We start from the raw sequence: 144179 nt of genomic DNA, 5'->3' as shown, positions 1-144179 counted from the left end.
TTTCTGACACGTGTTTTTTTTTTTTTTTTTGATCAGCTGTTCCTGCGTCCCACAATAACAACAGGCTGACGCCGATCCAAAGTATAAAAACATGAAAAAGTTTATTTTCACTTTTCTTTCTGTCAAACACTAACAAGAATAGCAAAAAAATAATACAGATGACGTTAGCACAAACACGTCACTGAGGCGCTAGGACGTCTTCAGTCAAATTTACATACAAAAAAGCTGTTGCTCCATACCCTGTTCTACCTTCCAAAACAAAACATCGTCACATTTACGGCAGTTGCTGACAATTTACGACAGTTACTGGCACTTTACGACAGGGGTCCCCAACCTTTTTTGCAACAGGGACCGGTTTAATGTAGGCATTATTTTCGTGTGGCAGAAACATATAGCAAATAAGTGCATGAAAATGAATACATGGAAAAACTCACCATAACATTCAATTAGTGGGAGCCTATGGTCTTTTCCCTTTGCAAAAAAGCTATCCATAGACTTTTGGTTTTTGCTCATTTTAGGCTTTGTTTTGGCTTTAGTATCTGATGGGTTATAGGTGATACATCACAATCAAGGACAAGAGCATGGATATATAAGAAAGCTAGAAATACTTGACATTAGTTCTAATAAATTTATGTGGGTTATTATTTCCATTCTAAAAGATATGTATTCATATTTTGTGCAATATTTCATACGCAGATACACTAATGTTAGCTTTTTTGGTCCAATTTTGCATGTGTAAATACATCCGTTATTGCTAATTACTTATGTAATAGGACAATGTGCAATCATACCAGCACTTTAACTTACTAGGCCAAAGGAGATGTGTATTTTCTTCCTTCAGCACAATTAATGTATGCAACAATTTAGTACTTCTCCATCTGCCTTATGCACATTAACTCCTATGGTCACTTTGTTCCTGATCCGCCCTGATCTTATGTCATCACCCGAGCTAGATGGAACCTAGCTTTTGGCTACGTTTTGGCACCTTTACATTTGATATGTTTATTAATGTGCATTGTCCCATGTGACAAAGATGTAACAAATATAGCAAATGGTGACTTCCTATTAGGAGTTTTATAGAACATATATGAACAAGCTTATTGGTGTGTCTGGTAGGACTGGCCAAAGTTAAGTAGGAGAAAATGTGGTCGGTTATAAATGTGTGGCCCGGTAGCAAATGCGTCACAGACCGGTGCCGGTCCCCGGACCGGTGGTTGGGTTCCACTGCTTTACGACACCCAGCAAACTAATAGAGCACAATTATATTGACAGGAAGTGAAAGATAATATTTTAAACTATATACCAATAATATAGCAAAATACCAAGTATATAGTCATTCAAGCTATTGCTGTATAATTACATTCACTTTAAACAAAGCATGATATGTAAACATAAGAAATATGTGTAAATATGTCCGAAATGGTTCTAACAGTATTGGATCAATGCAGCATGTATCGCTGGTAAACAATGTCATAAAGCGTAAAGAGATGTATATTTTGTATCGGTATTTTTTAGTACCGGTTAAGACCGTTAAGATTCAGGACTGATGATACTGCTATTGCTACTGTCATCATTCTGATACAAAATCACATTTGGTTCAAGTACCGCTACTACGCACGTGTGAATGATAATTAGCTTGGAATAATCACAAATAAGGAAACAACACCACACAAATGTTTGTAACACAACACTATTTTCTCCTTGTCCCCAAAGTCAGGCACGCTAATTTGATTGATTGATTGATTGAAACTTTTATTAGTAGATTGCACAGTACAGTACATATTCCGTACAATTGACCACTAAATGGTAACACCCGAATAAGTTTTTCAACTTGTTTAAGTCGGGGTCCACGTTAATCAATTCATGGTAAAATAAGAGTTAGTGTCAATTTGAAGTGAATGCCACTTAACTCACGAGACTGCCACTATGGCGCATATCATTAACCCATCCATCCTCTAAGCCAGTGGTGTAAGGTCAAGGCCCGCGGGCCGGATCTGGCCCGAATTATCTATGACCCCCGGGATGATATTTGATTAGTATTAGAACCGGCCCACAGGCCACAGCCGCCTGCTGCTGTTTTGCCCACACCAATACTCCATCAGTGTTGGCACTAGGAATTTTCAAGTCACATGGACCCCATCAAGTCATAAAAATGGGGTCCCAAAGTAAATTTTTGGGGTCCCACTTTTTTGTAACCGTTTCAAAAACAAATGATAAATGTATGCATTATCCTGTTATATCTAATTAGTGATTGTACTGCAAAAAAAATAAAATAAAAAAATAAAAAAGGGATTACTCCCTATATGTGTATATGTATGTATGTATATATATGTATATATATATTTATGTATATGTATGTCTGTGTGTGTATATATATATATATATATATATATATATATATATATATATATATATATATATATATATATATATATATATATATATATATATATATGTATGTATGTATGTATCTGTTTATATTTTATTTTTGATTATTACTATTACTAATGTATTATTATTTATTTTATTTTTTTCTTTCTTTGTTTATTTAATCGATGTATTTGCAGATATTACTTTGTTTTTTTGTTGTTTCTTTTTTTGGGGGGGGGGTGGGTGGTATGGGTGGGATATAAACAAAAATATTTTGACATTTAGGGCAGACAATAGATATATGATTCATGTGAATATGATGTAATGGATAGGAATGTCTGATACTGGATGTCAATAAAAATAAAATGAAAAAAAAAAAAGAAAAAAAGGAAAAAATATCCTGTTATATCTAACATTCTATATTGTGTTTTGGAAAAAGGTTGTTATAAACTTTACTTAATTATTTTTTTTAAAATACAAAAGAAAAAAATGTTTTTGCATATATAAATTTATTCAGATATAAACATTCTTCTTTCCTTCGTGGATCTAAACGTTACCGCAGCCTGTAATTTTTTACATATTTTTATTGTAATATTTTCAGAATATGTTTGTTTTATATTTGGCCAAACTAAGACAAAGAAAACAATCTGAAGTTGTCTTTATTTTTTAGTTTTAATGCCATGATTTTAATAGTCCGGCCCGCGTGTGCACAGGATTTCCTCCATGCGGCCCTTGAGCCAAAATGAGTTTGACCCCCCGGCTCCAAGCGATCCAGTAATCCACAGGCCAATGACAATCCACTCAAAAAAGTGAACATTTTAAATCATCACTGGATCTTTTTATTTATATAATACACACAAGACACAGACACATTGACGTCAATTGTTGTCAACCATGGGTTCTGGCTCGTCACTCAATCAATCAATCAATCAATCAATCAATCAATGTTTATTTATGTAGCCCTAAATCACAAGTGTCTCAAAGGGCTGCACAAGCCACAACACATCCGCGGTTCAGCACCCACATAAGGGCAAGGAAAAACTCATAACCCAGTGGGACGTCGATGAGAATGACTATGAGAAACCTTGGAGAGGACCGCAAGTGTGGGTGACCCCCCCCCACCCCACCCCCTCTAGGGGAGACCGGGTGCCATCGGACCTGTGCCCCCCCCCCTCCACAAGGGAGAGGGGTCAGAGGAGAAAAGAAAAGAAACGGCAGATCAACTGGTCTAAAAAGGGGGTCTATTTAAAGGCTGGAGTATACAAATGAGTTTTAAGATGGGACTTAAATGCTTCTGCTGAGGTAGCATCTCTAACTGTTACCGGGAGGGCATTCCATAGTACTGGATCCCAAATACAAAGCGTTCTATAGCCCGCAGACTTTTTTTGGGCTCTGGGAATCACTAGTAAGCCGGAGTTCTTTGAACGCAGATTTCTTGCCGGGACATATGGTACAATACAATCGGCAAGATAGGCTGGAGCTAGATCGTGTAGCATTTTATACGTAAGTAGTAAAACCTTAAAGTCACATCTTAAGTGCACAGGAAGCCAGTGCAGGTGAGCCAGTATAGGCGTAATACAAACCCCATTTCTATATGAGTTGGGAAATTGTGTTAGATGTAAATATAAACGGAATACAATGATTTGCAAACCATTTTCAACCCATATTCAGTTGAATATGCTACAAAGACAACATATTTGATGTTCAAACTGATAAACTTTTTTTTTTCAAATAATCATTAACTTTACAATTTGATGCCAGCAACACGTGACAAAGAAGTTGAGAAAGGTGAAAATAAATACTGAAAAAGTTGAGGAATGCTCATCAAACACTTATTTGGAACATCCCACAGGTGTGCAGGCTAATTGGGAACAGGTGGGTGCCATGATTGGGTATAAAAACAGCTTCCCAAAAAATGCTCAGTCTTTCACAAGAAAGGATGGTGAGAGGTACACCCCTTTGTCCACAACTGCGTGAGCAAATAGTCACAGTTTAAGAACAACGTTTCTCAAAGTGCAGTTGCAAGAAATTTAGGTATTTCAACATCTACGGTCCATAATATCATCAAAAGGTTCAGAGAATCTGGAAAAATCACTCCACGTAAGCGGCATGGCCGGAAACCAACATTGAATGACTGTGACCTTCGATCCCTCAGACGGCACTGTATCAAAAACCGACATCAATCTCTAAAGGATATCACCACATGGGCTCAGGAACACTTCAGAAAACCACTGTCACTAAATACAGTTGGTCGCTACATCTGTAAGTGCAAGTTAAAGCTCTACTATGCAAAGCGAAAGCCATTTATCAACAACATCCAGAAACCTCACCGGCTTCCCTGGGCCCGAGATCATCTAAGATGGACTCATGCAAAGTGGAAAAGTGTTCTTTGGTCTGACGAGTCCACATTTCAAATTGTTTTTGGAAATATTTGAAATCGTGTCATCCGGACCAAAGGGGAAGCGAACCATCCAGACTGTTATCAACGCAAAGTTCAGAAGCCAGCATCTGTGATGTATGGGGATGCATTAGTGCCCAAGGCATGGGTAACTTACACATCTGAAGGCACCATTATTGCTGAAAGGTACATACAGGTTTTGGAACAACATATGCTGCCATCTAAGCGCCGTCTTTTTCATGCAAGACAATGCCAAGCCACATTCAGCATGTGTTACAACAGCGTGGCTTCGTAAAAAAAGAGTGCGGGTACTTTCCTGGCCCGCCTACAGTCCAGACCTGTCTCCCATCGAAAATGTGTGGCGCATTATGAAGCGTAAAATACGACAGCGGAGACCCCGGACTGTTGAACGACTGAAGTTCTACATAAAACAAGAATGGGAAAGAATTCCACTTTCAAAGTTTCAACAATTAGTTTCCTCAGTTCCCAATCGTTTATTGAGTGTTGTTAAAAGAAAAGGTGATGCAACACAGTGGTGAACATGCCCTTTCCTAACTACTTTGGCACGTGTTGGAGCCATGAAATTGTAAGTTAATTATTATTTGCAAAAAACAAATAAAGTTTATGAGTTTGAACATCAAATATCTTGTCTTTGTAGTGCATTCAATTGAATATGGGTTGAAAAGGATTTGCAAATCATTGTATTCCGTTTATATTTACATCTAACACAATTTCCCAACTGATATGGAAATGGGGTTTGTATGATCAAACTCTCTTGTTCTTGTCAAAAGTCTAGCAGCTGCATTTTGTACCAACTGTAAACTTTTAATGCTAGACATAGAGCGACCCGGAAATAATACGTTACAGTAATCGAGACGAGACATAACGAATGCATGAATAATAATCTCAGCGTCGCTAGTGGGCCAAATGGAACAAATTTTAGCGATATTACGGTCGAATAGGACTGTGTGCAACATAAACACAGTGATGGATCTGTGTGGTCTAGGTTTGTACGGTATACCGGTATTAGTATAGAACCGCGATACTAATGAATCATTTTCGGTACGATACCACTTCTGAAGCGTACCGGTCCTGCACTTCAAGCACCCACATCGAAATCACGTTGTGTCATTGTTGGTTTTACGAGCAGACAAACATGTTCGGCAGCGCACAATCACGGAGTACTTACAAACAGACAATGTGTGTAGACAGAAAAGGGAGAACGGACGCATTTTGGCTTAAAAACGAAGGATATGATACTCAGAAAGAGGTGCTTTAAGACATGGCTAGCTAGCTAGCGGCTAACGTCCATCCGCCATCGGCAGTGTTTTAGCGACTTCTAAATCACTAATCCTGATCTCCATGGTGACAAATAAAGTGCGTTTCTCACAAGTATCATCCCTGCAGGACGAGGAAAAACTAAACATGCTTCACTACACACCGTAACTCACCGGCATCAAAATGTAAACAACCGCCATGGGTGGATCTACACCTGACATCCACTGTAATGATATCATCAAGTACAGGCTACTACTATGATTATGTCTATATTTTTTGGTATCACATCTTCTTTTGTTTTTTTGAAATGTATATTATGTTTATAAACTTGTTAAAATAAAGCCAATAATGCAATTTTTTGTGGTCCCCTTTATTTAGAAAAGTACCGGTACCAAAATATTGGTATCGTTACAACAGTAGTGTGGTCTTTACAAGATGATGACATAACAACTGCATTGCACCGTGCATATGCACACATAGTTGACTTGTTTAAGACCTAAAAAGTAGGTGTTGATAAAACACTTCCCTGCTGAGACGTTATATCATAATGTTGCTGGTGCACAACCTCTTGTGCTAGTAAAAAATGTTTTTTTTTACATTTTTATTTACACAAATTACATATTGTACGGATAAGAGTACCAACGAAGATCGGTATGGATAAGAATAAATTGATATTGGTAAATTCTGAAAGATATCATCATCATCATCGGCATCGCAGTCTCGGAAGACCATTGATTTCCTGTGCCTCGGAGTCAGGTCTTGTTGCAGCGTCTCCTGTGGCTGTGTAGGCCAATTCGTGAGAGACATTCCCGGCCGCAGATGTCACATATCCAGACCGGTCCCATAGATGTTGCCGGTGTCGCAGAGCCCTGTTTCTTTCTCTTTGTCCTCTTAGTCTTATGGTGTTGGGCCAGGGTGGTTTCTGACTTGAGTAGCCCGCTGCAGAGTGCCTGCTGCCACTGAAGGCAGTCCGGGGCTGCATCTTCCCAGCTGTCGGGGCTGATGTCAAAAGACTTGAGGTATTGTTTGCAGACGTCCTTGTAACACAGCTGGGGACGGCCAATCTGCTTTTTGCCAGTTGTGAGTTCAGCATAGAGGACGTCCTTTGGGATTTGCCCATCATCCATCCGTCGGACATGGCCCAGCCAGCGGAGATGTCGCTGCCTCAACAGGGAGCACATGCTGGGAAGCTATGCTCTCTCCAGGACTGATTGGTTTGTGATCCTGTCCCTCCAGGTGATGCCCAGTAGACACCAAAGGCAGCAAAGATGGAAGATGTTTAGCCGCCGCTCTTGGTGGGAGTATAGGGTCCAGGTTTCACTACCGTACAGTAGAGTGCTGGTGACACAGGCTCTGCACACCTGCACCTTAGTGTGGAGAGAGAGCTTGCTGTTTTCCCATACTCTCACTTTAAGCTTCCCAAAAGTTGAGGCAGCTTTTCCGATGCGACCACTGAGTTCGGCATCAAGTGACAGGTTGTCGGTGATTGTGGAACCGAGGTAGGTGAAAGTGTTTACGACTTCCAGGGTGTAGTTGTTGATGGTGATAGAGGGGGGGGTTGGTTCCCTGTCCCATCGTCTTGGTTTTGCTCTGACTGATGGTCAGGCTGAAGTCCCGACAGGCTTTGGTGAACTGGTCCATTCGGTTTGCAGGTGCTCCTGGGAGTGTGCTACCACTGCTGCGTCGGCAGCAAACAGCATGTCCCTGATTCAGAGTGGCCTGACCTTTTGATTTGGCTTTCAGACGGGCAAGGTTGAATAGTTTACCGTCTGTCCTTGTGTGAAGGTAGACTCCTTCAGTTGCTGTACCAAATGCTTGGCGCAGAAGGAGGGAAAAGAAGATCCCAAACAGGGTGGGCGCCAGCACGCATCCCTGCTTGACTCCACAGCAGATTTTGAAGGGGCCTGTTGTTGACCCATCGAACTGGATGGCGCCTTGCATGTTGGTGTGGAAGGACTGGAGTATGCAAAGGAGTTTGGGGGGACAGCCTATTCGTTCAACCAGCTGAAAGAGGCCACTCCTGCTCACAAGGTCGAAAGCTTTTGTTAGGTCAATAAATGCCATGTAGAGTGGTTTTCTCTGCTCTCTAAACTTCTCCTGCAGCTGTCTCAGAGAGAAAATCATATCAGTGGTAGACATTCCTGCTCTGAACCCTGCCTGAGATTCTGGGTATATTTCTGGAGTCTATTCAGTGCAACTCTGGCAAAGAGTTTACCAGTAGTGCTGAGTAGAGAGATACCACGGTAGTTGTTGCAATCACTCCTGTCTCCCTTATTATTGTACAGGATTATGATGGTAGCATGCCTCATGTCCTGTGGGACAGCACCTTCACTCCAGCACAGACAGAGGAGCTTGTGAAGTTTGTCGAGGAGAGCCGGCTTTCCACACTTGAGGATTTCAGCTGCGATTCCGTCACTGCCAGGTGATTTACCGCATGCTAGGCTGTCAATCGCTTTGCTTAGCTCCTCAGTTGTTGGTTCCATGTCCAGTTCTTCCATTACAGGTTGACACTCAACATGGCAGAGGGCTGCATTGGAGACAGTGTTATCGCTGGCGTAGAGTCCGGAGTAGTGTTCTACCCAGCGGTCGAGTTGTTTCGAGCGGTCAGTGATGATTTCTCCCAGGGCCGATTTCAGCGGAGCAGTTGTGTGGTGTGATGGAGCGCCTTTTTGATGCCGTCGTACATGCCTTTGATGTTACCGGAGTCAGCGGCTGATTGGATGTTGCTGCAAAGCTGTAGCCAGTAGCTGTTAGCACAGCGACGGGAGGCATTCTGCAGTTTCTTCCTTGATGCCCTGAGAGCATGTAGGGTCTTGTCACTCAACGTGCATTTGTAGTCGGTATGGGCGATACGCTTTTCTTCCAGTATCGGTGCCAATACAGATGTGTTGGCTTCGAACCAGTCATTGGACCTTCGCAATCTTTTGCCAAAAAACGTTAGGGCCGTGGTGTGGATGGTGTCTCGTAACCCTTCCCAGTACTGCTGGGCAGAGCAGCACTGGGGTAGTTGGTGGAGGGATTCCTCTAAGGCATGGTTGAAGGAAGCAGCTTTAGTTGGATCGGCTGCTTTGCTGCTGTCAACATGGGGGGGTTCCTTTAGGTTTGGCTCTGTAGATATTTTTTGTCTGCAGTTTGACTCTACAGCAGACGAGGGAGTGATCGGTGTCACAGTCTGCACTGTGAAAGGTACAGGTTTGGAGGACACTTCTGAGGTCAGAGCACCGTGTTATGATCAGGTCTAACTGGTGCCAGTGGCCAGATTTTGGGTGTCTCCAGGAGACTTTGTGGTGGGATTTGGACTGAAAGTATGAGTCAGTGATGCAGAGATTGTGAAATGTGCAGAACTCAAGGAGACACTGCCCATTCTCGTTCATTCTACCAATGCCATGGTAACCCAAGCAAGATGGCCAGGAGTCGTGATCTGAGACAACTCTTGCGTTAAAGTCACCAAGCAAGTAGAGCTGATCTTGTTTGGGGATGTTTCTCACAGTCGCCTCAAGCCCATCATAGAATGCATCTTTTGTTTCGTGGGAGGAGCTAAGTGTTGGCGCGTACACACTCACCAGGTGGACAGGTCCCATGGTGGTGTTAAAGCAGAGGGTTAAGATTCTCTCTGAGCCGCCTGTCGGTGGTAGTATTGCTCCCAGTAGAGTGTTCTTAACTGCAAAGCCAACTCCGTATTCTCTGGTTTCACCCGGAGGCTTCCCCTGCCAGAAGGTGTAATCTCTTTCTCTCAGTGAGCCTGATGAGAGGAGTTGGGTTTCCTGAAGGTTAGAGATGTCTATTCGTTGTTTCAGGAGTTTGTTCTTAATGACTGCAGTCTTGCGGGCGTCGCTTGTATCTAGCAAGTTGTCAGTTAGTCCGGGGGTCATGGTCCTGACGTTCCAGCATCCCAGACGTAGTGCTGGAGTCTTTGTTTTATTTGTTTTGCTTGGTGCAAAATCTACAGCCCACTTGTCAGGAAGAGTCCCTTAGCTTCATGCACCCAATGAAGCAGGCAGGCTGTGGCGGAACAGCACCTAATTGGCTGGAGGCTGCCCAACTTGAGGCGGGCGGTAGATTGTCCAGTAAGATGAAACATCTCTCCCACCGACGGATGTAGCCCCTGGCGCCCATCTCTACGCCAAACGAGAAAGGGCTTATAACCGGTAACTTCTGACCTCCTGTGTTGTGCCTTCACTGCACAGTGAAGCTGGAGTTTCCTCTCCAGGGCACAAGAAGCCTGGGCAGGTGTATGGAGATCCTGTGTTGCCCAAGCAACAGGGCCCCCCTCTTTGCCTTGCTGGCGTTGTCCAAAGGAATGGAGAACCAATACTTTTGGCGTCAGTTCGGCTGCAGGAGTTGCCAGAACAGTGCTTCACATGCACTGAACTGCCTAACAGAGTCCAGGCCGGGTTTTCTGTTGGGGTTTGCTCCCTTAGCCTTTTCCATTCCAGAAGATACCCACAAGGCAGTGGAAGGGGGTAGGGGTTGGGGGGGCTATTCAACCCATAGATGGGGCAGTGGTTGGCGGACGCCAGGGCGTGTCCACACACTGGTGAGTCTGCACGCCTCGCCTCTGGGGCCCACTGCTGCTCCGAGATCCCCTACAGTTTAGCCTGTGTCCGCAAAGATGCAGTTTACCGTGTGTGGCCAGGAGGAGGCACCACAGGAGTCTTGGTGGTGGAGAGGCTTTGTACCAGCAGGAGGAGGCTTTCGCACTCGGCTCCTCTTTTCACCCACTCAGGGGCTAGCTGGCGGCAATAGCTGTAAGCAGAGAGTAGCAAGCAGGGGCAGCATGCACTAACTACCAGCACTTCTGCCACAAATATAACGCACTGACGCATCACACGCACTCTGTGCGCGAGCACTCACACACAAAAGATATACAGCCCTAATAAAGAGTAATATTAATGTTTACTCACAAAAGTTTACCGCACCAAAAACCCTTACAATTAACTTCAGCAACATACATTCCTGGCTCTTTAAACAGTTTGTAGACAGAATAAGTGGTGACAATCAAGTGAAAGACAAAAGGAATGTTAATCTCATGGGAGTAAAAACTGCAATGACCAATCAGATAATCAGATTAATAAGGAGCAGGAGACTGTTGCCCTGCATTAGTCATGTCAGTTTGAGCACGGAACAATGTTTGGAGACGTTAACATCAAAATCATATGCCTCTTCTATGTGTCTTGAGCCCAGATAAAGCATTGTTGGACATTTAGAAACATACGTAAGACTGTACAAAATCCACTTAAACTATGGTAAGCAAGCGCTGAAACTGGGCTGTGGCACAGATTAAGCACTAACTTCTTCCAAATGTGCAGTGACACAGTGGAAGATGACATCATCAATGAATAAACCATCGGAAACTAGTGGAAAGTCCCTACGTTTCTAGTATGATGTGAATAGAAATAACACTTTACAGAGGTTCACTTTTGACCTTCGCCACCTCAAGAGACATTGGACAAACATAAAGGCGTGTTCCCACCATCTATTCCTGTGTGTATGTGTGTAGGTGTGTGTTTGTGTGTGTGCATGTGCCAATGTGGTGTGTGTGTGCTTTTCTGCTCCTGTGTGTGTGTGTGTGTGCGTGTGTGTGTGTGTGTGTGTGTGTGTGTGTGTGTGTGTGTGTGTGTGTGTGTGTGTGTGTGTGCAAATGCCTACTTGAATGTGTTCCCACCAAGCAGTCTCAGAGTTTGCAACAGGTGCAGCTGATTAACTAATGCCCCTCTCCAAGAAATTCCGCGAGGGGAAAACCTTTGCTGCACTCTCCTCCCAGTGGGAACATTTGTTTTTTGGCCATTTGGCAACAGTCCAGATAGAATAGAGAGATTTAAGTTGCTCTCTGCGCAGACGAGCCTCATCAATCTGCCTCCTGAACACCACACTCAAAAATGTACGCTAATATTGATTTATCAGTGTTCCTCACCAAATGGAAACTCAAATTTTTAACAAAACTGTGTTGTTTACTGTTCCGTGAAATGGGGATTTAAATCAAGGCGATGGCAGGCCATCTGTTCGGGCCTCTTGTCCAATGTCATCCAGGATGTATACTCTTGCTGTCAGATTACGCGCTGAACGAGATGGAGCAAATTCACGAATGAATGAACACCAGTTGCCCACGGTAACCACTAAAATACACACTACAACTGTTATAACACAAATGTAATTCTAAATTCAAAAAATGGACAGAAGTGTAAAACTTGTGTAAAGTCAATCCCATTTACGTCGACAACCTGTTTAAATCAACACACTCATCACGTCACGGTCCACCAAAATGTCAAATCAAACCATGGAGGCATGGCGTACATATTTATAAAACAATCTTTTTTTTTTTTTTTTAACTTGCTCCAATTGAGCCGTTTGGAATTTGAGACTTAAGTGACGTAGTTTGCCTTAGTCACATCAGCGGATATCTCCATATAAGGTAGAAATTTACCTGAAGACCTTTGCACCAGTACGCTATTTTTTTCAGTTGTGAAGTCGCGGTTTAACTGACACCTGAAACGTGACAAATTGGGGGGGTTGCACTATCCACTATAGCAGTCAGATGGCAGTTGAGTGTTGAATATCGAAAAATTCCGATTTTGACCACACCATTCCTATGTAGAGTGGCGCTTTCCATCATTTTCAGCAGACTGAATTGCAAAATGATTACCCACTTCCACTCACCCAGGAATGGGGCCATATGAATACCTTCTCTATGGCAGTCCAAGATTGTGGTCAATACGTTCCTTATTTTTCTCTACCTTCACGTTGTGGGGCAGACTGTCTCATACATGCACATGCATGCTAAAATCATCCGCTGTCATATATAATACAAAGTAGCGTATAGTTCTAACTTATATCTGTCAGTAGACTCAATATGGAAGCGTTACAATGTACAACTTGGCTGACGGGGTGGAGACACAGTTGAAGGAGGCTTGGCGTGGAGGAGGGTTTGGCACATAAATAAGACCACCTACAAAACTGCGCATTCTGGAGAGACATTTAAAAAAGTGCCTTGAAGATGGTCCGTGCAACAACATCTATGCAAAATTGTAACCAAAGCCCCAGCATTACATGTTATGTAGACCACAATGAAGTGTTTTAAATGTAGGGAAAAACATCATAATTTGACCCCTTTACGTTGTGTTGACTGCTTTTGATCACTCAAAAACTAATGTTTATGACGGGATATGTTGTAGATTTGTAAACTGCAAATCAGATTTGTTGTTATTTCAAACTCAATAAAAAGAAAGGTTGGGAGGCGCAACAGGAAAGGAACTGACACTGATCGTTCTTTTTTTTGTTCTAGACTTCTTGGCTGTTCTTTTATCAAACTGCCGTAGGGAGCAAAAAAAAAAAAAAAACGGGTTCCCGAAAGGAGCAACCTTGTCATGATCGCTCAGGATTTTCATTATTTATTTCCCGGCGCTCTTATTTTTTTGTTCCACTTCCTCTTTTTCCTTATTCACAGCCACTTTACTTCTTGTTTGAGGGCTGATTCTCCACAACTGCTCTTGATTAGTGATTAGGTGGCTCACCGGTCCCTAATCACTAATCAGGAGGGTTTATCTACCATTGTCGCCTTCCTTGCAATTCTGGTTTGTTGCGGTATGTTCATAGTGCTATTTTTTTTGCGTTGTTTTTGCTCACCTGTGATCCACTGGCCCCGCCCCGCGGGTGCGTCCTCATTTGCGTCCCTAATAAAATTACATTTTTACTTGCACGTCGCCTGTTTCCTTTGCATCAACAGCCAGCACACACCACCATAACACATCTACTGTACATTAACGTAACACAAAATCACGTGAGTCATTATTCAATTAAATAACTTGACATTGACTAATGTTGGTTACAATTAGGGCTGTTAGATTTTTTATATTATTAGTTAATAACATTTACATTTCTCTAATGTCATATTTAGCGTGTTGTTTTTCTTAATCAAGTTAATCTTATATCTAATTTCGAACAAAAATGTCAGCATTTCCTCTGAACTGTTTAACAAAGTTTAACATGGAATAGTGACAAATATAGACATTTATTTCTTGAATCTTTTCTCTTAAACAACTACTGGTATCATATGCTAGCACCACAACTGATAGTTATGTTTTATGTTGTATTACAAACCCCATTTCCATATGAGTTGGGAAATTGTGTTAGATGTAAATATAAACGGAATACAATGATGTGCAAATCCTTTTCAACCCATATTCAATTGAATGCACTACAAAGACAAGATATTTGATGTTCAAACTCACAAACTTTTTTTTTTTGCAAATAATCATTAACTTAGAATTTCATGGCTGCAACACGTGCCAAAGTAGGCATGTTCACCGCTGTGTTACATGGCCTTTCCTTTTAATAACACTCAGTAAACGTTTGGGAATTGAGGAGACACATTTTTTAAGCTTCTCAGGTGGAATTATTTCCCATTCTTGCTTGATGTACAGCTTAAGTTGTTCAACAGTCTGGGGGTCTCCGTTGTGGTATTTTAGGCTTCATGATGCGCCACACATTTTCAATGGGAGACAGGTCTGGACTACAGGCAGGCCAGTCTAGTACCCACACTCTTTTACTATGAAGCCACGTTGATGTAACACGTGGCTTGGCATTGTCTTGCTGAAATAAGCAGGGGCGTCCATGGTAACGTTGCTTGGATAGCAACATATGTTGCTCCAAAACCTGTATGTACCTTTCAGCATTAATGGCGGCTTCACAGATGTGTAAGTTACCCATGTCTTGGGCACTAATACACCCACATACCATCACAGATGCTGGCTTTTCAACTTTGCGCCTATAACAATCCGGATGGTTCTTTTCCTCTTTGGTCCGGAGGACACGACGTCCACAGTTTCCAAAAACAATTTGAAATGTGGACTTGTCAGACCACAGATTACTTTTCCACTTTGTATCAGTCCATCTTAGACCAGGCCCAGCGAAGCCGACGGCGTTTCTGGGTGTTGTTGATAAACGGTTTTCGCCTTGCATAGTAGAGTTTTAACTTGCACTTACAGATGTAGCGACCAACTGTAGTTACTGACAGTGGGTTTCTGAAGTGTTCCTGAGCCCATGTGGTGATATCCTTTACACACTGATGTCGCTTGTTGATGCAGTTCAGCCTGAGGGATCGAAGGTCACTGGCTTAGCTGCTTACGTGCAGTGATTTCTCCAGATTCTCTGAACCCTTTGATGATATTACGGACCGTAGATGGGGAAATCACTAAATTCCTTGCAATAGCTGGTTGAGAAAGGTTTGTCTTAAACTGTTCAACAATTTGCTCATGCATTTGTTGACAAAGTGGTGACCCTCACCACATCCTTGTTTGTGAATGACTGAGCATTTCATGGAATCTACTTTTATACCCAATCATGGTACCCACCTGTTCCCAATTTTCCTTTTTACCTGTGGGATGTTCCAAATAAGTGTTGGATGAGCATTCCTCAACTTTATCAGTATTTATTGTCACCTTTCCCAACTTCTTTGTCACGTGTTGCTGGCATCAAATTCTAAAGTTAATGATTATTTGCAAAAACAAAAATGTTCATCAGTTTGAACATCAAATATGTTGTCTTTGTTGCATATTCAACTGAATATGGGTTGAAAATGATTTGCAAATCATTGTATTCCGTTTATATTTACATCTAACACAATTTCCCAACTCATATGGAAACGGGGTTTGTATATGAAGCAGAGGAAAAGCAACAAAATCAAAATGCAATACATATTGCTCAGAGAAGTGATTTTACTATTATTTGTGTTCCGTTAACTCCTACTATATATAGACCTGATGTTTTATTTTGGTAAAAAAAAGAAAAGAAAAGAAAAACAGGTCACATCTGTTCAAGTCTGTTAAAAACAATACAGTACATGACTTTATAAATCTATTTTTTGTATTATATATCTTCTTTTATAATAATGTAATGCATTTAAATGAAAGTACCGGTACCTCAAGTTGAGGGCTTTTTTGAGCAATTTTTCGTAAAGTTTTTTAAAACAATAACCAGATTAATTAATTACAGATAATAATCATTCTACAATGTTTGTTTTTTTAAACATTTGACAGTCCTAGTTAAAATATATATGTAGTAAAAGAGGCCAAAAAATAGATATACATTAAAAAATTTGAAATTCAACTTGTCATTTATAAAGTTTGTAAAATGTGTATCACATTATCTTATACAAACAATGATCTACTAACTGCAATCAACAATGATTTATTGCTCAAGCGAGTTTGTTGAAAATTAAATAAATGTAGGAGAACTATTAGTTATTGCACATCAGTTGCAGGCCTTAAATATTTATGTCAATCAGGCTGATGGCGGCACACAAGCAACATCCTTGATTGGGCAGCACTAACTTGCTACTACTGCTAAGTGTTCAAATTAACTACGAAAGGAAAACATTTCTGCTTGCTGCGAACTAGGAATAGGAACAAGGAACAATGGTTCCTCCTTACAGACCTTTAACACAATCACAAAAATCACAATTAAGCATTCACAACAGAACAAAAAAAGGCAAAGTGCAAGCAGCTAGGTTGTTTTTTACCAAACGACAAATTAGGGTTGTACGGTATACCAGTATTAGTATAGCACCGCGATACTAATGAATAATTTTCGGTACTATGCCGCCTCTGAAAAGTACCGGTCCCGCACCCCGCACGCCCACGTCGTCATCACGTCATGTCATTGCTGGTTTACGAGCAGACGAGCATGTTCGGCGGCACACAATCACAGAGTACTTACAAGCAGACACAGTGTGTAGACAGAAAAGGGAGAACGGACACATTTTGGCTTAAAAACTAACGATAAAGGTGAAGTTATAACATTGAAACGCCCACTGGAAGAGGTACTTTAAGACATGGCTAGCTCGGTAGGGGCTAAAGTCCATCCGCCGTTGGCAGTGTTTTAGCTACTTTAAAATCACTAATCCTCGCCTCCATGGCGACAAAAAGTAAGTTTCTTGCAAGTATCATCCCTGCAGGACGAGGAATAGCTAAACATGTTTCACTACACACCGTAGCTCACCGGCGTCACAATGTAAACAAACGCCATTGGTGGCTCTACACCTAACATCCACTGTACTGATATCAAGTACAGGCACGTATGTAGTCGATACTACTATGATTACGTCAATATTTTTTGGCATCACAACATCTGCTTTCGTTTTTTTTTAATTCATATAATCATTTATAAACTTAGGAAATATGTCCCTGGACACATAAGGACTTTGGATATGACCAATGTATGATCCTGTAACTACTTGGTATCAGATTGATACCCAAATTTGTGGTATCATCCAAAACTAATGTAAAGCATCCAAACAAGAGAAGAATAAGTGATTATAGCATTTTAACAAAAGTGCAGACAGAACATGTTAAAAGAGAAAGTAAGCAGATATTAACAGTAAACGAACAAGTAGATTAATAATTAATTTTCTACCACTTGTCCTTAATAATTTTGACAAAATAATAGAATGATAAATGACACAATATGTTACTGCATACGTCAGCAGACTAAATTAGGAGCCTTTGTTTGTTTACTTACTACTAAAAGACAAGTTCTCTAGTATGTTCACTATTTTATTTAATGACTTAACTGCAATAAGAAACATGTTTAATGTACCCTAAGATTTTTTTGTTAAAATAAAGCCAATAATGCAATTTTTTGTGGTCCTCTTTATTTAGAAAAGTACCGAAAAGTACCGAAAATTATCGAAATAATTTTAGTGCCGGTACCGGTACCAAAATATTGGTATCGTTACAACTCTACAACAAATACAAATGGCCTGACAAGCTCAAATCTCATCCCACTAGCATCGATCTGATGGTGCTATCCTTGGTATCGGTAGACTACTAACAATATTTGGATTAATTCGACCAATTGGATGGACGCTTTTTAGGAGACATAAAAGGTTAAGGTCTGTCAGACAGAAGAAGAGGAAAACGTATAAAATTGAATGATATTCTGCCCTCTAAAAACAGAGCAGTGTGTGCATGGCAACGGGCAGTACAGTAAATCTTCCGGAAAGATACTCCAGTTTGACATTCCTTAAAGAACACGTTATGGATATGGAGGCAAATGACGACTGATAAGCACGTGTCAGGGAAAGACTGGACAAGCAGGGTGCCTGGAAATACAAACCTTCATTCCTGTTATCCATCATGGAGGATTGGGGGAGGGTTGCGTTTGTGTCTCCTCATTCCGTCTTTTTCTTCACTCTCCTCCATAGCTGTTACAAGTTGTGATGACATACCAGAAACCAGCTGGGGCTCGTACTCCCTTCCTAAATGGTATCATACATGCTGTTCTCTGTGCTGCAGCATTCTTATCAGTCTTGCACAAAAATGATGAGATTCCAGAACATCCCAGCAACGTTTTAATGATGAGCAGCTGCTCCTTGTAATGACAGAAGATTTAAACATGTCCGATAATAAATACGGCAGACATGTACTTGTACAGTAATTATATATTAGTAGAAGATTTAGTTAACAAATTTAGTTAACAAGATTTTTGTCATGCTATATGTTTATATTGCTATGATTATTAGGCATTTTGTCGTATGTTTGGGTAATATATAGTCCAGGTAAGCTATGCTACATGCGATGCTACAAGCTAATGTATTTGTTTTAATTTAGGGAAGTGCGCAGGAAGCACAACAAAGCTTGAAAGAAACAAACAATGCAGTATAACTCATACCATGATCCAAGATCCATGATCCAAGGAAGCAAGGCTGGCATATGAAGCCCTCTGATTAGTGATCAGCGGTAGGTGACTGTCCTAATCACTAATCAGAGGCAGGTGTACTCAATCAGTGCTCCATATTGACAGACGAGGAAGGAGAAGAGCACAGGAAGTGGAAAAAACAAGGGGGAAGAAACCCTGAGACTAACTAAACTCAAAGAAACAGGAAACCGATAAACAAAGTCTGACCTGTCCAGGCAGGGACATACTTGCCCACCTTGAGACCTCCGATTTCGGGAGGGGGGGGGGGGGCGTGGTTGGGGGCGTGGTTAAGAGGGTAGGAGTATATTTACAGCTAGAATTCACCAAGTCAAGTATTTCATATATATACGGGTATATATAAGAAATACTTGACTTTCAGTGAATTCTAGCAATATATATATATATATATATATATATATATATATATATATATATATATATATAAATATATATATTTATTTATTTTATTATATATATATATATATATGTATATATATATATATATAAAAATAAGAGAAATACTTGAATTTCAGTGTTCATTTATTTCAATCAATCAATGTTTATTTACATAGCGCTAAATCACAAGTGTCTCAAAGGGCTGCACAAGCCACAACGACATCCTCGGTACAAAGCCCACATAAGGGCAAGGAAAAACTCATCCCAGTGGGACGTTGATGTGAATGACTATGAGAAACCTTGGAGAGGACCACATATGTGGGGGAGACCACATATGTGGGGAGACCGAATGCAATGGATGTCGAGTGGGTCTGACATAATATTGTGAGAGTCCAGTCCATAGTGGATCCAACATAATAGTAAGAGTCCAGTCCATAGTGGGGCCAGCAGGACACCATCCCGAGCGGAGACGGGTCAACAGCGCAGAGATGTTCCCAGCCGATGCACAGGCGAGTGGTTCACCCCGGGTCACGACTCTGGACAGCCAGCACTTCATCCATGGCTACCGAACCTGTGCCCCCTCCCCCCACAAGGAAGAGGGGAGCAGAGGAGAAAAGAAAAGAAACGGCAGATCAACTGGTCTAAAAGGGGGGTCTATTTAAAGGCTAGAGTATACAAATGGGTTTTAAGATGGGACTTAAATGCTTCTACTGAGGTAGCATCTCTAATTGTTACCGGCAGGGCATTCCATAGTACTGGAGCCCGAATAGAAAACGCTCTATAGCCCACAGACTTTTTTTGGGCTCTGGGAATCACTAATAAGCCGGAGTTCTTTGAACGCAGATTTCTTGGGGGGACATATGGTACAATACAATCGACAAGATAGGATGGAGCTAGACCGTGTAGTATTTTATACGTAAGTAGTAAAACCTTAAAGTCACATCTTAAGTGCACAGGAAGCCAGTGCAGGTGAGCCAGTATAGGCGTAATATGATCAAACTTTCTTGTTCTTGTCAAAAGTCAAGCAGCCGCATTTTGTACCAATTGTAATCTTTTAATGCTAGACATAGGGAGACCCAAAAATAATACGTTACAGTAGTCGAGACGAGACGTAACGAACGCATGAATAATGATCTCAGCGTCGCTAGTGGATAAAATAGAACGAATTTTAGCGATATTACGGAGATGAAAGAAGGCCGTTTTAGTAACACTCTTAATGTGTGATTCAAACGAGAGAGTTGGGTCAAAGATAATACCCAGATTCTTTACTGATTCGCCTTGTGTAATTGTTTGGTTGTCAAATGTTAAGGTGGTATTATTAAATAAATGTCGGTGTTTAGCAGGACCGATAATCAGCATTTCCGTTTTCTTGGCGTTGAGTTGCAAGAAGTTAGCGGACATCCATTGTTTAATTTCATTAAGACACGCCTCCAGCTGACTACAATCCGGCGTGTTGGTCAGCTTTAGGGGCACGTAGAGTTGGGTGTCATCAGCATAACAATGAAAGCTAACACCGTATTTGCGTATGATGTCACCTAGCGGCAGCATGTAAATTCTAGCGAGTGCAGGGCCAAGAACCGAACCCTGAGGAACTCCGCACGTTACCTTAACATAGTCCGAGGTCACATTATTATTTATTTACACATATACACACACATAACACTCATCTACTCATTGTTGAGTTAAGGGTTGAATTGTCCATCCTTGTTCTATTCTCTGTCACTATTTTTCTAACCATGCTGAACACCCTCTCTGATGATGCATTCTGCTTCGTCTCCTTGTTGTGTGCGCAGTTGTGCACTGCACTCTCTAAAAGCCCTAAATGTTATTGTCACATATGCATGTACAGTAGATGGCAGTATTTTCCTGTTTAAGAGTGTCACAACATTGCTGTTTACGGCAGACAAACTGCTTTACGGTAGACGAAAACGTGACTGCTGTTGTTGTGTGTTGTTGCCGCGCTGGGAGGACGTTAATGAAACTGCCTAACAATAAACCCACATAAGAAACCAAGAACTCGCCCTCGATCATTCTACAGTTATAACGTGATTGGGCAGGCACACTGTTTATATTGTGGGAAAGCGGACGTGAAAAAAGGCTGTCGACACGTCACTCAGGTCCGCATGGAGCTGGAGGGGGCGTGGCCTCCAGCTCCGCCTGAATTTCGGGAGATTTTTGGGAGAAAATTTGTCCCGGGAGGTTTTCGGGAGAGGCGCTGAATTTCGGGAGTCTCACGGAAAATCTGGGAGGGTTGGCAAGTATGGGCAGGGACCTACTCTAGATGTCACAGAGTCCCAAAAAGAAATAGTTCAAAATCAAAGAACGATGGAGGGAGGACTTGGCAAAGGTTCGCCAGGTCATGTGTCCCCGAATCCAGGGAGGACCATTAGGTGGCAGCGGCCAGTGGAACGCAGCTTCAAGAATATTTTATAATAATATATACTCTGCATTGCATCCTAACTGCAAAAGTCTTTTTATCCAATTTATGCCTCCAATGTTCTCACATTGGTGTAATATTGACTAGACTGCAAAAGCGGTGTACTACAGACTTGTGTTCAGAATACATCACAGCTGGCACAGAGGCTGTAATTGCTGCAAAGGTTCAGTTCATTTCAGTTTAGTTTCAGTTTATTTCGAACATGCATACGATACAATGTAATGCATCACACAGTTCCAGTTGTTTCATTACAGCACATCCGAAAAGGAGTAGGAAGAAGCAGAGCTTATTTAATCCTACCCATTTTCATACCATAACAATGTCCTTGTTCTCTGTAACAGAACAGTGAACAGATAAATAATAAATAAATAATGTACCATAGTAAACATACAAATATTAAATACATAAATAATATTTGTCTCAAAGGTTCAAGATGCTCATCATAATTATTGTTCTGTGTACTTTGTGAACACTTGTAGTTTGAACAGTCTCTTAAACTGAATCATATTAGTGCTTTGTTTGATTTCTTTGGTTAATCCATTCCATAATTTAATTCCGCATACTAAACGTTTTAAGTGCTGTACGCGCATACAGATGTTTTAAATTAGATTTTCCTCTAAAGTTATATTTCTCCTCTTTTGTTCAAAAGAATTGTCGTACATTCTTGGGTAGCAGGTTATAGTTTGCTTTGTACATAATTTTAGCTGTTTGCAAATGCACCAAATCGTTGAATTTCAATAATTGTGATTTAATAAATTAAGGGTTTGTATGTTCTCTATATCCAACATTATGTATTATTCTAATTTATCTTTTTTGTATCACTGTTAGTGAATGAAGGGCACATTTGTAGTTGTTTTCCCATATTTGTACACAATAACTCAGATATGGTAACACTAGCGAGCAGTGAAGAAGGTGCATCAACAAAGTATTATGCAAAAGCTGTGAAGATGTGTGAAGTTTTTTTTTCATTTAATTTGCAATTTAAAAAAAATAATTCACATTATAATTATGGGGTATTTAGAATTTTGAGGACAAAAATGTATTTATTCCATTTTGGAATAAGTCTGTAATTGAACATAACAAAATGTGGGAAAAGTGAAGCGCCGTGAATACTTTCTGGATGCACTGTGTATTAAATTGTACTTCTATAGTAAAAATAGAATATATTCTATTCTATGATAAGCAAGAAAACTAGATGCTACTAGATCCACTCGAAGGGCAGCCTACCAAAGACTACTGATGTTTGTTTCAGGAACATCGGAAACTAAGGTTGGGAGATACTGCAAATATCAGATTGTAGGTAAATACACGGCCAGTAGTGATATTAAAAATCAGTACTGATGCATTTTTATACAACAATTCAACATAAAATACAATGTAATAACATGATAACCTGCTCAGTGGCCTTGTGGTTAGAGTGTCCGCCCTGAGATCAGTAGGTCGTGAGTTCAAACCTCGGCCGAGTCATACCAAAGACTATAAAAATGGGACCCATTACCTCCCTGCTTGGCACTCAGCATCAAGGGTTGGAATTGGGGGTTAAATCACCAAAAATGATTCCTGAGCGTGGCCACCGCTGCTGCTCACTGCTCCCCTCACCTCCTAGTGTGTGAACAAGGGGATGGGTCGAATGCAGAGGTTAATTTCACCACACCTAGTGTGTGAGTGTGACAATCATTGGTACTTTAACTTTAACTTAATATTACGTTAACAAAATAGTTTCCTTTCAATTCAATTAATTCTCTTTGAGCAAAATAAATGAAAGCAAAAATACTATTGGCTCTTGTTCAAAGCATTTGGTGCAATTTCGTAGCGCTTGTACAGTACTGCATTAGGCCCAGGGGCCAAGCTCTACACGCTGTATTCTCTCCTTCCTTCCATTTTGGAAGGCCGGTTTCCAGGTTAAATTCAGGAGGCTAAATGGGTGGGATGTAATGTGGAACAATCTTTCAATGCATTATTGTGCTCTGGTGGACCCTTTCCAGATGTTCTTCCAGTTCCTGCTTTGGAGTTTTCAGGTTCCCCACATTTTTTACTGAGCAATGAGGTCTTTGACAAACCTATATAACTTTTTGTAGAAGTGTGTTCTTGTGTGTTCCGTGTTTCCTTGTTTGAAGAAATGATGCTTAAGCATTGTTCAGCTTGTAAATTAAACTAACTGATGTATTTAATGCCTTGTGTTTTATAAACTTACTCCTAGGACCCAATAATACTGAATCAGTCATGTGCAGGGAGCTCCATCACTGACTTTTTGTTTCGTGTGCTCTAATCAATGTTAATACAGGTTGCCATCACTAACAAGTCAAATAATAGGATAATTGATTTAAAGTACTAAAAAAACATGTCACCAACACTTTAAATATGCTAAAATGTTTCCTATATAGCTTTGTGATTGACTGAAACTCATTGTATCCTAAAGTAATTTTGGAGCGGTTGTCATATAACACACTGTTGGCAATAACGCACTTTGTGTGTCTTTTTACGCATTGAAATCAGAATGCAGCTGAGATAGGCTCCAGCACCCCTGCGACCCCTTTAGGGACAAGCAGTAGAAAATGGATGGATGGAAATCAGAAAGGACGCGCATTTCCGGAAGTCCGCAGATTTTTATTTATTTTTTACCGGCCCTGCTTTCTCCGGGTCAAAACTCCGGTTTACTATTGATTATCGCATTCCGCCGGTGTTTAGTTTAGTTTATATTTGCCGAGTCAAATTTGCGGCCCCATTTATTGCGTTTTTATTGGTCGACTTCAAAGTAATGAACTTTCTGGTAAAATTTCTTAAATTCTGATTTGCCGAAAAATGTATCGATCACAAACACTGCATTTCCGGTATTAGGACTTCCGCGTGTTATTGTTTTCGTCATGGCGAGCAATAAACCCAAGAAGCGAGGCTTCAATGAAAACTGGCTTCAGGAGCCACTTTTCAGCAAATGGCTCACTTATGAAGATGGAAAGATGTTTTGCACGCCATGTTAACGGGCTAGTAAAAAGAACACCTTTACGACCGGGTGCACTGATTTTCAAAGATCCAGTCTCACCAGGCACCAAGAAACATCTTGTTACACCTTTCCTGCTTGTCTGCTCCCAGACCGTGGTCGAGGAGCGCAGGGGAGATGTTCCCTCCATGGTCGATATATTGTCGGGGGTAACACCCTCCACTTTACCCGCTAGTGGGTCCCTACAGTTCCGCTCTTTGGTCGGAATGACGAGGCCGTCGATTTGTTACAACTCTTTATTTATGTTTTCCACAAAGCCAAGCGGACATCCACCATGCTATTAACACTCCTAAACATGCTAGCGTTTCCTCTCCAAACTTGTCCACTCACTTACACACGTCACTCACCCTACATACAGCCATTCTTAAAGGGGAACACAGCTTATGGCCATCATGAAGCCAGAGATAAAATGCTAGAGGCATTGAGTGCCACTGTATTAAATGACATTGAAACTAACTTGCCAAATTCTAAGTTTGTTGGCATTATTTGACATGAAAGTGTAGATGTGGCGGTTTTTTAAACAACTGATGATGTACATACAGGTGAGAAAAATCAATTCCATTTGTCATATGCATGTATGCCCTGGCACACCATTATCATAATTTCATGACCAAAGCAAAAAATCTTTTACACTTTTATACTGAAATAAATACACCTACAACTTATTAAATGAAAATATAGAAAAAAATACCGGCAGCGGTAAAGTTTAGATCCATGAAGGAAAGAAGAAAGTGAATGAATGTTTATAACTGAATACATTTACTTGTTCTTTTTTTTTTGTCCTGTCCAGCTTCTCAGGCAAATCATATCGTTGATGTAGATGCCCATATCGGCTGTTCAGATTTACTTTACAAAAGAGATGAGTGGGATACTTCTCTTGTTGCCTTATTTGTATTTGACTTTATTAAATGTATTTATATTATTATTTGGTGTAACCAGGCCGGAGCAGGAGGGGATAGAAAGAGAAAAAAAGGAAGACAGAGGGGGAAATTGTGGGGACAAGAGGGGGATAAGACTGAGACAAAAACAACAACAGCAAACACAACAATAACAACAACAACAATAGAGCAACATCAGCAAATATGATATGTACAAATATGATGGTAAAAGTGATAGCAACTAAGTTTAGTGAAATAAATAATAATACAGAAATGACAATGAACATTATTACACTACAAATGGAGCAATACAAATACCAATAGAAATAGCACTATTGATAATGAACAATACCAATAATAATACCCAGCAATATGTTTGGAGGAGAATAGGTGAGACCTTTAATCCCAGGAACACCAAGCCTACCATCAAGCATGGTGGTCGTAGTATTATGATCTGGGCCTGTTTTGCTGCCAATGGAACTGGTGCTTTAAATGGGACAATGGAAAAGGAGGATTACCTCCAAATTCTTCAGGACAACCTAAATCATCAGCCCGGAGGTTGGGTCTTGGGCGCAGTTGGGTGTTCCAACAGGACAATGACCCCAAACACATGTCAAAAGTGGTCAAGGAATGGCTAAATCAGGCTGGAATTAAGGTTTTAGAATGGCCTTCCCAAAGTGAAGTGTGAAGTGAATTACATTTATATAGCGCTTTTTCTCAAGTGACTCAAAGCGCATTACATAGTGAAACCCAATATCTAAGTTACATTTAAACCAGTGTGGGTGGCACTGGGAGCAGGTGGGTAAAGTGTCTTGCCCAACGACACAACAGCAGTGACTAGGATGGCGGAAGCGGGGATTGAACCTGCAACTCTCAAGTTGCTGGCACGGCCGCTCTACCAACCGAGCTATACCGCCCAAGTCCTGATTTAAACGTGTGGACAATGCTATGGAAACAAGGACTGTTTAGAAAACCAACACATTTAGCTGAACTGCACCGATTTTGTCAAGAAGAGTGGTCAAAAATTCAACCAGAAACCAAAAGTGCCTTATTGCAGTGAAACTTGCCAAAGGACATGTAACCAAATATTAACATTGCTGTATGTATACTTTTGACCCAGCAGATTTGGTCACATTTTCAGTAGCCCATAATAAATTCATAAAAGAACCAAACTTCATGAATGTTTTTTGTGACCAACAAGTATGTGCTCCAATCACTCTATAACAAAAAATCAAGAGTTGTAGAAAGTATTGGAAACTCAAGACAGCCATGACATTATGTTCTTTACAAGTGTATGTAAACTTTTGATCGCGACTGTATGTTTTAGACAGTACCAGTTTTTCTCCCGGTAAAAATTAACCCCAAAACTATCTCCATTAAATTTAAGCCCTACCTTTTTCTATTCAAGAACCCCCAGAAGAGAAGGCACATTCTTAGTCATCCACTCACCAGCCAAAAGTGCCTTGCTTTTCACCCAGTTAACAGTTAGCAGATGCAAATTTGTCGTAACAGATTACACATTCTTGTAGGCAGCAAACCATTTTTGAGGTACTGATGCTGTCTGTATATGCAATGACCCTGTGGACAGAGTTGATGTAATAATTAGACCTGCCAGCCCTTTTTGTCAGTGTGCACAGTTTTTCAATGTCCAGGCTGTATGATTATCCAGAAATAGGATAGCCTTGTCTAATGGCACACCTCTCAGCGATTGGCCTACTCAGGCTTTTTTCAACTGTCAACAGACATCATGTTCCCCTGTACAGCAAATTAACTCAAGTTAAAAAAAAACGTTCACCAGGTTCAAGCCTAATAGTATAAAAATGGCCATTACTTTCAAACACAGCACGTTCCTTGCAAGAAGTCAATTGAAAGTGAAAATTGTGCATTGTTCACCGTCAATGTTGTACCATTTCCACCACTACAGAAAATCACACACAGGGTTGAAGTTGTTGCTTGATCAGATGATGAACTATAAACTGGCTTGTTGCCGATGAGTTCCTCATACCTCAAAACTGCTGCTAGCATGGACCGTGCAAAATGTGTCTTCACAGCATAAGCTGTAATGGTGACATCTTCCAGGAGGTCAGGGTGATAACCTCCCATACTTTTTGAAGCAGAAGTTGTTCCTCTTTATTGCTGATAAGAAGCTTAATTTTCTGGGGACTGACGAACTCTCGCAGCAATATGTCAGGAAAGAGCTGCAACCTCTTTGGTGATATGTGACAATGGACCTTCTCAATGCTGTTAAAGCCATAACACATGAGTTGATGAGACCTTGAGTGTCGTTTGTAACGTTTGTATGCACTTTAATTTACATCCCTCTGATCCCATGGACAAGGTTTACATTTTCACTCATCAGGTTCAGCTCATCTGCAACCTCATGAGGGATGTAGTTGGTGTCTGAAGCGAGGTCTATTAAAGTCATGATCTTGCTGGTAACTTCTAGAAACATAATGATGAGAAGTAAGTCTTTGAGGCTATGCTCTGCAACAGCTAAATTGAAAGTCTTTGAAATCATTTTAATTAGCCTTCAAGGTGATAAAGTCATATGTCTCCAAACCTGCACCAGGCGCAGGAGCTAAAAGGCGCTTGAACTGAGCTTCAGCAACAATAAATCAATCATTTGCTTTGATTACCTTTTTATTTTTAGTGTCACCGATGTATACTGACTACCGGTGTTGTTTAGTACCAGTTCCTAATTGAATCGGTGCTCCTGGACCATGAAGATTCTGGAAAAATGATATTGCTATTTTTTTTATCCAGCTGACGGTCATAATTATAATATCCTGTCACATTCAGTTCAACTGGCTCTGCTACACATAACAAATCAGCTTGGAATAATGACAAATAAAGAAGCAAAGTAACACAAAAGTTTGTAAAACAACAATATTTCCACAAAATCAGAGTCAGAATCAGAATCAAAAGAGTTTTTATTGCCATTGTTTGAGAACGGGTTCACAAACTAGGAATTTTACTTAGCGCAATCGTGCAACATAAAACACATATAACACAGAATAGAATAACATGAGCTGTAACTGAGCTATCAGATCTTGTTATTGTTCATGTGTCTGTTGGCCGAGGGGAAAAAACTGTTCAGGTGACGGTAGGTGTGGGTCTGGATGGACTGTAGTCTCCTGCCTAAGGGGAGAGGGGAGAATAGTTTGTGTCCAGGGTGAGAAGAGTCAGCTGTGATCCGACCCACACGCCTCCTGGTCCTGGAGGAGAACAGGTCCTGGAGGGGTGGGAGTTTGTGCTGCTTCTCAGCAGCACGTACCATGCGCTGCAGTCGATGCTTGTCCCGGACTGTGGCGCCGGGGAACCACACGGTGATGGAGGAGGTGAGGATGGACTCGATGATTGCTGAGTAGAACTGCACCAGCATCTTGGTCGGCACCTTCAGTATTTTTCAGCTGCCGCAGGAAGTACATCCTCTGCTGGGCCTTCTTGATGAGGGAGCTCCCAATTGAGGTCCTGGGTGATGGTGATGCCCGAGAAACGGATGGAGTCCACAATGGAGACGGGGGTGGGAGAGTCAATCAGGGTGAAGGGGGATGGTGGGGCTTTGACTCTCCTGAAGTCCAAGATCATCTCCACTGTTTTTTGGGCGTTCAGCTCCAGGTTGTTGGGACTGCACCAGGACGCCAGCCTGTCCACCTCTCTCCTGCAGGCGGACTCGTCGCCATCCGAGATGAGCCCGAGGAGAGTAGTGTCATCCGCAAACTTGAGCAGCTTCATCCGCACAGTGTCTCAAGGTGGAGGGAGAGACACCATCCGGCCCGGGGGCCTTCCGCGTGTTCAGCTTCAAGAACTGCCGGCGTACATCCTCCTCTCGAATGGAGAGGGCCTTTGATGAAGTCCTATGATGTTATTGGAGTCCTTTAATGTCCTTGGAGTCCTTTAAGTCCTTTAAAGTAGTGCTGGGGTTGGTGGTGGTGGTGGTGGTTACGGGGGGGGGGGGGGGGGGGGGGGGGCGGGGGGGGGGGTGAAAGTGGGGGGACCAGAGCTTTGATGAGCCGAAGGCTGACTGGGGGATTTGGGCTTATAGTTCGTAAGGGCCCTTAATCCTATCCACACAGCTGCAGAGTCATTGTAGACGGTTAGAGTACACAGATTTAGCTTTCTCCATTTCCCTGTTGAAGTGGTACTTCGCTTCTCTGTAGGTACTCTGGTCCCTGCTCCTCCACGCAGTGTTCTTTTTCTCGCGCAGCTGTCGGAGCTTGGGTGTGAACCAGGGCTTGTAGTTGTTATAACAAGCCCTGGTGCGCGTTGGAATGATGCGCGCCTCATTGAACTGAATGTATGAGGTCACAGTGTCCGTATACCTGTCCAGATTGTCCGTGGCCGCTCCAATTGCCTCCCAGTTTGTCGTCTCCAAACATGCACGCAGCTCCTCCACAGCCTCGGCGGTGAAACACGTAATGGTCCTCATAACAGGTTTAGCCAGTTTCAGTCTCTGTCTGTATGAAGGGATTTAGTGCACCATCACGTGATCTGATAGTCCGAGAGCAGCGCGCGGGACTGCATGATATGCCTTGCTTATTGTGGTGTAACAGTGACCCAAAGTGTTCTCCTCTCTGGTCGGGCATTTAAAAAACTGCCTATACTTGGGTATTTCCTGGCTCAGATTTCCCTTGTTAAAGTCACCAAGCACGATAACAAGAGAGTCCAGAAAAGACCGTTCCACATGTAAGATCTGGTCTGCAAGCATGCGCTGCATGCACGTCCGCACTTGGCGGGATGTAGGCAGCCACCAGTATGAATGAAATGATCTCACGCAGTGAGTAAAAGGGCTTACAGTGAATGAAAAGATATTCCAGAGCAGGAGAGCAGTGTTGTGATATCACCGTCACGTCTGTACACCAGTTGTTATTGATGAAGAAGCAGACTCCACTGCCTCTTTTTTTGCCGGAGAGACCCGCATCTCGGTCCGCGCGGAGAAGATGAAAGCCCTCCAGTTGAACCGCGCTGTCCGGGACACTTGCGCTCAGCCACGTTTCCGTGAAGCACAAAACACAAGATGAGGAAAAGTCCTCGTTTCTTCTCATCAGCAACGCCAGCTCGTCCATCTTGTTGGCAAGGGAACAGACGTTGGAGAGAAAGATGCCAGGTAAGGGCGTGCGTAATCCTCGTCTGCGTAGACGGACAAGGGCGCCCGCTCGCTTTCCTCTTCGGTGCGGTGTCCCTCTTTTGATCAAATAATGGACTAAATCCGCAGCTGACGCTAAGATGACTGGTAATAAGTCCGTCGGGGTGATGGATCTGATGTTCAGTAGCTCTTCGCGGGTGTAAGAACACGCGGACACACTATTTACGCACAAAAACAAACAAAACAGAGCACCGAGGCAGCCGTCATCGGCGCCATGATGATCAAATGTCCCTCAAAGTCACGCACACTATTTGGAGTTGGTGTCAGCTTGAAGGGAACACCACTTAACTCACGACCGCCGCTACCATGCTTCAATGTCAACCTTCGTCATGGCCATCTATGAAATAAGTTTTTTTCGGTCATATAATCAACCATTTTGTGTGATCAGTTTAACAGTGCAGATTATACATATTTAACAATCATACACAATTACTTACAAAAAGAAAAGAAAAAGAATGACCGAAAAGGAATAGACTGAAGCCAAGGCTTATATTTGTCTATCCTATACCTTGACTGAAAATAAGATTACCTGGAACATCAACGTTCAAAAAATCAATGGGATGAAAGTAATTGTTACTATATTTTATAATTTTCTATTATTTCACCTTTCAAGGCTTTCTTAAACCTTAACAAAGTTAAGTAATCCACAAGCAAACATTAATCCACTCAATTAAGTAAAACAATTCAATAATATTTTAGCAGTCGTCCTCTCTTCTTTCATGCTCAACTTCTTAATCAGCTTTTGTAGGATGATGGTATTAAATGCTCAACAGAAGTGGATGAACAACATAGCCCAGCAGGCAAAAGACAAAACAACGTTGAGAACTTGTTGAATTAGGTCCTGACGTTGAGCAACTCAAACATAATGTTGGAACAACATGCTCTTTGTGTCACGTGTGGAGCGCATGGTGATGTGGGGTTTTGTTCTCCCAGGAAGCAAAAAGGACGAATCCGGACAGGACTTACAGGTGACGACATGATTTAATAGAAAAATAACACAAAACTAGTACAAAACAGAAAACAAACCGACAAGAAGAGGTGCCGAACGCACTGGAAGCTAAGGCTAACACTTAGCACAAACTATGGAACTTAGCTGAGTCTAGGAAACAAGAACGAACTTACGTGGCAGTCGCGTGATGCAAAAACAAAGAAAGCAGAACGAGTGATGAACAAAGGTGGGCTTAAATAGCGTCTCTGATGAGAAACAGGTGCGCGTGCAAGGCAGGTGAAAATCAAGTAACCATGGTGACGAAACAAACTCACAGGTGCACAAGTAATAACAAAAGGAGTCCAAAACTAACCAAACATAACTTAACAAAACATGATCCGACCACGGATCATGTCTGAGGTTCCCCCCTTAAGGACAGATTCTAGATGTCCTAAAAAAAAACGAGCAGGGTCAAAAGTCACGGGAGGGCGGAGGGAGGACTTGGCGGTGGGTCTCCAGGCCAAGTGTCCCCGAATCCTCCGAGGCAAAGTGGCGGCGGCAAGTGGAACGCCGCTGCAGCAGGCGAGGCGGGAGACCCAGGAATGGCTACGAATGTGGCCGACTGGGAGGTGGGCGCACTTGGCGAGGCGGACAACCAGGAAGCGGCCACATCCGTGGTCGACGGGGAGGTGGGCGCGACGGCGTCGTCGTGGCAGGCTTGGGCGCAGATGACGAGTCAGGCGTGGACGCAGGTGCAGGCGGCGAAGCTTGGCGTGGTGCAGGCATGGGAGCTAGTCGAGGAGCAGGAACGGGTGCAAGAACTGGAGCAGGTGCTAGCCGAGGAACAGGAAGTGGAGCAGGTGTCAGCCGAGGAACAGGAACTGGAGCAGGTGTCAGCCGAGGAGCAGGAACTGGAGCAGGTGTCAGCCGAGGAGCAGGAACTGGAGCAGGTGTCAGCCGAGGAGCAGGAACTGGAGCAGGTGTCAGCCGAGGAGCAGGAACTGGAGCAGGTGTCAGCCAAGGAGCAGGAACTGGAGCAGGTGTCAGCCGAGGGGCAGGAACTGGAGCAGGTGTCAGCCGAGGAGCAGGAACTGGAACAGGTGTCAGCCGAGGAGCAGGAACTGGAGCAGGTGTCAGCTGAGGAGCAGGAACTGGAGCAGGTGTCAGCCGAGGAGCAGGAACTGGAGCAGGTACTAGCCGAGGAACAGGAACTGGAGATGGTGGCGTCTGCAAGCCCACCGGAGATGATGGTGGCGTCTGCAAGCCCACCGGAGATGATGGTGGCGTCTGCAAGCCCACCGGAGATGATGGTGGCGTCTGCAACCCCACCGGAGATGATGGTGGCGTCTGCAAGCCCACCGGAGTTGATGGTGGTGTCTGCAAGCCCACCGGAGTTGATGGTGGCGTCTGCAAGCCCACCCGGGCTGAGGTTAGCCATGAGCATGGCGGAGGCGGTCTAGCTGGGGGTTGCGGCTTGACATGCCGACGGACTGGTGGTGGAGGACGGGCTGGAGGTTGCTGCCTGGTTGGGTGCATCTGAGTCACCCCACCAGCACAGCTCCCGGCCCCAGCCCCCCCCTCAAGGAGCGGATACCAGACGCGCTCCCTGTGGTCTGGCATCTTCTTTAGGGGTGGGTGGAGGGGGGTAGACTCCTCCCCTCTCAATTGTCCAAAAAGTCCATTTCTGGGAGCATTGGTCACTGGGGGCGAAGCCAAAGTCACTGGAGGCGGGGCTTCAAAAACAGGAGACTGACACTGAAAAAATCTAAATTTTGAAAAAAATTTCTCATAAGGATTAATTCTAGAAACAAAGTCCTTAGTGGGGGCTGACAGAGGGAGTAAACAGAATCTAAAAAAAAATCTTGGTGTCTGACGTCATCACTAGTGGGCGGGATGACGTCATCACAAGTATGCAGCGTAATGTCAACAGTGCGGGTCTCCCTCTGGCTCACAGCCCAGTTGGAAAATTGTTTGGCACATACTTCAATGGATTTTCCAAACATCAGAGGGGAAGACTGCGCTGCTCTTGGCGTGCTGTTGTCCGGAAGAGGAGTCTTCGGGAGCGAGGCGTCCTGACGGCGAGGCGAAGACTCTTTGCTGTCCGATGCGGGAGTACGAGGTGCTGCTTTCTTTCTGTCACGTGTGGAGCGCATGGTGATGCGGGGTTTTGTTCTCCCAGGAAGCAAAGGACGAATCCGGACAAGACTTACAGGTGACGACATGATTTAATAGAAAAATAACACAAAACTGGTACCAAACAGAAAACAAACCGACAGGAAGAGGTGCCGAACGCACTGGAAGCTAAGGCTAACAATTAGCACAAACTATGGAACTTAGCTGAGTCTAGGAAACAAGAACGAACTTACGTGGCAGTCGCGTGATGCAAAAACAAAGAAAGCAGAACGAGTGATGAACAAAGGTGGGCTTAAATAGCGTCTCTGATGAGAAACAGGTGCGCGTGCAAGGCAGGTGAAAATCAACTAACTATGGTGACGAAACAAACTCACAGGTGCACAAGTAATAACAAAAGGAGTCCAAAACTAACCAAACATAACTTAACAAAACACTTTGACAACGTTTAATCACTGTGGGGTTCTAAAGTTGATTCGACCATTGAATTTTGGTCATTTCCCAACCAACAATGTGGATTCAACGTTAGACATCAACATGGTCTCAATTTACAAACACAACTATTTTGCAACGTTGTTTTAATGTCAGTTTCAAAGGACATCTACGTATAATTAATGTTGTATCAATGTCTTGTGGGAGGTGCCCTTATTCTTTTCTGAGAGCTGCCAGGTGTTTATCAACGCAGAACTGACATAACCAGTGTTGGGACTAACGCGTTCCAAAGTAACGCGTTACTGTAACGGCGTAAATTTCGGCGGTAACAAATAGTCTAACGCGTAATTTTTTATATACAGTAACTCAGTTATCGTTACTACATGATGCGTTACTGCGTTATTTTTTGTTATTTTTTATATAATATCGGCTAGAAACTGAGGATATCTGAGTGTGTTTTATTGGAGAGCTGCGGTGTCATCCTTCTGATTCTTCCTGTGTCACAAGGAAGAGAAGAGGCGCGCTGTGTGTGGGTGTGTGTGTGGTGGGGGAGCGTGTCCGTGTTTACGAACAAGACATTATGGCGGATCCGAAGCCAAGTTTCTTAACATGGAGATATTCTCACTACTTTTCTTTTGTCGAGCACAAAGAAAATAACATTTTAGTTAAATGTAAGTTGTGTCTTGGATCAAAGATCCCATCTACTGCCCAAAACAGCAATTCAAATCTGCTGAAACAGCTACAAAAGCAACATGTTTCGATGAAGCAAGTAAAGAGAGACACAGACTCCGATGCCACTTCACCTCCACCTCCACCACCACCTAAGGATTTTGACGGAGGGACTGCTAGCCAGGAGAACATTGATAGAGCCATTGCAGCGTAAGTGGTAGAAGACATGCAGGCTATTTCTACAGTGGGGTCACTGGCTTTCAGGCAGCTAATTAGCATGATAGCGGGCGTCAAACGGCAAATGGCACGAAAGCATTTTCCAAGTTCCTGGACACCATGGACAGTGAGCACATAAAAATGGAAAGCAAGCAAAAGAAGACACTCCAAACTCTGCCTCTGGTCATCGTTCAGCACTGAAGGTACACACACTCTGTCAATTATCTTATATACTGTACTATTTCATTCTAGACTTCTAGAGTGTTTGATTATCACATCACTCTAAATGTATATAGGCTATAAAGTTCACAAACAAAAAGTGGGATCCTAGTGGGCCACGCCAATCTTTCCTTCTCTCTAAACTAAAACTGGGGAAATGCGTAGAGTGTTCTTGGCTTCAGTACAGTGTTGATCTCCTGAAGACATGATTTTATTTCACAATTCCTTGAGAGAAAATGATGCCTGGTTAGGCGTGTGTATAGCAGTATGTTTGCTGTATATAGTGACATGACATAATCATGTCACTATATACAGCAAACATACTGCTATACACACATGACATAATCATGTCATGTGTGCCTTCCTTGGCCAGGTTTACAGCTATGTTGTGACATGTTGTGACATGTTGTTATTATGCGGTTTGTTACTTATGTATGTTATGCATATTTGCCAACCCTCCCGATTTTCCCGGGACACTCCCAAATTTCAGTGCCCCTCCCGAAAATCTCCCGGGGCAACCATTCTCCCGAATTTCTCCCGATTTCCACCCGGACAACAATATTGGGGGCGTGCCTTCAAGGCACTGACTTTAGCGTCCTCTCTCACCTGAAATGGAGACTATTATATATGTCTCCGTTATCCATAGGTTTATCTATAACCCATAAAGTAGGCAGGCACGGAGCTATTTCTCAGCGTGTGTTTATTCTAGCCGGCACGTTAATACACTAACACACAACATTCGGATTACCATCATGCATTGCTTCAAAACTACAGCAAGTAGTAATGTCCAAAAACATAACAGAGACAAAGCAGAAGAACGAAGAAGAGACATAGCGACGACGAGTAAGAAGAAGAAGTACGCTTGCAAGTTCCAAAATGATTGGAAAAAATAATTTCAGTTCATCCAGGACAGCTCGAAGGGAAAGGGGTACGCTGCCTGCAAATTTGGTATATCAGACTTCTCCATTGAACACGGTGGCCGAACGGATATACTCATTCATGAACGGATTATATATATATATATATATATATATATATAAGAAATATATACGCTCCTCCCTCTATCTACTAACAGCGTCTTGAATCCGCATCCTGAGGGGGCGGGGGGCTAGTGCTGGCAGAGTTGCAGCTAGGGAAGCACAGTTCTTCCCACTGAGGTCACCGCCTGTCTCTCCACCAGTGGGGTCTCTATCAGCTAACGCTGCAGCTCCCCTTCCTGCTCCAGTGCTGCAATCTACGGGGCACTCACCAGAGAAGTACAGTGCTGCGTGGCTGGCCGACCTACAAGACAGTGCTGATGGAGCTGGAGATGGAGGAACTATCGTGTTCGGCAGTGGGTCAGCCGACCTTACCATCTCCGCCAGTACCAGCCAAGCTTGTCCAAGCAGCGACGCCTGCTCAAGCCAAGCTTGCTTGCTTGCCTGCCGCACAAGCGTCTTTCTGGCGCTCGCTGCACAGGCGCCCGTACTTCGCCACCTCGTTGGCTGAAAATGCAGCTGTTTAATGGACACCATCTGCGCCATCAGCAGCAATGGCCAGGACCTTTACGGTTGCTGGTACATGGCTGCCGCTCACAACCCCCTCGTCGGCGTTAATCTGATGTTCCAATTTAAGATTATTGGTAAATTTAAAACCACGATTTGTGACTGTGGGTTTTAAATAAGGCATCAGGGGGTCCAGGTCACGAAGTGAGCATTATGTTTTACTTTTGAGTCAAATAAAATCATTTCCGTCTTGTTCTCATTTAAGTTTCGAAAGTTTACCGCCAAGGATCCCTTTTAATGCCTCTTCTTTTTTAAAGGGACATAGATTTGCGTATAATTCGCATAAAGATGATATATTATATATTTTTTAATGTGTTGAATGGGCAGGATGTAAACTGAAAACAGGATTGGTCCTAGGATTGAAACCTGAGGGACACCACAGAACAAGGGTGCATAGGACAAAGCCGAATCATCAATTAGGATTTTAAAAGTTCTAATTGTCAGATATGTGTCACGGTCCGGGCGCGCATCAGTGCGAATTCATCTGTGTGCTGCACCGAGCGCAGCTCCGAGAGAGCGCAAAGCGCGCCCCAGACCAGCGGCAGCGAACAGCTGCAATCAATCGCTGGCAATCTGCACACCTGGAGCTGATGAAAAAGCCTGCACAACCTGCCATCCCTCGCCGGAATATAACCTTCTGTTGGCGTACAGTAAGCGATCATCGTGCCTTATGCAAGCTTGCTCTCTCTCTCTGTTTTTCTTCCCCCGTCATTTTGATTGTCTCTTGTCCACCTTGTCAATCCTACTGCAGACCTCCGTTCCCGTGTTGACGTTGCTGTGTGTCCGAGCGCTCGTCATTCCTCGTTTTCCCCCCTTACTTCTCGGATTGCCTCTTGGATTTCGACCTGCCACTTGGACACGGACCTCTTGACGCCTCTCTCTCAGCCCCACGGACCTCTCGCTTGTCTCACGGACCTTCCTCGGTCTTGTCCCCGCTCTCGATTCAACACTACGGTAAAACGCTCAAGTAATTCCCACACCACACACTCTTGGATCTCTGGTTCACATTCCATTTCCTTAGTTCGTATTATTATTGTTTAATTATTATATATATTGTGTATATATATAATAAAGCAGAGCTTTACTGCTACCTTGTGGAACTGTGCTGTCACTACTCCCCCTGAATACATAACAGTATATTCCAGCCAATTTATTAGGGACAAGACGGCACAATTTTTTAATATTTTTTTTATTTATTTTTTTCTTTAGCCCCGCTCACAGTGACTTTAGCCCCGCCCCCAGTGACTTTTTGCCCCTCTCAGTATGTCTTTTTCTTTTACCTCCGCCCAGGAGAATGTTTCTACCCCACCTCCTCATCAATATCATGGACTGTTAAGCAGTGCGGTAGAAATGGAAGAATTTACCCGCCGCCTGGCCACCCACCTCTCACCCTTAGTGACTGTTCCTGAGTCAGCAGGAAGCGTCTGGCATCCGCTGTCAGAAAGGGGGGGGGGTTGTACTGGTGGCCGTGCTGGTGTGGTAGCAAAGCTGCGCCCAGCCAGGCTACCCCCTGCCAGACTACTACCACATGTCTTTCGTTTTACCCAGCTGCAGCCCCCAGCCAGACCACCACCACCAGCTCCCAGGCTGGCCCCCGAGCTAGCACCATCCCCCAGGCTGGCCCCCGAGCCAGCACCAGCTTCCAGACTGGCCTCCATCCCAGCACCTGCACCCAGGCTAGTTCCCGAGTCAGCACCACGGCTAGCGCCGGCTTCAGCACCACGACCAGCACCTTGGCCATGTCCTCAGCCAGCTCCCACATCTCCGGCTCCGACGACATCCTTCTCCACGTTTCCAGCTCCGACGACGTCGTCCTCCACGTCTCTGGCTCCGACGACATCATCCTCCTCGTCTCCGGCTTCGATGCCCCCACGACCTCCGGCTGGCCGGCCACTCAGGCAGCCATCAGGCGCCCGCAAACAGGGCCCTCTGCGGCCAGTGCATGGACGCTTGTTGCACTACTCGCATCCACCTGCCTGATGGCCAAGAAGGTGGCCGTTCCTTGGTCGCCCGCCTCGCCGGCCGCAGCGGCGAGCACCAGTCTCGCCACCAGTCTCGTCCCCGGTGGATTCAGGGACACGTGGGCTGGCGACCCACCACCAGTTCACCCCATCACCCTCCCTTGACTTTTGTTCTTCTCTCTCGGGTCATAGGACATCTGGAAGCTGTCCATAGAATGAGGGTACTGTCACGGTCCTGGCATGCGTCAGTGTGCATGCGTCAGTGTGCATCCATCTGTGCGCTGCACCGAGCGTGCAGCTCCAAGCGCGCAGCTCCAAGCGCACAGCTCCGAGAGCACAGCTCCGAGAGCACAGCTCCGAGAGCGCGCAGAGCGCGCCCCAGATCAGCAGCAGCAAACAGCTGCAATCAATCGCCGGCAATCTGCACACCTTGAGCTGATTATCAGACCTGCCTTCAAAAGCCTGCACAACCTGCCATCCCTCGCCGGAATATAACCTTCTGTTGGCGTACAGTAAGCAATCATCGTGCCTTATGCAATCTTGCACTCTCTCTCTGTTTTTCTTCCCCCGTCATTTTGATTGTCTCTTGTCCACCTTGTTGATCCTACTGCAGACCTCCGTTCCCGTGTTGACGTTGCTGTGTGTCTCTGAATTCCTCGTTTCCCTCCCTTGCTCACCGGACTGCCTCTTGGATCTCGACCTCCCGCCTGGACACAGACCTCTTGGATATTAGTTCACACTCCATTTGCTTAGTTTGTATTATTATTGTTTAATTGTTATATATTTTGTGTATATATATATAATAAAGCATAGAGCTTTACTGCCCCCTTGTGGAACTGTGCCGTCACTACTCCCCCTGAATACATAACAGTATATTCCAGCCAATGACCAGAACCATTTCAAGGGTGTGCCTTTTAAACCGACACATTGTCCTAAGCGACGAATGAGAGTTGTGTGATCCACTGTGTCAAATGCAGCATTTAGCTGTAGAAGAATTAAAATGGCAGAATCGCCAGAATCAGTGGATTTATTAAAAGGTAGTTAAAAACCCTTAAAAGTGCAGATTCGGTGCTATGAAAGGCTTGAAAACCGGACTGAAAAACATCAAGAATAGCGTGCAAATCAAAAAAAGGCTGTAGTTGTAGAAGCACAGCTCCCTCTAAAATCTTTGAAATAAAAGGAAACTTTGAAATGGGTCTAAAATTTTATATAATAGAGGGATCTAAATTTGGCTTCTTTAGAAGAAGTTCCACAACAACTTGCTTAAAACAATTTGGGACAGTCCCTGAAGCAAGACTGCTGTTAATTATTTCTTGGACATGGGGGGGCGATGACATCCCAGACGTCTTTGAACAGACGAGGTGGCATTAAAGGCCTGTTGAAATGCGATTTTCTTATTTAAACGGGGATATAAGGTCCATTCTATGTGTCATACTTGATCATTTTGCGATATTGCCATATTTTTGCTGAAAGGATTTAGTAGAGAACATCAACGATAAAGTTCGCAACTTTTGGTCGCTGATAAAAAAGCCTTGCCTGTACCGGAAGTAGCAGACGAGTAGCGTGACGTCACAGGTTGTGGAGCTCCTCACATCTGCACATTGTTTACAATCATGGCCACGAGCAGCGAGAGCGATTCGAACCGAGAAAGCGACGATTTCCCCATTAATTTGAGCGAGGATGAAAGATTTGTGGATGAGGTAAATGAGAGTGAAGGACTACAGGGCAGTGGGAGCGATTCAGATAGGGAAGATGCTGTGAGAGGCGGGTGGGACCTGATATTCAGCTGGGAATGACTAAAACAGTAAATAAACACAAGACATATACTCTATTAGCCACAACACAACCAGGCTTATATTTAATATGCCACAAATTAATCCTGCATAACAAACACCTCCCCACTTCCGTCCATATAACCCGCCAATACAACTCAAACACCTGCACAACACACTCAATCCCACAGCCCAAAGTATCGTTCACCTCCCCAAAGTTTATACAGCACATATATTTCCCCAAAGTCCCCAAAGTTACGTACGTGACATGCACATAGCGGCACACACGTATGGGCAAGCGATCAAATGTTTGGAAGCCGCAGCTGCATGCGTACTCACGGTACCGTGTCTGCATATCCAACTCAAAGTCCTCCTGGTAAGAGTCTCTGTTGTCCCAGTTCTCCACAGGTCAATGGTAAAGCTTGACTGTCATCTTCCGGGAATGTAAACAATGAAACACCGGCTGTGTTTGTGTTGTTGCTGCAGTCGGCCGCAATACACCGCTTCCCACCTACAGCTTTCTTCTTTGCTGTCTCCATTGTTTATTGAACAAATTGCAAAAGATTTACCAACACAGATGTCCAGAATACTGTGGAATTTTGCGATGAAAACAGACGACTTAATAGCTGGCCACCATGCTGTCCCAAAATGTCCTCTACAATCCCTGACGTCACGCGCTGATGTCATCATACCGAGACGTTTTCAGCAGGATATTTCGCGCAAAATTTAAAATTGCACTTTAGTAAGCTAACCCGGCCGTATTGGCATGTGTTGTTGTAATGTTAAGATTTCATCATTGATATATAAACTATCAGACTGCGTGGTCGGTAGTAGTGGGTTTCAGTAGGCCTTTAAGTCCGTGGAACATGCTGCAGGTTTGAGAGCTGAGATACAATTTTGTTGAGCGAGGACGGGGACAGAGGCTCAAACTGTTGGAAGGTGAATGGACAGGTGACAAGAATAGAAGGGTCAAAAAATGGGAGAGAAATGTTTGCCTTAATATCAGTAAAATAGTCAAGATATTTTCCACAGACCTCTGGCGAAGCTTCCAAGCATGTGGATTGGGGAACAGTTAAAATAGAATCAATTGTTGTTAAAATTACATGTAATTATGTCAGAAAAGTGCTTGTTATTTTCTACCCTCAGAATGTTCAGATACTCTTTCCACGAGTCTTTCATGATGGCATAGGAAACATAAAGCTTATCCTTCCTCCATTTACGCTCTGCCTGTCTGCACTGAAGCCTAGCCTCTCTTGTGACGTCATTTAACCATGGCTCACCTTTAGCCTTAGGGCGCATGGAATTAAAAGGAGCAATGGAATCAAGAACTTGACGACAACAAGTTTGAAAGCGGGACATAAAATCTTCTGTGTTTAAAGAGAGAGAGGGCATGGTGTCCAGGGCGGATAAAAGGCAGAGGAGAACTCAGCAGCAGTAGATTCTTTGACTATGCGGCACAGGCGCGCACATTTTCCACAAGACAGGGCTAGTAAAATTCAAACAACACGGCATATGGTTAGAGAATATAGCATCACATACTTGAACGTTAAATATATCAATATTATGTGCCATTACAAGATCCAGCGTGTGGCCCTCTTCTTGTGTGGGACCAGCAACATGTTGGACAAAATTATAAGAGTCCAAAATATGTAAAAAAAAATGTTTAGAGAGTGGCTTCAGAGAACAGCATACATGAACTTTGAGGTCTCCAACAATTAAAAGTGTGTCATATTTAGGTACCACACTGGACAAAAACTCAGAAAAGTCATTTATAAAGTGTCTGTTATAATTAGGAGGATGGTAAATCACAGCACACAGTAGTGGGCTGGAGTGAGAGAGCTCAAACATGCACAGTCCAAAACTGGAGAAAGAGGGGTCTGGGAGTAATATGCAGGTAGTGGCCTTTTTAAAAAGGATCGCTAGTCCTTCTCTGCTTCCATTGGTTACTGGAGAGTTCAAATACGCACAATCAGGTGGCAAAAGTTCAGAGAAGGCGGCAGACTCACCCACACTCAGCCAGGTCTCAGTCACAAACATAAAATCCAAATCCTGTGACGTGTAGTAATCCTTCAGGATAAACGTTTTGTTTACCAGCGATCTGGCATTAATCAGAGCACACCTGATAGGAGATTGAACAACAACCGTCTTGGTTTCCTGACACAGCAAGCAAAGGTTGTTGTGATCCGCTCCATTTTGAAGATTGCGACGGCGGCAGAGGCCCCAAGACTGCGTCACCACGTCCACGCTGACGGATGGTATAATCCAGGTACCAGTGGGATCCAAAGAGTATAGCAAACAGGGATATTCAGCTGTCAGAGCCACCTTGCGTCTGGTCAAGCAGCCACTGCGTTTACCCCGGCATCTGCGTCGTCGTCTTCTGGCAGGAAGAGCCAGGTAAGCTGGTACACCGGTGAGGATCGGGGGAGATAGGTTGTTTGCCCACCCAGTTCAAATTTAGCCAGTAACTTTACTTGTAGTTCGATGTCTAAAGGTGCTTGGCGATCATAAACCAGCAGAGAGTTGATGTGAGTTGGTACACTTATCACAAGCAACACAAACAGAAGTAATACAGAGAGGGCAAGACGTTGTGCCACACATTCGGGCGCCATCTTGTTCCCCAACCAGAAGCAATCCGCACACCTGGGACGCTGTCTGTCATCGGTGACGCCAGGGCGGAAAACAGAAGTCTACAGGAACAAGAGAGACAAGCTGAGTGGTGGAAGGGCGAGAAGCAGCAGCCACGGGAATACTCACAGCTGGATCCGATGAGGGGAAGCTGAAGCTGTCATCAGCGTCGGCGCCGGAGAAGAGCTGGGGCAGAACCAGTAAAGAGTCAGCAGGATCGACATTGTCCGGTGGTGACACATTCATTGATGTCCAGCTTTGCGCTTGCTACAGGGCCCAGTTGTTTTCCAGTGGGTCGCGGCAGCAATAAGGTTTGAGCTGATCGTGGTGAACCACCTTTTCCTTAGTCCTTGGCCCTTACTGACCCAGAACGAATAATGGCCCTTGGTAAGACGGTAGAAACTTCCTCACTTTGTTCTTGGATTTCTTTGTTCCTTTGATGAGGTACCACACAGCATCACCAACATTGTAATGTGTGCGGCAACTGTTCTTGTCATATTTTCTCTTTGCACGTTTTACAGACTGTCCGATAGCATCTCTGGTGATTAGGTGCGCCAGCTCTAGTCGCTCTCAATGGTGCTGGACAAAGGCAAGGGCTGAGGGAGCTGGTTCAAAGTCCATTGGCAAGCCGGATACCAGGTCCACTGGCTCGCTCACTTCCCGGCCAAACATCATGTAGTTGGGAGTGAAGCCTAGTGGCAACGCTCGGCTGTCGTGGCCAGGATCTTTTGCAGAGTGGCATTGAACCTTTCAACCTGTCTGTCAGACTGAGGATAAAAAGGAGTTGTGTGTGTTTTGTCGATCACAAACAGCGTGCACATTTCCTGGAACACTTCAGACTCGAAGTTCCGGCCTTGATCACTGTGCAGTGTCTGTGGGGCTCCATAGTGACACACCCACTCAGAGGCAAGCATTTCAGCCACAGTTACAGTTGGTTCATTAGGAATGGGAAAAGCTTCGACCGATTTTGTGAAATAGTCATGTATTACCAACATTAATTCAGCGGACCCATAATATACAAAGCAATGCGTTTAATAGGAGCGCTGACTTGAACGGTACCCTTGGGGGCTCGAAGTGTTTTCAGTGGCCTGGCTTTTGATGTGCAGCTGGTGCAGGTGCACAGAGCAACATACTTCCGCATTCTGTACCAGAAGTATCGGTACCTTTTTGCGCTCTCACGATATTGAAGTGTTTCGCAAAAGCATGATGGAAATACTTTTTTCACATTTAGAGGTCACATAAACACCGAACCGGCGGTGCACCGATGCAGGACAACTAGGGTAGACAGGTCGTCTTGTCTCGCACCGCCGCACCGGGCCGTCTCACAGGTCCCTTCCCGGCAATAGAGGCCTTCTCTCAGACTTGGAGAGACCCACATGTCCGAACATGTGTCGAGTGATCCGTAAATCTCCGATCGGTCGGCCGGGGGGGAGCGAGGTGGCAGTGCCGCACCGGGCCGCCTCGCAGGTCCCTTCCCGGCAACCGAACCGCAGGCTTGAAGAGATCCACATGCCCAAACAGTAATGTCAAGGGGGCCATAAGGACGTTGACTTTAAGCGATCAACCTCTGCCTTTGTCTTTCTATTGACATCACGGCAACAGCTGAGGCTACAATATCTTCTTCTCGCGGATGAGATTTTACGAGAATTACGCCTCATGACGCAAAACACCCCTAATGGAAACACCTACAAGTCGCAAATGTATTTTGTCAAAATGTTTGAAATATCGCTTTTATCTTGCAAAAAACTGCAATGGAAATGCAGCTAGTGTTTGTCTCACGGCGAACACATGAACACATCAGATTTATCGATAGCCTGTAAGCATTAGCATTCCGTTTACTTGGTTTGAGACTAATGACGACACAAATGGCATGTCACTTACTACCGTTAGAACATGTACTGTAACAAAGTAAATAGTGAATATTTCACGTGATTCCACTTGTTTACTGGCTCTTTTACAAACCCCGTTTCCATATGAGTTGGAGAATTGTGTTAGATGTAAATATAAACGGAATACAATGATTTGCAAATCATTTTCAACCCATATTCAGTTGAATATGCTACAAAGACAACATATTTGATATTCAAACTGATAAACCTTTTTTTTTTTGCAAATAATCATTAACTTTAGAATTTGATGCCAGCAACACGTGACAAAGACGTTGGGAAAGGTGGCAATAAATACTGATAAAGTTGAGGAATGCTCATCAAACACTTATTTGGAACATCCCACAGGTGAACAGGCAAATTGGGAACAGGTGGGTGCCATGATTGGGTATAAAAGTAGATTCCATGAAATGCTCAGTCATTCACAAACAAGGATGGGGCGAGGGTCACCACTTTGTCAACAAATGCGTGAGCAAATTGTTGAACAGTTTAAGAAAAACCTTTTTTAACCAGCTATTGCAAGGAATTTAGGGATTTCACCATCTACGGTCCATAATATCATCAAAGGCTTCAGAGAATCTGGAGAAATCACTGCACGTAAGCAGCTCAGGCTGTGACCTTTGATCCCTCAGGCTGTACTGAATCAACAAGCGACATCAGTGTGTAAAGGATATCACCAAATGGGCTCAGGAACACTTCAGAAACCTACTGTCAGTAATTACAGTTGGTCGCTACATCTGTAAGTGCAAGTTAAAACTCTCCTATGCAAGGCAAAAAACGTTTATCAACAACACCCAGAAACGCCGTCGGCTTCGCCGGGCCTGAGCTCATCTAAGATGGACTGATACAAAGTGGAAAAGTGTTCTGTGGTCTGACGAGTCCACATTTCAAATTGTTTTTGGAAACTATGGACGTCGTGTCCTCCGGACCAAAGAGGAAAAGAACCATCCGGATTGTTTTAGGCGCAAAGTTGAAAAGCCAACATCTGTGATGGTATGGAGGTGTATTAGTGCCCAAGACATGGGTAACTTACACATCTGTGAAGGCGCCATTAATGCTGAAAGGTACATACAAGTTTTGGAGCAACATATGTTGCCATCCAAGCAACGTTACCATGGACGCCCCTGTTTATTTCAGCAAGACAATGCCAAGCCACGTGTTACATCAATGTGGCTTCATAGTAAAAGAGTGCAGGTACTAGACTGGCCTGCCTGTAGTCCAGACCTGTCTCCCATTGAAAATGTGTGGCGCATTATGAAGCCTAAAATACCACAACGGAAACCTCCGGACTGTTGAACAACTTAAGCTGTACATCAAGCAAGAATGGGAAAGAATTCCACGTGAGAAGCTTAAAAAATGTGTCTCCTCAGTTCCCAAACGTTTACTGAGTGTTGTTAAAAAGAAAGGCCATGTAGCACAGTGGTGAACATGCCCTTTCCCAACTACTTTGTCACGTGTTGCAGCCATGAAATTCTAAGTTAATTATTATTTGCAAAAAAATAAAATAAAGTTTATGAGTTTGAACATCAAATATCTTGTCTTTGTCGTGCATTCAATTGAATATGGGTTGAAAAGGATTTGCAAATCATTCCGTTTATATTTACATCTAACACAAAACTCATATGGAAACAGGGTTTGTATTTCACATTTATTTTCAAACAACAAGGTTTGAATACTTTATATTCCTCTGTAAATACATTAAAAAGAGTTTGCAACTATGTGTAGCTTTGCGTATCGAAATGAAGCTTGTAAAAATTAACAGCATTAATTTGCAAACTGTTTTAAACACTACGGTTGAGTAAAAACACTGTAAGATTGTTCCACTAATCAGCATTTTTTAGCATACAGATGCACCTCAAAAGTTTCTGCAACATTCCTGAAATACACAAGTGAAATCTCAAAGACAAAGTTTTAAAAAAGCTCCAACTGTGTTCAACCAACAGCACAGCCTGCCGCTCAAAGGTTCTTGGGGAACTTTCAAAAGTCCCACCAAGCAACATTGCACCAAAATAGGTTCTGGTGGAACTTTATTTATAATTTACCAGGGTAAATTGGAAAGTTATTGTGGTGAAAAGGGGGTCTATCATGAGTCAAATTGACAGCAAGATGGGTGAAACTTGGAAACAATTGTGTGCTCCAGCAGGACGACGTGACCAAAACCACTTCAGAACTGGTTTTGTTGAACATTGGTTGACTATGCTTGAAAGCTACAATGAAGAGTTCCATCTTTAGAATGATTTTATTTATTAATTAGATAAATACAAACAATACAGCAGGAGTCAAATATTCAGGCATAGGGAATACTATGTGCAGGATTTGGTTACAAATAAAGCGGTTTACTTTGTACTCAATGTATAATTAAAAAACTACAATGAATGAGTGAATCCGGGAACTGTTTGCCTACTCTTATTTGATGTACTAGTATACACGGTATCTAAAAATCAGAAATGAAGAATACAATCTCACTGCACAGTGTCATCTATAACATGATTATAAAGCAATGGCCAATATTAAACAGGACATAACTACATGATAATAAATATCATCACTGTCACTGCAATGGATGCAGACTTGTGCTTAGGAGACTGGTGGTTCCATATGCAACATGCTTGTGTCCAAAATTGGAACATGGACATCATCCAAGATGTTTGTTAGAGGGGCACTAACTCCACACTTGGATCGTGTTGCCATCTAGAGGTGATCGCTATCATCGACTCTCAATATCCAAATGCGACATAAAAAAAAGTGTATTTTAATTGACAATAAGGTAATGAATAAAAAATAAATAATCCACCAAAAAATACAAATTAAAATAAAACAAAATGCACTGTAAAAAAAAAAAAAAAAAACATACATGGAAATGTGCTACAAGTATTTAATAAAAAAGATGAAAACATGTTTACTTACACAAATATGTTTTCATATAATTATTTAACACTGTATAATGTACCGTACACAATTTATACATTATACAAACATTGTATTTCAATTTGCTAATTAACTTTAAAAATAAATACAAACAACATTCAAACAAAAATGTAAACTTCAAAAGTAAAGAAATACAGTACTAAAATAAATGCAATAAATTAAGTCGTACAATATATGATTCTTTTTAATTACATCATATGATATTATTATACTATAAAACACAGGTTCAGGGCAGGTCTGTTACAGAGATGGGGTTGGGAAACTTTGGCTGATTTTTGAGGTCTACAAACATCTGCCAGCACCCCCGCGACCCCAAAAGAGACAAGCAGTAGAAAATGGATGGATGGATGAAAAGCAGCTGAGAATGTGCTCTAGGGCTCCTAGCTCGGAAGACAACGGGCATGCAGGTGACTCTGCTATAACCAACGTGTGCAGGTTAGATGGTCTTGGAAGCTTATACTGCCTGGATGAGGAATATGATGCATTCAGGTTTGGCTTTCCAGATGTCAGTCCAGGTCACTTTCCTCCTAGTCACTTCCTCCCATCTTGTCCATGCTCCCTGCGGTTTCATCTCAACAGCCTTGCATGATCTTTCTACTGTTCCTCTCTCCTTCTCTTGTACCAGGCGTTGCCTCTCCTTCCCTCTGGTGTTCACTTGGGGAGATGGATACGATCCTAACCCTGCGTGGCCAAGTTTCCTGTGACGCACCTTTGCATCTACCTCCTGGACAGCATCCTCCGCCTTCTACGTTTTAACCTGTCCTCACTTGGATTCAAGCTCTGGCTACCTTCAGATCATTTAAGTCCCTGTGCTGCAAGAACTCTCTTGCCCTTGTCACTTTGAATTTCTCCTGCAGGGACTTGAACGGGAGCCGCAGCTTATTGTTGCGTCCATATAGTGCCATGCTGCACACACTTTTAGGTAATCCAATCCATCTCCGGAGATTGTTGCTGACGCTCCTCTCTAGGGTCTCAATTGTTGAGCTTGAGACTGCATACAGAAGACAAAAGGGGCCATGGGATCCTGGGAAGAATGCCATGTCGATAGACCCAAGCCTTGAATTTTCTAAGTAGGCAGGACTTGTCCACAGATTTCAGCCATCCATCCAATTCAGTACAGATTAACTGGATGGATTCTGTGTCTCTCGGAGAGCCGTCGAAAACCTTGTGCAAGCTCTTGACAGGCTTCACTGTAATCTTTGGGATGGCTGTGCCTGACCTTAAACTTGTCCTCCACCTTTCATTTTTTTTTAGCATCCGAACTTGGCAAGTTTGAAACGCATCCAGGCCCATTCAACCAGCCTTTCGAGTCCCTTCAGAATCCAGCGGTAACCCGACTGTAAGGTCATCTAAGAATGCCCTGATAGGTGGAATTTGTTTGGGTCCCTCTACACACTGGCTCAGCAGACTTAGTGAGCATGTTCATGGCTAAGGTAAACAAAGTCACAGAAGTAGTGCACCCATGTGATGATGCCTATCTCCACCTTGTGCCTGCTAGATGTAGCTGCTGCAGATGAGACCCACATCCTAAATTGTTTTGTAGTAATCAGCAATGAGGTCTCAGCACTTGCTGGGGACTGAGTTGCACTAGCTGATGTGGAATTGAGCCAAATGCATATGCCAGATCAAGCTACAACACAGAGAGGTTGCCTTTGTTCATCCTCTCCTCACGAATTAGCTGTGTCAGAACTCCAGTGTGCTCCACTCATCCTTGGTGTTCATGAAATACCGCCCTTCTGGACTAATGTGCCAATATAGGTGTTCTTTGTAAGGTAGGAGCACAGTCGTTTGGAGATAGCACTAAAGAAAACCATTCCCTCACAGCAGCAAAGAGATGATGAAGAACGGATCCAGCTGGGTAGAGGTTTTCCTCCTTCGGGATCCACACCCCTTTAGCCAGTCGCCATTTAACCAGGCATATTTCCCAGATCTTTCCTCGGGAAGATTTGCAAGATTTTCCACAGATACAGCAGAAGTTTAGGACAGTTCTTGTACACTCCTAGCCCTTGCTTTGCGGATGACCTCTCTTGGCTTCCTTCAGCTGCAGTACTAAAATATCAGACTGCACTTCTGGTTCAGGTGGATGATGAAGATGTTGCATTCTCCCAGCTCACGCTCTCTTTCGAGGTTACTGTATGTCTTAGATGTTGCTCGATGTCCTTCTGCGAGGAGGCAAGTTTCACGCTCTGCTTCTGCCCCAATAGGTCCTTGGTGAACGTGAAGGGGTGGGAAATAAACGGAGCTCGTTTTTTTTGCCCTTTAGCCCAACGCCTCCAATGCCACTCTGCCCGAAGGAGAGTTCTGATCTTCTTTCGTAGGATTTACATCAACTGGGCCAGGACAACACGTTCTCTTCTCCTGCCATCTTGTGCTAGGATTTCAGGGCTATCATCTCCTTCCTGATGTAAAAGTTAAGTTAAAGTCCCTACGATAGTCACACACAAACTAGGTGTGGTGAAATTACCCTCTGCATTTGACCCATCCCCATGTTCACCCCATGGGAGGTGAGGGGAGCAGGGAGCAGCAGCGGTGGCCGCGCTCGGGAATCATTTTGGTGATTTAACCCCCGATTCCAACCCTTGATGCTGAGTGACAAGCAGGGAGGTAATGGGTCCCATTTTTATAGTCTTTGGTATGACTCGGCCAGGGTTTGAACTCACAACCTTCCAGTCTGAGGGTGGACAGTCTAGCCACAAGGCTACTGAGCAGGTTGTAGTAGCATCATGTAGTAAACAGGGCGGTGCTGGAGCCTATCTCAGCTGCATTCGGGCGGAAGGCGGGGAACACCCTGGACAAGTCGCCACCTCATCATATATATATATATATATATATATATATATATATATATATATATATATATATATATATATATATATATATACAAAAGACAAGCGTGGGATACTTCTCTTGTTGTCTTATTTGTATTTGACTTTATTAAAGGCCTACTGAAATGCGATTTTCTTATTTAAACGGGGATAGCAGGTCCATTCTATGTGTCATACTTGATCATTTTGCGATATTGCCATATTTTTGCTGAAAGGATTTAGTAGAGAACATCGACGATAAAGTTCGCAACTTTTGGTCGCTGATAAAAAAGCCTTGCCTGTACCGGAAGTAGCAGACGAGTAGCGTGACGTCACAGGCTGTGGAGCTCCTCACATCTGCACATTGTTTACAATCATGGCCACCAGCAGCGAGAGCGATTCGGACCGAGAAAGCGACGATTTTCCCATTAATTTGAGCGAGGATGAAAGATTCGTGGATGAGGAAAGTGAGAGTGAAGGACTAGAGGGCAGTGGTAGCGATTTAGATAGGGAAGATGCTGTGAGAGGCGGGTGGGACCTGATATTCAGCTGGGAATGACTTAAACAGTAAATAAACACAAGACATATATATACTCTATTAGCCACAACACAACCAGGCTTATATTTAATATGCCACAAATTAATCCCGCATAACAAACACCTCCCCCCTCCCGTCCATATAACCCGCCAATACAACCCAAACACCTGCATAACACACTCAATCCCACAGCCCAAAGTACAGTTCACCTCCCCAAAGTTCATACAGCACATATATTTCCCCTAAGTCCCCAAAGTTACGTACGTGACATGCACATAGCGGCACGCACGTACGGGCAAGCGATCAAATGTTTGGAAGCCGCAGCTGCATGCGTACTCACGGTACCGTGTCTGCATATCCAACTCAAAGTCCTCCTGGTAAGAGTCTCTGTTGTCCCAGTTCTCCACAGGCCAATGGTAAAGCTTGACTGTCATCTTTCGGGAATGTAAACAATGAGACACCGGCTGTGTTTGTGTTGCTGAAGTTGGCCGCAATACACCGCTTCCCACCTACAGCTTTCCCACGTACAGCTTTCTTCTTTGCTGTCTCCATTGTTCATTGAACAAATTGCAAAAGATTCACCAACACAGATGTCCAGAATACTGTGGAATTTTGCGATGAAAACAGACGACTTAATAGCTGGCCACCATGCTGTCCCAAAATGTCCTCCACAATCCGTGACGTCACGCACTGACGTCATCATACCGAGATGTTTTCAGCAGGATATTTCGCACGAATTTAAAAAAATTGCACTTTAGTAAGCTACCCCGGCCGTATTGGCATGTGTTGCAATGTTAAGATTTCATCATTGATATATAAACTATCAGACTGCGTGGTCGGTAGTAGTGGGTTTCAGTAGGCCTTTAAATGCCATCCATCCATCCATTTTCTACTGCTTATTCCCTTCGGGGTCGCGGGGGGCACTGGAGCTTATCTCAGCTACAATCGGGCGGAAGGCGGGGTACACCTTGGACAAGTCGCCATCTCATCGCAGGGCCAATACAGATAGACAGACAACATTCACACTCACATTCACACACTAGGGCCAATTTAGTGTTGCCAATCAACCTATCCCCAGGTGCAGGTCTTCATATTATTATTTGGCGCAGCCGGACCAGAAATAATTTATTGCAGTTCCACGCCACAGCAAATAATAATACATAACTAATACATAAAGTAAATAAAAAGCTACAAAAGTAACATTTACTACTCTTGTTGCCACTAGAGGGCCCTGTCGTGCTGTTGTGAGGGTTGACCTGCTTTTTGGGTTTGCTCAGGCAAGGTATTGCTTATAGACAATTATAACAAATGTTCTATAATGGGTCCATGCAGGTTTTACAGAAAAAAGACACCAGATTGATGTAGTTGCTGCCCTCACCATTTGTTCACTCAGGTGTTAATATACAGGAAATGTGCAAAATGTGGGTATGAATTTGCAAACTGAAAAGCAGAATCTCACCATATGTGGAAGCGGGTTGGCAACGACCCCCTGTGCTTCACATTGTCATGGATTAATTTTTATTCACTCACGTCAGGAAACACTTATCAAAATGGTTTTCACTTCAAGGTTTTGTCCTCAAAAGGCCGGCGTGCTCAAATGTGCACGTCATCTGAGTTGCAGGCCAGTAAGTGTGTGTGTCATGTGTATGCATCTTATTATGCAAGAAAGACAGGAAAACATGAGTTTGACAGGAGAAGGTGGAGCGTGCCTTCAGAAAACAACCAGACAGTGAAAGCATGTGTGCAGAAGGGGAGCTGAAAGAGGAGATTGCGTAACGTGCTGTGGATGAAGAACATATGGTTTCCATTTAAATCATCCTGTGCAGACTGTAAGAAAAAAGAAAAAAAAAAGACTATGAAAGTATTTACTACACTAGCGCTAATGACGTAGCTGATCATCAAAGGTAGAGTACATAGTTGTTACATACTGTAATTGTTGATTGTTAGGTTTCATTAACCGTACAAAACGTTAACTTGATAATGGTTTTTGAATGGATACAGTATTTTTTCTTCTAACTTTTGTTGAATTACAGTAGCAGTTTTCCACAAGTGTGTGTTTTAGGAATTCAGAATGTTTGGCCTTTGTGCATGTTTGCATTCTACATTTGGGATTTTAACATTTACACAATCAATCACGCTAAAAAAAAATGCTGGCTTTTATAGCTAATTTCCTAGGCGTACACCTGCGAGTCATAAAACTTTGTCAGGGCTGCCAAGTTTCAGAAATGACAAGAGGGAGACTTTGGTGGCATGATGTGTTCGGAAAAATGTTGGCCTTTTGAACAGTAATCTGGCCTGTTTTAACGTCGATTTATACCTTAAGACTGATGTCCTCCTCTCAGGCGGCTCTCCCTGCACTGTGGCCTCCTAATTATAGTCTTAATTAATTAAAATGATCTCTTCTGTCTCATCCTCTGCATCTGTGTTCTCAATTTGTATCTCTTCTACATCTCCGTTCTCACTGTCCTCAATCTCTTCTGCTCTCTCGTCACCTTGCAGTGTGTACTAGTAAGGAAAGTAGCAACTGACTGTCATACACATTGGTAGAAGTTGATAGATGACATGGTAGGCTCATTTGCAAAATCAATTACAATGGACGTTGTGGGAGGGAGGAAAAACGTGGTGGTAGGCATAAAAAGTGAGTTAAAAAATGCAAATTATAATTATCCATCCATCTTCTTCCGCTTATCCGAGGTCGGGTCGCGGGGGCAGCAGCCTAAGCAGGGAAGCTCAGACTTTCCTCTCCCAAGCCACTTCGTCCAGCTCTTCCCGGGGGATAGAACTGTAAATTATTTTCTTCTGTTAATTCTTAGTTTAGTTGTAATTTTTTTGGTCCACATCGTTAAATGTACCAAATTTGATCAAAAGACAGAAGGGTTGTTATATTCACAAACAAACCAAATCTATGACTGGCTCATTAACATTATCGACATGTCTGTTTTAATTTGAAGCGTGACAGCGATTCAACATTTACCGTATTTTTCGGAGTATAAGTCGTTCCGGAGTATAAGTCGCACCGGCCGAAAATGCATAATAAAGAAGGAAAAAAACATATATAAGTCGCACTGGAGTATAAGTCGCATTTTTGGGGGAAATGTATTTGATAAAACCCAACACCAAGAATAAACATTTGAAAGGCAATTTAAAATAAATAAAGAATAGTGAACAACAGGCTGAATAAGTGTACGTTATATGAGGCATAAATAACCAACTGAGAACGTGCCTGGTATGTTAACGTAACATATTATGGTAAGAGTCATTCAAATAACTATAACATATTGTCAGGCTTGTCACTGACAGTTTTGGTTATGTTTTAGTTTTCCCTCTGTTTGTGTTTTGTTTCCTGTCAGCGCTCTTATTTTTGTTCAGTTTCCTGCTTGCCTCCCTTAGTGCTGTTCCCCTCAGCTGCGACTGATTGGCACCTGGCCACACCTGGTGTCAATCAGTCAGCTGCTATTTATACCTGCCTTACCCTCCAGTCAGTGCTGGAGTATTGTTTGCTGTATGCTGTGGACTGCCTGTTTCTTCAATGCTGTGAGCTATTCCCTGGATCCTGACTCCTGTCCCTGTTTGCTGTTCCCTGGTTTCTGGTTCGTGTTTTCCTTGCTTTTTTTTAACATTAAACCATGTTTTCTTGTACGCCGCCTGTCATCTCTGCATCTTGGGGTTCGTCACCACCGCTTCATGACAGAATACTCCAGCCAAATACGAACCCCGCGGAGATTTCTATGGCAGAGAGGCTTGAAGGGATGCTGGCAACGATGGCCGAATGGAGGAAATGTTATGACTCCTTTCAAGCTCCCTCCCACCCATCCCTGTTGTCTGTGGCCCTCTTTGGGGACGTCTTGGATCCGTCCCTTGAGGGGGGAAGGGGCTATGAGTAGCTGTGTAGCTGGGGAGGCACAGCTACTTCTAAATCCTGTGGATCTGCCGCAGTCACCGCCATCTACCCCGGTGGGACTACGGGCGCCGCCATCCACCCCATGGGGCCTGTGGACGCCATCAACCCCGGTGAGCCCTCCCACGCCGGCAGACGATCTTCCTGCTCAAAGGCTAGCACCCCTTCCTGCTTCAAGGCTAGCAACCCTTCCTGCTTCAAGGCTAGCACCACTTCCTGCTCCAAGGCTAGCACCACTTCCTGCTCCAAGGCTAGCACCCCTTCCTGCACCACGGCTAGCAACCCTTCCTGCACCACGGCTAGCAACCCTCTCTGCACCACGGCTAGCACCAGATGCTGCACCACGGCTAGCACCAGTTGCTGCACCACGGCTAGTACCAGTAGCTGCACCCCGGCTAGCACCACCTGCTGCTCTGACTCCGCCCACGCCGGCAGACGTGCCGCCTGCTGCTCTGACTCCGCCCACACCGGCAGACGTGCCGCCGACTGCTATTACTCCGCCCACGCCGGCGGACGAGCCGCCTGCTGCTCTGACTCCGCCCACGCCGGCAGACGAGCCGCCTGTTGCTCTGACTCCGCCTTCCTTGTCGCTGATTCCGCCCACGCCGATGACATCGTCTTCCTCGTAGCCGGCGGGCCGCCCCGAAGCTTTGCTAGCGTCTTCAGCATCGTGGCCTCCGCGACCTCCAGCTGGCCTGAAGCACGGTCGGCCATCAGGCGCCGGCATGCGGTCCTCTCGTCGGCCACGGATGTGGCCATTCCATGGGCGACCAACTCGCCGCCGTCACCTGACTCTTCCCCGCTGGTTGCGGGGACACTAGGCCTGATGCCCCACCGCCTCGTCCTCCCTCCGCCCTCCCGTGACTTTGGACTCTTTGGGTTTTCTAGATCGTCTGGTATCCGTTATTGGAAGGGGGGCTACTGTCAGGCTTATGTTTTAGTTTTCCCACTGTTTGTGTTTTATTTCCTGTCAGCGCTCTTATTTTTGTTCCGTTTCCTGCTTGCCTCCCTTAGCGCTGTTCCCCTCAGCTGCGACTGATTGGCACCTGGCCACACCTGGTGTCAATCAGTCAGCTGCTATTTATACCTGCCTTGCCCTCCAGTCAGAGCTGGAGTATTGTTTGCTGTATGCTGTGGACTGCCTGTTTCTTCAATGCTGTGAACTATTCCCTGGATCCTGACTCCTGTCCCTGTTTCCTGGTTTCTGGTTTGTGTTTTCCTTGCTTTTTTTGAACATTAAAACCATGTTTTCTTGTACACCGCCTGTCATCTCTGCATCTTGGGGTTCGTCACCACCACTTCATGACACATATAGAACATGCTATACGTTTACCAAACAATCTGTCACTCCTAATCGCTAAATCCGATGAAATCTTGTACATCTAGTCTCTTACGTGAATGAGCTAAATAATATTAATTGATATATTACGGTAATGTGTTAATAATTTCCCACATAAGTCGCTCCTGAGTATAAGTCGCAACCCCCGCCAAACTGTGAAAAAAACTGTGACTTATTGTCCGAAAAATACGGTACATTAATCTCACTCTGTAAAAAAAGGCAGAAACAGTGGCTTTGCACAGAGTGGGTGTGGGTTTCCTCTCTGCTCTGACTGGAACGGCACTTAATTGTCATCGCACTTAAAAGTACAACGACATTTTTCAGTACAAGCTGTCTAAGAGCAGACATTCAGTAGACAGGGAGCTGTGAGGAAAGGCCCACGGCATTACCGCTTGTACGTTGAGGATATTAAAGTGTCTCCAAAACATCCAAAAAAGTCGCTAGATTTGTCGCTAGTGGATTTTGAGAAAGAAAGTCACTAAGGGGAGTTGGAAAGATACTAGATTTAGCAAGAAAGTCACCAAGTTAACAACACTGCAGTGAGGTGAGTGTGTATATAATAGAGACGCCTAAATCCGCCTTAAAGTGCTTCCGATTGGTTTACATTGCTAGATGCCTTCCGTGGTTGGCTAGGTTTAGGTACAAGAACATATGGATTGGTCTCGGATTCGTAATATCCCTCAGTCAATCAGAGTGACTCGATCTAAGTCTATTATTATGAAAAGAACAAATACGGAGTAGTGAATGGGGAACTATAAGCATGAGAAATGTCAAGTTTGGCATGAGAATGGGTTAAACTGTGTGACTGTCATGCTCAAAGCGTAAGGCCTGGCAGCTCTGACTTTGCACTTGACACAAGCTAACAGTTAGCATTCTAATGTTTGCTGTTTTTTAAAACAAATGTTGCAGGTGTACACGTCAGAGTCCTACAACTCGGTACTTGACACATGCTAACTATGAGCATGCTGATGTTAGCTTTTTTTTTTTAGCACTTCAGAGTCATACTGTGTAACTTGGTACTCGACACATATCGCCGACTTAAACAAGGAAACTCTTCTTAACTCTTGTTTGAGGAACTGCTCAAAGCAAACACTTTAAACACTGTTTATGTTTGCACCCTACTTGGAAAAAGAGTACGTACAGTACATTTTTGTGTCCTGGGTATGACGTTAAAGTGCATCCGGTAGTAAAGGCTCCTCTATGGGGTCTTGGGGCAATAGGAGGTTAACCCCTTTACTACTGTTACCCCAGGTAGCTCTTGGCAAAGGCCTAGTACCTGACTACCCCCTAGCCAGGGATACGGTCAAGACCTCAACGGCGGAGCAGGCGGAAGACGGTAGATGTAAGAACTACCACAACGACTGCGATGGCGGAAGAAGGCACCCCCACATCCATGTGGACCCAGTTATGGGGAAATAACGACCCAAGACCTCAACGGTGGAACAGGCGGAGGATGATTGCTAACCCTATGGAGCGTCACAACGGCTGGATGGCGGATGAAGGCTGCAGCAGAAAAGGGTCTCGGATCTGTCAAGGATCGTGTGGTAACTGTCTGTGCACCAGTCTCCCCACGTTAAACAAACAGGGATCCTCCATAAAGGGATACCCCCCTACCAGGAAGATCGTCATACTCGCTTCGAGTGACCACAGATGATGATGATGATGACAGTAAATTTGCCTTTGTTTTCTCTTGATGCTTGATTTTTTTTTTTTTTTACATTTTATCGAATGGACAAGCGTGAAGTGAAGTGAAGTGAATTATATTTATATAGCGCTTTTCTGACTCAAAGCATTCTAAATTGTGAAACCCAATATCTAAGTTATATTTAAACCAGTGTGGGTGGCACTCGGAGCAGGTGGGTAAAGTGTCTTGCCCAAGGACACAACGGCAGTGACTAGGATGGCAGAAGCGGGGATCCAACCTGGAACCCTCAAGTTGCTGGCACGGCCACTCTACCAACCGAGCTATACCACCCCATACAAGTGGTAGGAAATGGATGGATGGATATTGTAAAACTTACAAACGTTGCTTGGCGTGATGAAGAAACCATTCAAGTAAAAACACTATAGATGACTAGTAGACGGAATGGCACTACTTCCGGTTCAATGCACTAACAGGGAGAGGCTGCAAAGAGTGGTCAAGACGGCTCAGAAGATCATCGGCCGCCCTCTCCCCTCTCTGACGGACATCTACACCTCCCGCTGCCTCAACAGAGCCAGTGCCATCATCAAGGACAGCACCCACCCTGGCTCTGACCTGTTCCACCTGCTGCCCTCTGGGAAGCGCTACAGGTGCATTAAAACCAAAACAAACAGGCTAAAGAACAGCTTCTTCCCCAGGGCCATAACCATCCTGAACGGACTGCCCCATTGTCCCTCATAACTGCCTTCTCTTCGGTGCAATAACCCATTCCACCAACCACCCTGTTTTTTTTTGTTTTTTTTTCATGTATATATTCATTTCACACCATATTCATTGCACTTCTACATTTTTTATATTTTTATATATTTGCACATTGTTTTTCTAGCATGCACACATCGCACTGTATGGAATGGCCTCAATCTCGTTACCTTGCGTAATGACAATAAAGCTGATTCTGATTCTGATTCTGATTCTAAAAAGAAGGAAATACTGTAAATCATGGGTGTCAAACTTTGGCCGTGTAATTTCACTTGGCCCTTGAGGCGATATCAAATTAACACTAAAACTGGCCCGCTAATTATATATTGCGGCGGTGCCGCGGTAACACCGCATTCACCGCTAATTCCAATACTTGCCAACCCTCCCGGGAGTCTTCCAAACTTCAGCGCCCCTCCCGAAAATCCTGAAAATCGTCACGTCTGCTTTTCAGCCAGTCCAACGAGTGCTGGCCCAGTCACATAACATGTGCGGCTTCTGCACGCACACACAATTGAATGCAACGCATACTTCATCAACAGCGATACAGGTTACACTGAGGGTAGCCGAATAAAAAACTTTAACACTGTTAGAAATATGCGCCACACTGTGAATCCACACCAAACAAGAATGACAAACACATTTCGGGAGAACATCCGCACCGTAGCACAACATAAACAATACCCAGAACCCTTTGAAGCACTAACTCTTCCAGGATGCTACAAGGTGTGTGTGTGTGGGGGGGGGAGGTTTGGTGGTAGCGGGGGTATATTTTGTAGCGTCCCGGAAGAGTTAGTGTTGCAAAGGATTCTGGGTATTTGTTCTGTTGTGTTTATGTTGTGTTATAAGTGCCATATAGTGAAACCACACTAAACAACATTGACAAACACATTTCGGGAGAATATTTGCACCGCAACACAACATAAACACAACAGAACAAATTCCCAGAATTCCCTGCAGCACCAACACTTCCGGGACATTTGAACAATTTTGATCACTACTTAAAATCAAAGCATAATAATTGTGTAAATGTATCAATAAGTGCTTAAGTACATTATGCTTGTGTTAGGTACTTTTTGAAACCTTTATTTTGTTAGCGCAGTCGGACCGGATGTTGTGCATAGCGCTTTATTGTGAAGGAGGGAAATGTGCTGCTTTAAAAAAAAACAAAAAACGAGGCTCTCAAGTTATGACTATTGTCCTGTTTGTGCATTGATCTTACATCGATGATGTCGTTCACAACAACACAAGCAGATGAGATGTGTTGTGGGAGCATGGATTGTTCTCGCTAGTTTCAGCTGTGTAGTTTAGTCACTGTTTTAAGGAGCCGTCTCCATATTGTTTAGTTGAGGACGGGGCAGTTGAGTGTTTCAGAGATAAATGAGCGCTGCCGGACTCATTATTTTCCCACACAAATGTTCCTTCTTCTCACAATGACAACATTTCACTTACATGTATGTCAATCTCTGTGATATTCTGTGTTTAACAGTAAATTCTGTTTTTTTTGCCAATCATGTGAATGAGTCCATGGTTACGTGAATGCAAAAGTCATATGGTCTTTCCATTACTTTTTTTTTAGTTTAGTGATTATTGATTAGGCATTGTGTCAAACACTTTACACTACAAAACAAAAATGAAAAAAAAACAATTTATGCTGATTGTTTAATCAAAATGCAGAAGTCAGAATTAATGGCTATAATGAGCACATTTTGCAGTGCACAGCTTTTCGAAGCTTGGGTTTTAAGCATAATAGTGCACGATACTGATAAAGCATGTTCCCTGGGGTGAAACACAAACAAAAAAATCTGTTTTTCATGTGGTTGTAAAAGAGACTCAAATGTTAAGTTGAACTACAAAAGACAACATTTTTTTTTGTTCTTATTCCACCCAGTTTTTGACGCTCAACTACTCTTCAAACCACGGCTGCATCAAACTATTCAGTTCATGCAGGACACAATGTTCATCCATTGACACATTCACACAAAAATATTGCATAATTGCATAATTTTAATTAAAAATTAACAAAATAAGTTTCACACATCTCAGTCCATTCAAGCTATTTGACCATGAAAACATTTAGCTCATTCCACACATTTGGACGAACATTTTTTACATTACAAAAATTCCCAATTTACCCTCAATCCACTATTTTCTATAACACTATTGCCATTTTATCTTGAATAGTCATTTCTCAACCGATTCAAACAACTCCAACATCTAAATTCCAGCTCTTTAAAGTTAAAGGTAAAGTTAAAGTACCAATTATAGTCACAAACTAGGTGTGGTGAAATTTGCCCTCTGCATTTGACCCATCCCCTTGTTCGCCCCCTGGGAGGTGAGGGGAGCAGTGAGCAGCAGCGGTGGCTGCGCTCGGGAATCATTTTGGTGATTTAGCCCCCAATTCCAACCCTTGATGCTGAGTGCCAAGCAGGGAAGTAATGGGTCCCATTTTTATAGTCTTTGGTATGACTCAGCCGGGGTTTGAACTCACGACCTACCGATCTCTAAGTGGCTCAGTTTAATACGCGATTCCAAAAATGTAAACATTTCCCGTAATCTAATCGTTCGGCCCTAATTTTGTCCTTGAAAAGAAAGGCTTTTTTCCACTCATTCTAGTCTTTCCAACATACAATTTACCAAAAACTGCAACTTTTACCGTCATGCAAATTGTTTTTTTATGGCTCGGTTGGTAGGGCGGCTGTGCCAGCAACTTGAGGATTCCAGGTTCGATTCCCACTTCCGTCATCCTTGTCACTGCCGTTGTGTCCTTGGGCAAGATACTTCACCCACTTTCTCCAATGCCACCCACTCTGGTTTAAATGCAACTTAGATAATGGGTTTCACTATATGAAGCACTTTGAGTCACTTGAGAAAAAGCGCTACATAAATTTAACATTTTGTCTAAGAAAATTTCACGATATAGGTCTAGTCAATTTTATTTATATAGTACCAATGCCAATTCACAACAGAAATGATCTCAAGGCTTGTTGCACATACACAGGAGGAGGTCTCGAAACAAGTTTTTTGAATATGTAATAACATCATCATAACCATAACTGCTTGCAACACTAAGAGAAGATAATTTGTTTTTAGAGCACCGAGCACAGTGCTCTGAGACAGACCCAGCGACCTGTCAATCTCCATAAATAGTCTTCCTGGAATCGAGGCTTGTCATATGCACTATTACTGGTGGTCTCTTACTGGCAATGCTGATCTTTTTAGCCTTGTCCAGTTTGTGACACAGCTCAAGTAATGTTTGTACAATGTTGGTGTATTATTTTGCAAAACAACAATGTTATGTATGTTGCTTTATAGAATAGAATAGAATGCCTTTTATTGTCACTATACACAGGTACAATGAGATTAAAAGCAACTCCAGTATCAGTGCGACAGTCTATAAATATGCAAAACATAGGAAGGAAAGAAAATAGGAGGTAAGGTGCACAGTCCAGTCCTGAGAACGAATGTTTTGAATGTGTTGTTTAAATATTATACTATATACATATACACAGAAGCATTCAGATTGTGGGTGGAAAGTAAAAAATTGCACACAGAGAGGTGTTAAACTATAAAATCAGTGCCTATGAGAGTTCACCGTGGTTATGGTTTTAGGGAAAAAAACTGTTCTTGAGTCCGTTTGTCTTAGACCTGATGACCCTGTAGCGCCTTCCTGAGGGCAGCAGGTCAAACAGGTCAAAGCCAGGGTGAGAGCTGTCCTTGACGATGTTGGTAGCTCTGCTGAGGCAGCGGGAGTTGTAAATGTCTGTCGGGGGGGAGAGAGGGCAGATATCGATTCTTGGGGTGACGATTCGATTCAAAATCGATTTTTTTTTCCCGATTCAATGCGATTCTCGATTCAAAAACGATATTTTTCCTATTCAAAACGATTCTCTATTCATTCAATACATAGGATTTCAGTAGGATCTACCCCAGTCTGCTGACATGCAAGCAGAGTAGTAGATTTTTGTAAAAAGCTTTCATAATTGTAAAGGACAATGTTTTATCAACTGATTGCAATAATGTAAATTTGTTTAAACTATTAAATGAGCCAAAAATATGACTTATTTTATCTTTGTGAAAATATTGGACACAGTGTGTTGTCAAGCTTATGAGATGCGATGCAAGTGTAAGCCACTGTGACACTATTGTTCATTTTTTTCTTTCTTTTTTTATAAATGTCTAATGATAATGTCAATGAGGATTTTTAATCACTGCTATGTTGAAATTGTAACTAATATTGATACTGTTGTTGATAATATTCATTTTTGTTTCACTACTTTTGGTTTGTTCTGTGTCGTGTTTGTGTCTCCTCTCAATTGCTCTGTTTATTGCAGTTCTGAGTGTTGCTGGGTCGGGTTTGGTTTTGGAATTGGATTGCATTGTTATGGTATTGTTGTGTATTGTTTTGTTGGATTGATTAATTTAAAAAAAATAAAATTAAAATAAAAAAATAAATTAAAATAATAACAAAAAAAATAAAAAATCGATTTAAAAAAAAAAAGAGAATCGATTCTGAAGCGCACAACGTGAGAATCGCGATTCAAATTTGAATCGATTTTTTTCACACACCCCTAGTAGAAGGTCAGCAGCAGGTTGGAGTCCAGGGGGCCGTATTTATCAAGCGTCTTAGAGTGCCATTTTACACTTAAGTCCTGAGAATTTGCGAAATTTAGTCCTACTCTCAAACTTAAGAATAAAAGCTATTTATCAACTTTCATAAGTCTAAGAATCACTCCTACTCTCCACGATATTTAAGAGACCTTCAGAGGTGTCCTAAGTGGTTAGGAGTTGCCAGCGGGGGATGGCACTGAGGCGAGAGAGACGTGCGCAAACGTTCAGGGAGCGGAAGGATGTCCTGGCTTTGTTTGATGACGAGCAGCTGATCAAACGGTATCGTTTAGACAGAGCGGGTATTACTTTTGTCACAGATTTAATAAGGGGCGTCATCTCATCAGCAACATCACGCAGCAAAGCTTTCACAGCAGAACTAAAGGTCATCACAATGCTTCGATATCTCGCCACTGGGAAAATTAATTGGAAAGAAAAGGAAACATTTATTTTTGATTCATTGCCAATATTGTTTGTTTGTTTTGTATTATTTTGTAGTTTACTGTCAAAATATACACTCCCATTGTCCACTTAAATATTTCTAAGATATTTATTTATTCTTAGACAAGGGATTCCCTTCTGTGATTGGTCATTTCTATGGACACAGAAATGACGTCACCTAAAATTCCGTTTACGGCCCATAGTAATGTCGTAATTCAGCTCTGAGTGTGACACTTAAGATTCAGTCCTACACTTCGCTGAAAGTGTGAGTAAGACGCTTGATAACTAACTTTTAAGTGCAGCTTTCAGAGAAGAATTTCTTTACTCATAAGTCATCTCTTACCAGACTTCTTAGAAGTAATTCTAAGACGCTTGATAAATACGGCCCCAGGAATCAACTTACTATAATATTTGACATATTGTACAAGGCTTTTCTGAACAACAAAAGTGCTTTACACTTAATCCCTTTTTTTAACTGACTCCACTCCATTATACAATACCTGAATGTACAAATATTCTGATTCGAGCTGTCGCTCAGCTTTTTTGTAATGCTTTTAAGTTGCAAGCATGTTGCATGTCACCACCATGCAGAAGAAAAAGATGATTATTACTGTCTAAAAGTTTGTTTTCATTTTTATAAGCATGTTACGTGTTAACATTGTGTTGTATTGGGCAGGCCAAGAACGGATTAAATTGATTTTAATGCATTTCAACGGGCGACGTTGTTTTAAGATACAAGTGTTTTGAGTTACGAACTCGAACTTGAACTAATTGAGCTCATGATTTTGAAGCTAGTGTACTCGCAAAAAGTTAAAGGGGAACATTATCACAATTTAAGAATTGTTAAAACCATTAAAAATCAGTTCCCAGTGGCTTATTATATTTTTCGAAGTTTTTTTCAAAATTTTACCCATCACGCAAATCCCTAAAAAAAGCTTCAAAGTGCCTGATTTTAACCACCCGTCCATTTTCCTGTGACGTCACATAGTGAAGCCAACACAAACAAACATGGCGGAAAGAACAGCAAGCTATAGCGACATTAGCTCGGATTCAGACTCGGATTTCAGCGGTTTAAGCGATTCAACAGATTACGAATGTATTGAAACGGATGGTTGTAGTGTGGAGGCAGGTAGCGAAAACGAAATTGAAGAAGAAACTGAAGCTATTGAGCCATATCGGTTTGAATCGTATGCAAGCGAAACCGACGAAAACGACACGACAGCCAGCGACACGGGAGAAAGCGAGGACGAATTCGGCGATCGCCTTCTAACCAACGATTGGTATGTGTTTGTTTGGCATTGAAGGAAACTAACAACTATGAACTAGGTTTACAGCATATGAAATACATTTGGCAACAACATGCATTTTGAGAGTGCAGACAGCCCAATTTTCATCAATTAATATATTCTGTAGACATACCCTCATGTCAGCAGGCCAGGGAAGCTAGGGTCGATATTCTTCTCTTGATCATCTTCGGGACGGTGTGAGCCAAGACATCCAGGGGGTTTAGCTTGCTCGTCTGCGGGAACAAACTGCCGCCATTGCTTGCTGTGCTACCGAGGTCCTTTGTCCCTGAATTGCTCACACACTCCGGCAGATTCAATGGGGGTCTGGCGGCAGATTTCTTTGACTTTATCGTTGGAAATGCATCTGCTTTGAGTGTCGCAGGATATCCACACATTCTTGCCATCTCTGTCATAGCATAGTTTTCGTCGTTAAAGTGTGCGGAACAAACGTCCAATTTCTTGCCACTTTCGCATCTTTGGGCCACTGGTGCAACTTGAATCCGTCCCTGTTCGTGTTGTTACACCCTCCGACAACACACCGACGAGGCATGATGTCTCCAAGGTACGGAAAACAGTCGAAAAAACGGAAAATAACAGAGCTGATTTGACTTGGTGTTTGAGAAAATGGCGGATTGCTTCCTGATGCGACGTCACATTGTGACGTCATCGCTCTGAGAGCGAATATTAGAAAGGCATTTAATTCGCCAAAATTCACCCATTTAGAGTTCGGAAATCGGTTAAAAAATATATGGTCTTTTTTCTGCAACATCAAGGTATATATTGACGCTTACATAGGTCTGGTGATAATGTTCCCCTTTAAGGCAGGGGTTGGGAACCTTTTTGGCTGAGAGAGCCATGAAAGCCAAATATTTTAAAATGTATTTCCGTGAGAGCCATATAATATTTTTTAACACCGAATATAACTAAATGCGTGCGTTTTTAAGTAAGACCAACATTTTTAGAGCATAAGTCTCTTATTCTTTTTAATAACATTGTTATTCTGACGCTAACCAATAATAAATAAAATACTTCCTACCATTAATGCGACTTCTTGAACAGGTGCGGTAGAAAACGGATGGAGGGATTAAAATGCATGAGAATGTTATTTTTCCAGCGGAATTATTCATTACTTATCCTGTTAAGCAGTGTCAGCTAAGATTTATCTGAGAGCCAGATGCAGTCATCAAAAGAGCCACATCTGGCTTGAGAGCCATAGGTTCCCTACCCCTGAGTTAAGGCCTAATTAGTGGTTAGATGGTTGTCCTTCTGGAAGGTTCTCCTCTCTCCACAGAGGAATGCTGTAGCTCTGACAGAGTGACCATCGGGTTCTTGACTGGACTAAGGCTAAGATGAATGCAGTAATGTACAGAACCATTCTGGATAAAAAAGGTTTTTCATCCAACCTGATGGAACTTGAGAAGTGATAGAAAGAGAAATGGGCAAAGAGGAATGGGCGAAAAAGAGGTGTGCCAAACTTGTGGCATCATATTCAAAAAGACTTGATAGATACACCAACAAAGTATTGAGCAAAAGCAGTGAATACTTATGTACGTGTTTCCATAAAAAAAAAAAGTAATACATTTGCAAAATTTAAAAAAACAGTGTCAGTATGGGGTATTTTATGTAGAATCTGTAATAGGAGTCCTGTATGTCAAGCACACAAATGATTGACGTTCAATTTTCTTGTGTAAACATATTTTATTACTTATTTCCAACACATGCAAAGAAAAGCTCTCAAAACGATGATCCACTCTGTAAGTGAAATCCAAATACAGTAAACGTGTACGACAACCATGCAACATGTTTGTATTTACAACAACTTTAAAAGCTCTCTTCAGACTAAAGTATTTTGCCAACAAGAAGTGTAAATGGAAGGAAATGTACAGTTAAGCATCTATGATGGAAGTAAGCCGACCTTTGCAAGGAATAAAGCGGACACTAACAACGAAGGTGGTTTTTGATTGAACAGGACACTTATTTGAGTAGGAGAACTAAGCCAAAGAGATGCTACTGTAATTCCATTTTTAAAGTGCACATAATTCCAGGAAAGTGACGGTAGAATTCATGCTCACAAAGTATGAACAGGTAATAAACAGGTATAGGTAGAAAATATATATCTTTAGCATTTGCATGAACTATTGATATTCTAAGATAAGATGTTTTATGGAATTGAACAAACACTATAATGCCAAAAGTATTTGGCCACCCATGCAAATGATGAAAATCAGGTATCCTAATCACTTGGCCCGGCCACAGGTGTATAAAATCAAGCACTTAAACATGGGGACTGTTTCTACAAACGTGTGAAAGAATGGGCCTCTCTCAGGAGCTCAGTGATTCCCAGCGTGGAACTGTCATAGGATGTCACCTGTGCAACAAATCCAGTCGTGAAATTTCCTCGCTCCTAAATATTCCAAAGTCAACTGTCGGCTTTATTATAAGAAAATGGAAGAGCTTGGGAACAACAGCAACTCAGCCACCAAGTGGTAGGCCACGTAAACTGACAGAGTGAGGTCAGCGGATGCTGAAGCACATAGTGCAAAGAACTTTCTGGACAGTCAGTTGCTACACAGTTCCAAACTTCATGTGACCTTCCAATTAGCCCACGTACAGTACGCAGAGAGCTTCATGGAATGGGTTTCCATAGCGGAGCAGCTGCATCTAAGCCATACATCACACAGTCCAATGCAAAGCGTTGGATGCAGTGGTGTAAAGCCCATCCCACTGGACTCTAGAGCAGTGGAGACGCGTTCTCTGGAGTGATGAATCACGCTTTTCCATCTGGCAAACTGATGGATGAGTCTGGGTTTGGAGGTTGCCAGGAGAACGGTACATTTGCATTGTGCCGACTGTGAAATTTGGTGGAGGAGGAATTATGGTGTGGGGTTGTTTTTCAGGAGTTGGGCTTGGCCCCTTAGTTTCAGTGAAAGAAAATTTGAATGCTCCAGGATACCAAAACATTTTGGACAATTCCATGCTCCCAACCTTGTGGGAACAATTTGGAGTGGGGCCCTTCCTCTTCCAACATGACCATAAATACATGGATGACGGAGTCTGGTGTGGATGAATTTGACTGGCCTGCACAGAGTCTTGACCTGAACCTGATAGAACACCTTTGGGATGAATTAGAACAGAGACTGAGAGCCAGGCCTTCTCGGCCAACATCAGCGTGTGACCTCACCAATGCGCTTTTGGAAGAATGGTCGAAAATTCCTATAAACACACTCCGCAACCTTGTGGACAGCCTTCCGAGAAGAGTTGAAGCTGTAATAGCTGCAAAAGGTGGACCGACATCATATTGAACCCTATGGGTTAGGAATGGGATGGCACTTCAAGTTCATATGTGAGTCAAGGCAGGTGGCCAAATACTTTTGGCAATATAGTGTATCTTAGGAGGGATTTTGGTCAGAGAAACATCCCCAAAGCAAAAAGTTTCCACCTGCATGTTTGACTGTTGTTGGGCTCATATTTAGCATGTATCTGCCTCCAAACACATTCAGTCGAGTTGTTGACAAAGAGCTCAGTTTTGGTCTTATGTGACCACATCACATTCTCACAAGCCTTGTGTGAATCATTCAGGAGTTGATTGTCAAACTTTTTAGACAGACCTGTACATGTGTCTTCTTGAGCAGGGGGACCTTGCGTGCATTACACGGTCTCAATCCATTACAGCAAAGAGTGTAACTAGTACTTTTCCTGATGACTTTGCTCCTAACTCCCTTAAAGGGGAACTGCGCTACTTTTGGAATTTTGCCTATCGTTCACAATCATTACGAAAGACATGACAGATATATATATATTTTTTTAATGCATTCTAAATATAAATACATTCGATTAACAATGGAGCCTATGGGAGCCGTTCAATTCTGCCTATAGAGCCCCTAAAAAACATCCAAACACCTCCATTAGGGTTTTATATACCGGTACATCCATCCATCCAACATGATGTAAGTATAGACAAACCCCGTTTCCATATGAGTTGGGAAATTGTGTTAGATGTAAAAATAAACGGAATACAATGATTTGCAAATCCTTTTCAACCCATATTCAGTTGAATATGCTACAAAGACAACATATTTGATGTTCAAACTGATAAAAACATTTTTTTTGCAAATAATCATTAACTTTAGAATTTGATGCCAGCAACACGTGACAAAGAAGTTGGGAAAGGTGGCAATAAATACTGATAAAGTTGAGGAATGCTCATCAAACACTTATTTGGAACATCACACAGGTGAACAGGCTAATTGGGAACAGGTGGGTGCCATGATTGGGTATAAAAGTAGATTCCATGAAATGCTCAGTCATTCACAAACAAGGATGGGGCGAGGGTCACCACTTTGTCAACAAATGCGTGAGCAAATTGTTGAACGGTTTAAGAAAAACCTTTCTCAACCAGCTATTGCAAGGAATTTAGGGATTTCACCATCTACGGTCCGTAATATCATCAAAGGGTTCAGAGAATCTGGAGAAATCACTGCACGTAAGCAGCTAAGCCCGTGACCTTCGATCCCTCAGGCTGTACTGCATCAACAAGCGACATGAGTGTGTAAAGGATATCACCACATGGGCTCAGGAACTCTTCAGAAACCCACTGTCAGTAACTACAGTTGGTCGCTACATCTGTAAGTGCAAGTTAAAACTCTCCTATGCAAGGCGAAAACCGTTTATCAACAACACCCAGAAACGCTGCCAGCTTCGCTGGGCCTGAGCTCATCTAAGATGGACTGATACAAAGTGGAAAAGTGTTCTGTGGTCTGACGAGTCCACATTTCAAATTGTTTTTGGAAACTGTGGACGTCGTGTCCTCCAGACCAAAGAGGAAAAGAACCATCCGGATTGTTATAGGCGCAAAGTGTAAAAGCCAGCATCTGTGATGGTATGGGGGTGTATTAGTGCCCAAGACATGGGTAACTTACACATCTGTGAAGGTGCCATTAATGCTGAAAGGTACATACAGGTTTTGGAGCAACATATGTTGTCATCCAAGCAACGTTACCATGGACGCCCCTGCTTATTTCAGCAAAACAATGCCAAGCTACATGTTACATCAACGTGGCTTCATAGTAAAAGAGTGTGGGTACTAGACTGGCCTGCCTGTAGTCCAGACCTGTCTCCCATTGAAAATGTGTGGCGCATTATAAAGCCTAAAATACCACAACGGAGACCCCCGGACTGTTGAACAACTTAAGCTGTACATCAAGCAAGAATGGGAAAGAATTCCACCTGAGAAGCTTCAAAAATGTGTCTCCTCAGTTCCCAAATGTTTACTGAGTGTTGTTAAAAGGAAAGGCCATGTAACACAGTGGTGAACATGCCCTTTCCCAACTACTTTGTCACGTGTTGCAGCCATGAAATTCTAAGTTAATTATTATTTGCAAAAAAAAAATTAAGTTTATGAGTTTCAACACCAAATATCTGAATATGGGTTGAAAAGGATTTGCAAATCATTGTATTCCGTTTATATTTACATCTAACACAATTTCCCAACTCATATGGAAACGGGGTTTGTCCGTCTTGTACTAACAGACAGATTTATAATAACATTTAAAATGTAGGTATTTTGATCATCTTAAGCATACGTGGCGCATTCATTTCAAACCCGCATCACGTTTGCTTTTTTGTGCTCAAAGCAGACTTTGAGAGCCAACAAACATAATAAAACATAACTTACTGTACAAGGTCTGCCGTCATTAGGATGCCGACTGCTAGGATGTTCATATACTTACATTTAAATTAAAAATGTCTCATAAACAACGTGGTGGTGAGGGGTAGCAGTGAACAAGCGCTTTTTGTGTCGTTCTCACCAGTTCCAGGTAGGAAACGGCTGTCAAAGTGTCCCAACTGGTCCGATTATCTCCTCAGCCATCTATTTTTCAGGTGAGATGCATGATTTATGATCTACAATAAACTTATAGGGAGCAGAACGCGAGGAAGCAGCAGACCACTTGATGATGTAAACCTAGGCACACCCGGAAGTGATCACAAAAAATCCATCCGTCATCATGTCAAAGTGCAGTTCCCCTTTAAAGTCATTAACTAGCTCCCCCCTTGTATTGCTTGGCTGGTCCCTCGCCTTTCTAAGCATCATCCTTACCCGAGTAGGCGAAATCTTGCATGAAGGTCCAGTGGAGGTCCAGTAGAGCTCCAATAACTTGCTGACGGTCTTGTAATACATTCCAGTCCTGTGCACGTCTCAATCTTGTCTGACGTCCTTCGACAGCTCTTTGGTCTTGCCCATGGTTGTGTCACACATAAAGAGTTGAGATCAGGAGTACTTTCCTAAAGGAACATGACTCATTTGTGAGGGCCATGGACCCATAACCTCTATTTCTTACTGTTCTCACATTCTGACTGGCTGTTACATATAAACCTACAATAAAAAGTATGGACTGTTCATATCTTTGTAAGGGGATTGACTGACAAAATCAGCAGGGCACCAAATACTCATTTTCTCCACTTTATAATTAGATGTGACAAGAAAATGTGAACAGAATCGCAGGACAAATTGGAGTTGGTTTTGTCAAAGCCATACTATTCCCAATTATTGTATGCATGTGTAACAATTACAGTGGCCTGATCACTTGGCAACAGTCATGAGTAACGTTTGAGGGTGTTTAAGGCCACCGGCAGAAGCCCCCGTGCTGAAGGATCAGATTTGGCACAAAAAAACAAATTGTGGTTTGTGGTGTTTCTTCATGCCAAGAGCTTCTCTGGGTTCTTGGCGGGGCTCTGCAGCAAACTCCTCTGAAAACTTTGCTCCGGTAATTCAGGAACTAGGAACTCCAATAAAAGGTCACAAAGACAGTAAACCAGATGTCTAAAAAAAAAAAATAAAAAAAAAAGGCATTAATGGTGACCCTATGAACAAATACCGTATTTTTCGGGCTATAGAGCGCACCAATATTTAAGTTGCACCCACCGAATCTTTTAAGGAATTAATATGTTTACATACAGTATATAAGAAACACCGGGCTATACGCCGCAGATGTATACAGGTACGAAAGATTTTGTAAACGTTTATTGACATACTTTAATTATTTCCAAACAGTGCCTGTAACATAGCAGTAAAACGGTTGATAATGATGTTTTGGTGAATTTACAAAACTTAAACAATACAAAAAGAATGCCATTGTAAGTTAATAATACTAACACTTGTAAACGTGTTACCATATTTGCTAATGCTAACGTCGCCAGCTTGATTACATTAGGATAGCATGTGCAAATACGCATAAAAACACTAATACATACATCACACATGGGACGGTTTAGTAAGTATGAATTGGTTAAGATGTATTGTAAAACGTTGCTTGGAGTGATGAATGAATAATCCTTTTAAGCAGAAACGCTATGGACAAATAGTAGACGAAACTGGACTTATAGTTCATGTTCAAGGCACGAAACAGGAAGTTAATTTTCAACCCGCAGCAGCTGCAGTGAACAAACTCATCCAAAAATTGGTGCCAAAACACAAACAATAACACACCTTTTGGGTGTCTACGTCGGTGTTATATAAAAAATATTTGTTGAATGCAAAACATTATGGCCGTTAGCTAATAAAAATCCATAAATTAGATAAATTACATTTTATAAACCGCAAAATTCAAAACGTGGTAAAAAAGTAGAGGCTTATAGTCCGAAAAATACGATGTACACAACATACTGTATACAATTAGTACTCTATGGATTTAGTTGTCCAGGCTTGCACTGTCAACTTTTGATAGCCCTGGTTTTGTTTATTAGTACTTTGAGTTTTGTAGAAATTGGCCACTCTGTGTGAGCTGATAATAAAAGATAGGTTTTATGTACGCTATTTAATCTTCTGCCTTTGGGGTAAGCCAAACCCAAATTGTATAAACAAGACAAACTAAAGATCAAACACATCTTACAGGGTGTCATTTTTCAACATTATGAGTCTGTACAACTGACATTTTCTCCTTTTTTACAAGAAGGAATTGGCTTAAAACTAGATTTTAAACTGCAATTGTTTTTTTACATTTGTTTTGGTGTTTAATGGCCTTTACATTGTTTAGGGTGAACCATTATCTATTACATATCAGTTCATAAAAACATTTTTCTAATTATGTAACTAGATTCTCAGGGCATTTAATCGATCGCAATCAGACTGTTGAGTTTGTCTTACAAGATGTTTAGCTTCTCATCTGAGTAGTCTTTGCCAGTTCATGCTCTCAGACTTTGATTGCTCAGATCTAATCTAGGATTGGACTAGATCTGACCAACTTGAGTCTATGAGGCTTCATCATTTCATGTTCATAGACCTTGATTGGTCAGATCTAGTCTAGTACTGGATTTGATCTGACCAATCTAAGTCTATGATTGTATCCTCAAGGCATTCAATAGAACACAACCGGACTGTTTAGTTTGTCTTAGAAGACGAAGACGCTTCCCATCCAAACAGGCTTCATCAGTTCATGCTCATAGACTTGGTCAGATCTAGTTCAGTCCTATCACATTTTCTTTCACCCTGAGAAGTACTTCTAATTCATAGGATGTTCCACATTGGTCAGCTCTAGTCCAGTCCAAGACTAGTTCTTGCCAATCCAGGCCTATGACAATGAACTGATGAAGCCTGCTCTATGGATACATACAAACGTAGTTTAGCATTGGACAAGATCTGACCAATCTACGAATATCTTTGAGAAGGAACTGATGAAGCCTGCTCGGATGAGAAGCGAAACATCTTCTAAGAACTGAACAGTCCAGTTGTAAACGATTGAATGCCCTAAGGATACAATGACCAGGGATATTCAACTAAATTGCTTTGAAGGTCACATTTCCAGAATGCTAAGGACCACGGGGGCGGACTTTCCCCTTAACTATTAATCTTATTTTGTAAATTCTGGAGAACCAGTGTTCTCTACAAGGGACATTTGACTTAGGTCTATTTTGTGGGAGTTACAGGAGTGCTCCGCTGTTAAGCTCGTCAAAGATCATCTCTATGACAACACTCTAGTGATTTTAAAAATCTGCTTCAAAAAAGTGAGTCTCTCACAAGTTTTTTTTAACTGAACTTGCGGTTCACCAGTTGAATAGCCCAAATTATGAAAAAGAGAGGACCTAAAACGGAACCTTGGGGAAAACCACTACTACAACTAAAGAAGTTAAACATACGACTACAGACTGCATCCGAAGTAAACAAACATTTGAAACACATTAGTTGTATAAATCACATTACGAAAAAATGTGTATTTGCCAAAAAGGAGATGACTTAAAAAGGTGCCTTGAGGAACACCTCGGTTATGTAAATCCACATTTGTACGCCAGTATTCAAGTGGTACAAATTCCTCTTTACAGCAGGAGCACTCTAGTGTTTTTAGGACATTGCTGCAAAAATGTTAAACTCCTAAGTTTTAAACCAAACTTGGGGGCAGGTATGGGGTCATACCCGGGCCGGATTGTGCCCCCGGGGCACAAGTTCAATAGTCATGACATAGACAATAGATTTGTAATTAGATTACTTGGGAAAGCGGTTGTTTTAGACTTAGACTTAGACAAACTTTATTGATCCACAAGGGAAATTGTTTTTTTTTTGTTTTGGGAGTATATCACATTTTTATCAACCATCAGGTTTCACAACCCAACCAATGTCCAATGAACAGATTGTAACAGTAATGAGCTGAGATGGACAGTGGTGTAATGCTTACCTGTTAATGTAAGGGTCCTGGAAGGACTCAATAACAATCTGCCAACTGAGCTTGTACTTGTTTGAGCCAAGCAAATCTGAAAATAAATCTGGAAACACAAAGGCAAAGAATCCATAAAACATTGGTCCTGCAAAAAGCTCAATATATATATTAATTTCAATACACATAAGTAAACAAAGACAACATTGTTGTGTGCATTTGTTATGTGAGTTGTCTGTGAAACAAGTAGATATGGCGTGTTTGAGAAGTTGTAGTGTTCTGCCTCACATGCAAATCACAGAGAAACCTCTAAATTCAGTGGCCAGCAAAATATTCAGGAACAAGATGAACAGTGTGTATTTAGCATAAAAAGTGAGATTTTCAACTGCCGCCCTGCGTGACTTTAGCAAATATTCTATTGCTTATAAGTGTATGTAGAAAAATTGGTTTCAAATCAAAACAAAATAAGTTGGCCTGAGAATGGATTGTGTTTGAGTCTAGAGGTTCCACTGTCCTTAATATCCTCACCCTACTTGTGTACCTGGCATAAGACCCATTAGACAATATAACACTTCATTCTTGGTGTCATCTTTCTGCCTCTGACTTCGTTCTGTTTGAGGGGAATTGGGCAGTACTCCTCCTGGCCACACAGACTCCTGGATGACCTGAAGGTAATGTACCCAGTATCTGATACATGTCAGGTTGGCCACACTCACATCCAGCCATCTGAAATTTACACATAGACAAGAACAGTTTCATTTTTGGGCAAGGGAAGGAAACTGTGGACTTTTGGTTAATTTGTGGTAATAATGCAACATGTTCTATTCATTGTAGTTTTCGAAAATAAACATGACATGTCACAATGACCTTAGCAACAGTATGTTAATCTCCCATCATTATTGGTCAACATAAAGGCTGTGGAGTTCAGTGTGTTGTGACCCTGTCAGCATGCCTGACTTGACCACCACTGAAATATAATGCTGTCAGACCATGCAATCCTTTTTAAACTAAGACCATGCCTCATTGCATTCCCACACAGATTTGAAACTTCAAGTGCATTATTAAGGTCCAACTTGGCATGGTCTCAGCAGCAATCACAGTATGTTTCCTCAAAGCCTTCTGCCTTACTGGTGGATTTAAGGTCTTGTGATGAGCAAATTCAATAGGCTGGGTGCTGCTAAGGGACCTTGACTATTTTATTCTATCCAGGCCTTTTTCACACCCGGATTTATCATCTGAGCAGTGGAAACACAGACAGTCGCCACCCAGACGAGGAGAGAAGTTTATTTAGAGCACTATAAAAATGGGACCCATTACCTCCCTGCTTGGCACTCAGCATCAAGGGTTGGAATTGGGGGTTAAATCACCAAAATGATTCCCGGGCGCGGCCACCGCTGCTGCCCACTGCTACCCTCACCTCCCAGGGGGTGATCAAGGGTGATGGGTCAAATGCAGAGAATAATCTCGCCACACCTAGTGTGTGTGTGACAATCATTGGTACTTTAACTTTAACTTTAACTTTAAGTAAAAGCTAAAAAAAAATGTTTTTATAGAGCTTGCGACATTCAGGCACGGCATTGGTCAAGCTTGTAAAACACTATAAACAAAATATACTACCCAGCTGGTTGTTTCAGGTTTCAACAAGTCAAATTTAAGACGTTTCAAGACAGTAAAGAATACAGTTTCAGACCCATTTCACATCTATACTGACAAAAAAGTGCAAAAACATGCAGAGAAATTGGCCCAAATAAATTGAAAGTATACAAATTACTTTACTACTGATTCACATTGAAAAAGGAAATGCTTAAAGCGGACCTATGATGAATTTAATCTTTTCTAACTTATAAATGGTGTTACAATATTAGATAGTTGTGTTAAACAATGCCAGAGCATCACATTATAAAGTCCATGCATTTGGCGTGAGCTTGCGCACAGTTTTGGACACCTCTGTTCGTGGGGTTTTGCAGTCTGGCTACATAGTGACGTCACCGCAAGGAGGAAGCAATTATTAGACAAGCCTTCAGAAGGTGAGATAAAGTATAATTTTCATATAATAAAAATTTACATCAAAGCATATCTAATACATATAATCGGGACCACAAGAAAGTGCTTTAAATTTAAATTTAAATCATTTAAGTACCTCTTTAACCTAACTAAAAACACCAGAAGCCTCTCTTTTGTATTTTGATATTTATTTTTAACTCTGAAATTAATATTGGCAAACATCGCAAGGGACCTTATTCTGATTTGCTATTGAATTCCAATGATTTAATGCCCAATTTTCCAAAGTTTTCTTAAGGAAGGTGCACTGTGCATTAAATTGAGAGTTTTTGTGTGACGTCACCAAACAGGAAGTTGACCATGATGGAGGAATGCACAGCAATATTGTCTGTGAAAAGGACTGTTGGCAGCTCTGTTAAAGCTAAATGGTTAACGTTTGCAGTGTTTTCGGCTGTCAGAATTGGGCAAACAAATAAAAACATCTTCAGTACTACCATCTGCCCAAAGTTGTGACAAAGCAGGGAGAGCAGAAAGAAAAATTGTCTAAAAAGAAAGAAGGCAATTGTGGATTGCAAGCCTCAAACAGAATTTTAATGGGAAAAATGTTGATCAGCTGGTACAGTACAGCATGTATTTCACGTTCACTACATTTTTACCAGCTATTAGTGAATTGTTTACAAAAATATTGCTATTAAACAAAGACTTATCATTACTTTAGAACATGGGTGTCAAACTCTGGCCTGTGCGAAATTTTGCGCGAAATATCCTGCTGAAAACGTCTCGGTATGATGACGCCGGCACGTGACGTCACGGATTGTAGAGGACATTTTGGGACAGCATGGTGGCCAGCTATTAAGTCGTCTGTTTTCATCGCAAAATTCCACGGTATTCTGGACATCTGTGTTGGTGAATCTTTTGCAATTTGTTCAATGAACGATGGAGACAGCAAAGAAGAAAGCTGTAGGTGGGAAGCGGTGTATTGCGGGCGGCTGCAGCAACACAAACACAGCCGGTGTTTCATTGTTTACATTCCCAAAAGATGACAGTCAAGCTTTATCATTGGCCTGTGGAGAACTGGGACAACAGAGACTCTTACCAGGAGGACATTGAGTTGGATGCGCAGACGCGGTACCGTGAGTACGCATGCAGCTGCGGCTTCCAAACATTTGATCGCTTGCCCGTACGTGCGTGCCGCTATGTGCATGTCACGTACGTAACTTTGGGGACTTTGGGAAAATATATGTGCTGTATGAACTTTGGGGAGGTGAACGGTACTTTGGCTGTGGGATTGAGTGTGTTGTGCAGGTGTTTGAGTTATATTGTCGGGTTATATGGACGGGAGGGGGGAGGTGTTTGTTATGCGGGATTAATTTGTGGCATATTAAATATAAGCCTGGTTGTGTTGTGGCTAATAGAGTATATATATATGTCTTGTGTTTATTTACTGTTTTAGTCATTCCCAGCTGAATATCAGGTACCACCCGCCTCTCATAGCATCTTCCCTATCTGAATCGCTTCCACTGCCCTCTAGTCCTTCACTCTCACTTTCCTCAACCACGAATCTTTCATCCTAACTCAAATTAATGGGGAAATCGTCGCTTTCTCGGTCCGAATCGCTCTCGCTGCTGGTGGCCATGATTGTAAACAATGTGCAGATGTGAGGAGCTCCACAACCTGTGACGTCACGCTACTCGTCTGCTACTTCCGGTACAGGCAAGGCTTTTTTATCAGTGACCAAAAGTTGCGAACTTTATCGCCGATGTTCTCTACAAAATCCTTCCAGCAAAAATATGGCAATATCGCGAAATGATCAAGTATGACACATAGAATGGACCTGCTATCCCCGTTTAAATAAGAAAATCGCATTTCAGTAGGCCTTTAAGTCCACAATACACCCTGACTGGACATTAGTTAAAGTTAAAGTACTAATGATTGTCACACACAGATAAAACTGTGACCAAGTTTTGAGTAAATAAATAATGTAGTGTCCAAGTAAAACATTTTATTAATGTTACAGGGTGACAATCTGACAATAAAACTGCATTTGTGTCCAAACATTGGCGTCTTGTTTAAGTTAATTTAAAGGCGTCATATCATGATTTTGTTATTCACTTCCTTGTGTATACATATAATGGGGGTGCTTTGGTCAACATTTTGCATACCTGTAGATTTTGTTTTACAGACCGTCTTCAAGCCACTTTCTGACTCTCTCCACAGAATGCACTGTTTTGTTGGCGGTCATATTTATGTGCCGAATCCCTTTCGGAGACTAAACCCCCTTCAACCGTGTCTCCATGTTGTAGTTTGTAGTGTGCTTTGTTTTCTTAGAACAACAATGTAACATTTTAGCATGCAAGTGCATGTACAAGTCAGTCTGCCCCACAACAAGAGGATAGAGAAAAATAAGGAACGAATTGAATACAACAGAATAAAAATGGCAGACTCACACAAAGCGGATAAACCTTTACCATGTATGGAGACAACTGCTGACATAACTATGACAAAATACATTGGAATCTTCACAAATTCCAAACGTATGGTTTAAAAAGAGGAACAAGTGTTTTATAAATATCTCCGCCACGCCTCCATGGTTTGGATTAACATTTTCCCAGATGCACAAAAAACAGGTGCCCACAGGTAAGAAATGTTGGTTTTGCACAATATGACCCCTTTAAATTATGCAAGCAAGTAATAACCTGTAATTGATAATGAGTAATCCAAATGCAAAAGTGTGATTAATCTGTTTTTAAAAAAATTACATTTCACAGCAATCAAAATACAGCATATAAATGTGCTGCATGCACATGCACACACACATGCTTGAAAGAAGAGCAGCAGCAGAGCGGGAACATCCCAAAAACAGTTTACATTCCCACATATGAGATCATTAATCAGCAGACTGTGAAGAAGGAAGAAATCAGCAGCCATTATGGGGACGTGGCAGGACCATGACCAAATAATTCCAGAGTAAAAGAACACCCCTAAGTTTCTTTATTCAACATACCACAAAAACCAAACAAACTAGCTGTGGTAATATGGAAGAGTAAGACTATATAAGGATAAGGCCTGGCTCCAAGTTTTAGTGCACAAGTACTGATAAAAGGCAAAGTTGTCTTGTTGGATAAATCAGTGTTGTAGTATTTTGCTTGTAGCAGTAAACAACAAATTAAACAAATGTGTGGCATTGTTAGGAATGGTATGATCTATAGTCAAAAACCTGAACAGTTGTTAATAGAATTATTTTCCACTTCTGAATGATGATATCGCAGAGCTGGTGGATGTTTGCAAAAGGAATAAATAGATCATGCTGAGTTTCAAAATGTCACAGCACACTCTGAATTCAAGTTTCCCTTAATGAACCATAGCTCCCAGTAACGACAGCACTCATGTAGCCACACAGTGTAATGCTACCACCACAAAGCATGACTGCAAAACGAAGAAACTATTATTTAACTTGTACTGCCTACTACTGCTATACGAGCTGCTAGGTGTTTAACGATTTTTTAAAAATCATATCACTATTATTGTGACCATAATGATCACTGTTACCATCATCATGGTAGTGTTGAATTTGCTCAAAAAGTATGTACCATATTTTCCGGACCATAAGGCGCACCGAATTATAAGGCGCACTGTCGATGAACCGGTCTATTTTCATACAGAAGGCTCACCGGTTTATGAAGCGCAATAAAGGGGTCATGTCGTGGTTTTTTTTCTACCTCTAAAACACTTCCTTGTGGTCTACATAACATGAAGTGGTGTTTTTTTAGGGGTCAAAATATTGCATAGATTATGTTTTACAGACCTTCTACAGCTTCTTTCTGACCATCTCTTTGGGAAGCTTTGTTTGGTGGGCGGTCTTATTAACAAGCCTCCACTTCGACTATCATTACATACAAGTTTCATTTTCATCGTTTTGCCCCTTGAGAAGATATACTGTAATAAAATAGTTTTTAACATGTGAAGGGTGTACTTACATTGATGAGATACTATATGTCCTCACTATATAAAGTTAAAGTACCAATGATTGTCACACACACACACACGAGGTGTGGCGAAATTATTCTCTGCATTTGACCCATTGCGGTAGCAGTGGGCAGAGCGGTGGCCACGCCCGGGAATCATTTTTGGTGATTTAATCCCCAATTCCAACCCTTGATGCTGAGTGCCAAGCAGGGAGGTATAGGTCCCATTTTTATAGTTTTTGGTATGACTCGGCCGGGGTGTGAACTCACAACCTACCGATCTCAGGGCGGACACTCTAACCACTAGGTATATACTTTAGATTACTAATCATTTATTTTTTTCAAAGCTGTACGTAAACACACCAAAATGAGACTTAATGCAACACTAATTTAAAAACAACATTCCTTTAAAATGGTATAGACAGCTTTGTGCTGAAAAGCAGGTGACACACTCAGTTTTGTAAGCTACTATATTGATATTTTATTTTCTATTACACTATTAAAGAGGATACTTCCGCCCGATTGTAGCTGAGATAGGCTCCAGCGCCCCCCGCGACCCCAAAGGGAATAAGCGGTAGAAAATGGATGGATGGAAGTTCCTTTCCTTTGTTGCTTTTATGACTTTGACATAATCAAATATCTGCTTTTGCAAAATCTCCTGAGCAATAATGATGAAGATAACAATGCTACGAGATGTGGATTTTTATGTCGACAAAAACGAGAACTTTTTAGTAATAAGAAAACTGTTGTAGTACAACAGCGAAACGTAGCCGCCTTGGAACGGCGCTGCCAGTTAGCAATTGCCATTGCCGTTCTGTGGTGGCTCCGCTGTGCAGCAAAATAGTGCAGACTTTTACGAGATCTCGCGAATGAGGTAAAGTAAACACTGAAGTTAAACCAGCGGAACGAAAAGAGTCCGGCGTAGTGCGGGTGCCGTTCTGTTGTCATTCAGCATCCAGTGGGAATCCAGGGTTAGACAGGTTGCTGATGTAATCAGGGTTTTGTTGGCAATGTTCAAATCCAGGCTGAACACACTTTTGTCTGTGCATATGACAACTGAAAGTATTTTATCTACATTCTTTGATTTTAATTTGAATTATGATTGTTTTTATGGTGATTTTATTCTATGATTTTAACTTGAATTATAATTACTTTGTGATTATTACATTTTTATTGTAGTTTTTTTTAATAATTTTCTGTAAAGCACTTTTATTGCCCTGTCTACGAATTATGAATAAACTTGCCTTCACTATATTAATATGGTTATAGCCTGCAGTGGGGTAGAACTATGCGGCCTTATTCTTGGAGATGTTGATGCAATGCCAATGCAGTTGACATTCTAAGCACAACTTATGTCAGCACTGAAGCCAAGTTGTTTTCATCTCACTGTAAAGTTTGGTGCCGGTAAAGCATAAAGTCCTTTCTAGTAGGCCCAGGATCATCACATCATCACTACCAATCAGGCCACAGTGCAGTCTGACATTCACAAATGTTAGTTCTGTTTTCACATGTAGTTTAAATGTGGACACACGTGGTTTTGTGATTCTCATGTTGCTATTATTTGCATGAAGGTCAAAATCAAGACACCCAAGCTTCAGCCTGGCACACATATGGCACACAAACTTTGTATTAACAGTCTTATTTCGGTGCATACCACATTGATACTTTATCTAGTCTCCACCAGATGATTTTACAATAACAATAATCAAATTAGGTTTCAACTGTCATCACCACTACAGTCGTATGGCAATCATTATAAAGATCAATTTCCTATTGGCCCAAGCAAAACCACACACATTCTTCAGCCAATTAAAGCAAACAAATGCCAAGAAATGCTATAGTAGATGCTGCGGTCTGGTAGAGCCTTAAGTCTGTATTGCGTAAGTGCCAATACAAATACCACAGTGGTTTTTCAGCTCACTTCAAAATAATATTTTTAAGATAGGAAAATGAAGAGGAAAACACCACCGTGTTACAAGTCTCGTCAATCAACTTGCAAAATGAATGATACAAAAAATAATAATACAGCAGTATCTTGGTTTCTGTTCCAAAAGGTCTGACAAAGACTGGATCGTACGAAAATCGAAGCTATGTTTTCCGTAAGAAAAATCTAATTGTTCCAGACACCCAAAAATAGTAACAAAAATAACTTCACATAGAATAATTTTAGGTTTACATCCAGGAAACTATGTGAAATACATATGAATGTGGAAATAAATGTATTTCTGAACATATAACACCACTTTAAGTTTTATTAAGGCTTTTGTTGAGCAACAAGGCGATAAGTGCTTTGGAACAATTGTATTGTGTTCCTCACTTTTTTTTATCAATGTGCTGGCAAGTGCAACTTTATTTGGCCCAATTGTGCGTTATTTTGCAATCATAGTCATAAATATAAACACAGAGACTGAGTCACCAATGAATAGGATTGTGTGTTTGGACACTCGAATGCACAGAATGATAAACAGATAAATGTACTTGGCCGTACAATAACCGACACACATGTACATCAAAAACCGGGAGAAATGTTTTGCAAAAAATTATAATCAAAAAAGGAATCGGACAAAATGTAGGGTGTACGGAAACGTAGGTGCCCCTGTATATGGAAGGGATGATTAAACTAATTAGTCAACAATGACACTAAGACAAAGAGCGATCACAGACTAAATAATTCCATTAGCTAATCAATACAGAAAATCACAGCTAATATATGACAAATGTTTGGACAACGTGTTATGCAAGAATAATTAATTGAACAAAGAAAAATAATTTTGAGCTAGCCAGCAACCACAATTGTGTCAGACACAAGCGCAATTCAATTCTGTTGCCATTTATGGCAAATACAGAGAAGTAAAACCCACTCCAATTTTAGGTAAAATAACCACGCATTTTTTTCAACAGACACAATGTCATTGCACAAGTGTGTCTCTGGAGACAGAGGATGAACCTGGCACATCTCAGGCCACAGAATCAGGTGAGTGGCGAAAACAGACACCAGGGTTGTGAAGAGGCCAAAAGGGTTTCCACATTACTTCATCCGGCTACTGACTTATTTACAACACAGCATTTATCTTTCATCGAGATCTTTTTGCAAACATCCCAGTGGTGTTTCAGTATGTCGTACTTGTTCTCCATGTAACTTAAGTGCTGATAATTAGGTTCCGTCTTGCATGTGGTTGCAATGGACTACAACTAAATAAGGATAACGCATATAGAGATTTACAGGCTTTAACTCAGGATATATTTCAAATATTTCATAACCTTCACTATGGGTATATCTGACCCATAATGAGATGAGATGATGGTTACCTACAGTTCCAATGTTAAACTTTGAATTTATAATTATTTTTATAGAATTGACCGATAAAAGGAATATGCATCGTAGTACTTTAGTTCAAGGAAGTCAGTGAAGATGTAGGAAGGAGAAGTCTAATTGGAGACATTCAAGCTCAACAGTTCAAACATTGTAGATGAATCAGCGTAGCTAGATGTACAGTATGATAATTATTGTATTTGTACGATATCACCCTTTGTACGATCAATAACTCCAAAAGTCCCATGATGTTGGATAATTTGGCAAAAGCCAGGTAGGCTCTTCTGACAATAGCAGCTTTTTGCAATGCTGCTAGTTAATTTAAGGTAAAACTGCATTATAAGTAGGGCTGTCAAACGATTGAAATATTTGTTTATGATTATTTGCATTTGTCCATGGTTAACTAGCTAACAACTAGAAGACCATTTTCAAGTTTTGAATACTATCAACATGGGACTGGACAATTTATTTGCTTTATGCTTTATGATCTGACATTCATTCCCATGATGAGTGTATGTAATGTAACCTTCTGACTGGGACCATCAGATGTAACTGCCGACTAATCTTAGTCTTTACTTCAAGAACATATTTGGGATGAAATATGATTAAAACAATTTAATCAGATTAATCACAGTTTTCTTAATAATTGATCATAATTATGTATCAGTTGTAACTACTGTATGTCCGAATTCTGCCAATTTTCACAGTATTGTTTTAACAGAAAATATAAATGACAAGCCACAATTACCTTACACTTAACATGTGAATTACATTTATATAAAGCGCTTTTTCTCTAGAGGTATTCTTCCGATATAAATATATTAATATTTAACATATGCTGTAAGTTTAATAGCTTCAAATGAAATAACAATTCTAATCAAACTAAAAATAATGTTCTTGGAAAACGCAGTACAGTAAAAAATAGTACAAGTAAGTGTCATGTTTTCTTTTTATTTGTGGACTTTTCCATCATTTTTATTTATTTATTTTTTCCATACGCAGCTAGTTTTGCTCCATTTTTGTGCTCCATACTATGCTGTTCCTGGCAGGTTCCTCGTGACAGTTTGGACTATTTGTTGGTTTGTTTTTGCCATTATTACATGTTCTGTGATTTTATTTTTGTTACATCTATTTACTTTGTTGGTTCTTACTGCTGCCTCTAGACTGGACTTTGTGTAGAAAACAGGACACAGCTGTCTTTTATTTTGTAAATAGTCCTTTAAAGTGGGAATGTTGATGACCGTGCCAGACCATTGTGTTTTAATGCATGGGATTTGTTTCATGTTATTTCTTGATGGCTCGGTAAACTCCTTAATACCACTGAACGCCACATCGCATAGTTTCGTTTCGTCTGCTTTCTGCTATTTTTACTCAGTGCCTTATTTAGTTAGGTCTCTGCAAGGCTGCTATGTTTATTTGTGTTTTACCTCACTGCTTTGTCTGAGCTGATTATTGATTATTTAAGACTTGTTTTAATTCCACACACCCATGTCCTTGCATGGCTGCATGGTGGGGAGGGGGAAGGGGGGGACGTATGGATTATCCACAGTTATTACGAGTCAAAAGCATTTACTATTATGTCAACTCAAATTTAACTTTGATGGTCGCTAGAATATCATCAAGATTTGTGTGTGTCACAAGGCTGCAAACAACCATGAAGGTATTTACTGTACTGCATAAATTATAATTAAAAAAAGCACCTGAACAAGGTGACTACAATTGGCAATCTAAACTCAGCATGTTATTTGGATTATTTTGCTTTAACTCTGACCCTAATTGGTTAGAGACAAACCACTCAGTCTGCTTCCACTTTGAGGACTGCGACCGCTTTTGTCCCAGGAACAGTCTGTACAGAGATGTCACACCTCCTCCAATCCAGCAATGCGGAGCACATGTCCGATTATGTAACAAGCATTTTTTTTTTATCCAACTCTCTCCCCTCTTCTCATCAATACCAAGTCGGTCTGTTCTGACCACACACGTACTGCCAGGACGTCACAGTAGAGCTGCGTTACTAAAATTCTTCATACTTCCAACCTCATCCAGGAAAAATATGTGAAGTCAGTGTGAAAAATAATAAGATAGTGATATTGTTACAGTAAAAAAAAGATTAAATTAAACACTAGTTGAAAGAATCGGGTCCAATCATTTAGAAGGGAAATCGTTAATTAACCAGATTTCTGTCAAGAAGAATCATCTGTTTCTGACATAACAAAGCATGTGGTCAGATGTTGTGTTACCACATGATAAAACAAACATATCTGTCAAGAACAAGTGCCAGTTAAAACTGTCCAAAAATAATAAATAGTAGGAACCACTGCTGTTAAAATCCCATCTGGAAGAAAACTTGAGCGATTCAGAACCAAAGAAAAATGGCTACTCTCTCAGTACTGCTAATATCTCAAAACAAATTCCTACAAATGTTTGTGTTGTTAATTAGGTGAACCATGGTTTTTCCTCACTTTCTCAAAAAAATACGGTGACACGTTTACAACTGGCTACAAGACCAAGGATTTGTTACAACAAATGATTGTGCTCAACATATGCACAGGGTAGTAGTATTGACAAATAAAAAACAGATGTATCATACACACCCGATTTGACGTTTCTAAGGACATCCACTACAGTAAAACAGTACCACAGACCGTGTATAGTACCATGTAACCTTCAATTACAAATGTAATTTGTGTATATAGAAACATGTTTCTACTTAAGCAAAAATGCATAATTGGTTCTAGTCCCTATTTTTGTAAAAAAAATGTAAAATGTGCAAACTCGATAGCACACACAAAGCGACTGATTGAAAATAGAAAATCCGTTTGCCGTGTCTGTCTTTATGTATCTGCAAAATATATGCAGATTATTAGAACGTCCACAATAGTAGGAGGAGAGGTAAAAAAAACACATTTAACAATGTGACTTATCAAGTGTTTGATAAGTCTTGCGGCCACTGTGTTGGTGCGATATTTAAAATGTTTGAAAGATACGTGCAAACTAGCACAGTTACACAAAAAAGGATGTGATGGAGTAAGAATACCCAGTCTGTGTGCGTGTCAACATATTGGGACTGTCAGAAATAAACATATTAGACATATAGTGAATTCAGCAATGCCATTTTATAACTTTATAGCTGCTGGAAGACGTAAGGGACTGATTAAAACAAATTAAATTGATTTGATTTAGTGCCTGCTTGCATTTGTTTTTTAACACAAAAAAAAAAAAAATGCTTGAAACATGCATTTTCTTTTGTGACTCCAGGCGCACCATCACAACACCATTGCACTTCCCAGAGTGCACCTTCACTGTGCTAGAAAACGGTTCTGTTTTCAAAATTGTGCTTCAATTTAGTCCAAAACAGGAGGCACAGATTACATTTGATTTGTTTTAGTGTTGTTCCCTCGATTGTGTCGTTGCATTGTTGCCAAGGTACCACTTGAAAAGGTGGTTAACACTTTTTATGCACTTTAATTTTCAACACCTGCGTAACCAATAAAACATATCCACATTGGTTAGCCTTTGACGTGAGGGATGCCGAACAACAAAAGCTGGACCAAAAGCAGCAGAACTGAAGGGACTGGGCACGCTGCTTCATGCTAAGTGGAAACAAACACTGCTGATGCACTTCATCTTTGACATCCATAACACAGCTCCACATGACTTTAGTGAGCCTATGATGTGAGCTATATTTAATGATGATGATGATGTTTGAGCACTTTTAAGCTCAGTTCAAACTTTGAGGAATTGTCCAAGATGTGACAAATATTTCCACGTACTAGCCATGATGAAATCCTTGACAAAAGCCAGAGCAATGACGGATAATGGATCCTCCTGGTACCAGGAGCCCACTTATGGCTACTATATTGGGTAAAACAAGTGTAAAGGTGATTATATGGGTGATATTTTATGTTTGGAATAGTGTAAAAGAATGTATTTAAAAGGTTGTAAACAGTTTTTATGCTCTATTTTAATAATAGAAATGCTATTTCACACAAACGTATTTACCACAGTCAGGCCTGGAACCAATTATCGACTGTATTTTGTTAAATGTACTTAAAATATAATATGTGTAGCTCTCACACATATATATAATAAATATTTAGTTTTCCATATAATTTTTATTTTTTAGTTAGTTATTTTGATAATAAAAGTCAATATGATTGTGGTAATTAATTTTAATGAACAAAAAAGCAGAGGAGCCATTCTGGAGCGAGCTCTTTTTAGTGACCCAAGTCAAAAAAATAAAATAAAATTCCATCACGAGCACAGGCCAAATTGTGTCTAGACTAATTCGTATCAAAGTTTAAAAAAAAAAAGTTCTGATACATACAGTAGTTGGTTATAATACAGTATTTATAACCAACTACTGTACTAACCATTCCACTCACAAAGCATGCTCATTGCTGAAATGATTAATTAAACATTACTATAATAAGTATACAATCTTATATGACTACAATATGTACTGAGAAAATCACATGCCTGCAAAACAGTCATGCAAATGCCTTCTCTTGTAATACCAAAATACTTCTTTAAAAAAACGTGTCGGATTATTAAATGTTGGAGGTTTAACCAAATAAAATAAAACAGAGATTTCTAAAAAATGTATTATGAGAAAGAAGTCTCATTAATTTATGTCTACAAAACGCGTGCGGACAAATAAATGCCAGAGAAAGATACCTGGAACAGTGAAGCAAAAAAACAAAAACAAAAAAAAACATTGAAAGACAGAGGTCATTCCCTTAGGAAGCCGCTGACAGGCTTCGAATCATCCATCCCTGAGCTCGTCTTCACCTCAAACATCAAGCTGTCATTAGGTACTCGCAGTGCCATTGGCTTTGTTTATCCGAGCATTAATATTCTATTTTAGGAAGTAAAAAATAAAGAATCAATCACTCATTGTGTGACAGGTGCAGCAGAAGACTGGGGGAGCTGTAGCGCCATTTGGACTCTGGATATATGAATTATGCTGCTCTGTGAAGGAAGCCAATACATATCCCGTACTGAAGCCATAAAAGAACACATTTGTACAGTGGAACCTTGTTTATGTAACCATCCCTCAGATTGGCTGGTTAACGTCAACATAACTGAAAATAGCCATGGTTTGCACATTTATTCGTGACTTTGGCCAGAAACGGAACCAGAATGGGTAATAATAAAGGATTTTTGAATTTATGACAGTTAATTGACATTGCTTTTCTCCTTTAGTGCAACATTTAAACGGTACATTTTGTTTAGTTTCAGATAGGGGAATAAAAGAACAGCTGGGAAGTCGACCGCAAAAGAAGACAGGGCTGGTGGTCTTATGCTGAAGTTTTGAATGCAAGTTCATTTACTGTTGCCCCTTTACTTTTCGTCTTTTGCTTTTATTGACTTTGACATAACCGTAAATCTGCGCTGGTTATGATGAAGTTACCAATATTTTTATATTTTTTTACTGTTTGAGTCTCAATTTTTATGTCGTCAAAAGCGATTGACCATGTATGTAGACATTGGCTTGAACAAAGCCTTTTTAGAAATAAGAACACAATTGACCAGGCCTTGATTAATTGGTCGATTTAAATTAACGACACAAACGGGGTCGACTTCAACAGGTTTCACTGTATATGGTTACAATTAATCACTGGACAGGGCATATTGTCTCATTGTGAACATAACCGTCATTGACCCAGTCCTCTCCTTTACTGAAAACAGTAGCTGCCCAACTTTGCTTCATTCTCATTGCAACGATCTAGTCCAGTTTCATTTCCGTCCAGATTGCGGTCTAAGAAAAACCTGTAAATTATTCCTTAACTGTAGGGAGAGAAGATGCTCCATCTAAAGATATGACAAATGAGAGCTGATACCTGTCACACAGAGTTGTCACTGCGATACTGACAGACTGCTGCCTAATTTAGACAAGGCCAAACAAAAGCAGAAGGCCTTTCATAGTTGGCCAGTGGAACATCTTAAAATAGCAGACTCTGTATCAAAATTAAGCAACAATATTCTTGTACTGACACCCCAGGGAGCATGAGGTCACAGTACTAGACTGGAAGATCAAAAGGAAAGAGTCTGTATATTAGTTTACTGCCTTGGGAGTCTTCTTTTTTTAAGGGTAACTAGAGTAGTGTGCATTAGTCCAATTTCACATTGTCACAGTAAGTGAGCAAACTTTCAGAGATTAAATTAATTATGGTAAGTGTCAACATGTCAACAAATGTATTATTAGTAATTGTTGTGGTAATGATGGTTACTGTATACTGTATATGAAAATGTACATATCTTTGCTACTGGATGAGAGAACATGAGGCTGATTATTCAGTGAGTTTTAACTGTACGAGAATAATACTTGTTCTGTTGGAAGGACTAAGTGTTAGCTTTCAAACGGTGCTAATCATCATTGGTGTTTTGTAAAAATACGCACCGCATATGCTTGTCTCAGAATGCTTGATAGTTCTCAACATTTGCCATTTAAGTGCTTGTGTTTTAAAATTGTCTTCTGTTTTTCAAAAATTGTGTTGGTTAAGCTTTTAGCGGATATTCTTCCTGTTAGGTAGCTGTATAGTTACCATAACAACACAAATGCAACCACTCTGCTTCCTGTACTGGGAACTGGTGGTTTTGAAAGGTTAATAAATCCGATCTTCTCTCTCAAAGGCACCACTGTTACAAGAATGTAGTGTCTTACCTGTTAATAAGGGTCCCAAAAAGTAGCCTGATGGTCCTTTGAATATTCTCAGTGCAAAGCCAACTCCACTGCTCTCTCATGAGGAGACACAGGATGTTCAAAGCTACATCAGCCAAAGCTGTTTCAGCTTCATGGAAAACACATAAAGTCATGAGAGTTAAATGTAGCGCAAAATTATTCAACACTAATTGTAAATTTTATTTGTTGTTAAAAACATGCAATATTGTATAATAAACAAAACAAAACAGTTCAATATCTCAAGACAGCTAATTTTCCAAACATTTTTTTTTTCATAAAATGGCCATTTATTAAAAGTTAGCATGTTTGAAAAATACATTTTGATACCCTTGAAGTGCAAATGTGCTGATGCAGATTTTTGGTGATTAGAAACAATTAATAGCTGACAATTGTGAAGTGAAGTAAACATTTGGATGGCAGGTGTAGGTACATATCTATGCGAAAATATACAGTCCTTATATTAATGTCACCCAACTTTTTCAGTAATACACAACTGCTATGGTTGCTTTATCCACTAACCAACAGTGCCCTCAGGTGGATAGACTAATGTTGCAGCTTTTGCCTGTTGTATGTTTGGGTAATATTTACATTGCTACACCTTCTTCATCACGATTTCTTTCCACTTTGTGCATATTTTACAAATCATGATTAAATAGTGTTTATGTACCACAGCTTTTATAAACCCATCCATGGGCCATAACATATGCTCAATCATTGATTGTAGCTACAACGAGAGCGATGCTGTTTTGAATGAATACGGTGTGGACAACAATGGCACTGTTTTTGGGATTGATCCTTATAAGATATATGCACAATTAAAACATCGGCAAGATTGGCAACTTGAGTTTATATATAAAAGAAAATGTATAATTACGTGTGTGTATAAATACATACATATATATTTACACATATATATAAATAGACATACATATATACAAATACACATATACACATACATACATATACACTTACATACATATACACATATATATACATGTACATACACACACACACACACACACACACACACACACACACACATAAAAATATATATTTACACATATACAGACAAATATACATACACACATACATGTATATACATGTATACATATGCACATATATGTGTACATATATAAAGGTAAAGTTAAAGTACCAATGATTGTCACACACACACTAGGTGTGGTGAAATCTGTCCTCTGCATTTGACCCATCCCCTTGTTCATGTAGTACAGTTCTCTGAAATTATTCAACCCCCATTGTATACTAACATATGTATTTATATCACATTTATTTAAAGAAAATGTATGTGCCATATATTTCAATCAAATAAATACAATTAGGTGATACATTTTGAGTGCAACTGTATATTCCGACTCGTATCTTACCATGTCCTTGACTACCAGTAGAGCATTCATGCCAGCTTTGTCCTCTTTGTGTAACATTTGAATCATCCCCACAATTTGGCAGAAGTGTGATAGATAGTTTCTCTTGTTTTGAGATAAAACTTTGCAGATCCTCCAAAGACATCCCATTAAACATCTGTGAGTGGAAATCAAAGAAGACAACAACTGCTAAAATTGGTATAACAAATTGTGAGAACAAAACGACTGTGAAGAAGTGAAGATGAATTCAAGAACTTACAGTGTGAGTTTGTTCCGAGCTGAACAATACAGGTAGTCTAATATCTGAGCCATTCATAAAGGGGATGCTTCTACTGGAGAATTTCAGACGTGACCTTGAGAAAATGAGGGAGAAAATAATGTCATTGATCCATTAGAGGCAGGGAGGGGGTGACTCAAAAATATACACTATACTCACAAAAAGTTAGAAATAATAGGCTTTCAGGTGAAATTTCAAGAGGAACTTAAAAAGCAATACTAATCTTTACAGATGAACTTAATTTACCTTCTCTGAACGTTTACAAGCACATGTCCAGCGGTTTGTTTCACTACTTTTTGTACAACTTACTGTTCTCTAACGCAGAGCTGAAAAACAAACAGCCGATTTTTAATGTACCGGCTGTGCCTTTCTGTGGAGAAAAAAAGACCTCTTCTATTTTATCTGTATCTCTGTTACAACCTGCTGCCAGTCTGAGACACTTTATGCTTGGCAAGGATTGGACTATTTTAAAGCTCTCCTGAAGACCTTTCTATTCAAAAAAGCTTATAACTGCTGATGGGTTTCATATTTAGTATTTCATATGTGTAGGTTGTTGGGCCTGTCTTCAAATAGTCAAAGACTTGACAATCTATCACTCGTCCGACATTAAACGCCCCCGGGTGTATTGGGAGGATTGATCGATTGCAGTCATCATGTTTTCTTTAAATATCAGTGAAAAATTCTTGAGCGCAGGCAAATAGTTTTTAGAGAGTAAGAGACACTTCCATAGGGCTGTAGCTGCTTTCTGTTGTGACACAGCTAATTGTTTTTAGACACGCAAGAATAATTTACTAATAGTGTTGAGAGATATGGTTCTAAATGGGATGTGCCACTGTCAGGACACAGAGCTCGCCGTGCAACTCAGGCCAACTAAATCACGCTGTCCGCATCAGTAAGACTTACTGGAAATTGATGTACAAACCCCGTTTCCATATGAGTTGGGAAATTGTGTTAGATGTAAATATAAACGGAATACAATGATTTTCAACCCATATTCAGTTGAATATGCTACAAAGACAACATATTTGATGTTCAAACTGATAAACTTTTCTTTTTTTTTGCAAATAATCATTAACTTTAGAATTTGATGCCAGCAACACGTGACAAAGAAGTTGGGAAAGGTGGCAATAAATACTGATAAAGTTGAGGAATGCTCATCAAACACTTATTTGGAACATCCCACAAGTGAACAAGCAAATTGGGAACAGGTGGGTGCCATGATTGGGTATAAAAGTAGATTCCATGAAATGCTCAGTCATTCACAAACAAGGATGGGGCGAGGGTCACCACTTTGTCAACAAATGCGTGAGCAACTTGTTGAACAGTTTAAGAAAAACCTTTCTCAACCAGCTATTGCAAGGAATTTAGGGATTTCACCATCTACGGTCCGTAATATCATCAAAGGGTTCAGAGAATCTGGAGAAATCACTGCACATAAGCAGCTAAGCCCGAGACCTTCGATCCCTCAGGCTGTACTGCATCAACAAGCGACATGAGTGTGTAAAGGATATCACCACATGGGCTCAGGAACACTTCAGAAACCCACTGTCAGTAACTACAGTTGGTGGCTACATCTGTAAGTGCAAGTTAAAACTCTCCTATGCAAGGCGAAAACCGTTTATCAACAACACCCAGAAACGCAGTCGGCTTCGCTGGGCCTGAGCTCATCTAAGATGGACTGATACAAAGTGGAAAAGTGTTCTGTGGTCTGACGAGTCCACATTTCAAATTGTTTTTGGAAACTGTGGACGTCGTGTCCTCCGGACCAAAGAGGAAAAAAACTATCCGGATTGTTATAGGCGCAAAGTTGAAAAGCCAACATCTGTGATGGTATGGGGGTGTATTAGTGTCCAAGACATGGGTAACTTACACATCTGTGAAGGCGCCATTAATGCTGAAAGGTACATACAGGTTTTGGAGCAACATATGTTGCCATCCAAGCAACATTACCATGGACGCCCCTGCTTATTTCAGTAAGACAATGCCAAGCCACGTGTTACATCAACGTGGCTTCATAGTAAAAGAGTGCGGGTACTAGACTGGCCTGCCTGTAGTCCAGATCTGTCTCCCTTTGAAAATGTGTGGCGCATTATGAAGCCTAAAATACCACAACCGAGACCCCCGGACTGTTGAACAACTTAAGCTGTACATCAAGCAAGAATGGGAAAGAATTCCACCTGAGAAGCTTAAAAAATGTGTCTCCTCAGCAGTGTTGGGTTAGTTACTGAAAAACAGTAACTAGTTACAGTTACTAGTTACTTTATTTCAAAAGTAACTCAGTTACTAACTCAGTTACTTACACCAAAAATTAATGCGTTACTGTGAAAAGTAACTATTTAGTTACTTCTTCTACTTTTTTTTTTTAAAGCTCCCATTAATGCCCTTTTAGCCTTCATTTTAGTACTGTTATTGCACTGGAGAATAATACAATCTGTTGATCAACTTGACATACATTTGCATCACTGAACTCTGCTAAGCAATGTGCTCTACATACAACACACAAAGACAAAGATATGTTTCAAAGGGCCAATTTATTTCAGGCCAGAACAAATTGACAAAACTATTTTAAATAGCTGCAACATAACATACATAAGTAACAAACAGCATAATAACACTAACACTAACACTAACCACGTTAAACCCAGATTCCGAACTAATAAAGGTCTTAACTCATTCTCTTTCTATGTCACTTCAATATGGAATGTACTCCCAACAGGTGTAAAAGAAAGGGCATCTCTATCCTCCTTCAAAACCGCACTAAAAGAACATCTCCAGGCAACTACAACCCTAAACTAACACCCTCCCTTCCACATAATACCTCTTCGGATTGTAAATAATCAAATGTAGACACTTTTTCTTATACTTTCTGATCTCTCTCTCTGTCCACTACTTGCTGTACATATCCTACCAAGTCAGTCCTACACTGTTTCAATGTCCATTTCTCTGATGATGCAATTGATGACTGAAGTGTTGATACCAACCAAACCTAACCCCCCCCCTCCATATCCCACACCCCGGATTGTAAATAATGTAAATAATTCAATGTATATACCCTGATGATTATCTTGTGTGATGACTGTATTATGATGTTAGTATATATTTGACAGTATATATCTGTATCTGGACCCCGACTTAAACAAGTTAAAAAACTTATTTGGGTGTTACCATTTAGTGGTCAATTGTACGGAATATGTACTGTACGGTGCAATCTACTAATAAAAGTTTCAATCAATCAATCAATCAATCAACAACATAGCTGTAAAGCTGGCTTCACCTAAGGAAGGCACACGTGACATTCACAGAGCCTAACCAGGCAGATTTGAATTGTTGTTTTGGGCAGTAGACGGGATCTTTGATCCAAGACACAACTTACATTTAACTAAAATGTTCTTTTCTTTGTGCTCGACAAAAGAAAAGAAGTGAGAATATCTCATACTTGCCAACCCTCCCGAATTTCACTGCCTCTCCCTGGGACAACCATTCTCCAAATTTCTGCCGATTTCCAGCCGGACTTAAGGCACGCCCCCTCCCGGTCTGTGCGGATCTGAGTGGGGACAGCCTGTCGTCACGTCCGCTTGGCCAACCAAAAAGTAACCACAGAACACTATACCGTATAGGCGTATAGTGTTCTGTGGTTACTTTTTTGTTGGCCAACGGTTGTATTGCGCACCCCCCTCCCCTCCCCTCCCCTCCCCTTCCCACACTCAGACACACAGTCACACGCACACACAGAGAGCGCAGAGGAAGAATCAGAAGCACGTCTCTGCTTCGCTGGAATAAAACACACTCAGATCCTCAGTTTCTAGCCGATACTACATAAAAAGTAACGTAAAATAACGCAGTAACGCATCATGTAGTAACGGTAACTGAGTTATTGAATATAAAAAAATAACGCGTTAGATTACTAGTTACCGCCGAAACTAACGGCGTTACAGTAACGCGTTACAGTAACGCGTTACTAGTCCCAACACTGCTCCTCAGTTCCCAAACGTTTACTGAGTGTTGTTAAAAGGAAAGGCCATGTAACACAGTGGTGAACATGCCCTTTCCCAACTACTTCGGCACGTGTTGCAGCCATGAAATTCTAAGTTAATTTTTATTTGCAAAAAAAAATAAAGTTTATGAGTTTGAACATCAAATATCTTGTCTTTGTAGTGCATTCAATTGAATACGGGTTGAAAAGGATTTGCAAATCATTGTATTCCGTTTATATTTACATCTAACACAATTTCCCAACTCATATGGAAACAGGGTTTGTAGTTTCAACCGATTCCCTTACTGCTCTCCTCAGGTAAAAGTAATGATTCTTACGCCGGTTCACAAACCGAAACATTCTTACAACTTTTACCAATAGTCAAATGTGATGTGTTTTAACTCTACCTTGTTTATTTGTTAATCAGAGTGGATTAGCATGTTTTTTAGATGGAAAAAATCGCAAATGTTATCCCATTTTTTTTAATGAAATACTTTTTTCCCTGTTATAGGTTTATTTTATAAACTTTGTATGAATTAATGTAGCATTAATTATGAGCTGCTTTTCCATTGCAGATTTTTTGCAAAATAAAAGCGATATTTCAAAAATGTTGATGAAGTATATTTGCGACTTGCAGGTGTTTCCATTAAAGGGTGTTTTGCGTCTTGAGTCGTAATTCTAAAAAAATCTCATCCCGCGAAACTCCACTTTGAGGAAGATATTGCAGCCACCACATGAAGCCCCTCCTGGCTGCCGCCCGTAGATCGGGGCGTGGGACAACGTTGAGACATTTGCCCCATCATTGGACCACCGAAGAAGAATTAAAGAAGAAGTAGAAGATGTAAATCAGTTTGCAAAATGGACGTAAGCAAGGGCTTCTTTTTTGTTTTGACGTGTTATTTTGCAATATTTGTGACAGACAATGAAGGAAGTAACATTCTTTAATTTTTGAAATAGATTATGCTCTTTATTAGTGATGGTCAGGTGAAGCCTCATGAAGCATTGAACCACTTGAGCCAATTGGTTCGAGAATTTCTCGAAGCATCAATACATGCTTCGGCACAAGACTTCACTGGCTGGCCAAATGTATAATTACAAACAGCTGTATCTTAACCACATAAAGTGTGATGCATTGAATTGACAATGACAATCCATCCATCCATTTTCTACCGCTTATTCCATTTGGGGTCGCGGGGGGCGCTGGAGCCTATCTCAGCTACAATCGGGCGGAAGGCGGGGTACACCCTGGACAAGTCGCCACCTCATCGCAGGGCCAACACAGATAGACAGACAACATTCACACTCACATTCACACACTAAGGCCAATTTAGTGTTGCCAATCAACCTATCCCCAGGTGCATGTCTTTGGAGGTGGGAGGAAGCCGGAGTACCCGGAGGGAACCCACGCAGTCACGGGGAGAACATGCAAACTCCACACAGAAAGATCCCGAGCCCGGGATTGAACCCAAGACTACTCAGGACCTTCGTATTGTGACGCAGATGCACTAACCCCTCTTCCACCGTGCTGCCCTATGAATGACAATGAATGACAATGAATCACAATAAATGTATGACAAAATGGCTTTGCTGGTTAAATTAACAAAGTATAATAAAATATGTTTTATGTGTTATATAAGTATATGTATTGTGTATTTGTATTTTGCCAACATGGTAGAATCATCTCCTTTCTGAGATGCCACCTTATCGTGGTAGAGGAGTTTGCGTGTCCCAATGATCCTAGGAGCTATGTTGTCCGGGGGCTTCTATGCGAAACATGTTGCACACAGTCAGAGCAAGCAGGAGCAGGCAAGCTACTTGCAAAGCCAAACTAGCCGCTAATGCACAGTATCCTGAAATACACAAGAAATAAGTGCTTAGTAAACTTTAAGAAGTATAGAAGTCGAGGGGAAAACGGCTCGATCGATTATGTTGATATCAACAATAGTATTAGTATATGATTTATACGAGAGTGATAAGGTTGATATTTCTATTATCTCAAAATCTTTTTTTGGTTGTTTTTACAAAACTCAGAGAATAAGTCCGTGGATACAGGAGGACTTTGAGGGTAAAAACCAAAGGATTACAATGAGCAGTAGGTAGTAGTTTTTGTTTTTGTTTAGTTATTGTGTATTGTTGACTTTGTTTTGATCAAACACTTGTAAATAATAAAATAAAATAAGTACCTTGTTTAAATATGCTGACATTGTTACACCTTTAATAGCACTCACCATAAATCAATACCGATTTCACTAACGAATGATCGGCATCTGAATCGGCAGCATTAAATCCTGATCGGAACATCCCTATCTCTGACACATAAACAGGATAAGTGTAAATGTTTTGTTATGAGGTTTTCAAAAATAAAGTGAAACTTTTGTTGAAGTGTACTCATGTGGAAAGAAATAGTATAACATTTATATTCAAGTTCAAACTGGTTGAAAATATCCCTGTGAGAAATCCATAGTAAATTTTTAACCCAGCCTCTTGAAGAATTGGAACCGTAATCGGAAACCAATATTGCACAAATTCAAACAATGCCCAACCATAGGGATGGTGTTTCACTTGACGTTAGTTTTTCACCTGCACATATTGTGTTGATTGTATGCACTTAAACAGCGAAATGTATGCAATTAAAGTACTGTAAAATATTGTGGTTTTTTTGGTGGGACATTCCCATTGTTCTTTATTGCTGCTGAATTTGCTGTGATAACTATAACAAATTCTTATGAATATTGTTTCAATTTGTGAATTTAGTTATGATTTCGTTTTATACCATTGAAGTAAGCCTATTTCAATTACTAATCTGTTCAAATTTCAAAAGGCAAAGAGGCATTGTTTTTAGACAAATGTGTACGGTTTCCTTTTTTCAAGTACAGTTTTAGCATTGGCACTGGGATCGGATAATGTCTAAAGTTAACAATACTCAACGCTTTTTTTTTTTTTTTTTTTTTTTTTGTGTCCTGTCCAGCTTCTCAGGCAAATCATATAGTTGATGTAGATGCCCATGTCGGCGGTTCAGATTTACTTTACAAAAGAGAAGTGTAGGATACTTCTCTTGTTGCCTTATTTGTATTTGACTTTATTAAATGTATTTATATTATCATTTAGTGCAGCCGGGCCGGAGCAGGAGGGGATAGAAAGAGAAAAAAAAAAGAAGACAGAGGGGGAAATTGTGGGGACAAGAGGGGGATTAGACAGAGAGACAAAAACAACAACAGCAAACAACAACAACAACAACAATAGAGCAACATCAGCAAATATGACATGTACAAATATGATGGTAAAAGTAATAGCAAATAAGCAGTTAGCGAAAAATAAAAAATAATACAGAAATGACAATGAGCATTATTACACTACAAATGGATCAATACAAATACCAATAGAAATAGCGCTATTGATAATGAACAATACCAATAATTTACCTTTATTATCAACAATACAGTTGTTTAAATGCAACAATACATATACGTAATGATAACTTGAGATACGAAAGAATGCAGAAAAATGGAGGGGGAGAAAGAGAAGCAACCTACATTAACCTTGTAGATTGTTATAGTCACAATAGGTTAAGCTTTGTCAGTGTGCCATGTGTTACACCCAGTTTACCCTAGGGCAACAACGTTAATATATGTTTGATGAAACGTGATTATGTGCATGAGTGTAAGTATGCATATGTACTTGTATATGTACAGAATGTGTATATGTGTTTGTACAATGAATGTATATGTACAGAATGTGTATATGTGTTTGTACAGTGAATGTATATGTACAGTATGTGTATGTGTATGTTTGTATATTGAATGTGCGTGTGGATGTACGAACATTAGGTAGGTAAATATGTACTGTATTTGTGTATGTATGTGGGAGCGTAGGTACCTATGTACGTATGTGAGCATATGTGAATTTGCATGTACAATACATTCGACTCCCAGAGTGCGTGGGAGCCAGAGCACGGCCCCATCACCCCCGAGAGCCCAACCCACAAACAGGAGGCGTGGTGCCCAGGGAACCAGGGACCACCGCCCCCACGCAGCCAAGCCGGCCAGCGACAGGAACCCCAGAGCCCGACCCACCGTACCGCCCACAAGGGCCAGCAGCAGGCCGCAGACAGACGCACCCGGCAGAGGACAGGGCACGAGAAAAGCAGGGGACAGCCAGACCCCAAGCCAGCGAGAGACCACACCCCACACGGGCAGAAAGGCGAGACGCCCCGCCCGAGGGACCCAGAGACTCCCCGCAACCGGACGGGAAGACCGCCCCCGCCCCACCGGCAACCGGGCCCCCACGAGCCCACCCCCCACCCCCGGAGAGCGCGGCGAGGCCAGCCCCCGGCCACCCCACCCAAACCGGCCGCCGCAGGACCACCCAGGCACAGGGCCACAGGAACCACCCACCCCACCCGCAGGGACCCCAACGATGGAGATGGAACAACCAGCAACCGCCCCGCCGAGCCCCCCCCCCTGAGGGAGGGGAAAAATTAAAAAATAATATTAATAAAATATATTAAAAAATAAATAAATTAATTAATTAATTAATTAATTAATTTAAAAAAAAAGAATTAAAAGAAGATCACAGACATGCTGACAAACAAGGTCACTACCCCAGCAACTGGCCGACTCGCAGCACCTCGGAATACCTTGCAGCACCAAGCTACCACAATAGACGCAGGGACTAGGCCCAACAGGCCCCAACCAAGACGGGCACCCGGAAGGGATGGACAGCGGGACCCAGGAACTCCAGACACGCAGTTCGGATGCAGTAGCCTGAGGCGTCGACCCCCCGTCTGACAGGCAGGCCCAGAGCGTACCCCCAGAAATATACATACATACATACATATATACATACACATACACACATACATGTATACATACCCACACATACACATATATACATATACATACACATATGTACACTTACACATATATAAACATACATACATACACACACATATACATACATGTACACAATTCGTCAGCCCCGACAGCCATCACGCGCGCGCGCTGCCACCAGTCACAACATCAGCCACACCCCTGCACCAGACCCAGCAGCCACGGGCGCCCACACCACAAACAAACGGCAGCAGAAACAGCAGCCGCAATAACCCCAGACAGCCAGCACCAGCCAATCAAATCAAAGCGATCAAAAAAAAACTGCGACCAGCAACCACATGCCACCAGGACCACGGAGACCAGCCGGCGCCAGCCCGCCAGTCAGCCCGAACGCCAACACGCAAACAAGAGACACCAACAACCCCCCCAACCAAAAGGCCCCCCACCCCAACCCAAACCCGCACAAACACACCACCGCCCAAACAACCGAGACACAGCATCCAGACCAGACACGGGGGCTGCGCCACCACCACACCAAGTCACCAACAGAGACCCCACAGCGCAAGGTCGGGCCACACGGTCACAGACCCCACCCAACAGGAAGTGAGACCCGCGCGACGCCACACACAAATAAATAATAAGATTAAAAAAATAAAAAATAAAAAAATAAAATAAAATAAAAAATAAAATTTAAAAAAATAAAATAAAATAAAAATAAGTAAATAATAAAAATAAAAATAATAAATACATTAAAAATAAAAAAATATATATAACAATAATAAATGAATAAAAGCCTGGCAGGCCACCAGACCGCAGTCCCCGCCGGCCGACGAGGCAATGAGGGGTGCGCCGAACCCCAAACCCCCCATGCATGTGTACAAAATTAGGAGGTCAGCCGTTACAGCCGACCTCCAGTCCCTATTGATGTGTGTACTGTAGCGTGAGTGAGATATGTATGCTTGTGGGAACTAATAATGCGATTAAAATTGGGGGACATCAAGGTCATGGTGGGTCCCAACCAAACCAAGCCCCCCAAATCCTAAGTGTCTAATATGCAGCTAAGATTGAGGGATGGACGAGCAGGGGACAAGACAGGAGGACTGGAGCCCCATTGGAGGCATCCTCAACCCCCCGCCATGCCTCCCCGCAGGAAAATCCCCAAAGTCCTATATATGTGTGACTGTGTGCGCTATAAGTAGGAGGAGTAGAGAGCCCGGACATCCCCCCCAGTCCACGCGGCCGACAACCAGGAACTACGGCCAGGAGGCCGCCACCCCCCGCCACAGCCCGTGACCCACACCAGACCACTTTAACGTGACGCCACGCGAGCCCTCCCCCCGCCAAACAAAGCCATCCCCCGCCCGCCCCAACCCAACCCTGCAGAGCCCATACCGGCAACCAAACGCAGAAAAACCGCACAGCCCCCACGCCCAATGCAAACACCGCATCCCGGCCATCCACACAGCAACGTGCCCATACGAGTCCCGGCCAGGGGAAGGAGCCCCCCAACGGGGGAAGAAGCCAATGCATCCCGTCCGCCCGCCAGCCCCCAAACCAGCCGGCAAGCCAACGCCAGCCAGCCCCACAACCCCACAAGCGCACAGACACCAGCCACAGTCCCCCAACCACTCCAACCCAACACAGCGATGCCAACCGCTGGTATCACCGCAGCAACCATCACCACCACCGCCCGTCCGCAGCGTAAACACCCGCGGCCGCCGAAACCAAAACAAAAAAGCGACCGACCCCGTAAACCACAACAACGCACACCCCCGGCTACCACCGAGGCCACCAACCCACCTACCCCAACTCATCCACAGCCAGGCCAATTGAGCCACCGGACATCCACACCCATGCACACACCTACACATTCATATACACATACATACACACATACATATATGCATATACATATACATACACATACACACATATACACACGCATGCATATACATATAAACATACACATCCACACATATATACACATTAATACACCCACACACATATACATAAGCCCACATATACACAAACACATACATACACAACACACACACACACAAAAAAAAAATAGAAAAAAATAAATAAAATAAAATAAAAATAGAAAGAAAAGAAAAAAAAAGAAAAAAGAAAAAATAAACCCTTTAAATAAAATAAAATAAATAAAAATAAACAAGAGGCCTGGTCGCCAACAGTGCCCAACGCCACCAAACCCCGCAGCCCCTCCCGCACGTCCAGGCCCCCCCCGCCCACCACCCACCAGGCATCCCATCCGGCAAAAAGCCATAAGGGCCCAGCCCTGCGCCCACAGCCGGCATGCCACGGCACCTCAGCAGACCCGGCGCCGCGATCAGCAATGCACACCGGGGCAGCGACACATACATATGTACCTACATACATACACACAGATTTCACCATACATATATACAAACGTACACACACCCACATACACGCGTACCCATATATAATTTAACAGAATAAGTTAAATATATTAAATAGATTAAAAAAAAATAATAATAATAATAATAATAATAATATATATATATATATATATACATACACACATACATACATATATATACACATACATACACATACATACATACATATATACATATACACATACATACATATATATATATATATATATATATATATATACACATAAAATAAATTAAAATAAATAAATAAAATTAATAAAAAAATAAGGGCAGAGTAAAACACAGGAGGGGGACTCCCGCAGGGCAGTCGGGCAGCACCGCCGGGGCCCCAACAAGGGAGGCAAGCAGTCCCCCCAACCCGGCACCAGGCAGGCCCGCACAGCCGCAGCGCAGGGCGACCCCGGGCAGACCCCGCCCCGCGCCCCAGGGGAAGGAGGAAGCCCACGGACACCGGGAGCCAGAGGGGCACGAGCCGACCCCCGCCCGACAGCGGCAAGACCCCAGCCCCACGGGCGCAACCCCCCGCCCAACCACCCACGGGAGGGACAGCCCCCCCAACCAACCCAAGGCGGCCGCCCACAGCCCCACCCGCACCCCAACACCCGCCCAGGCACCTCCACCCACCCCCAGCCACCAGACCACCCACGGATCGGCCCGCCAGGCCGGAACCAGGAAACACACCCCAGGCCCACCCGACCCCGCGGCACACGGCCCCCCGGCACCCAGGACCCCCCACCCACGGAGCAAGACCCCCGGGACAGAGCCCCAGCCCCGGCCCCCAAGGGAGTCAGGTCAGAAAATTAATTAGCGGTGCCCAAAGAGATCGGAATTCTGTCAGTTGTTGGTTTGATTCAGCAGACATTCTTTCCATAACTACATAATCTAATAAAATGTTTTTGTAAAGGTTTATACATAAATTATTTTTTGATTTCCAATTTATGAGAATAGTTTTCTTGGCGATGCCTAACGCATTTATAAGGAGGTATGTTTTGTTTATATCAAGATCAGTTGCGGAGAGATCACCCAACAGGCAGAGTGCGGGGGAGATGGGAATAGGAATCTCTAACGCTAATGATAGGTTCTCGCACACTCCAAGCCAAAAGTTACTCACGGGAGCACAGGACCACATTGAATGCAAGTAATTATCTATCTTATTATCTGAGCAGTGTACACAGATGTTAGAGTCAGCTAAACCCATTTTATACATTCTTAGACCGGTGTAATGTATTCTGTAAAGTATTTTGAGCTGAATCAGTCGTACATTTGGATTCTTAATCAAACGAGTAGTATTGAGGCATATTTGTTTCCAGAATTCTGGGTCACAGCTTGTTGATACGTCTGAGTGCCATTTAGAAGTTGGAATACTTATTGTGTTGTCTATTTTTGATAAGAGAGCATATAATTTGGATAAAGCTTTGGGGGCAGATGTTTTGAAGAATTTAACGGTCGTAGGGTTACTTTCCCATGTTGTTTTGTTGAATCTTGCGCTGATTACAGATTTGATTTGTATATATTCTAGAAATTTATTAGGATTGATTGCATATTGTGTTATTAAACTTTTAAAAGAGATAAAACTGTTTGCATTGATGATATCCCCAAGGCATCCGACTCCCTTATCATACCATGTTGGAAAGTTCAATGGCTTCTTGTTTAAAAGAAAATCAGGATTATTCCAAATAGGCGTAAATTGGCATGGAGTGAGCGGGGACCCAGTTATTTTCAAAAACTCCCACCAAGCTGTTAAGGTAGTGCGTATATTAATACTTTTAAAGCAGTTGTGTTTTTGGAGAATTTGGCTAATAAAGGGCAAGTTAGAAATTGGGATCTCCTGGCTAAGTGATTGTTCAATCTCTAACCATAAACTATCTAATAAAGTGGGATTGATCCATTTTAATATATATTGTAGTTTATTTGCAAGGAAATAATAGGAAAAGTTTGGGAGTTCTAGACCCCCCATGTTCTTTGGGTTTTTGTAAAGTTTTAAGGCTGATTCGTGCTGGTTTACTCTTCCAAAGAAACTGATTGATGTGTGAGTCTAGTGACTTAAACCAGATTTGAGAAGGTTTGGTTGGAATCATTGAAAATAGATAATTAACCCTAGGCAAGACCATCATTTTCACGGTAGAAACCCTTCCCATAAGTGAGATTGGCAGTGTTTTCCAACGCGCCAGATCATCCTCAATCGATTTTAAGATTGGGGAGTAATTCAAGCGATTCAGATCTGACAATGAGGAGGAAATATTGATTCCCAGGTATTTAATGTTCCCTTTATGCAGTGGAATCGATGAGGTGCTCTGAAAGTCAAAATTAATTGGTAACACAGTAGATTTGGACCAGTTGATGGAGTAATCTGAAATAGAACTGAATTTATTGATAAGTGAGATTGTATCTTGAAGAGAAGAATGTGGATTTTGTAAGAAAAGTAATACATCATCAGCATAAAGGCTTATTTTATGATGAACGGTTGCGGTATGGATGCCTTTAATATTTGCATGCTGTCGAATAGCGGTTGCAAGAGGTTCAACAATACTCAACGCTAATGAAGAGGACTTTTCAAAAAGCAATTTTAATTGAACTAAGAAATGTATTTTCACCGGTTCACCGTGCGTGACTGCTCGCTGACTGCTCGCTGTTTCGAAAAAGCTAAGTATCGTTCTATTTGTGTGCTTTTAAATTGTTTTGCAGCTTTCTTTATTACTTTCTCAACATATTTAGTAGTACTATTTAACTTGCAAATCACCCGATCTCTGTCTCTCCACCCCTCCCGCAGCTAGCTAGCAGCTAGCTGCTAAGCTAACGAAGCTAGCGCAGAGAAAGGCGTCGCCGGGCGCCGGTCAGAAGGAGTCTACTCCTGCACACCGTGACCAGGACTTCTCGGAAGACAGCAGGAACTTCACTCGGTGACAGAAAACACCGTGAGTATGGCTTCCTGCGCGTCTTGCACCTTACTCACGGAGAGGCTGGCTCTGCTAGAGGGCCGTGTCCGCCAGTTAGAGCAGAGTAATCTCGTAACTTTAGATGTTGCGGACACATCTGCTAGCGTTAGCTGTAGCGAGCTAACTAGCCCAGCCTGTAGCAGTCCTAAGCGGCCTACAAGCTACGGTGTACCGGTTGAGACGCATAATAGATTTAGCTCTTTAGCTAGTCCTACACCCCAGTCTACCGGGCACCACACCTTAGTCATAGGGGACTCCATCACCCGAAACATAAAGCTTAGCAAACCAGCCACAATTAAGTGCATCCCGGGGGCCCGAGCACCTGACATTGAGGCTAATCTTAGGGAGCTAACTCGCAACAGGCCTAGTAAACACGTACGACAGGCTAATCGCACCACTAGTTATGCGAATATAGTTGTACACGTTGGCTCCAATGACACTTGAATGAGACAGTCAGAGATTACAAAGAGAAACATAGCCAGGACTTGTGATCTCGCTAGAAAGATGTCCAGGCATCGAGTAATTGTCTCTGGCCCCCTGCCTGCGAGAGGCAATGATGAGAGATATAGCAGATTAGTCTCGCTTAACAAGTGGCTGGCTAGCTTCTGTAGACAACAGGGACTAACGTTTATTGATAATTGGCCCTCTTTCTGGGGCAAACCAGGCTTGCTGATGAGGGACGGCCTTCACCCTAACCAGGAAGGCGCCATCATCCTGTCTAAGAATATAGACTACTGTTTAAGTCACATTTGACTAACTACACTAGAGCAAGCCCGGTCACAGGCAATTACAGAGCCTGCTAGTCCGGGTGAGGAGTCAGTTAAGCTAGAACTAGCCAGCGCCAGGCTGGATAATTCCTGTACGCATAGCAATTCTCTTAGAATAAGACACAACTCACATAATGTGTTTTCTGTTGTGAATGTGTTAGAGGTAGATATGCATTCTACTGAGGTGGCAAATCATGATGCGTTCAGTCTATCGCAGCATCAAGCAAACAATCTGAAAATTCCCGTCGTATCAATTCCTAGATATGGTCGAAACTATTTAAAGTGCACTACGTATAATAAACGCAACATTATTAATATTTCTACTACGGATAATTTAAACAAAAACTCGTCAAAACAGCCCAATACTTATAATATGGGCTTTTTAAACATAAGATCATTGTCTCCCAAAACGTTATTAGTTAATGAGGTCATTAGAGACAACAATCTTAACGTCATTGGTCTTAGCGAAACCTGGCTCAAACCAGACGAATTTTTTGCGCTAAATGAGGCATCTCCTCCTAACTATACGAATGCGCATATTGCCCGTCCCCTTAAAAGGGGTGGGGGGTTCGCACTAATATACAATGAAAACTTTAACCTTACCCCTAACCTAAATAATAAATACAAATCGTTTGAGGTGCTTACTATGAGGTCTGTCGCACCGCTGCCTCTCGATATGGCTGTTATCTACCGACCCCCAGGGCCCTACTCGGACTTTATTAATGAATTCTCAGAGTTCGTTGCTGATCTAGTGACGTACGCAGACAATATAATCATAATGGGGGACTTTAATATCCATATGAATACCCCATCGGACCCTCAGTGCGTGGCGCTCCAGACTATAATTGATAGCTGTGGTCTTACACAAATAATAAATGAACCTACGCATCGCAACGGCAATACGATAGATCTAGTGCTGGTCAGGGGTGTCACCACCTCCAAAGTTATGGTACTCCCGTATACTAAAGTAATGTCCGATCATTACCTTATAAAATTCGAAGTTCTGACTCATTGTCAACAAACTAATAATAATAATAACTGCTATAGCAGCCGCAACATTAATGCCGCCACAACGATGACTCTCGCTGACCTACTGCCTTCGGTAATGGCACCATTCCCAAATTATGTCGGCTCTATTGATAACCTCACTAACAACTTTGACAATGCCCTGCGCAAAACCATTGATAGTATAGCACCGCTAAAACAAAATAGGGCCCCTAAAAGGCGCACCCCATGGTTTACAGAGGAAACCAGAGCTCATAAATTATCATGTAGAAAGTTGGAACGCAAATGGCGCGCGACCAAGCTTGAGGTTTTCCATCAAGCATGGAGTGATAGTTTAATATCGTATAAACGCATGCTTACCTTAGCTAAAGCTAAATATTACTCAAATCTCATCCGCCTCAACAAAAACGACCCTAAATTTTTGTTTAGTACAGTAGCATCGCTAACCCAACAAGGGACTCCTCCCAATAGCTCCACCCACTCGGCAGATGACTTTATGAATTTCTTTAATAAGAAAATTGAACTCATTAGAAAGGAGATTAAAGACAACGCATCCCAGCTACAACTGGGTTCTATGAACACAGATACAACTGTATCTACGACGGATACTGCAATACAAAATAGTCTCTCTCTTTTTGATGAAATAACATTAGAGGAACTATTACAGCGTGTAAGTGGGATAAAACAAACAACATGTTTACTTGACCCACTTCCTGGGAAACTTATCAAGGAGCTTTTTGTATTATTAGGTCCATCAGTGCTAAATATTATAAACTTATCACTTTCCTCTGGCACTGTTCCCCTAGCATTCAAGAAAGCGGTTATTCATCCTCTGCTCAAAAGACCTAACCTTAATCCTGACCTCATGGTAAACTACCGACCGGTGTCCCACCTTCCCTTTATTTCGAAAATCCTCGAAAAAATTGTCGCACAGCAGCTAAATGAACACTTAGTGTCTAACAATCTCTGTGAACCTTTTCAATCCGGTTTCAGGGCAAATCACTCTACGGAGACAGCCCTCGCAAAAATGACTAATGATCTACTGCTAACGATGGATTCTGATGCGTCATCTATGTTGCTGCTTCTTGATCTTAGCGCTGCTTTCGATACCGTCGATCATATTTTATTAGAGCGTATCAAAACACGTATTGGTATGTCAGACTTAGCTTTGTCGTGGTTTAACTCTTATCTTACTGACAGGATGCAATGCGTCTCCCATAATAATGTGACCTCGGACTATGTTAAGGTAACGTGCGGAGTTCCTCAGGGTTCGGTTCTTGGCCCTGCACTCTTTAGTATTTACATGCTGCCGCTAGGCGACATCATACGCAAATACGGTGTTAGCTTTCATTGTTATGCTGATGACACCCAACTCTACATGCCCCTAAAGCTGACCAACACGCCGGATTGTAGTCAGCTGGAGGCGTGTCTTAATGAAATTAAACAATGGATGTCCGCTAACTTCTTGCAACTCAACGCCAAGAAAACGGAAATGCTGATTATCGGTCCTCCTAAACACCGACATTTATTAAATAATACCACCTTAACATTTGACAACCAAACAATTACACAAGGCGAATCAGTAAAGAATCTGGGTATTATCTTCGACCCAACTCTCTCGTTTGAGTCACACATTAAGAGTGTTACTAAAACGGCCTTCTTTCATCTCCGTAATATCGCTAAAATTCGTTCTATTTTATCCACTAGCGACGCTGAGATCATTATTCATGCGTTCGTTACGTCTCGTCTCGATTACTGTAACGTATTATTTTCGGGGCTCCCTATGTCTAGCATTAAAAAATTACAGTTGGTACAAAATGCGGCTGCTAGACTTTTGACAAGAACAAGAAAGTTTGATCATATTACGCCTATACTGGCTCACCTGCACTGGCTTCCTGTGCACTTAAGATGTGACTTTAAGGTTTTACTACTTACGTATAAAATACTACACGGTCTAGCTCCGTCCTATCTTGTCGATTGCATTGTACCATATGTCCCGGCAAGAAATCTGCGTTCAAAGAACTCCGGCTTATTAGTGATTCCCAGAGCCCAAAAAAAGTCTGCGGGCTATAGAGCGTTTTCTATTCGGGCTCCAGTACTATGGAATGCCCTCCCGGTAACAATTAGAGATGCTACCTCAGTAGAAGCATTTAAATCCCATCTTAAAACTCATTTGTATACTCTAGCCTTTAAATAGCCCCCCTGTTAGACCAGTTGATCTGCCGTTTCTTTTCTTTTCTCCTCTGCTCCCCTTTTCCTTGAGGGGGGGGGGGCACAGGTCCGGTGGCCATGGATGAAGTGCTGGCTGTCCAGAGTCGGGACCCGGGGTGGACCGCTCGCCTGTGCATCGGCAGGGAACATCTCTGCGCTGCTGACCCGTCTCCGCTCGGGATGGTGTCCTGCTGGCCCCACTATGGACTGGACTCTTACTATTATGTTGGATCCACTATGGACTGGACTCTCACAATATTATGTCAGACCCACTCGACATCCATTGCTTTCGGTCTCCCCTAGAGGGGGGGGGTTACCCACATATGCGGTCCTCTCCAAGGTTTCTCATAGTCATTCACATCGACGTCCCACTGGGGTGAGTTTTTCCTTGCCCGTATGTGGGCTTTGTACCGAGGATGTCGTTGTGGCTTGTGCAGCCCTTTGAGACACTTGTGATTTAGGGCTATATAAATAAAGATTGATTGATTGATTGATTGATTGATATTGGGTCATTCATGGATCCCACATCGTTGTGAATGTTGCTATTCAGTTCCTTGTTAGACACCAAGTTGTGGAAAAAGTAATTGAACAGCTGGACATGAGCATTCAAATGTTTAAGGGTGAAATTAAGATAACCTAAAAAATATGTTTAGATTATATTTTAGGCATTTTAGGTTCAATCTGAAATTTCACCCAGAAGCCAAATTTGCGTGATTCTCATTATTCAGAAAACATTTTCCGAAAATTTTTTTATATAAGCGTGTTAACATATAACATTTGGTAATCCGTATTAGCACCAAAGACAATGCTACAACTTTCTAAGCCTACAAGGTCTTCACTGGTAGTTCACCTTGTTTTACTTGGCCATAGCTTCTCTTTAGAAAGATGATCATTTGTAACAGGAGCAAATTCATACACTATTTGCTGATGAAAAAACATTAAACATGTCTGAAACCTAAAATGCAGGGGGTTTTCAAAGTGTGAAACACACTATATGACGTTAGGTTGTCAGGTGTAGTGATACAGCTTGAGAAAACCTTTTTATTTCAAACCTGCTAAGCTCAGTCGCCTTTAAGTTTTTAGTTCCTAATAGCCTAAACTGAGTCTTGGGTAAACTGAAAACTATTGAGTAAATCTCAACAATCCCCACCCTCGGGGTGAGAATCACATACTTGCTCTTTTTGTCCGTGATCACCTCGCCTTCATTTTCCTCAGTTGGGCTCTGGGGCTCGGAATGAGGAAAAGCGGTTTTCAGGGTGTCCACGATTGCATTCATCACAATCTGCATTAATATGACATCAATTACAGAGTAAACAATATTATTTATGAAAAAATACACCAAACAGTACAGTTCTTTGCATTCATCATATTTCTGCGCTTATGACACTTCAACACAATGGTAATGTAAATATTTTAATTGGATGTCACTTTGTAAAATGTCTAATCTAGTTTTAACATATTTAGTAGGGGTGTCCCGATAAAACTTTGACACTTCCGATATTGATCCGATACGATATCAGCATGAATCTTGTGAAGTGAATTATATTTATGTAGCGTTTTTTTCTCTTGAGATTCAAAGCGCTTTACATAGCAAAACCTATTATATACATCTTTAAGCTAAATTTAAACCAGTGTGGGTGGCACTGAGAACAGGTGTGTAAAGTGTCTTGCCCAAGGACGCAACGGCAGTGACTAGGATGGCTGAAGCTGGAATCTAACCTGAAACCCTTAAGTTGCTGGCACAGCCGCTCTACTAACTGAGCCACGCTGCATACATACTTTTATTATTTTGTAGTGTGGAATGTTAGAAAAGACTTGATCAAGGTAAATTACTCAAACGGGGAACAACGGTAGGTATGACATACTCTCACTATTTGCATTACCTGTCCGGAATGGATTTATGTGGTCTTTAAAGGGGACCTATAATGAATTTAGTCTTTTTTTAATAATAATTGTTACAATGTTGGATACTCACGTTAAACAAAGCTAAATCGTTAAATGTTCCAGCATTTGGCCGTGAACTGGCTCGCAGTTTTGGATGCATCTGTTTGCGAGGTTTTTGAGTATTTGGGACACTGAGGAATCTGTGACGTCACACATTGGCGGATGTACATATGTAGTCATTTTTGGACATATTGTATCGGGAAGCCTCCTCCTCTACTGAGCCGACCAGCTGAGACTGATCAGAATCAGAATCAGAAATACTCTACTAATCCCCGAGGGGAAATTAAAATTTTCAACACATGATGTTGCTGGAAATTAAAATTGTCAACACATGATGTTGCTAAAACTTAAATAAATGCCGTATTTTTCAGACCATAAGCCACACCGGGATATAAACTGCACCCACTGAATTTAAAATGGGTGGAAACACTTTTTTCTTATATTAGCCGCACTAGACTGTAGGCCGCAGATATATAACTTTTATATTTCCATAAAAAGATTTTGTACATTTTTATTTACATACCTTAATTGTTTCCAAACTGTGCCTGTAAGACGGCAGTACAACGGATGATCAAACAAAACAGAAAAGTCATTGATATCCTTATTCATTCTTTAGGAGATGAGTAAGATTTTCACCTTTTTTAATACGGTTCAAAATGTTTATCCAGACAATGCGGTACTATTAAATGTATATTTCTGCGTTTATTTGTCTACAACATTTGGGCTACTACAAAATTGGATTAGCCGCTGAACTCCAACGAGAAAAGAGCCGCCATCGCAACATTACCTATGATGCCAGTAACGCGTTACTCTACAATGACCATGTTTTTCAATAACAAGTAATCTAACGCGTTACTAACTCGAAACCAGTAATCAGATTAAAGTTACTTATCCAAAGTCACTGTGCGTTACTATTTTTGTCATTTTACTTAGCAAAAATATGTTTGCTCTCTTCTTGAGTCTCGAGGACTGACTGCATGATCGCCACAATTCACATTTTCAGCACGAGTTTAATTCAAAAAGCGGTGATCAGACCCAGGAGTGTACCAAATTGGTAAACAGAAAGTTACTTAAGGCCGCAAGATTTTTAGGGTGGCCGTGCCTTATTTTGAGTTTTGCTGTGTTAAGTGCTTTAGTTACTGTCCTGTGCTTTTATTTTGGTCCCGACAAAAAATGGTGGCCAATACTCAACTTAAATAGTGCTATTTGATGACACAAAACAAGTGCGGGGAACAGCGCTCAAAGGCAGGTGTCAAGTCGCTGCAGGGAAACACAAAAACTAAAGTGCCACCAAAACAAAAGCACAGGACAGGAACGACAGCACTAAACACAGGAAAACACTAACAAACTCAAAATAAGGCACGCCCTTGGGCAACAGGCGGAGACATAGGGGCCCCTAAATGTTTCATAAAAACAATAAATAAATGTTCTCTCATTCAAAACAATTATCTATATATTTTGTCTTAATCTTTGCTCATAATAATGAATCAAAAATCATAATAGATTTGAAATTGTCTCTTGTAATGGACCATTCCATATTAATGGCATGTGCAGACTTGAATCAGGGAGATCAAAATATATTTTTATGAAAATGAAGCAGAATTAACCAAGTAAAGCGGACAAGAGAAAAATAAAAAGTTTTTAATAGAACTATCCACGGTGTCAACCTTTTTCTCAGTGACACTGAATTGTATGTGCTCTGCAGCGGTGTAGGATGCAGAAATGATGAGAAGAGTGACGTGTTTAATCGCAAATATTGGAGTATTTTGTGCTCGAAATGGTAAACTATACCAGATGTTGATTGTTGTTCCTATCAATTACAGTAAAAGTTGGGATAGGTGATAATTGTGCAGTAATGTGCAGCTCGCGTGGTAGTAACAACATGGTAAATTATACATTATTTTTGTTATGTGGCGAGCTCCAGTGACTAGTTTTGCGTTGGGACCCCAAATATGCCCGTGATCAGACCATAATTATCTACTATGACAAAGCAATGATTTCAATTGGAATATGTTCAGGTAATGAAAAGTTAATGAAAATGATTGTGGGTCCTTCATTGAGTCTGCATTAGAGATGCGCGGTTTGCGGACACAACCGCGGAGTCCGCGGATTATCCGCGGATCGGGCGGATGAAATTTAAAAAAATAAGATTTTATCCGCTCGCGGGTCGGGTCGGGCGGATTAATTAGATTTTTTTTTTTTTTTTTTTTTGCGGGTGGCAGTTAAACCAATTGGGAAATATATATACATAGTTAAATGTTGTTACCCACATACGAAAAACGAGCAGGCACCTGCAGCATATGCCACAACAGAAGAAAAAAAAAAAAAGAGATGGACACTTTTACGGAGCGGAGGGACGCCTCGCCGGGGTCCGGGACCGAGGCTCCTTCCCCCGAGAGGGCCCCACCGGGAGCCGTAGCTGAGGCGATCCGCGAGAAGGGCCCGACGCACGTCCAGGGTCACTACCGCGCCCACCGCACCGACACCCCGCCTCGTCCGCTTTCGCCGCGGCCGGCGTCACGCGCAGCAGGTAAGCACCTTACCTGCCCGCCACCCCCGTGGCCGGGGGCTCGTAACATGGGTCACTCCGCGCGCTCCGCCCGCGTAGCTTACCTGCTTGCTCGCAAAATGATTATTAGCATTCAGACAGGTTAAAATGTTGCTAAAACCATCACTTTTCTATCAGTCACAGTGACTTTTCAAAACAAAAATATTACAGCAAAAATCATATGGGTTGATTGACATGTTTATTCTGTAAGCTAACTTCAATAGTTTGAAATTATTTTGACAGTTAATGCCAGTTATCCTGTCAACCTTTCACAAGACTTCAATTTGTTAATTGAAAGTATAAATAGTAAAAACACTTTTAACAGTATGTCGTGCTGTGAAATACAGCCGACAGGATGGCGCACCAAACACAAAGCAAGGCCATGCTGCAGGAGAACAAAGGACTTCTTTCATTTAAGGTTTGTGATAAACCATCAAACTCATTCGTTAAAAGGACTCTATAGTAATATAAAGCGAATTTTTCTGGACATTATCATGCAAGAAAAGTTTATTTTTGGGATCGCGATCACCGCGTAATGATTTTTAAAGGTTGCATTACATTATTAACTGTCCCATGTGATCAGCCAGTGCGATTGGAAGTCCATGCTCAATTATTGCCTCCGTAAATAAAACTTCGGCATTTATCACATCCAAAGAATCTGTTTGGGCGACGAAAAACGTTGAAAGTTTTCCACTTGTATCGCTAGCAACGGCATTAGACTTGTGTTTTTTTGTCCCAACGTGGTCTTTTACATCGCTAATTCCTCCGTGTCCGATCGAAAAATCTTGTCTGCACAAGGTGCAATTCGCGTAGTTTTCACCCTTTTTTTTTTTTTTTAATTAATATTAGATATATAACAACGGGCGGATGGCGGGCGGATGCAGTTCTGATCAAACGTTACATCGGGTGGATGGCGGATGGTTGACGACTTTCTGCCGCGGTTGCGGATGAAATAAATTGCCTATCCGCGCATCTCTAGTCTGCATCTATTGTTTGGCAGCACTATTACTTATAAATTATTACAACAACTTATTATTCTGTATTATAATTACTATTACTTACTTCTGCTACAGTTCAAAAATTCCATAGCGTCCAATTTAAAGAGGATGTAAAAATACATACACATTATTTTTGACTTTTTGTCAGCTAAAGATAAAGAGTATAAAGGTTTGTTCTACACTCTGTGCTGGCAACAAAATTAAACTAACAATCTAACTTGTAAATAATACAGCATTCGATAAGGTAACTAAGTTACTCTTTAAAGGTATAGTCAGTAATCGGATTACTTTTTTTAAAGTGACTGACAAAACTCGACATTACTACTTGGTTTAAGGAAACATAAGAGAAGGCCAGATAAAGTATTATTTTCATCTAATCTTGGCATGCACATAATATCACTGACCTGCAACATGCAGTGACATAGATGCTGATAAAATCAGCATTTTTTTAAGCAGTGCTGTATCGATCGGAGTAGGCAGGTATACCTAATGTTGTGACTGGGTGAATCTATTTTTACACCAAAATTTACACCAAAGTATATCCAATACATATTAAACCAGAAGGAGGTGTTTTAAGTATAGATATAAAATCATCAGAGGTCCGCTTTATGCTGAAATAGAGTGGTAATTGATTTTTAAAGAGATACCTATTGGCCAGCATTTAGCTCATGACGCAGTAAGTTAAATGATGCAGACACGTTTGTAACTGAATACTTTCTAATATGCTTCCGCCTTTGAGACTTTGTAACTGCAACTATAATTATTTAATACTTGTTTGTATTGACAAATGTCGTGTTTTAGATTGCGATATTGTTCAATTAAGGACATGTATTACATTTGTCTAGCTTGTGTGTTATTGTGTGCTTAAATGTTGTGTAGCTGCTAGCTCCTATTAGCCTATAGCCCACAGTGTTCACTAAAATTCAAGAAAAGACCAACCTTGTGGAGGACATTTAGCTGTTAAATGGCTGTTGCGCTAGTAAATGCACTGCAGTACTGTTTGCATCGAAGCGCTTATATCGAAGGTTTTAGATGCAAGCCGATATAATTGCATACTTGGTTTTTTTGCTGATAACGAACCAATATTTGATATCAAATCTAGACACCCTATAATTTAGATATAAGATTACACATTTTTGTTTCTAGAATAATTACAATTACTACTTAAACGCTTGACTTATTTAATGAAAATATGACCAGTGACTAACCTTGTCAATGCGTGACACAATAAAAGGTTTTTTGACAAAGGCAATCCGGGCATCTGTATTCAGAGCCAGAAACTCTTGCATCTGTTCACTGTTGGCTATTTCGGGTATAGCACAGAGATGCTGAAAAAAACAATTGAAAAATGTCTGTGAATAAAAGTACATTAAGCCTACAAGAAAGTAAGTCATTTTATAAAAAGTAAATTAATTATGCACCTTGAGATAGGTCTCAAGCATTCCTTTCCTAGCCTCGATCTTATCACTGTCCATGTTTCCAAATGGCATATCTGGAAATATTTTCTTTGGACCCTTTACACCTTCAAAATATTGAAATATTGAATATTGGTTCAAATACTTAACATAAACAAAATACAAGTATTATGAATATAGTTTCATCTGCAATCTAGGAACAAAAAGAATCCTTTAGACACTCCAGCATAACATTGTTTGCCTTATTGCCGTTCTTTTCTAAAATAATTTGATCTTTGCACCCTTCTTTTTGAAACTTTGATTTATAAAAAGTAAAGTAAAATTAAAGAAAAACTTAAGAGTCAAGAAGCAATACACTGTATTTGCACTGAGTAATTATTCTGGTTCTTGTGCAAAAAAACAGGAGGTACTCGATCGACATCAAAGTAGAGCCACTGCTCCTTCCCATCTCTCCTGGATGCCTCCTGGACGCCTTCCTGGTGAGGTGTTACTGGCATGCACAGCCAGGTGACCTAGGACACCCTGGAGGGGTTATGTTCCACAGCTGGCCTGGAAATGCCTTGAATGGAACTTGAAGAGGTGGCTTCCCTACTGAGGTCAACCCGGACCCGAATAAGCAAAAGAAAATGGATGATTTACTAAAAACTATAGGAAATGTATAAACTTTGCAAATAAAAATAATTAATAGTGGACATTTTGGAAAGACAGGGTGTACATGCCCCTGGTGGAATCTCCCCGGGCAAAGGGGTCTTTGGTATTTCGCCCTTCCCCCCTACCTGACAGAAAATTTGAACGCCTATTGATGACGTGAACGCGCAAAACCAAGGAGGGAGGTCACAAAAAGAGGAGGAGGTATTCAGATTGAGCCTAAGATATAACTTGACAAGATACATTAATAAATCCAAACCTACCTTTGATTAATTTCTTTAGGTCTGTTTTCTCTTCCACTCGTGTTTGGAGGTTAAGAAATTCACTGTATCGCCTGTTGACCATGTGATAGGCCACAGGCTGAATAGAAGAAGAGCTTTCGAAACCTATATGCAATGTGTTGCCATCCTCAGAGCATGGTTGGATGTGCCCAGGGGTTTCACAACAAATCGCTGTCTCATACTGAAAGTCAACACAACAAAACAAATTGCAATATTCACTGTATAAACTTGATCGTTGGTCGACTGTACTTCATTAACAAAATGAGTACAGTTCTTACCTTGATGGTGTAAAGAGTGTAAGGGTGTGAGCCGGTGCCACGGTGTTCCTTAGCTGTGACGGTGCCAGCTATTCGAAGGTTTTGGATAATGATTGGTCCATCAGGGCTGATAAGGGGCTCAAAACTAAATGAAGGTAAGGGTGAAGAACCTGGTACTGGGCTCATGACAATACCTTCATTGGTGTTCCCAGGCGGTTCTACAACAAGAGGAAACTCCCTCGCTAGGGTTGTTGAAGAAAAGCTACCTTCACTCTCCAAGTTCTGAAGGCTGCCGATGGGAGTGCTCTCTGCACTCTTTTCCATTGGGTCATTTAAATACTCTAATGTCTCTGAATGTGCCCCTCTAAGACAAGAGCCACCTTCCTGAATGAAGCAAACATCCTCCAAGTCATTGCTATTGTTGCTGTCAACAGATGTGCCACATTTTTTCTGTTGGTCATAAAAGCCCTCCTCTTGTCCGATCATGACCAGCGAGTCAATGGAACTCTGTTTATAGTCACCTAACGGAGACTCCAAATCAGAATCATGTTCTTGGTAAAAGGGATTTGATTTGCTTCTTCTCACCAAATTTCTTGAGAACAAATGAATTGTCTCATCTTCAGTATTGGTCTTTTGACAGTCCACAATCTCTGACTCATCCCTATCAAATACCGCTAGTTCATGCATGGCCATATCTGCATGGGTTCCTGTTTCAGTTTGAGCTTTTGGCAGAGAGACATCAGTATTATTCTGAAGTGCCAATGTGAACTCTTGAGATAGAGTGAGTTCTAATTCTGTAGGTGTTGGGGGTAATGATGAATTTAGGCGCTCTTCTCCATTCATCGCCTTTGCTTTAGTAGATCTGCCAAATATTTCTATCATGAAAAGATTTAGCCAGTCAGGGTCAGACAATTTATCAAAAAGGGGGAGCAAGACATTGCAAGTGATGAGCTCTCCAACAACAAATTGTCCAGTGCGTGTTTCCAAGTAAGGCTGGGGCACTAAAACATGCAGCAGTAAGTCCACCATTGCTCGTGTGTAATTGACTTCTGCTGCCTCACTGGTCATGACAAAATGAGTTGTGGTAATCCCAGAATACGCCAGCCACAATTTCTTGCTGTCATTGCTCCCTCTTGAAGACACCTGCTGCTGGATAACCAGATCCTTGGCTCTAAGGTAGTCCTGTAGATGGCAACCAAACAACTCCAAGATCCTTTGGGTCAGTCTCTGCAGCAATACAAAATGCCAAAAATGGTATTGCTAAATTCATCATTCTACATTAAGATTTATTACAGTGTCTGGAGCCCAGCTGGCTTCAAAAGCAAATTGTTCCCAGGACTGAGCAGTTGATCACACATGCAGTTTTAAACAGCACATTGTTTGTTCTCCTTCACCAGCGTCCCTTTTTTTTTTTAATTAATCCTGATTTAAAAGACTCCACCCGCTTAACTTGGAGATCAAGTTTGTTTTTTATTGTATTGTGTTTGTCTACAGAACAGGAATGTATTCCAGGTAGGAGGTTCAACAATCTCTGAGTCTAAACCTGAAGTTTGACTTGACTTATCCTAAAATAGGAAACTCTGGAATTGTATGGTTTATGGGGAGTAAATTAGTTTTTTGTTTGTTTTTTAGAAAGATAGAAACAGTAATACATCCATCCATCCATCCATTTTCTACCGCTTATTCCTTTCGGGGTCGCGGGGGGCGCTGGAGCCTATCTCAGTTACAATCGGGTGAAAGGCGGGGTACACCCTGGACAAGTCGCCACCTCATCGCAGGGCCATCACAGATAGACAGACAACATTCACACTCACATTCACACACTAGGGCCAATTTAGTGTTGCCAATCAACTTATCCCTAGGTGCATGTCTTTGGAGGTGGGAGGAAGCCGGAGTACCCGGAGGGAACCCACGCAGTCCTCGGGAGAACATGCAAACTCCACATAGAAAGATCCCGAGCCCGGGATTGAACTCAGGACTACTCAGGACCTTCGTATTGTGAGGCAGACGCACTAACCCCTCTTCCACTGTGCTGTAATACAGTAAAATAATACAGTATTTTTTGACAGTATTACAGTAAAATAATATTGGAATTAATTGAGAGACAATTACTGCCATGTCAATGCATACGTTTGAATGCAGTAATTTATGTTCTTATTATCCCACAGGTCAAAAAAAGGTGTAGGATTGATATGGAATAAATTCTCATTTGAATTAAGGTGCAATCCGGTCAGTGAAAAATGCACAAGAAGGCATCTGATAATAATATATCTTATTTGTTTTATATTTGACATCTCAAGTCAATACAAATGCAAACTAAATATTGTTTATGGCTATATTTTAATTCTAACCAGACCAATTTGCTTTACATAATTATTATGTACTAAAATCTCTGATTTACTTCTTGAACTAAGAAAAATAATCTGCCATTTCAGTTCGTTAGCACTAACTTTCATTGTTCTGGTGGTGGGAGAGCAGGATTGTGTCGATCTCTGGCTCTGGGCAGTGCACAATTACTACTTCAACCAGTGGTGAAAATGCTCGTAACAGCAAACTACTATACCATACTAACTTTATTCATAAAGCACTTAAAGCATAACAAAAAAGCAGAGAAAAGGCTCGCATTTTAAAATACTCGTACGTTGAGGTACCACTGTAATATTACATTTATGCCCCTGGTAGGATCTCCCAGGGCAAAAGGGTCTTTGGTACTATTTTTTTTTTTTGTATTATTTAAAAATGATATTATGACTAAGATATAATAAATATTTGAAAACAAGGTTCAAGATTTGTTCTTCTTTTTTGCAAACAATATACTTTTTTCTTACCAGTTCAATTTATGTTACACAAACGTGTTTAATTCAAGTAATATCTTCCTGAAAACCAGCTATAGAGCGCTGCGGTTCCTAGCAAGTATAGCATAAATTTCAGAATTTTACAATAATTAAAAAAAAACTAAGTTTTTCTTTAATTGGTTAAATGATTTTTTTTAATCCATACAAATTTAATACTATTTTTTGTATTATTTACAAGATATTTCTTATTCTGAACAGTCATATTTAATGATAGTATATTAAACTAACCCGGTCTTCAAAATCCTCTACCGACATAAGGTTTTGAGAATTAATTATGTTTGGACATCTATCCGGCAACGAAGGAACACACACCCGAAGTCTGACAGCTTAATTCCACAAATGTTTTCTTATTTTTTTGTTTTTAAAACATTTGAAAAAAAACATATTTGACACGTTCAAAATAATCGCTACCTTTCTGTCCAGTTGCTTTGCACGCATTTTCAGCTCAATGCCCATGGATATCATGGCCTCTTCAACCTCCTTTTCAAAGCCACTCTCAGAGGACACAGTAGAGTACCAGGAGGAAACAAAGTCCCTGATGATTTTCCCCACAGTATTATAAATCTCCTGATCCAAGTCATGCTCATCCTCCTCAGTGGAAGGAATCTAAAATAGAGAAAACAGCAATGAGGAGAATGATATTGGAGGTGACTATATACAGTAAAAACAATGATATCAGGCATAATCAGTAAACACTGTGTGTAGTCTTGTTTATAGAAAGAACAGAAAATGGTGAATGGGTCATTTAAAACTAATATGTTGTACTTATTTTGTACAGGCATTATTGTTTTGTACACTTTTCATTAGATTGGTTGAAATGTATTTCAAACATGTATACAGTATCAATATGATGTATCACATATTTTCTTTACATGTCCAAAAAGGAGTAGGAAGAAGCAAAGTTGATATAATCCTGCCCCTTTTTCACTTCATAGCAATTACTAACATATATTTCCTGTTCTCAATTTGTACTCAATTTACATCAATGTGTTCTAAATACATCAGTTCTTCTCAGAAGTAGGTAAACCAGTTATGATTCGCTTAATGATATGGATAATATTTCATTTTCAATACATTCATGACATTTATCATGATTCTTCTTCTTTGTACTTTTTAAACACTATTAGTTTGAACATCCTCTTAAATTGGATCATATTAGTACGTTGTTTGATTTCTTTACTTAATCCATTCCATAATTTAATTCCACATACTAGTATGCTAAAGGTCTTTGTTGTATGTGCATACATATGTTTTAAGTTTGGCTTTTCTCTAAGGTTATATATATATATATATATATATATATATATATATATATATATATATATATATATATATATATATATATATATATATATATATATATATATATATATATATATAAAATAATTGTTGTACATTTTTGGCGAGCAGGTTATAGTTTGCTTTGTACAGAAACTTTAGCTGTTTGCAAATGCACCAAATCATTGAATTTCAATATTCTTGATTTAATAAATAAAGTGTTTGTATTTTCTCTATATCCAACATTGTGTATTATTCTAACTGATCATTTTAGTAACACATTTTAACTCATTTTAGTGAATGAGGTGTACTTTTGTAGTTATTTCCCCATATTTCTGCACAATAACTAAGTTATGGTACCACTAGCAAGCAGTAGAGAATATGAAGTGATTTTTGGTCGAGAACATATTTTGTTTTATTCATAATTGAAATATTTCGTGCCACCTTATGTTGTATATTTTTTATATGAGATTTCCAGTTCATTTTATCATATATTATTATGCCCAAAACGTTGATTTCATTTACTCTTTCAATATCTACTGCGTCTATTTGTACTTGTGTTTGACTTTCTCTTCTACTGTTACCAAATAACATTATTTTTGTTTTACTGAGATTTAAAGATCGATTTTTGTCTAACCACGTCTTTAATTTGTTAATTTCTTCTGGTTTTTTTGCATTAGCTCAGGGGTGCCCACACTTTTTCTGCAGGCGAGCTACTTTTCAATTGACCAAGTCGAGGGAATCTACCTCATTCATATATATCAACAAACAGTTCAAAAGAGCCACTGTCGAGGAAAAGGAAGGCATCAAGGATCTGACAAGGCAACTCTGGGAACGTCTTTGTAGACTCCGTAGAGCAGAAAGCATTCGGAAGAGGAGGAAGGAGAGGGAGACCAGAAAAGCACAGTTCACCAAAAACCCTTTCAGATTCACCAGGAAACTACTGGGTGAAGCAAAATTCGGAATCCTGACCAGCTCTAGGGAAGATGTGGAGGCGTTCTTAAGGGAAACCCACAATGACACCTGCAAAAACCAGGCCCTGGGTGCCAACCATAACATCGACAGCTTGGAAAAACCAAGAAAGGAGCTCAACATCAGTGAACCATTCTGGAAGGAAATCCAAGAGGTGGTGAAAAAGGCGAGAACAGGATCTGCCCCCCGGCCCCAGTGGTATACCCTATAAGGTGTATAAGAAATGCCCGATGCTCTTTCGGAGGCTGTGGATGCTGTTCCGGAGGATCTGGAAAAAGGGCACCATTCCATCATGCTGGAAGAAGGCAGAAAGCTGTTTTGTGCCAAAGGAAGAGAACTCCTCAAACATAAATCAATTCCGTACAATATCACTTCTAAACGTAGAAGGCAAAATCTTATTTTCTGTACTGGCAAAAAGGATGACCTTATACATGACGGAGAACGGATATGTTGACACCTTTATCCAGAAATAGAGAATTAACAGGCTTCTCTGGATGCCTGGAACACACCAGAGTTCTCAGTCAGATGATCCGGGAGGCCAAAGCAAGCAAAGGCAACCTGACTGTTGTCTGGCTCGATCTGGCTATCGCCTACGGAGCAATCCTTCACGCCCTCATTCACACTGCACTAGACCATTACCACATCCCTCTGCACATCAAGGGAATAATAACCAGCTACTTTGGAGGCATCCAGATACGCTTCAAAACAGCCAATTTCACAACTCAGTGGCAAAACCTGGAAAAGAGAATCATAACTGGATGCACAATCTCCCCCATCCTCTTCATCATGGGTATGAACCTCCTCATAACAGCTGCTGGGAAAGAAGCCAGAGGACCAGCAATGGAATCAGGCATTCGACAACCCCCAATAAGAGGTTACATTGACGATCTCACCGTGACGACCACAACCCATGTGGAGGCGAGATGGGTGCTAACAGTTCTGGACCACATGGCAACATGGTCCAGAATGAAGTTTAAGCCAAAAAAAACAAGGAGCATGGTGATTCGGAAAAGGTAAACTGACGAACGGGTTCAAGCTGCAAGTGCAAGGAGAAGTGATTCCATCGATTGAGGAGAACCCTATAAAGTGCCTTGGAAAGTGATTTGACTGCTCACTTACTGACAGGAACAACATCACTAGTACAGAGCAGCAGACAGAGGAGTGGCTGAGGAGGATTGAAAAATCAGGACTCCCTGGTAAATTGAAAATATGGCTCTACCAACATGGACTGATACCAAGACTCATGTGGCTGTTGACGGTGTATGACATCCCTATGACATGCGTAGAAGGAGTGGAGAGAAAGATCAATAAGTACCTCAGAAAATGGCTGGGAATCCCTCCAAGCTTCACATCAGTAGGCCTCTACATAATATCAGTACAGCTCCAGCTTCCCTTGTGATCCGTGGTGGAGGAATTCAAGGTAGCAAAGTGCAGAGTCTTAATGATATACAGACTCCCAGGACGAACAAGTCAGACACGCAGGCGTCACTACGAGATCAGGACGCAAGTGGGCAGCTGACACATCTGTTGCACAAGCTGAGAGCATGTTAAGGCTACGTGACATCATAGGAACACCACGCACAGGAAGACAAGGTCTTGGAACTTCCCGTGTCCAACAGTTGAGTAAGGCAGAACCCAGGGAAAGAAGAGCTATGATCCAGGAGGATGTACGAAACCTGGAAGAGGAAAGTCGGAAATCAAGAGCAGTGGAACTAGCGTCCCAGGGAGCCTGGACCAAATGGGACCTCCCTAAGAGAAAGATCACGTGGGCAGATCTATGGAAGCTGGAACCATTCCGCATCTCTTTCTTGTTGAGATCAGTGTATGACACACTCCCGACTCCAACAAACTTGCACAGATGGGGGATGAGAGAGGATCCACTATGCAAGCTTTGCGGGCAGAAGGGTACCATGGCGCACATCTTGTCAGGGTGTAAAACAGCACTCACCCAAGGGAGATACAGATGGCGTCATGACAAGGTGCTCATGACACTGGCTAACACCCTGGAGCAGCAGAGATGCAAGAAACGGCAACCACAAGGGAGAACAAGATCAATCCAGTTTGTGAGGGAGGGAGAAAAGCCACCAACCACAGCAACATCAAGGAAAAGCCTATTGCAAATGGCCCGTTCTTGGGACATGAAGGTAGACCTGGGAGGGAGGCTGCAGTTCCCCCAGGTTGTCCAGACAACCCTGAGACCGGATGTGGTGCTGTGGTCTGAAGAGGCAAAGAAGATAATTCTCATAGAACTTACAGTCCCATGGGAAGAAGGGTGCAACCAAGCCTTCGAAAGGAAAAGTGCCAAATACCAGGACCTTTTGAATGAGTGCAGGGGAAAAGGATGGCAGGCATGGCTGTTACCGGTCGAGGTCGGCTGCAGAGGATTCCCTGCCCAGTCGGTATGGAGAATGCTCACAGCCTTGGGAATAACAGGGAAGGAGAGAAAGACAGCAGCTCGCAGGATGGGGGAGGCAGCAGAGAGAGCCTCCTGCTGGTTATGGAGCAGGAGAGACGAGATGAGCTGGAAGCCAGGAGGAGGAGATAGGCGGTGACTTGGCCACAACTGCCGGCCCACCAGCGGTAGGGTGTTATGGTTCAGGATCGACACACCCAATGACTGCTGGATACCATCTGATGATATCAAGTCCTCCTGGCCAAGGCTCCATTCACCTAAGGTGAATAAAGAGGAAAGCATCTCCGGATGTTATATAATCTTATATTTATTTATTTATGAAAGAGACGTTTTTGTTAACAAGTTAAATGTGTTTAATGATAATACAAACATGTTTAACACATATAGATTCCTTTCTTTCATGAAGATAAGAATATAAGTTGGTGTATTACCTGATTCTGATGACTTGCATTGATTGGAATCAGACAGTAGTGATGATAACGTCCGCATTTTCAAATCGAGGAGAAAAAAAAGTCCTCCTTTCTGTCCATTAACACATGAAAGTGGTTGCTTTTTGGCATCTTATTTGTCCAGCTTCCATACTCCTTTTTACACACTTTACAATCAATATATTGACGGCAACTCCATGTCTTGCTAGCTTGTGCTCGCCAGCTGTCTGAGACTCTTATTTTGTTAGCGCAGGCAGGATGGAGCAGCGCTTTTATTGTGAAGACAGGAACTGTGCAGTCGGTCTTTAGAGTTTTGACAGCAGGTATGGCGCGAGTCTGTTCAAATAAAGTGTTTCTCGCCTTCCTCTCCGTCATTTTTTATTAATAATGATCTCGCAGCAGCCAGCGTCATCTCACAAGACCCTCGGTTGGCGTGAATGTCAATCAAGTGAAGAAAGTGACATATTGGTGAAGATTGATGAGTGCTCATTTTTAGGTCTATTTTTTTTTTTTTTATCCCTGGCTGGCGAGCGACTGACACACTTTCCGCGATCGACCGGTAGCTCACGATCGGCATAATGGGCACCCCTGCATTAGCTTCTGTGTGTTTTCTCCTGAACAAAACGCAGTTGTGTCGTCTGCAAATAATACTAACTTTAAGTCCTTTGTAACTTTACAAATGTCGTTTATAAAAAGATTGAACAATTTTGGTCCAAGCATTGATCCCTGGGGTACACCGCAAGTTATCTCTAGCTCTGTTGATATATTTTCACCTAGCTTCACATATTGCTTTCTGTTGGTTAAGTAGCTTCTTATCCAGTTTAAGACCAGGTCTCTGATGACATATCGTTCTGATTTTGTAATTAAGATATTATGATTGTGTCAAATAATTTTGTTAGATCCATAACTACGGACCGTAGTTTATTTTTTTTCAAATAAAGAAATACAATTATGTGTGCTTACGGACTGTATCCCTGCAGACTGTATTAATATACATTGATATATAGTGTATATATTGTGTTTTTATGTTGATTTAATAAAAAAAACATATATATATCTATATATATATTTTTTTTCCTTGTGCGGCCCGGTACCAATCGGTCCGCGGACCGGTGGTTGGGGACCACTGATCTATTGCATTGGTAATTTCCTGTGTTATGTCGATTAATGGCATCGATGTTGAAATGTTACCTCGTATCCATATTGGTTGTCTGTGAGTATTCCACCTTTATTTATGAATTTGTCCAATCTGTTGTTGAATATGTTTTCAATGATTTTAGAAAAATGTGGCAGTAAAGATAGAGGTCTATAGTTTGTGAATTGGTGTTTGTTTCCAGTCTTATAAATTGGTACTACTTTTTCTATTTTCCTTTTGTTTGGGAATTTTCCAGTTTGAAATGACAGATTGCTAATATACGTTAAAGGCTCTATAATTTCTTCAATAACTATCGCTTTCATATCAATTCCGAGACAATCAGTTAAAAACTTGGCCTGGCATGTCTTTACAATTTTGATTATTTCCTCTTTTGTCACATTAACGAGGAACATAGAGTTGGGATTCTATCTATAGAGTCATTCCAGTCTTTAATTGATCCGGTAACTGGAATCATTTGCTCTATGTTAGTACCAATATTTACAAAGTAATTGTTAAAGTGTTGCACTACTTCGTTTATATTGTCGTTTGTTACGTTTCCGTCTATAAAGTATCTAGTGTAATCATTCTTAGCGCTTTTTTTAATGATACTATTGAGTATGCCCCATGTAGCTCTCATGGTATTTTTGTTCTTGTCTATTAAATAACTAATATTTTTTTCTACATGTTCGGAAAATGTTGGTTGGCTTATTTTTATACTTTTTGTACCTATTTTCTGCCTCTATAGATGTTTGTGTTATGAATGTTCTACATAATTTTTTTTTCTTACAAACATATAAAGTGTCATGAAAGTACTGAAAAAATGACCATATACTTTGTTTACATCAGTTTCACTGTACACATTAGCCCATCGTTGTTCTTGTAGATCATTCTTTAAAGTGGTCATACTGTCCTCTGTACATAATCTTTTAAATGTCTGTTTGTCATCCATGTTCCTCTTCTTGTAGGTTCCATCATACAAACCCCGTTTCCATATGAGTTGGGAAATTGTGTTAGATGTAAATATAAACGGAATACAATTATTTGCAAATCATTTTCAACCCATATTCAGTTGAATATGCTACAAAGACAACATATTTGATGTTCAAACTGATAAACATTTTTTTTTTTTTTGCAAATAATCATTAACTTTAGAATTTGATGCCAGCAACACGTGACAAAGAAGTTGGGAAAGGCGGCAATAAATACTGATAAAGTTGAGGAATGCTCATCAAACACTTATTTGGAACATCCCACAGGTGAGCAGGCAAATTGGGAACAGGTGGGTGCCATGATTGGGTATAAAAGTAGATTCCATGAAATGCTCAGTCATTCACAAACAAGGATGGGGCGAGGGTCACCACTTTGTCAACAAATGCGTGAGCAAATTGTTGAACAGTTTAAGAAAAACCTTTCTCAACCAGCTATTGCGAGGAATTTAGGGATTTCACCATCTACGGTCCGTAATATCATCGAAGGGTTCAGAGAATCTGGAGAAACCACTGCACAAAGGCAGCTAAGCCCGTGACCTTCGATCCCTCAGGCTGTACTGCATCAACAAGCGACATTAGTGTGTAAAGGATATCACCACATGGGCTCAGGAACACTTCAGAAACCCACTGTCAGTAACTACAGTTGGTCGCTACATCTGTAAGTGCAAGTTAAAACTCTCCTATGCAAGGCAAAAACTGTTTATCAACAACACCCAGAAACGCCGTTGGCTTTGCTGGGCCTGAGCTCATCTAAGATGGACTGATACAAAGTGGAAAAGTGTTCTGTGGTCCGACGAGTCCACATTTCAAATTGTTTTTGGAAACTGTGGACGTCGTGTCCTCCGGACCAAAGAGGAAAAGAACCATCCGGATTGTTATAGAGGCAAAGTTGAAAAGCCAGCATCTGTGATGGTAAGGGGGTGTATTAGTGCCCAAGACATGGGTAACTTACACATCTGTGAAGGCGCCATTAATGCTGAAAGGTACATACAGGTTTTGGCGCAACATATGTTACCATGGACGCCCCTGCTTGTTTCAGCAAGACAATGCCAAGCCACGTGTTACATTAGTGTGGCTTCATAGTAAAAGAGTGCGGGTACTAGACAGGCCTGCCTGTAGTCCAGACCTGTCTCCCATTGAAAATGTGTGGCGCATTATGAAGCCTAAAATACCACAACGGAACTTAAGCTGTACATCAAGCAAGAATGGAAAAGAATTCCACCTGAGAAGCTTAAAAATGTGTCTCCTCAGTTCCCAAACGTTTACTGAGTGTTGTTAAAAGGAAAGGCCATGTAACACAGTGGTGAACATGCCCTTTCCCAACTACTTTGGCACGTGTTGCAGCCATGAAATTCTAAGTTAATTACTATTTGCAAAAAATAAATAAAGTTTATGAGTTTGAACATCAAATATCTTGTCTTTGTAGTGCATTCAATTGAATATGGGTTGAAAATGATTTGCAAATCATTGTATTCTGTTTATATTTACATCTAACACAATTTCTCAACTCATATGGAAACGGGGTTTGTAGATTGTTGAAACTGGTAAATGATCACTAATATCAGATATGAGCAGACCACATGTAGTATATAAATATATATATATATATATATATATATATATATATATATATATATATATATATATATATATATATATATATATATATATACATATATAAACATTATTAACCGTATCCACTCAGCATCCATTGTACCGGTCGCCCGGGGGGGGGGGGTCCCAAATCTGTAGTCCCCTCCAAGGAGGTTTCTCGTTGTTTCCATTGGGTTGAGTTGTTTCGTGCCCTGGTGTGAGATCTGAGCCGAGGATGTCGCTTGTGCAGTCCTTTGAGACACTTGTGATTAAGGGCTATAAAAATAAACTTTGATTGATTGATTGATATACAGCTGATTAGTACGTTTTTTGCTCTTTCCATTACATATTTCAATGGTTATTCATTCCAAAATATTATCAATTGTAAATGACATGTTTTTTACTACATGGTAGTGCAAGTCCTTCATCACATATACAGCTACTCTTCCTTCGTCTTGTTGGTTCAGTTGATGAAGTTGAGTTAATATCCTTGTAGATCAAAGTCTATTACTTTCTTATCTTCAATCCAAGTCTCTGAGATAGCGATCACTCTGAATAGGTTGTCGAATTGATCAAAAAATGTTTGATGTTGGTGTAATTTGCGTAAAAACTTTTGCTGTTTAAATTAATGATTTACAGTTTGTTGTCGGATTCAATGCTGTTACTGTATTGTTCGTATTTGTAATAAAAACAATTCATCTTGATGTGGGAGAGAAACATTTATTTTCGGATCTATATTATTCTCCACTTACAGATTTTTATATTCCATATTGCTAAATAAAATTGCAATAAATTTGGACAACCTGTTTGTCCTCGCTTATAAACACAATATATTGGGTCTGTCAATGGCTGTAGGTTGTCGCAACAACTCTGTAGATGTAATGATGTGAAAAATATCACATCACAGCTTTTGTGACCAAAATTATCACAGTTGTCAATATTGTCGTAGTAATGTTGAATGTGCTCAAAAAGTACCTATTCACACACTGAAATCTTTCAACCAAGTTTTTTTTAGAATTAATAAAAAGACACACACTATACTTTCCTTGGAAGAATAAACATATGCATACTATTGTTGCTTCTTAAGAACCACATTATTGTTATTTGAGTGTTTAAATATGCATATCAAGGTTTACACATCCGATTTATGTGAAGTCAGGCGTGTCTTATGAGAACACAGCCTGTAGGTTTAATGTGCAAAATTGAATAGCTTAGTTGCTCAGATAGTAATTTGTTTAAACACGTTTAGATTGGGGTGTGATGCCTATACTAAGAAAATTCATTAATGTCTCTTGTATTCATGTTAGCGTTGAAACTAGCTTGCGATTAGGGCGATAGCTTGCTTCTCTAGTAAATGAACAGTTTCACTGGTTCCTGAGTTTATGTAGGTGTGGTTATCAATCACGGTTTTAGTTCATTTTGATTTAAAACAGTAAGACTAACCGTCGGCAGTTTTACCGCAGTTTAATATTAATACCGGTTATCATTACAGTCGTACTCTGTACAGTAGATGGCAGTATGTATCTTAACTTGTCAACACACGCACCTAAAGCCTTCTCTATAAAGCTTGCGTACACCCAGAACAGGACCGAAAAGTTGCAAACAGCGTTTTTCAATTAAAGTATGTGTTCTATAAAAACACAACCTGATGTGAGAATTTGTGCAGCAGTCTGCAAGCTTTATACCTCCCATACACACTTTTTGGGGACATGGCAACAAAGTGTTAAGTGGTGATCAAAGTAAATTAGTATGTTAGAAACAGATTTTGATGGAAGTAGATAAAGGTTTATCAATAAAGAAAAACACTGATGTCTTAGATTGAATTACTTATTATTTGTTTTGTTTACAAAAATTGAATCAATCATTGCATTAACTGCCACGTCATTATTGACTGACTAAACATTTGTGGAAAGCAATGCTAAATTACATTATACTGACGGATATAATTTGTCAATCAAATGTACTTACCTACTGAATATATATTTAAATACTGTACGTATACTTTAAAAATATATTGCAGCATATCCCAAGGATCAACACTGGGACCAAAAATGTTCAATCCCCATACAAACAACATTTGTAAAGTTACAAAGCACTTAAGTTAGTACTATTTGCAGACAATATGCATTTTGCTCAGGAGAGAACACACAAAAGCCAACACAAATAATAACAGAAGAAATCAATCAATTAAAGAGAAGGTTTGACAAAAACATTATCAATCAATCAATCAAAGTTTATGTATATAGCCCTTAATCACAAATGCCTCAAAGGGCTTCCACAAACCACAACGACATCCTCAGATCCGATCCCAAATCTGGGCAAGAAAAAATCAACCCAATGGGAAAAATGAGAAACCGTGGGAGAGACCGCCAAGATCGGAACCCCACCCCTGGGTTACCGGTGAAATGGATGATGAGTGGGTACGGTTAATAATGTGAGAGTGCAATCCATAGGGAGGTCGGTTATGTTGAATCTAATTACAACTAAAACAATGCTATTTGGTAACAGTAAGAAACACAGTCAAACACTAGTACAGATAAACAGCATAGCCATTAAAAGGGTTATATAAATCAAATGTGTAGGTATAATAACAAACGGTAGGAAAAATTCAAACCCTTTATTTTCAAATCAAAAATATTGAAATTCAATAATTAGGTACTTTTGCAAACAGCTAAAATTATGTACCAAGCTAACAATAACCTACTACCCAATAACTTACAACAACTTATTCTCAACAAAAGTGGAGATATATACACCTTAGGGAAACATTTTACTTACAACATGTGTATGTGCATACAACACTTCAAACCTTTAGCATACCAGTATCTAGAGGTAAATTATGGAACGGATTAGGAAAATACCTCAAACAATGTACAAATATAATTCAAGAAGTTGTTCAAACTCAAAGTTTTACCAAAGTACAAGAAAAAGAATATTCCTAATAAAAATCTTGACCCTAGTAGACATAATCTATCATTTATAACATATTCAGCAAATTATGTTAATCACAATTTATTAAGAACTACATACTCATATGTGAACTAGATTCCTTATTTATTTATTTATTTATTTCATTAGTTTTTTGTGTATGTTACAGATTGGTTGAACAAATGTGTGAAAAATTGTTATGAACTCAAAAAGGGGTAGGATTAAATAAACTCTACTTCTTCCTACTCCTTTTTGAACAAGATGTGAATTTGTAAATACCGTATTTTTCGGATTATAAATCGCAGTTTTTTTCATAGTTTGGCCGAGGGTGCGACATATATTTCGGAGCGACTTATGTGTGAAATTATTAACACATTACCGTAAAATATCAAATAATATTATTTATCTAATTCACGGAAGATACGAAGCAAATGTCCGCAATCGTCACACACACATCAGCAATCGTCATACATACGTCAACCAATAAGAATTCGGGGGTGGAGGGTCATGGCAGAAGTGCAATGTGGGTCATGGGATACTAACTGCTATATGCTATATGCTACTGCCGTAGCTATTAATATGGCTACGGCATAAGTTACCGCCAACATTGGCGGTAACTTATAAAAACTGAGAAGGGCTGAACAAAAATGGCACCGAAAAGGAAATCATATACTGCAGATTACAAGCTGGACGTAGTGAAATATGCAGCAGAAAACGGCGATCGAGCAGCAGAAAGAAAGGACGCGAGCGGCGCATACCAGGAGCGACAACGAGGAAGAAGATTTCATCGGATTTAGCGATCAGGAGTGACAGATTGTTTGGTAAACGTATATCATGTTCTTTATGTTATAATTATTTGAATGACTCTTTCCATAATATGTTACGTTAACATACCAGGCACATTCTCAGTTGGTTATTTATGCGTCATATAACGTACACTTATTCAGCCTGTTGTTCACTATTCTTTATTTATTTTAAATTGCCTTTCAAATGTCTATTCTTGGTGTTGGATTTTATCAAATAAATTTCCCTCAAAAATGCGACTTATATAGAGTGCGACGTATATACCGGTATGTTTTTTTCCTTCTTTATTATGCATTTTCGGCCGGTGCGACGTATACTCCGGAGCGACGTATAATCCGAAAAATACGGTACAGTATGTTATGTACCACATTGTAACTGTGTGCATTTCTATGGTCCTTAACTTTATAGTTTAGTATAAGTGCGGCCACTCACACCCTCACCTATTATAGCAATCTTAAATCCCGCTTGACACTAACTTAATAATAACAGCGGAAACAGAAAAATTACAGCACAATAAACACATGTTGGGCAACACAAACAGCAACTTCCTGTAAGCAAGCATTTTTGATAATCAATTAAAGCCATTTATGATTGTAGATGAAAGATGGTTGCGTAAAGTTATTTGAAGGTTTTCCCTTCCGAAAATACTTTTTTTCTTGTAATTTGTTCATTGTTTTCTATCCAGAATGGACCCAATCATTCATAATGGTATATTTCAATACATGTTCATGAGCAACATTTACTTGTAGCCAATTAAAAAAAACTTTGAAAATCACTGCTACAATATTTATTAAAGTGAAAGGTGCACAGTGATTTTACCTGTTGCAGTTTGATAAATCTCTCCAGGTGAATCACGCTGTTGGATTCCAAAATCACCTGTGAGCCAAGCCACCCACCAAGTACCACCAGCAGGCTTGTGAACATGCACAGCAGCCAGATATTAACAAGCAGATGAAAAAGCACCAGCCAAGACAGCAGTACACCCAAGACCACCAAACACTTCTGTCCCAGCACCTCCGCCATGCTTTGAGGGTTGGCTTGACGCTGTCGTGATGAAAGGTGCTGTTCACGCCATCTAGAAAAAATCAACAATATGCGTTACGTATATCACGGATGAAAGAGAGCATGGGCAATTGTAGGTGCATCTCAAATTAGATAAATTAAATGTATAACTACATGTAGTTCGTTACTTCATAGAGGTGGGAATCTTTTGACACCTCATAGTTTGATTTGGTTCAGGGGCTAGGATTTAATTATAAATTGATTATCTATACATCTTTACTTATTATATTGTATATCATTATTATATTGTTAACATATTGTATATTAGTATTATATTTTCTAAATGTATTACATTTAAATATTATTCATATTAATAAAATGTCTAAAAGGCCCCTCTTTTGGCTACTGATTTATGCAGTACTGCGTAATTTTTGTTTTTTGGATTTAGTGTGCACAGCATTGATACAGTATGCATATGGAAGACAAGATGTGTCTGTTTGCTAAATGAAAAAATCAAAAAAAGTCCCTACTTGGCGAGCAGGCATCCTTTATTTAATTTTTGTGCCTTCTAAAACCACAAATGTTCAGATTTGGCCAGAAGAGCCATAAACTTGCAGCTCCAAGATGTGTGTCGTCTATCTCAGTGGATCTCAAACTTGTTTTACCAAGTACCACCTCAGAAAAAAACTTGGCTCTCCAAGTACCACTACAATGACCAACATTAACATACAGTAGAGTAGTTGGCCTAACTATTAATTAAAAACAAGGCAAATATTTTATTTAATAATTTTTAGCCAATCTTTCACGCCGAGTGTTGTGCCATTGTCTGGGTGCGGACTTGTCGGGGGTTGTCCCTAGAGTGTGTGTGTGTGTGTGTGTGTGTGTGTGTGTGTGTGTGTCTGTGTGTGTGTGTGTGTGTGTGATTATTACACTTGGGACGGCGTGGCGCAGTGGCAGAATGGCCGTGTGCGACCCGAGGGTCCCTGGTTCAATCCCCACCTAGTACCAACCTCGTCATGTCCGTTGTGTCCTGAGCAAGACACTTCACCCTTGCTCCTGATGGGTGCTGGTTAGCGCCTTGCATGGCAGCTCCCTCCATCAGTGTGTGAATGTGTGTGTGAATGGGTAAATGTGGAAGTAGTGTCAAAGCGCTTTGAGTGCCTTGAAGGTAGAAAAGCGCTATACAAGTACAACCCATATTATTGTTATACATATGTGTGTGTGACTGTGTATGTATGGATGTTAGACAGTATGTGATTTGCAAATCCTTTTCAACTTATATTCAATTGAATGGACTGCAAAGACAAGATACTTAACATGCGAACTAGGAAACGTTTGCAAATATTAGCTCATTTGGAATTTGATGCCTGCAACATGTTTCAAAAAAGCTGGCACATGTGGCAAAAAAGAATGGGAAAGTTGAGGAATGTTCATCAAACACTTATTTGGAACATCCCACAGGTGAACAGGCTAATTGGGAACAGGTGGGTGCCATGATTGGGTATAACTTATAAAAGCATGCTAAGTCATTCACAAACAAGGATAGGGTGAGGGTCACCACTTTGTGAACAAATGCATAAGCACATTGTTTAAGAACAACATTTCTCAACCAGCTATTGCAAGGAATTTAGGGATTTCACCATCTACGGTCCGTAATATCATCCATCCATCCATCCATTTTCTACCGCTTATTCCCTTTGGGGTCGCGGGGGGCGCTGGAGCCTATCTCAGCTACAATCGGGCGGAAGGCGGGGTACACCCTGGACAAGTCGCCACCTCATCGCAGTAATATCATCAAACGTTTCAGAGAATCTGGAGGAATCACTCATGTAAGCAGCAGGGCTTTAAACCAACATTGAATGCCCGTGACCTTTGATCCCTCAGGCAGTGCTGCATCAAAAACCAAGATCAATGTGCAAAGGATATCACCACATGGGCTTAGGAACACTTCAGAAAACCACTGTCAGTAACTACAGTTTGTCGCTACATCTGTAAGTGCTAGTTAAAACTTTACTATGCAAAGCAAAAGCCATTTATCAACAACATCCAGGGGCCGAGCTCATCTAAGATGGACTGATGCAAAGTGTAAAAGTGTTCTGTGGTCTTACGAGTCCACACTTCATATTGTTTTTGGAAACTGTGGATGTCGTGTCCTCCGGACCAAAGAGGAAAAGAGCCATCCGGATCGCTCTAGGTGCAAAGTTCAAAAGCCAGCATCTGTGATTAGTGCCCAAGGCATGGGTAACTTACACATCTGTGAAGGAACCATTATTACTGAAAAGGTACATACAGATTTTGGAGCAACATATGTTGCCATCCAAGCAACGTTATCATGGACGCCCCTGCTTATTTCAGTAGGACAATGCCAAGTCACATTCTACACGTGTTACAACAGTGTGGCTTTGTAGTAAAAGAGTGCAGGTACTAGACTGGCCTGCCTGTAGTCCAGACCTGTCTCCCATTGAAAATGTGTCGCGCATTATGAAGCATTTACCCATTTAACAACTTAAGGTGTACATCAAGAAAGAATGGGAAATAATTCCACCTGAAAAGTTACAAAAATTGGTTTCCTCAGTTCCCAAACGTTTACTGAGTGTTGTTAAAAGGAAAAGCCATGTAACAGTGGTAAAAAATCCCCTGTGCCAACTTTTTTGCAATGTGTTGCTGCCATTAAATTCTAAGTTAATGATTATTTACCAAAAATAATGTAGTTTCTCAGTTCAAACATTAAATATCTTGTCTTTGCAGTGAATTCAATTGAATACTAGTTGAAAAGAATGTGCAAATCATCGTATTCTGTTTTTATTTACGATTTACACAACCTGCCAACTTCACTGGTTTCGGGTTTTGTACATATCCGTCAAAAGACTATGACTAAAACTAAAATAAAAACTGCTGAGATTTAACACTGCTGCGCTCTCTCGTAGTTGTGTGTTTCTTTATTTCTTGCATGAACAGGGAGACCACAGTCTACCAAGTCAAATTCCTTGTGTGTCAGCATGAAATTGATTGTGATTCTGATAAGCCAACCTGTATGAACAAAACATCAGCATGCTAGCTTTGTGTTACAGGTGATTATATACAGTGTGTGTGTATAATTAATCCTGAATGTATCGCGTTTATATGCCGAGAGCCAACAAAAACAAGCTGCGGGCCGAAGTTAGCCTGCGTGCTGCACTTTGAAAATTATTGCTGTAATGAACAGCATGATTTCAATTTGTCCAACACTGTCGCTATGTTTTATTTGACTCCAAATGCCTCTCAAAGCAAAAATATAGCATGGATGAGCTAACTGATACATTGCTTATATGGGCGTACCGAACCAATATGACCCAAACTCCCTTTTTTATATCTGTTTCAATGTTGATGTCGTTTTAACAGCTAGCAGTGATACTATACTAAATAACTGCCAAACAGCAATTACATGTTTGCACATTACAATTGTTTAAAATAGACACTATTTAGATACACGTCTTAATATACGGTAAACATGTTTTAATAAGCGGTAGAAATGGATGGATTCATAAATGTTGGGTTTATACACCAATCGCCTCTCTCTGCAACGAGGCAAACTACGACACTGGTTGGTATAAACAGATAGATAAATTATAATAATGTGGTTTCTACGTTAAATAGCGTCAAAATATGACGGACAATTGGGTCTTACCTTCGTAAAATAGAATGATATGCGCGCTATTTCGATCACCAAGATAACTATGAGCTAATGTTTACTTCCTGTAGTGTGACGTCAATCCCAAGGCGACACGCCCATCGCGAAATGTGGAGGAAAAAAAACGGACATATGTAAAAAAAAATTAAAAAAAACATCGTTATAAACGGTGTTTGTAAATGTACTCTTCATTACTTATTCCATTGTTATTGTGTGGATGCTGACGTGTAATATTGTTCAATTTATTATTCGTATTCCGCCTTTTTTGGACAAATTAGTTCCCCTACGTCAGCATTTCTCAAAGTGTGGGGCGCGCCCCACTGGTGGGGAATAGAGACATGACATGTGGGGCGCGAGGAACGGGAGGACATTTCACTTTAAAAAAAAATGTTTTTTTATTATATTCTTAGATTTTATTTTTAATATGCTTTCATTTTCTATACACACTGTAAATCACTTTGTGATTCTGTCTGTGAAATCCGCTACATAAATAAATGTAAATTACTTGTTTTTCCTGTAGGCTTTAAATTTTTAGGTAAGAGCAAACGTTTGACAGACATAGCAACAGTAACTAATGGCGGCGGGGCTAAGCGGAACAAATTTGATGAGACAAGCGCAGCAAAATGACAAGCTGTCCCACTGTCAAACGACACAGTTGCGAGACGTATATGCGACATTGCAAGTGATCTTGAGGAAGAACTCGTAGACAAATGAAAAGAAAGTGGTTTTGCTTTACAAGTGGACAAAGCTACTGACAGCAATAAAGCATACTTGCCAACCCTCCTGGATTTTCCGGGAGACTCCCGAAATTCAGCGCCTCTCCCGAAAACCTCCCGGGACAAATTTTCTCCCGAAAATCTCCTGAAATTCAGGCGGAGCTGGAGGCCACGGCACCTCCAGCTCCATGCGGACCTGAGTGACGTGTCGACAGCCTGTTTTCACGTCCGCTTTCCCACAATATAAACAGCGTGCCTGCCCAATCACGTTATAACTGTAGAAGGATCGAGGGCGAGTTCTTGGTTTCTTATGTGGGTTTATTGTTAGGCAGTTTCATTAACGTCCTCCCAGCGCGGTAACAACACACAACAACAGCAGTCACGTTTTCGTCTACCGTAAAACAGTTTGTCTGTCGTAAACAGCAATGTTGTGACACTCTTAAACAGGACAATACTGCCATCTACTGTACATGCAAATGTGACAATAACATCTAGGGCTTTTAGAGAGTGCAGTGCACAACTGCTATACTATATATATATATATATATATATATATATATATATATATATATATATATATATATATATATATATATATATATATATATATATATATAATACAATAAATATATATATATAGCTAGAATTCACTGAAAGTCAAGTATTTCATATATATATATATATATATATATATATATGAAATACTTGAGTATATATATATATATATATACTGTATATATATATATATATGAAATATTATAGTATTTCGTGTATATATATATATACAAATATATATATATATATATATATATATGAAATACTTGACTTGGTGAATTCTCGCTGTAAATGTGCTCCTCCCCTCTTAACCACGCCCCCAACCACGCCCCCGCCCCGACCACGCCCTCCTCCGCACCCCCCACCTCCCGAAATCGGAGGTCTCAAGGTTGGCAAGTATGGCAATAAAGACTGCCTGTTCATCGCATACGTCCGCTTTGTGAATGTGCGAGAATTTGCTGTTTTGCAAATACATCAAAAATAGAGCCACTGCTGTTCAAGATAATGAACAGCTTCCTCAAAGAACACGACCTTAAATGGGAAAACTGTGTGAGCTTTTGCTGTGATGGCGCACAGACCATGGCAGGGTCAAGAAACGGGCTGCATGCTCTAATAAAGAGGGTTGCGCCAAATGCGCATTGGACACACTGTGTCATTCACCGGGAAGCACTCGCGTCAAGGCAGCTCAGCCCCGAACTCAATGAGGTTTTAACAGATGTGAGCGCGGTAAATTTTATTTGATCAAAACACGACCAATGAGAGCGCGACTGTTCTCTGCACTGTGTGAGGAAATGGGAGCTGATCATACAGCCGTGCTGTTTCACAGTGAAGCAAGGTGGCTCTCCCGGGGCAAAGTGCTGTCGCGCGTCTTTGAGCTCAGGGCAGAGGTTCGGATCTTTTTGGAGGAGGAGCGCATGCATGAGGCTGCAAGCAAGTTCAGTGATGAACAATTTCTGTTGAAGCTGGCCTACCTCAGCGATATGTTTGGTAAGCTGAATGAGTTAAATCTTCAGCTCCAAGGCAAGGATTAGCACATACCCCAACTGGCAGACAAAATCACTGCGTTCTCCCGAAAGCTCGAGGGATGGGGCAAGCGCCTCGACCAACAAAATATTGATGACATTTGAGAACCTGGTGAGGTTGCTGAAACCAGCGAATCTGGTGCCACCACAGTGATCCCCTGCATCAAGCAACACATCTCCTCCCTGAAAGAAATGTTTCACAAATACTTCCCCATCAACAGTGCTCAGTACAACTGGGTTATGGATCCATTCAATGCAGCAGGTTGGTATTTTGACATTTTTATTAAATATTATACTCATATATTATACATGCATTTTATCTGTGTTGTATGCTACTTTCTAATTGGAATGTTAGTCCAGAATGTTGTGTCCAGATGATTGTTGTCAAACAGATTTATTTGCATTTATTATGTAATGAAAAATAAAGTAAGCCTATTAATTTATAATCTATCTGCAGCACCTGCTGATTTCATGTCTGCTGAGGAGGACCAGTTTATTGAACTGACATCTGACTCCACCCTGAGGCTGAGGTTCACCACTCAGACTCTTTCTCAATTCTGCTTAGGAGTGGAGAGAGAGTATCCCTCATCAGGCAGATAGCTGTGTCCATTCTTCTCCCCTTTGCCACATCTTATCTGTGTGAGATAGGCTTTTCAGCTGTTGCTTCACTCAAAACGAAGTACAGGTCTCAGCTGAACATTGACCATGACTTAAGAGTGGCAGTGTCAAGCCTGCAACCCCCATTTGAAAAGCTGTGCAGTGCAAAACAGGCTCATTGCAGCCACTAATGCTGGAGTACTGTAAAACTCATGTTCACTTGCCCTGTCTTGCCAAATGCATAGCTCCTCCTTTTTTTTTTTTGCAAAGATTGCAAAGTGGCACTTTTATTTTATTTATTATTGAACTTGATGCAAGTTATTTGATTTATTATTGAACTTTATGCAAGTTATAACACTTTTATTTGATTTATTATTGAACTTGATGCACGTTATAACACTTTTTTTGATTTATTATTGAACTTGACGCAAGTTATAACACTTTTTTTGATTTATTATTGAACTTGACGCAAGTTATAACACTTTTTTTGATTTATTATTGAACTTGATGCAAGTTATAACCCTTTTTTTGATTTATTATTGAACTTGATGCAAGTTATAACACTTTTGTTTTATTTATTATTGAACTTGATGCAAGTTATTTTATTTATTATTGAACTTGATGCAAGTTATACCACAGCTGCACATTTATTTTATTTATTATTGAACTTGATGTTATTTTATGTTATTGAGTTTGAATGTATACAACTTGGCCCTGCGATGAGGTGGCGACTTGTCCAGGGTGTACCCCGCCTTCCGCCCGATTGTAGCCGAGATAGGCTCCAGCGCCCCCCGCGACCCCAAAAGGGAATAAGCGGTAGAAAATGGATGGATGGATGTATACAACTTGATGTTACTTGATGTTCAATAAATTTGAAAATGTTAAGCTTGGCATTCGCGTTCTGTTGGGGCGATGTGGGCAGGTGGGGCTTGAAAACTCCCCCTTGTCCAAAGTGGGGGATGACAAAAAAAGTTTGAGAACCACTGCCCTACGTTTTGTGTTTTTGTTCTGCGTCTCAGTTAGTGCACTTCCGTACTTACACTCAGTGCCCTGCATTTTGTCGTGCTGTTTTGATTGATTGATTGATTGACATTTTTATTAGTAGATTTCACAGTGCAATACATATTCCGTACAATTGACCACTAAATGTTTAAGGGTCCACTTAAATCGATTCATGATACAGATATATACTATCATCATAATACAGTCATCACACAAGATAATCATCAGAGTATATACATTGAATTATTTACATTATTTACAATCCGGGGTGGGGGATGTGGAGAGAGAGGGGGGGGGGGGGGGGGTAGGTTTGGTTGTTAACATCACTTTAGTCATAAACAATTGCATCTTCAGAGAAATGGACTTTGGAACAATGTAGGACTGACTTGGTAGGATATGTACAGCAAGTAGTGGACATAGAGAGAGAGAGAGAGAGAGATCAGAAAGCATAAGAATAAGTATCTACATTTGATTATTTACAATCCGGGGAGGTAGGATGTGGAAGGGAGGGTGTTAGTTTAGGGTTGAAGTTGCCTGGAGGTGTTCTTTTAGTGCGGTTTTGAAGGAGGATAGAGATGCCCTTTCTTTTACACCTGTTGGGAGTGCATTCCATATTGATGTGGCATAGAAAGAGAATGAGTTAAGACCTTTGTTAGTTCGGAATCTGGGTTTAACGTGGTTAGTGGAGCTCCCCCTGGTATTGTGATTGTGAAGTTGTGAACGCACTTGAGCATTCAAAACGGCCAGTACCGCACTAAAAATGCTCAGTCTTTGCCTTTTTATTTGTGTAAAATGTGCTTCATAAAATAAGCAAATGCTAGATGGAAGCAACTGGACTATTCTTGTTTACAAACCCCGTTTCCATATGAGTTGGGAAATTGTGTTAGATGTAAATATTAACGGAATACAATAATTTGCAAATTCTTTTCAACCCATATTCAATTGAATGCACTACAAAGACAAGATATTTGATGTTCAAACTCATAAACTTTATTTTTTTTTTGCAAATAATAATTAACTTAGAATTTCATGGCTGCAACACGTGCCAAAGTAGTTGGGAAAGGGCATGTTCACCACTGTGTTCCATGGCCTTTCCTTTTAACAACACTCAATAAACGTTTGGGAACTGAAGAGACACATTTTTTAAGCTTCTCAGGTGGAATTATTTCCCATTCTTGCTTGATGTACAGCTTAAGTTGTTCAACAGTCCGGGGGTCTCCGTTGTGGTATTTTAGGCTTCATAATGCGCCACACATTTTCAATGGGAGACAGGTCTGGACTACAGGCAGGCCAGTCTAGTACCCGCACTCTTTTACTATGAAGCCACGTTGATGTAACACGTGGCTTGGCATTGTCTTGCTGAAATAAGCAGGGGCGTCCATGGTAACGTTGCTTGGATGGCAACATATGTTGCTCCAAAACCTGTATGTACCTTTCAGCATTAATGGCGCCTTCACAGATTTGTAAGTTACCCATGTCTTGGGCAC

The 144179-nt window shown here is 41.2% G+C and overlaps 1 protein-coding gene across 3 annotated transcripts; it reads right to left on the bottom strand.

The window, feature by feature from the left end:
- Positions 1-71663: 71663 nt before the first annotated feature.
- On the bottom strand, positions 71664-138889 carry LOC133572642 (sorting nexin-19-like). 3 transcript variants are annotated; one of them, XM_061925490.1, is made up of 14 exons: positions 138798-138889; positions 134948-135203; positions 122000-122194; positions 118755-119960; positions 118459-118657; positions 117554-117654; positions 117341-117460; positions 111815-111924; positions 92466-92559; positions 92210-92363; positions 90807-90933; positions 75389-75586; positions 74882-74969; positions 71664-72036 (listed from the first exon to the last, which is right to left on the bottom strand). In XM_061925490.1, exons 2-13 carry the CDS (start codon positions 135149-135151, stop codon positions 74909-74911), a joined length of 2769 nt encoding a protein of 922 aa, XP_061781474.1. In that variant the 5' UTR covers positions 135152-135203; positions 138798-138889; the 3' UTR covers positions 71664-72036; positions 74882-74908. The 3 variants fall into 3 exon arrangements, with proteins under 3 accessions (XP_061781474.1, XP_061781473.1, XP_061781475.1); XM_061925489.1 differs by having other exon boundaries at positions 75402-75586; XM_061925491.1 differs by having other exon boundaries at positions 75402-75586; positions 135143-135203; positions 138798-138877.
- Positions 138890-144179: the final 5290 nt, after the last annotated feature.

The sequence above is a fragment of the Nerophis lumbriciformis genome, linkage group LG30 (assembly GCF_033978685.3).
Source record: "Nerophis lumbriciformis linkage group LG30, RoL_Nlum_v2.1, whole genome shotgun sequence".
In the NCBI taxonomy this organism is placed as follows: Eukaryota; Metazoa; Chordata; class Actinopteri; order Syngnathiformes; family Syngnathidae; genus Nerophis; species Nerophis lumbriciformis.
The sequence above is the reverse complement of the archived record's forward strand: the minus strand, read 5'-3'. Positions and strand labels throughout refer to the sequence as shown.

Coding starts and splice junctions, on each gene's coding strand:
- LOC133572642 (XM_061925489.1), bottom strand. CDS start 135,151: ATGGCGGAGGTGCTGGGACAGAAGTGTTTGGTGGTCTTGGGTGTACTG. Junction 90,934..92,209: donor TACTGGTAGTCAAGGACATG/GTAAGATACGAG, acceptor TTTTCCATGAAG/CTGAAACAGCTTTGGCTGAT. Junction 74,970..75,401: donor TCTAATGGGTCTTATGCCAG/GTACACAAGTAG, acceptor TTGTGTTTCCAG/ATTTATTTTCAGATTTGCTT.